Source organism: Carya illinoinensis, chromosome 15 (genome assembly GCF_018687715.1).
Source record: "Carya illinoinensis cultivar Pawnee chromosome 15, C.illinoinensisPawnee_v1, whole genome shotgun sequence".
NCBI classification, from domain to species: Eukaryota; Viridiplantae; Streptophyta; class Magnoliopsida; order Fagales; family Juglandaceae; genus Carya; species Carya illinoinensis.
The window spans coordinates 6,474,176-6,618,354 of NC_056766.1; the positions used below are offsets into that span (position 1 = coordinate 6,474,176).

Sequence of the window (144,179 nt, forward strand, 5' to 3'; positions counted from 1 at the left end):
CTTTTGTTGTAAAATAGATCTGACGGATTATATAAAATCATATCAATTTATGATATTATTTTGGTGTAATTTTTTCTTTGTGTATATTGCTACTATTCATTCTCAATTGACAAATATTCTAACTATAAAGAAATTACATAAAAGTAATATTATAAATTGATATGACGTGATATGATTCGTCAGATTATAAAATTACTTTTGTTGTAAAGTAGATTTGACGGATTATATAAAATCATATCAATTTATGATATTATTTTTGTGTAATTTTTTCTTTATGTATATTACCATATTCATTCTCAATTGATATATTATTTCTCACTACTATTTATTTTCTATTTTAGGACTCTAAGGCAATTGACTGAATTCAATTCCCTATCTAACTCCAACCTAAGTCCAGTGAACAGTATAACATGTCATATCATATCGTTGCAATGGTTTTGGTGTGCCCAAGTAGTCCCTTCACAAGTATCTTTTCTAGTCACCTATCTGAAAAGGGTGATCCAATTTTGAAAAGAAACAAACACATCATGTGAGGGTTCTGAAAATTGCTTGCTTTTGTACAACAGAGAATTATGGATCTTATACAAGACATTTAATATTGTGCGCATCTTTTTATATATTGAATCATGATTCGACCGGACAATTAGAGAGAATCTCAATTGGATGATAATGATATTTATAGTTTTACATTGTGTAAGTCTAATATACAGTGTGTAAGTCTCACATCTTGCATACAGTATATAAGTCTCGCATGCTTTTGTTGTAAAAAATTAGTAAATATAAAATTCACATGAAATATTATTTTTTTAATAATAAATCTCATCATTTTTTAAAAGAAATATGTATGACTTACACATTTTAAAACTATATTTAATATTATTCATTCGATATTAGTAACTAATGTACTAAAAGAGAATGGATTCTATTACAAAAGTGATGTATGGTGGGGAATGCCCCACTTTTTTTAGTGCTATTTAAACTACTGATTTAAGTACTTTGAAGTAACTATTAGCTTTCAATAAAACCTAAAAACAAATCATTAATCAGATTGGAAGTCACTTAATCAGAATCTTTTCATAAGAAAATCTCCCAATACATCAGCAAGATTTGGAAGGCAAGAAAGGCCATCACAACAGGATGAAACACATGACATCTTTATGTACAAATATGGGAAGACATGGGAAGCCATTCCAAAGTCAAACATATGCAGAAACACGTTATGAAACTCCATTATTCCCCATAAGAGTCGGTTCAAAACCATGTTATGAAATGAGGAGAGGGGACATATTTTCTAGACATCTATGGATTTTTAATCAAGAATTGCATTAAACTATAAATTAAGAATATAGGAGGAAGGAGTGAGAAACTTCAGCAAAAACCTACCTAGGTTAAACGCAACGCAAAGTTATAAAATAAAAGAGATAATGTATCCAAAAACTTGATTCTAGGCCCATTTCAAGGTGACTATTAAAATAGGGGAAATGATTTATATTGGACGGTGAGCAAGCCTTACATATGTTATTTGAAAAAAGTAAGTAAACATGAAATTTATATAAAAAAATTATTTTTTTAATGGCGAGCTCTATTTTTTTTAAAAGAGAGTGTCCAAAATTTACATATTTTAAAATTATATCTAACATTATTCTTAAAATAGTGGTTTCCATATAGATATAATCTAACTAGTGAATTATCCGAATGTAGTTTGAGGAACTATGGCTAATAGAGTCGGACACTTAGCTACATCCGCAAGCAAAAGGAATGTGGTTTTGGTCAAGACTTTCTTGCCTTTGTAAAGGGGGCACGGGGCGTTTGCAGAGTCCGTGCCTTTTAGGATTGAGTTTTACTATATACAAGCACAGTTGCGTACTAATCTGTGTACCAATACTGATTCATTTATATTTAAAATTTAAATTAACACTGTTTTTAATAAAATCTACTTTTTGACCAATCACATCATATTAATATACAGATTAATGCACAATTATACTTATAACTATATTTTTCCTTTAGGACCTTACCCCCAAAGACCTCTTGGAGGATTACTGGATTAGACAAGACTAACTACTGCACAAATTTTCAGCTACTTCAGTTATCTTGATTGTCAATAGAACTTGAATTCCTTATTTACCGTTCCGTTCTGTGAAGGAGTGGTCCTAACTCTGAACTCGCTGACTATTGTGAGAGCATTCGTGTCCTGGGACCAGGCTTGAGAGAAGGTGGAGCTACCTAACTTAGGGAGCTAGCAAGGACTAGAAGGTCGGACTTATTGCCACACACAAAGGAAGTACCTAAGGATGGACCTTATATCATCCCTAATGAGGAATGTAGGGCAGGGTAAGCAGAATGCCTCATGCAGCCAGGAGTAGACGGTTTACAGAGAATGAATGAAATAGAATGATGAAATGGACCTAAGGCTGAGTAAGAGCATTCACATTAGTCTATGTCTATACATATGCAAAATCATCTCTTTTATATATCCACTTTATCATTTAAACAAAAATTTTACATTGGCTTATGCATATTTGAGATAAAATAATAATAAAATATTATATTTTATTATTTTGGAGGAGAGAGAAATAATAGAGAGTATGTGGAAGAGTGTGGGAGGAGAGAGAAAGAATAAGTAAAATATATTTTAGAGAGTAAATAGTAGATATGTAAAAGTGTAAAGTTTTTATTTATAGTTAGTCAAATATTTAAATATAGATAATCTAATATAGCTGAATTTATATTCATATTATGCAAAAATGATTTTACATATATATATATATATATATGCATAGATTAATGTGAATACTCTAAGGCAGATGTAGAGTTGAGCGATCAGCCATACTTGCATGTAGTGTTTGGAGGCTCAAGTATTTTTATTGCAGCACGTGAACCTCAAATGCCTGCAACAATTCCCAGCTCCAATTTGCGAGAAAGGGGGAGCACTGTGGGCTCCAGAAATCTTTTGAGTTGGAGCAGGTGAGTAGCTGTCCCGACTCCCAATAGCTTGCCTGAAACTCGTGCTGGGTCTACAAAGTACAATCTCTCTCTTGGACTTATCCTATGAGGTTGGAAGTTTTACAATTCAGATAAAATTGCAGTGGATGCCAACTTACGTAGGAAGAGTTTGGTGGTGTTTAGAGCATGGATTCAATAAAGTTAAAATTTAACTAAATTACATAAAATGGGACTTAGTGACCTTAACAAATAATCAGTAAATTTAACTTTCAATACGTTCACTGGCTAAATTTATGGAGCCATTGCTGCTGGCCAAAATAATATTTTAGTATAAAATATTTCAATTTGGCCTTTTACATAAGAATAATGATACACTTACCACTCTTTCACTACTACTTTATCACTTTTTTTAATTTTTTAATTTTTTTTAAAAAAAATTCTTTTACTTAATAATTAAGCAAATGACTATCACTAAAATTATATATTTTTAAAATTTTTTCTTAATGACTAAGGATGTTAAAAAAAATATTTAAAAGAAAATGATAAAAAAATAAATACACTACAAGTAATAAAATAGTGATAAAAAAATGATAAATGTATCATTACCCTTTACATAAACAGAAGGGGCCAATCCTCTGTTATGGAATAGGAAAAATATAGTTGCAAGCATAATTGTGCACTAATCTGTGCACCAATATGATGTAATTGGTTAAAAAGTAGATTTTATTGAAAACAATATTAATTTAAATTTTAAGTATGAATAAATCAGTATTGGTATATAAATTAGTGCGCGACTGTGTTTATATGTAACAAAACTCTATGAAATATGTGATCAACTTAAGAGCTCTATCATGCATCTGGTTCCATGGTTAAGTTTGGTCCCATGGGCCATGATCATTAGTTTGGTCCAAGTTTGGCCTTTTACCGTGGTTTATACTCAGTATTTTAAATGTCTAATTAGTTTGGTCCCATGTTTAATTATATCATAAATTTTAATACAATCATAATATTTAATATAATTATATATCAACTTAAAAAAATATGACCATTGTAACAAAAATACTGTTAAAAAATTTTATCTGTTAAAATAACATGAACATTATATTATTAATGTGTCATTTTTTTAATAACGATTGAATATTCAAATTACAATTAGAATTAAAATAATTAAAAATTAAAAATTTATATTTTAATAAAATAATAAAAGATTTGTTGAGTCTATTATTTAGTATTATAAAAAATGACTAATTAAAATTTATTAAAGTGAATTTTTTAATTAAATTTTAACTAAAATTTATTGAGGTTATTACTAATATCTCAAAGATAGTTGGAAAAAAGTTCATAGTTTTAAAACATCAAAAACATCCGTTCGAGTTGTTGTTCATATTAAAGGGTACGAAATAGACAGGAATATACATATAAAATCAGTCATATAATATTTATTATTAATTTAATATTATCTAAGATATTTATATGGATATCAATAAGAAAATTTTACAAACTATACTTTCATCCTACTTTGATAAGACAGAATTTTGCATCAATCTTTAAATTTATTTTTAAAAGAATAAAAGATGATCTAGAATGATTAAAAGTGCTAATTTTACATAGTGAGATGATAAAAATGGGATGATAGTATAATTTGTAACATTACTTAATTAAAAAATAATGTAGTATTTATTGTATCTGTTAGTATTTTATGTCACTTAGACTGTGATACTCCATTCTGATAATGGATAAGAACGAGTGGTGTATGAGATCCCATATTACTTAAAAAAGAAAAATTCTTTTTTTACAATGTTTTAATGGGGTTTAACTCCAATGGGTTGACTTAAGTGGTAAATGTTAGAAGTGGCAATATATTACACCCGTTAATCCAACACGAGCATGACACGATAATAGCGGGTTAAAATTTAACCTTAATAGATTTTGATCAAAAAGGGTTGACCCGTTAAGACACGATTGCTTAACGGGTTGATAATGAGTCAACCGGTTATAACACGTGTTGCCCAGATGACTAACACAAGAGGGGGGTGAATTGAGTTGTATTAAAAAAATAACAATTATAAATCAAATATATAATATAAAATATAAACAAAATATGAAATAACAATAAATATAAAGAGTAAGGGTAAGAGAGAAGCAAACTCAATATGTTAACGAGGTTCGGCCCCACTGCCTACGTCCTCGCCTCAAGCTACCCCTTGAGGATTCCCAAATTCACTATTCAATCTCTTTCAGGTGGAGATAGAAACCTATTACACCTTTGAACAACACCGCTACAAAGGATCCGTGTAGAACACTCTCTACACTTGCAATCACTTTACACGTGGTGATTCAACTATTCCCTGTGTAGAATACTTTCTACACACACAAGGGTTATACACACCCTTTTTCTGATACAAGAGCTGATAGTGGGTATGTTATTAGAAAACACTCCTCAATGAGTGAAATAAGAACAATACAGCGCAAACTATATCTCTCAAAATGAACAAAGATTAACGCTCAATGCTTAGAGAAGAGAGAATGAAAGTTTTGAATGAATATTGTATGCTCTTGGTGTTGTGAATGTGAAGCTCTCAAATGATCTATTTATAGGCATATGAGACTTCATATTCAAATTTAAAAAAATTCACATGTCAAATACAACATCATTCACTTTTTCAAAAAATTCAAATAAAAGGTTCTTTTTTTTCAATTGTCAAAGACAACATCATTCACTTTTTCAAAAAAATCAAACCTAATATTTTACTTTTGGCATATGATAAAATGAGCACACTTTCATTTTCAAAAAATTCAAACCTAATATTTTACTTTTTGTATATGACAAAATGAGCACATTTTACTTTTCAAAATTTTCAAACAAAATCATCTACCTTTTGTATAAGTCTAAAAAAGCATCAATCACTTTTGAAAATATTCAAATAAAACATGCACATGTGAAAGATGACAATCAATCATCTTTAATATTTTCAAAGTTCAACCCTTTAATCAAGGCATGCACATGCAAAAGATGACAATCAATCATCTTTCAAAATTTTCAAATATAATTTTCAAAAATATTCATGCACATGTGGAAAATGTATTTTAATGCTTTATGATAAAATATTAATTTTGAGCATTAATCCTAATTTCGAATTTTAAGAGATTTACAATATTACTCTATGACTTTAATGTGAACTTGTTTCTTTCTTGCTCATGCTTGGTTATTTGATGTGCTTGATTCCATTGTGTGAACAACTTGAGCTTGAAACTCCTTTATTCTTTGAATTCATTTGTTATCATCAAAATCCATGTGTAGATTTATAATCACATGAAACTTGAAACCTTGGGTTCAACAATCTCCTTTGATGATGACAAATACTTGATAGAACTTGAAACCTGTATTAATATTTAAGCTCCCCCTGAAAATATGCGTTAGTTTTTCAAGCAAAAATATAAATATAATTCCAAGCATATATAACAAGTTTAGTAATTTAAACAATGTTAATGTTATAGTCTAAAACTTCTCCCCCTTTTGGCATCATTAAAAAGGATCGGCAGCAAGTAAATGGACTGAAGAAAACGATGCGTTTAATAGTCACTGTAGATAGTTGAAAAAGGAGCCGTTCGTGACCCGACAAATGCTGCAAAGTCTTGAGGCCTAACTCTATGAATTTAGTGCGGCTGGAGATTTAAACAATCGCCTGATGTTGTTGACAAACGTGATTGAAGGCTCTGAGTTGCTATAAAAAAAATGATCATTTTCATCTATCGGATGCCAAAAAAATAATCGCTTCTTGACCTGAGTTCTGTTTTTCCACAACGATAGAATGGCTGAGCAATTCTCTTCCACTAATGTTCCAGACTTGAATCAGGAACTCTTGACGCATCAATCGTTAATCTTCTCTCCTGAGGCCGTCAATACCATGATAGGAGCAGTGAGCCGTTTTTCTAGTAAGGCTGATTCTGAGATTATTGCAGAATCAAGAATGCTCAGTAGTCAATATGCTGCTTTTGTTACGATCATGTCTCGGAGGTTAATGGCGAGGGTGAGTGAGATTGATCATCTTAACATGCAAATATTTGAGTTACGACAGAAGCTTGCTAATAAGGATAGTGAGAATAAAAGGCTAAAGCAAGAAAATCAAGAGTTGAAAAAATTTGCAGATTGGTATGCTCATGATCTGCAACCACGAATAGAGGAGCTGAAACGAGAAAGGGTTCAAATACAAGGTCAACATCGGCAGATAACAGCAGAGGTTCATCGTTTACTAGAAAAATAGGGACAATCTATTGTTAATCTCCCTGGCTTAGTAAGAAAACTTTTGACAATGTGTGTCCAGCATATCTTGTATTTCTTTTGACTAAATAAGATTTGAAGAGACAATAGTTTGTCTTATTCTTTATGCTATCTCTATAAAATCAGTGCTGAAGTTCATCCAATCCGCATCAAGTTTTCATCTCATCTCTATAACTAATCTGCATTCCTTCAGCATTCTCGTTTTAAACCTTCTATTCTTTTCTCAATGGCTCATTCTTTTAACATTTCTCTAGATCCATCCATGAGACATTCTGCACCTCAACCTCCTGTCCTTTATGCAGTTGCCATTGGTGCCATGTTGCAGCAAGAAAATAATAATCTGACTAATAAGTCAAATTCTGATGTTATTTATGACTTAGTGAGTCTTGGGACTCGCTACTCTTCCTCTATTGTTGTTTTTTCTCAGCGGCTACAAGCCAAAAATCATGAAGTTGAAAAGCTCAAAGAACAAATTGTTGTATTTCAACGAATTGTTCAAGAGTCTCACACAAGGGAAGGAATCATTCGGCAGAAGAATAAACAGTTGAAATTTTTATTAGATTCTTCATTCCGCTTGCCGGTTCTCATGGATAAGAATGACATGATATTGTATGAAGAGAATGAGCGTCTCAAACATGAGGCTAAGAATCTCAAGTTTATGTAAAAGTATTAAAAAATCTATCTCTATTTTTATTGACTCTAGTCTATCTTTTAAGAGATATTCATAGCATGCATCATACCTATTTCTCTTCTGATCATACATAATCTATCTTCTGGTAAAGGCTTTGTGAAAATATCTGCTAACTGATCGTATGTGTTTGTGAATTCTAGTACTATATCGCTTTTCTGCACATGATCTTGAAGAAAATGATATCTTATTTCAATATGCTTAGTTCTAGAATGTTGTATTGGGTTCTTTGAAAGATTTATAGCACTTGTATTATCACATTTGATTGAAATGTGATTATACTTGAATTTAAAATCTTCAAGTTGTTGCTTCATGTAGAGAACTTGAGCACAACAACTACCCGCATCAACATATTCTGCCTCAGTAGTAGATAGTGCAACGGAATTTTATTTTTTACTAAACCAGGAAACTAATGCATGACCTAAGAAATGACATGCTCCACTAATGCTTTTTCGATCTATTTTACAGCCAGCATAATCTGCATCTGTGTAGCTGATTAGATCGAAAGATGTGTGCTTAGAGTACCATAACCCTAGGTTAATTGTACCACTAAGATATTTAAGAATGCGTTTAACTGCAATTAAATGTGATTCTTTTGGAGATGATTGAAAGCGTACACATAAGCACACACTAAACATAATATCTGGTCTACTGGCTGTTAAATATAATAAGCTACCAATCATATCTCGATATATCTTCGAGTCAACTGGCTTACCGGATTCATCTTTATCAAGTTTAGTTGATGGGCTCATTGGTGTTCCAATTTCCTTAGCATTTTCTATCCCAAACTTCTTCAGTAATTCCTTAATATATTTTGATTGATTGATGAATGTCCCACTTTTTGCTTGCTTAATTTGCAATCCGAGAAAGAATGTAAGTTCTCCCATCATGCTCATTTCAAATTCTTCCTGCATAGTCTTAGCAAAAACTTGACACATATTTTCATTAGTAGCACCGAATATTATATCATCAATATAAATCTAAATCAAAAGAATATCATCATTTTCATATTTAATGAAAAGAGTTGTGTCGATTTTTCCTCTTGAAAAACCTTTTTCAATCAAGAAACAACTAAGTCTTTCGTACCAAGCTCTAGGAGCTTGTTTAAGTCCATATAGTGCTTTTGTGAGTTTGAAAACATGATTTGGGGAAATATGATTTTCAAAACCTAGAGGTTGCTCAACATATACCTCTTCATTTATAAAACCATTTAAGAAAGCACTTTTAACATCCATTTGAAAAAGTTTGAAATCTTTATAACAAGCATATGAAAGTAGCATTCGAATAGCTTCTAATCTTGCGACAGGTGCATATGTCTCATCATAATCGATTCATTCTTCTTGATTAAAACCTTGGGCTACAAGTCGAGCCTTATTTCTAGTAATGACTCCGGACTCATCTTTCTTGTTTCTAAAAACCCATTTTGTTCTAATAATAGTATGATTTTTGGGTCTAGGAACAGCATTTCTTTCAAATTGATTCAACTCTTCTTGCATAGCTAGAATCCAAGATTCATCAAGAAGTGCGTCATCAATATTTTTGGGTTCAATTTAAGATAGAAAAGCAGTATGATTACAAATATTTCTAAGAGATGATCGAGTACTTACACCTTGTGAAGGTTCTCCCAAAATTTGTTCCACTGGATGATCTTTCACAAATTTCCACTGTTTGGTTGCATCTTGTATTAAATTTTGATGATCTTTCCTGATGGCTCCATGTTGAACTTCCTCTATTGTTTTCTCTTTGTTGAGATTGAGACTTTCAATATTATTTATACCTCTTGTTTCTTCAACAATAGATTTCTTGGAGAGTGAAGAATTAGATTCATCAAATACTACATGCATAGATTCTTCTACAGTCAAAGTCTTTTTATTGAATACTCTATAAGCTTTACTATTAGTAGAATACCTGAGAAAGATACCTTCATCAGATTTTGCATCAAATTTGCCTAAATTATCCCTGTCATTCAAAATAAAACATTTGCATCCAAATACATGAAAGTAACCAATGTTGGGCTTTTTCTCATTCCAAAGCTCATAGGGGGTTTTATCTAACTTAGACCTTAGCATAACTCTATTTATAACATAACATGCAGTACTTACCGCTTCGGCCCAAAAATAACTAAGCAAGTTGTTCTCATTGAGCATCATTCTTTCCATCTCTTGAAGAGATCTATTTTTCCTCTCTACTACCCCATTTTGTTGAAGAGTTCGAGGAGCAGAAAAATTATGCACAAAAGCGTTTTCATCACAAAATATTTCAATATTTTTATTAACAAACTCTTTTCTCCTATCACTTCGGATACTTGAAATAGTATAACCCTTTTCATTTTGAATTCTCTTGCATAACTTGGTAAAGGCATTATGTGCCTCATCTTTATGAGCAAAAAAGATGATCCAAGTATATCTAGAGAAATCATCAACAATAACAAATGCATAATATTTTCCTCCTAGACTTGCAACTCTATTTGGTCCAAAAATATCCATGTGTATCAGTTGCAATGGTCTAGTAGTGGAAATATGTTTCTTAGTTTTAAAAGAAGTTTTTGTTTGTTTACCAAATTGACATGCATCACAAATTTTGTCTTTAAGAAAATATGTTTTTGGTAAACCTCTCACAAGATCATTTTTTGAAAGTTTGGAAATAAGTTCCATGTTAGCATGACCTAATCTTCTATGCCATAACCAACTAGTTTCATTTTGAACTGAAAAGCAAATAGAATCTTGTGAGGTAATTTCTTCAAAATCAATTGTATAAACATTATTGTTTCTAAAAGCAATAAAACAAATATTACAATCATGATCATTCAAAATAATACACTTATCCATTTTGAAAGTAACTGTAAATCCTTTATCACATAATTGACTTATGCTCAAAAGATTATGTTTTAGACCTTCAACAAGTAGAACATCTTCAATTATAAGAGAAGATTCATTACCAATTTTACCTATTCCCACGATCTTCCCTTTTGAATTGTCTCCAAATGTCATGTGTCATTCTTCTTTAGATCTAAGATCAAAGAACTTAGTCTTGTCTCCCGTCATGTGTCTTGAACATCCGCTATCTAAAAACCATTTGTTTTTGCTTGTGGAAGACTTCATGCATACCTCAATGTCATCTTTAGCCATAAGACAAAGATTTGCTGATTCTCCATTGCTTGCTTCACTATCTGAACTACTTGAATCATCATCCCATATAGCTTTCATTGCTTTCTTACCCTTGTTTCGATCTTTCTTTAGCAGAGGACAATCTGGTTTGATATGACCAGGTTTATTGCATTTATAACAAATTAAAGTGTCATTTTTACCTGAATCTTTCTTGAAAAACTTTTTGAAAGATTTCCTTGGAGGAGTTCTATTTTTCTTCAAGAACCTCTGAATTCTTCTTGTAATCATCGCAACTTCCTCATCTTTATCTTCATTTTCCTCATTTTCATCACTTTCACTTTCATGAGGAACAACTTTAAGTGCTAAACTCTTCTTTGGTTTTGCTTCTTCTTCTCCTCTTTTCAATGTGTACTCAAGGGTGATAAGTGATCCGATGAGTTCATTGACTTCGAGCTTCTTGAGGTCTCTAGCTTCAAGAATCGCTGTCACTTTTGATTCCCAGCGTTTTGGTAGAGAGTTGAGAATTTTTCTTACTATCTCTACCTTGGAATAAACTTTGCCAAGAGCTGTCAAGCTGTTTATGATGTTAGTAAAACGAGTATGCATACTAGAAATAGATTCATCATCATTCATCTTAAATATTTCATATTCATGAGTAAGAATATAAATTTTTGATTCCTTGACTTGCGAAGTTCCTTCATAAGTAACTTCCAAGTTATCCCAAATTTCTTTTGCCGTAGCACAAGTCATTATTCTATTAAACTCATTTCCATTGAGAGCATTAAATAATAAATTCATAACAGTTAAATTCAAAGTATAAAGTCTATCGTCTTCACGATCAAACTCTTCTTCTTCTTTTTTGACCTTTACTCCATCAACCACTTTTGTTGGAATATAAGGTCCATTTACAATACATTTCCAGATTTCTCGACCTTGGGCCTGAAGGAATATTCTCATTCTAACTTTCCAGAATGAGTAATTATCTCCACAAAAGAGTGGAGGCCGGCTGCTAGATTGACCTTCACCAAATGAAGCTGAAATGTTAGTCATAAGATCTTAACTCAAAAGATAGTTAGTCTTATAATAGAGCTCTTAGCTCTGATACCAATTGTTGCCTAGATGACTAACACAAGAGGGGGGTGAATTGAGTTGTATTAAAAAAATAACAATTATAAATCAAATATATAATATAAAATATAAACAAAATATGAAATAACAACAAATATAAAGAGTAAGGGTAAGAGAGAAGCAAACTCAGTATGTTAACGAGGTTCGGCCCCACTGCCTACGTCCTCGCCTCAAGCTACCCCTTGAGGATTCTCAAATTCACTATTCAATCTACTTCAGGTGGAGATAGAAACCTATTACACCTTTGAACAACACCGCTACAAAGGATCCGTGTAGAACACCCTCTACACTTGCAATCACCTTACACGTGGTGATTCAACTATTCCCTGTGTAGAATACTTTCTACACACACAAGGGTTATACACACTCTTTTTCTGATACAAGAGCTGATAGTGGGTAGGTTATCAGAAAATACTCCTCAATGAGTGAAATAAGAATAATACAACGTAAACTATATCTCTCAAAATGAACAAAGATTAAGGCTCAAATGCTTAGAGAAGAGAGAATGAAAGCTTTGAATGAATATTGTATGCTCTTGGTGTTGTGAATGTGAAGCTCTCAAATGATCTATTTATAGGCATATGAGACTTCATATTCAAATTTAAAAAGATTCACATGTCAAAAACAACATCATTCACTTTTTCAAAAAATTCAAATAAAATGTTCTTTTTTTTCAATTGTCAAAGACAACATCATTCACTTTTTCAAAAAAATCAAACCTAATATTTTACTTTTGGCATATGACAAAATGAGCACACTTTCATTTTCAAAAAATTCAAACCTAATTTTTTACTTTTTGCATATGACAAAATGAGCACACTTTACTTTTCAAATTTTTTTAACAAAATCATCTACCTTTTGTATAAGTCTAAAAAAGCATCAATCACTTTTAAAAATATTCAAATAAAACATGCACATGTGAAAGATGACAATCAATCATCTTTAATATTTTCAAAGTTTAACCCTTTAATCAAGGCATGCACATGCAAAAGATGACAATCAATCATCTTTCAAAATTTTCAAATATAATTTTCAAAAATATTCATGCACATGTGGAAAATGTATTTTAATGCTTTATGATAAAATATTAATTTTGAGCATTAATCCTAATTTCGAATTTTAAGAGATTTACAATATTACTCTATGACTTTAATGTGAACTTGTTTCCTTCTTGCTCATGCTTGGTTATTTGATGTGTTTGATTCCATTGTGTGAACAACTTTAGCTTGAAACTCCTTTATTCTTTGAATTCATTTGTTATCATCAAAATCCATGTGTAGATTTATAATCACATGAAACTTTCCTTGGGTTCAACAACACGTTAAGAAAGTTAAAATTACAATTATATCCTTATACCTAAAAGTAAAATTGTTAGAATTTCAATTTTGAAATTTTTATTATTTGGATTGTAATTTTAGACTTGTAGTTAGCTTTATAATTTTTTATAAATATTGTGATTTTAAAATTTATATAAAATTATGCTAAATTTAATCAGGTCAAACTGATTAATTTCAAGCCTATTCAATTAATTTACATAAACAGTTTGAAACGGGTCGTATTGTATCATGTTAACCTATTTCGTAATATTCACTAATGGGTCAAAACGAGTTGACATGACACGATCCTTTATTTTAATAGGTTGTGTTAGGATTTGAGATTTTGACATGATAAACTTAACGGGTCGGGTTATGGTTGAGCTATACAGTATAATATACATGTTTTGACACGACATGAACACAACCCATCAACACGATTTGACACCCATAATAAATGTCTTGTCTTGGTGGTATGTTTCCTCCAAGATCTAAAGTTTGAAATCTCTTGGGTGTAAACAATCTCTAAGAGTCATTGGATTAAAAAATCTTCCTCTTAAATTACTTGAACTGCATTTGCGAAAAAATCATTTCGAGGGCACGTGCACCTCTGAAATTAATCAGGACATTGCTTTTAAACACCAAGTGCTCATAAAAAAAAAATGCCTTAATAAGGAGTCAATTATATAATTGACTAATTATCTTAGAATATAAATTTTATGATTTGGATATTCAATTTGGGCGTTAAATAGATACTCAAATTTAAGATCAAAAGATTAAGAGCACTCTTATGGGATTATTTATACCCAAAATAAACTATTCTTTATAATTATTAGATGGAAAATTCACTTGCAATGGATTAGCTAATAGTAAATTTTGTAACTTTTAATTACAGTAATTATAAAGAGAATATCAAATTTAATATCTATTGTTTATAGACCAAATACTTATTTTATTATTTTTTTATAATACTCCCTCTTCTCTTTATCTATATCTATAAACTTCTATCAGTTTCTTTAAATTAAATAATAAAATATGATAAAATAAAATAAATTAATAATTAAAATATTAAATATAATTTAAATTATTAATTACTCATTACTATATAATAAATAAATAGATAATCTAATGTAGAGATTTGATATGAATAGTTAAAGTTAAATTCATCTTATATTATTTTATTATTATATAATAAAAAAATAACTATTCTAATGTGAAAACTTACGTAAATAGAATAACCAAATTCTAAATTCATTTTATATTCATCAAAATTATCATTTACATATATATAATCAATTAACAATACTCTAAAAACTTAAGCATAGAGATTTGGATAGTGAGTTGAAATAAAAGTTAAAAGTTGAATAAAATATTATTAGAATATTTTTTTAATATTAATATTATTTGAAAATATTAAATTATTTATTATATTTTATATAAAAATTTAAAACATATAATAATATAAAATGCTTTTTTATCCGAATATTAACAAAAACAACTTTTAAGAGGAAAAAAACATACCATTCAAAAGGGGCATTAATTACTTGGCGTCCAAAAACTTAAGAATGCAATTACTGAAACAGAAACGGAAACAAACGAAGGAAAAGTAAATCCTGCACTCATGACGACTCTACACAATGAGAGAATCATGGTATGGTAGGGAAAGAATCGATAGAGTGTCGACACTCATGCTCATTCTCTTCCAAAAAGTCGCACACCCAAACCCTGAACTTCCCCTGCCGCCCCCCTCTCTTTAAAATATGTCGACACTCAGAGTCAATACCCCCAAAAGCCTACCTCTCTCTTTCTCCATTATAACTCCATCTACATTCCGTGTGCAGAAACGATTCTTCTCCACCAATCCGCGGAGACAATTCGTCTCCCAACTCTTTTTTTGTTCCGTTTTTATATTCCCAGAATTCATCCTATATAGGAGTGTTTTTCTCCAACACCCTGTCCCAAATCTCTAGCCTCTTCCCATGTTATTCATTGAGGTTCGTTCTGCGAGAATCCTTTTTTTTTTTTTTATTGTGTTTTTTTTTTTTTTTTTTTTTTGTTTCTTTTGATCAATGACGATTGTTGTTTTTCAGAATCTCTGGGCGTTGCTTTGCCTTGAAGGTTTCGGAACAAAAGCTCGGATTTTCTCAGGTACTTTCATGATTATGCTCGATTGGGCCAAATTGATCGAATTTTGCTGAAGTGGCCTGTAAAATTTGTCGTTAAATTGTATAGAATTCAACTGCTGTTACTTGTTATTCATATACATCCCTGAAGATTTCCCATTTGTCCCGGCGGCCAAGTTCTATATTTTTTTTCGACGTTTTCCCGTCAACCAAACAGTTTTCATCCATAATTCGCTGGAATTGGTTCTCTTTCTAAAATCTAGTCAATCTTTTGTTTTCTTGGACCGATAAAAGATTCAATCTTCCAGACAATATTGGAGCCCATGGCCAATACGAGCTGTGGAGGAACCGAGTTAGAGACCTGCCGAGACGAAACAGAGGCGCTTGTCCTGAAATTCATTGCCATCGCGTCGATCCTCATGGCCGGAGTCATAGGAATTGCGATCCCACTCGTCGGAAAGAACAGCCGCTTTCTCCGCACCGACAGCAACCTTTTCGTTACCGCCAAGGCCTTCGCCGCCGGCGTCATTCTTGCCACAGGGTTTGTCCACATGCTTACGGGTGGATCAAAGGCCCTTTCCGACTCGTGCCTGCCCGAGTATCCGTGGTCCAAGTTCCCGTTCGCTGGGTTCTTCGCCATGACAGCCTCGCTCCTCACTCTCCTCGTCGACTTCGTTGGAACCCAGTATTACGAGCGGAAACAGGGACTGGTACGGGCAACTGAGGAGATAGTCCGGGTCGGTTCCGCCGACGCGGGACTAGAATCGGGTATTTCGCCTGCGGGGGAGGGTAAGGATTATAATGGGAAAGTATTTGGGGAAGAGGAAGGCGGTGGGATGCACATTGTTGGGATGCATGCGCACGCGGCACACCACAGACATAGTCACCCCAATGGCCAGGATGCTTGCGACGGGTACCGGAGGGATAGCTCTCACGGACACGGCCACCAGCACGGCCATTCTCACGGGTTTGAAGATGCTGATGGGGAAGAAGATGGTGGCGTTCGCCACGTTGTCGTTTCCCAGGTGATTTTCCTCTCTTTGTCCTGGCTTAGTTTTTGTTTGGGTGATAGATAATAAATGTTCTTAATGATGCGTTTGTTTAAAATCTTCTGACCTTTTCTCTGCAGATTTTAGAACTTGGGATCGTATCACATTCGGTTATAATCGGACTCTCACTAGGAGTTTCCCAGAGCCCCTGCACAATCAGACCCTTGATTGCAGCATTATCCTTCCATCAATTCTTCGAAGGATTTGCGCTTGGAGGCTGTATCTCCCAAGCCCAGTTCAAAAATCTATCAGTAACACTGATGGCTTGCTTCTTCGCCATAACGACTCCGGCTGGTATCGGCGTCGGGATTGCCATTGCTTCAGTCTACAACGCGAACAGTGCAGGTGCCCTGGTTACCGAAGGCATTTTGGATTCCATGTCTGCTGGAATTTTGGTATATATGGCTTTAGTGGATCTGATTGCTGCTGATTTTCTGAGCAAGAGGATGAGCTGCAACTTTAGATTGCAAGTAGTGTCTTATTTTATGCTCTTCCTTGGGGCTGGATTGATGTCTTTACTGGCAATCTGGGCCTGAATTGTAAATGAAACTGTTCAAGCTTCCAGCTTTTTTTTTGCCTTTTTGCTTTGGTCCCTTTCGAGGGAGAGAGGGAAGGTGGAAAACAACAGAATGAAATGTGTTGTTGGGAAATAAAGGATGCAGCATTTCTTACTCAAAGGTCGAACATGCACAGTTGTCAAGTGCATGTTTGGCAAGGAGTGCAATTCATCTACAGTAGAGGAGTCTATGTTTGGCAAGACTGAAATTCGTCCGAGAAAATCTATTTATAAGTCTTATTGTTTACGCATCCAATACACCGCTGACATGGAAGCAAAACTCTCTTTGACATAACTCATGATCTAATTCAATGGGTTGTACCCGCCAATGGTGTCTCGTTCATATTTTTGTCCTTATTATGTTTTCTTATATTTCTCTTTAAAATCTTGTGTCAAGAAACAACCAAAGAGAAATTTTATGATAAATTATAAGGGAAAAAAAAAAAAAAAAGAAAGAAAGAAAGAGAAGTGTTAACAGCTATCATCTCCGTATGGCATTCATATCTTATCATAAAAATCATTTCATTACTAAAGTTATTTCTATAAATAGAAGGATATGTATTTTAAAATTATTTAATAATTAATTATTTATTATTAATTTAATTATCTTGTTGTGGTAATTTACATAATGAGCTTGGTTTAAAATTTGGATTTAGTTTAATTTTAAATTAAGTTTAATATTTAAATATCTAATTCTCAGATCATAAAATTTATTTTAATTCAAAATTTATTTATACATGAGACATATAATTTTTTTCAACTTAACATATTTTTTTATATACAGATATATAACTTTTTTTAAATTTTTATTAATATATTTAAAGTCATTTTAAATAGGTTTTACAAAATTTATTTTATTATTTTAACTTATTATTATTATTTATAAAGAACTTAATTTATTTTAATTTAATTTTATATTCAAACCGGATCTAAATTATTCTATTTAAAAATTAGTGCGAAAGTATTTTAATTTTCAAAAATAAATTTTTTTAAAGGAAAAGTACAAGTCTTTCTTGAACCAGACGGGAAAGAAAAAGACTTGAAAGAGACCAAACAAGGTACGAGGAGCAACGCTCCGACAGACACAGAGAGAACTCAGACATTCGACTGGAGCCCGAGATATGTGTGTAACGAAGCTCCGGGACTCTGAAGTCTGATCCCATTCGTAACGCGAAAATTCACTATAAATGCCACTCTTCTCTCACACTCACCGCTCTTCGTCTTCTCTCCCAACCTCCTATGAGTCATACTCTTCCAAACTTCTCAAGCCCCTAAAACCCAGTTCTGCCCCTCCCACCTCTCGCTTCCCACTCCCCATTCTCGTCTTTTCACTCCTCTGCTTCCTCTTTGGCCTCTCCGCCACCATCTTTGCCGTCTACTCTCTCCGCCGTCCCATACCCGTGCCTAGCTTCCGATGCGGCCGATCCGAAGACACCTTTCGGGCATTCTACTCCACCTCCAGCTCTCGGAAGCTCGGAGATCGTGGTGCCTTGGTGGAGCGGCCTAAGCTTCTTGGGTTCGTTGGAATTCAGACCGTTTTCGGCTCCGTTGATCGCCGGGCAGCTCTTCGGAGCACTTGGTTTCCCTCTGATCCAGATGGGCTTTTGAGGTATCTGACCTTGTTGATTTCATCAGCTCAATCGATGGTTTTCTTGTTGCTGTTTTGGAATGTAGTTTATGATCAGTTTGTCTTGGTTGTAACTGTCTTTAAATCAACGATGGGATTTGCATATGATAATTGCTCATCAACTTGAATCTTCGACTGGTTTGCAGTTAAGTAAATTGCATGAGTAGCGGTGACGTTTGGGAATGTTCAGTTGTACTTCATTATTTGGGCTCTGAGAACATAGTGGAGTAGATGTTATGAACTAAAGATTCAAAATTTCAATCTTAAACTTTTAGCTGCTGAATATCTGCAACCCAACTGAGAATCGTTTATACCATGATCATCTTGATACATTTACTTATTTGGCTAAGGTATGGGCGAGTGATTTGTGGAAATTTATTTGTGTCGGATCAAGATCAGGGCTAGCGCTTCTATTCCCTATTTGTATCCCAAACTCTCTGTTTCTCCTGCACCAGAACAGTTTTCTTGCAAAATCTCTCTCTCTCTCTCTCTCTCTCTCTCTCTCTCTCTCTCTCTCTCTCTCTCTCTCTCCCCGGTGCGGTGGATGAACGTGGTGCTCTTTTAGTGAGATATAGGGAAATTCAGCATCATATGAGAGCCTTCTTTCTAGTTTTTGCGTTGGCAGCTTCACTGCACCTTTTTGAAATAAGCGCCAAACTCATCATTTATGATATGGGCAGAGCTATTATCCATCTACGGTTGGACACTCTACTCTCTCTTTGCCTAATTTACTTTCCATTACAAGAATGTACGCAAGCAAGTCTGAAAAATTTTTAAGACTCGAGTAGCTTTATCATTTTAAATTTTATATCGTACTTGGTGTTTATAATTGGTAGACTTCGGTTTTCAACAAAGCATGTTTCTAATAGGTAAACCTTTTTCCACATTGAGTGAGGCTAGTTTCTCGTGTGATATATGCTGTCAAGAGTTCTGGTAGTGCATTTCAGGCATTAATTAACAACTTATTATGGAGGGATGTTCAGAAAAAATAATATTGTGTCAATTGAGGGACATTAAATTTATGAATGGTGTCAATGGAAATGCTTACTCGACACTTGCCTATTGGGCACGGAATGTTTGCCTTTTCTATCGTACTTCACTATAACTCTTCTATTTTCTTTCTTGTTTTACTCATATCAACTTTTAGTCACTTTTCTTTCCATCTCTTGTAGGTTGGAACAAGCCACTGGTTTAGCTTTTAGGTTTGTAATTGGACGATCCAAAAATTCAAAAAAGATGGTAGAGCATCATGAAGAGGTGGAGAAGTACAAGGATTTCATGTTTATTGATCTTGAGGAAGAATATTTAAAGCTTCCATACAAATCGTAAGAGCTCTCTATTTGTACTAATTTTTATGTTGATAACTAGATGTTCTTGGCACCTTATGTTTTATTTCCTTTTCCCATGCTTTGTAGGTTGGCATTTTTCAAAGCAGCGTCTGAACTTTTTGACGCAGATTATTATGTCAAAGCTGATGATGCCATTTATTTACGTCCTGGTACATTGAAGTGCATATTGATGCTTTAATAATAGTCCTGTGGATTGCTATATAATGGTGTTCCCATAATTTGTCAGATCGACTAGCAACTCTTCTAGCAAAGGAGCGAACCCATTCACTGACTTACATTGGATGTATGAAGAAAGGACCAGTGATCACTGACCCTAAAATGAAATGGTATGTGGTTCACCAAATTATTATCAACTGTTCGTTTGCTTTGTGAGTGGTTATTTGCTTTTTTCAAATATGTGCCTTTCTAAGTTTCCTGGCTTTTTTGGAGGATTGATGACCCCAAAACTTTCAGGTATGAGAAATCGGGACATCTGATTGGATCTGAATACTTTTTGCATGCTTATGGTCCTATATTTGTCCTTTCTGCGGAGGTGGTAGCTTCACTAGCAACTGCCAGAAATAATAGGTTCATAACCTTTGTCTCTGTTTTTCTCTTTATGTTATTTCTTTTGGCCAGTTAGATTGTGGTTTTACATTTATATTTCCTATAAATTCATTGTCTTGAAAATCAAAACTGCTTGCCTTTGCTTTTTTTTTTCACCCACAAGTCTTATTGCATCTAGTAATTGCTGGCCTTGCTTGTCATGCATCTGTACAAACTTCTTGGTCCCTCAAAACAGATTTTTTGCTTCTTTGAAAGAATTCCTGGGATAAAAGATGGCTCAAATTGACGATCTTGATGTACAAATCAATTTTAGTTCAGACCTGGGTAAACCTTTCAAATCCAAAAGATGGATCATCATGCCACATTTGAGAAAAGTTTGCGTTGATACCCAACATTGTGTTGATTGATATATATACGATTTGGTCTAAGTGGTTATAAATATTTGAGATGTAATTAAGTCTTCTATGTATTTGGTTTGAATTCTTTTGTGATTTCTGATTCTCTAGATTTACTATATTTCACAATCTTTTTTGAGCTTCACGGGTTCTTACATTTATGATTTGGCAATATGAGAAAGTAAACCTTCTAAAGGCCAAAAAAAAGAAGGGAAAGTGAGGATAATATGTCTGGACAATTGCTATTTTTGAACAAACTCGTTCTTTCATCTGATTCAAGAATTTTGCTGGTTTGTGCTATTGCATTCTGTCACCTTAACCAAGCCTCATATGCATCTCATTGAGGTCTCTTTCCTCAGAAAGATTATTCCTCTCATGCTGAGCAGCCTTTCCTTTCTCTGTTTCCTTTATTGGTTTTACAGACTTTTTTATTGCAAGCATCTATGCTTGCTATTGCCTTGAGGGGCTGGTTTCTTTCACCTACTTCCCCCTTCACGAAATTTATAAATAAAAAAGGGTTTGAACCTGTAAATTACCAACATGTATACTAAATAGGAGCCATATATCAATGGCATCATTCATCCTATTGCGATCAAATATTTTTCTCTCTATTTTTTGGGAAAATTTCTTTGTTTGTGTTATTAATGCCACAGAATGTCATATAGAAAATCCTTTTAAATTGTAACGTTTCCTATGGCTATATTTCTGCTCACTGGATTTAATTTCTAGCCTTCAGTTTGAGGATGTTTAGCAATGAAGATGTCACAATTGGGTCATGGATGCTTGCTATGAATGTGCATCATGAAGATAACCGGGCACTATGTGACCCTCGATGCACACCTACATCTATTGCTGTGTGGGACATCCCAAAATGTTCAGGTAATCCTTTTTTTTTTTTGCCAAGTACATTGGATGTATACAAGAGAAAACACCTAGTTGGGGGCAGAAATAGATATAAGGAACATTAAGCCCATCTAGGAAAATGAACCTAACAAAGCCCTAGCCCAAGCCCAAGACACGCCTGCCCCAAACCACCACCAGTGCACCAATGCCTATCCCACCAACCCAGGTTTTGCCCATACAAGAAGCCGCTGTAAATTCCCCAACACACTCCTCAGTACTTGTAAACTCCGAACGGACCTACTAAAAATATACAATTGGTTTTGTCTTCCCTCTAGTCCTCCCTCGTCTTGAACTACCTCCCCTAGCGTCATAGTTGATTGCCCAAGTATGACGCTCGAACTCTTTGGTCTTCCTAGATCTTGATTTTGCGCTAAGTACATGACCCGCCTCTATTGCAGTGTGTACTGCTGTGAATTGGTCTTCAAATCCTTCACAGGTAATCCCTACACACTCTTGTATCTCATTTACATTGTTCAAACCTATCCGATGATGAATTAGCTATATTGTTAATCAGTGGGAGAGATATTAGGGGGACAATATCTTCTGTAGACTCCGCTCCAAACTGTGGGCCAGGCCTTATAAATTTCTCCTCGCAAGGCACCAATGACGGCCCCATCCCTTCCTCCACACCAATTCCTAAAACTCGCATCTCCTCCACAGCGCCATTGATGATGTCACCACCTTGGCCAAATTTATGTGTTGACCCACAAGATGCCTGAAGAGGTACTGAGGAACTGTTCACTCCGACATGGGTGGTGGAACCATGGTCGCCATTTGAAGTTTGGGGTTAGCAGAAACTCCCCAAAAACTTGGCTATACCTCAGGTTCCATTGTGGGTACTGTCAATTCGACAAAGATAGCATTGACTGCCACTCGTCGGTGAACTTTTCCAAGTCACCCTTGGTGAGGGGCAGTCCGTTTCGGCCATCTCCATGCTAATACCCGACATAGAACCCACTTTGAATGAAGATGACCCGCTTCTCCATTTGACCTGCCACACTCGCCTGGGTCTAGATATTGAAATTGGGCCAAACCCAACTTTCTTTTTTCCTTTATCTAATTTTATAGCATTCAGCCCATCACTTAACACGCCAAGCCCACCCTTGTTGGGCCTTACAGTACCATTACCACCTCTTAGCACACCTAGCCCTTACAGTGCATGCCATTGGGAAGACCCAAACCATCCAAGTCGGACCTGTTCTGACTTAGAATATGTCCATGTGCAATTTGTAGAGGCTGCAGACCCCTTTCACTGCTTTCCTTTTTGCCCCTATTCAGAGCTTCTGCATATGATTGCCTTGCCAACGTGGTTGCACTCGGGTCTTTTTGCCTCAGGCCCATAATGTTTTTCTCATGAGTAGATAAATTCTTTTGGCTTTTCCCCAATGACCCATCTCCATGATTGCCAGGAAAAAGATTAGCGAATCTACGCAACTCGACAACAAATTTCTCCTAACCCAGGCCTTCATAATCCTATTTTTTAAAGCCTTGTGCCATTGGTTCTTTTCTATTAAGTACCATGAGATAAATTTATGACGTGATATGAAAGAATGTTATTTCGTAGATTTTAAGTGAAGGCATTTTCTTGGCAAGCGAGATGTAATTGTTCTGAGCTGTTCGTTTTTAATGTCCATGCTATGTAGTGACACTCTGGCCTAGACCGCAGAAAGAACTGATAGTGTACTGTAATTATACATACAAGGAAGATCGTTAATATTTTTATTTGTCTTGAAAGAGGAGTTGTTAGGACCTGTTTGGGATTGCGGTGGAAGGTCTAAAAAGTACAATAGAACGGTATAAAGTGCTTATATGATAAAATTTATCCGTTTGGTAGTTTTACATTAAAGTACTTTTAGACCAAGAAAAAGCAGAAAACTACGTTTCAACAAAAGTACTAAAGTGATGCTTTTTGTCAGAAGCACTTCAGAAAAAGTAATCTCTATTTTACCGTACTATGTATATTACGAAATGACCATCATCATTTTAGCACAATGACAACTTTGTCAATTTATAGTTTTTATTATTCCCGTATAATCTGCTCAAGATTTTGCCCATCAATATTTTTCATTCTTTTCCTATCACTTATGCATCGTTGAAGAAATTTTTTTTTTCATTATAATTATTGAAAAATCTATTAGACTATTTTTGTTATTATTTTATTATAATATTTTATTTTTATCAAGTATATGCCCTTTTATGTCATTTTTATGCCAAAAAGTGCCATTTAAATTTGTTTCCATACAAATTAGTATTTTTAAAAGTGTTATAGACATAAGCATCTCAAACAATAAATAGCTTTTTAACAGTAGAGTTTATTGCATTAAGCTCTAAGCTATAAGCTTTAAATTAAAAGTAATATTTTTTACCGCAATCTCAAACATGTACTTAATCTGAGTTTCATTTCCTCTTAATCTGAGTTTCATTTCCTCAGGATTTCTCTCATTCTGAATTTAGTTGTCGAACCATGCAATAATCCTTGAGGGTTTGACTTCAACTAGTGCAGAAAATGCAATTGTTTAACATAACGTGGCTGTTAACACTTTCGCATAGATAATATTTACTTTTTCTTGTTTTACCACGATGAGTGATTGCCTATGTATTGTCGTGAACTCAGTGAATACTGTACTGAAACCAAGAGGTGCTTTTTCTGTAGCATGCTTTATAATAAGAAAACTATTGAAAATTGTCAGGTTTATGCAACCCAGCTAGACGGCTGAAGGAGCTTCACAAGACGAGTATGTGCTCCAAAAGTCCAACCTTGCCTCCTGATGACAGGTAGTACAACACCCCCCCCCCCCCCCCCCCCCCCCCCCCCGGGGGAAAAAAAAACCGCGTCTGGCCCTGAATTACACTCAACATGCATGCTGAAAACAGAGGAAGATCAGCTCGTATAACTGGGATTTCTTCTTTCCTGGGAGGAATAAAAAGACATGATCGCTACTATATGGTGAATATAAAGCAATAGTTAGTTTATACTAGTGTGAAAGGTTTTATGGTATAAGCGATTATCGAACTGTCATTACCGGTCTGAAACGACAAACATGTAACAACAATTCCGATCGGTTGGTTTCATCGGAGAATAAAAAGTTAAAACCTTTGCTGAATACTGTAATTTCTGTCGAGCAATCATGATCTGGGAAAGATTGGTTTTTTGTTCTGTATACTAGTTCTGTTGGATAAGTATAAACTATTTTTGTCTGTACATAGTCGTGGAACAGTAGAGTTAAGAGTCTTAAAAGGGGACAAATAGGAGTCTCAATATCAATAAGAAACGGGGCCCCATGTCCATTAAAGACATTGTCATTTAGCGCTCAAATGACATGGTTCTCCAGCTTGAAAAACCAAAATGGGGATGATCTTGAAAATCACTGGTCTTGTGGTTGACACACGTTTTATTGCATGCAGCTATATATGTATTTTGACAGTATCTATTTTATCACCACAAATCTGATCTAGCAATAGCAACTTCTAACTTGCATGCATTAAGGAGTGACTCAGAGGTCACATACGTGGCACTATTCTTCTTCATATATGTTATTAATCATGTTTGGTGATCGAGAAATAATTTTTCATAGCCTGGTGACTATGGAAATCTTCTCGTGTGTGGTTCCAAAGCAAGGAGCCATATATATTTTCTTCAATCAGGTATGTAATGGGGGATCGACTGTATATTTTGTCTTCCGTCTTGTTCTTATGATTTCGACGAAAAAATTTTAAATGTCATTTTCAAGAGAATGAAGGGAAATCTCATTCTATGGTGACTAATAAGATTTGCATCTTTTAAAGAATAAGGGTATTGTTAAAGAAAACCCAACAAAAAAAAAAAAAAAAAAAAACTAGATCTCTAATAATTATTCGTTTCTTAAATATTTTTTTTTGCAAATAAATGAGAGATAAACACAGCATGAAAGCTTCATATTATATATATATATATGTATATATGTATACACACACACACACACACACACATAAACATTATTATACATTGAGAGATATTTTAGTTACAAAATAAATTTATAAATTGATGTGATTTATTTTAATATTTCAGATTATAAAGTTAATTTTACTGTTAATTATATCTAACGTATCGCATGAAGTAATGTCAATTTGAGAATTTACTCTTGTGAGACTTTTTTCATGTGAATCTTTTTTTTTTAAGTACTTTTTTGTGAATCTATAGCACTTCTCATATATATTATATACTTATATTACGGTAGAGGTGACAATATGTGATATGACTTGTGAACTCAACACAAATATAACATGAAATTAACAGGTTTGAATTTAATATAAATGGGTTTGAATCAAAATGAGCTGACCCATTAAGACACGATTAATAAGCAGTGAATAAAGAGTTAACCTGCTTAACATAAAATCAACCCGTTGAAACTTTATTTCAAATTACAATTTTATTATTGTTGAGTTGAAATATTGAAACTTTTTGATATACTTATGTTTTTATTGTTGAAATTATAATTTAGGACTCATGCTTATATTTGTTATTGCAGGATTTGTAATATTAGTTTTACTATAAGTTAAAATTTAAAAGATAGTGATAATTTTTGTTTGTAAGTAGTCTTCTTATTATTTTAGATATTTTGACTACTAATAAATATAAATTTTAACTTTTATGTAAAATTATGTTAATAAAGTCAAATAGATTATGTGTACATTTACATAAAATGGTTTGAATTAGTTGTATCGTGTTGACCTATTTTTAATTAATTATTAAATGAGTTATATTAAACGAGTGACACAACACGACCTATTATTTAAATGGATTGGGTTTGGGTTTAAATGTCTGACCTATTTAGCTTAATAGATTGAGTTCGGATTAACTCATATAGTTAAATTTTATGACTTAACATGACACGATCATGACCCGCACGCAAACACGATTGTTCTTAGACTACTTCACTACTATTATAAATAATTCACTACTATTTATAAATTATTTTACTACTATTTATAAATAATTTGAGATACTATTAACGTCCAAACGAAACTTATAATTGCACCAATATTTGGAATTGGTAATTATTTTGAATATTAGTTTTTGGCAAATCACACCAAACCTACTTTTTAAGCAACGAATAATTTAGGCCATAAAACTTACAAAGACGACATGATCTCTAGCTTCTTATTGAGCAATATTTATTAATTTTTTGTTAAAAAAAAAATCTTTTTATGAAATTTTTTTCTGCTGACCATTGATTAAACGAGGGACAAAATTCTGATAATACACATAATATATAATAAAAGAAAGATTCTACTCATCATTTCTACATTATATACCGAAATTTTACATTTTTTATGATAACAAACAGTGCTGTAAAAAGTTATATCTAGCAAAAATATGGACTGATTGCGGCAAAAAGGCTCGTGAGGAAAGGTCAAAGGTGCCTTGAATCAATCTTTTTTCCTACCAAGAATATATATTTCACGATCATCTACTGCCAGAAATAATAGTAATTCTCACGATAAGTATGCTTGAGACTGAAAGTACTATCTATTGCCACATAATTTCAAGAAGTCAGCTACCACAAGATTTGGTAGGAAAAAGTCAATTTCTGAACAAATAGATACTAATTGCAACGAAATCACTCGTAGAAAAAATCACTATTTGTTGTAGTATGTGTTGGATTATAAATAGCAAAGCTAATAATAAAATTGCTAATTTATTATCGCTGGTCACTATCGTATGGATTTTTTAAAAATTTTAACTCTACCTTATTTATAATTCTATTAATAACATGGAAATGGAATTATTTAGACATATTAATCATAATAAATTAGATATAAATGTTCCAAATTTTTAAATTAATTAATTATAGATTTCTTATAGAGAGCATGCAGTCTTGAAGCATTTCCTACATATTTGAACCTCTTTAAGAAGAATGTAGTAGAAAATCCATATTGTCCCATTTGTTTAGAGGAGGAAAAATCTGTTGAACATGTAATTCGTTGGGGATGTATTGTATCAAAAGATGTTTGGGGTCAATGCTTAAAGAAAATATGGGAAGAGCATAATCATATAGAAGACTTTCATGGAAACTTTAGAAACCATGGCCGGGTGACTTGTTTGAAAAAGAACAACTGAAAGAGATAGAAGTAGTTTGCAAGAAGATTTTGGCAGAGAATGAATGATTTTGTTTTCAAAACAGAACTTATATATCCATTCAGATTATATTTTGATGCAGAACTTAAAGGCAATGCATCTTGATAATCCTAGTAATACATAGACAACCAGAAATTAGAACTAGAGTTGGGAAACTCACTCAAAGGATGTCCTAATTAAAGACAAATTGGGATGCAACAGTTGATAAAACATTCAAAAGGGAAGAGTATTGGCCACATTGAGAACGAGTCGAAATCTCTTTTCTGGCCGGCCCGGAGCATAAAATTTTGTACTGAAAAAGCAACAATATTTGGTGCGGAGCTTGGACTAAGGAACATCATGCTCGAGCTAGATGCTCTTGATGATCAAGTGATCCAAGCCATTACAAAATTTGAAGGTTTTTAGAATTGCACAAGAATGCTTATCAATGATGTCAAAACTTTTAAGTTTTGATCATTGGTTAGTTCATCAGGTTAGAAGAGAGGCTAATGATGTGGATCATCTTTTAGCAAAAAATGCTTTAAATATTTTTAGTGAGATTGTTGATATATATATATAGAAGATAGTCCCTCTTGTATTCCATCCTTGTTCTAAAGGAGATTATCGATATACACAACTGCATGTGTACTCGCATGCATGCATGCATGCATCTGTCACTTCCTGCTATACTTTCAAGAGAACATATATACATACACAGACATATGACGTACATTAACAGGTATGACATCTGTATCATAACTCTCTCTCTCTCTCTCTCTCTCTCTCTCTCTCTCTCTCTCTCTCTCTCTCTCTCTCTCTCTCGACTCTTATCTTGATATCTTGTTTGGAGCGTGTGCTATATAATATATTGATCCACCTTTTTATATAAAAATTACTTTATTAATCCACGAGTTTATATGTAGATGCAAATAAAAATAATCTACAGTTTTTTTTTTATAAGATCATGGTCAATTTTCCTTGTTAAACTACAATTTGTTCAAAAATAAAAAATAAAAAAATTAATAAAAAGAGATAGATTTAATTATTATATTATATCTTTTACATTTATAATATTTTTCCTAGTGCACCAGAAATCTCAAATCATTATAATGAGAGAAAACAAAAAAAAAACTTTTAAGGTTATCGAAATATATTATATACTCAATACATAAGGTCAAGGGTTTGGGAGGGAAAATACTTTAGTTTTTAGTTCCTTAAATTGTGATGTAATATATGTGTGTGTGTGTGTGTGCGTGTGTGTTAGAATATAATTATGATGTAATATATTGACAATATTTAGCATATGTGGTGTTTTTTGGTGATAAATCTCATATTCAATGTGTTATTTGGTGTTATTTTATTTTCATCACACGTCTTCCCGACCCAGAGTCTTCTTATATATGCACTTAACAGATCGCTGCCTCCTTTCCATTCTCAATCACATATATTGGTTTGCCTCCACGCCCTCAAAGCGCCGCCTGAAGTTTTTGCCCGTTATTCACTTGCGCCACATGCCACAGAGACTACTCATGTCAGGTCATTAGTCGGATTCCACAAGTCTCATCTAATTGGCCTGCAACATGATCTTATTTCTAAACTCAAGATGGGGAGTTCATCACTTCATCATCATCCTGAATTTGAAGGAAGATGTTAAAATATTATCATACTTATGATAGAGAATATATTCACAATGGATCGAAAACACTCTAGCCACAAAAGAATTATACAAAAGTAATCACACAAACTGATACGACTTAATGTGGTTCGTCAGATTATAAAATTACTTTTATTTTAAAGTAGATCTACTGAATCAGATGAAACCATGTCAATTTATAAAATTATTTTTATATAATTTCTTTGTAGATGTAGCAGTAGTACTACTCATTCACAATATTTTAGCATATGTATAGTAATATGAGTACTTATTGTCTACCATATTTAATTTGTTGTGTAAATCAAATTAGTATAGTTAATTTATTGTATTTCTATTTCTTTCTCTATCTCCATTCATCTATATAAATATGGGCAAATATTATATATTAAATAACAATTGAAAATATGAAAAAAATATAGCCATCAAAATCTATCTCTCTCGTTCTCTCTTCTTTATCTTATTTTTTATTATATTTTATTTTATACAATAAGACAGAGAAGCTGTAGCTAGGTCAAGATCACAATGCCGCGTCCCTGCGACTGTGAGGCTGAAAGAGTATAACGAACATCTAGCTGCATGCATGCATATTCTTCACTCGTCAGATCAAGTAATCATTGCTTGCTGATCATGTGAGCTATATATATACTTTGAATGCAGCTAAATTTCCAAAGAGAAAATAATGACAGTAATTATTTTGCAACCCTTGAGCTTATTAATCATTAGTTAGAAGTTGTTCTATATATCTGAAGCAAAGCACATGATTATGAAACATGTTAATTAATTATAGGGTATATTTATGCAGATCAGAGACAATAATATTTCATGATTCTCGATATCTGTGCTTTTTTCTTTCTCTCTCTCTCTCTCTCTGAGATCAGAACTGCATGGGAGGAAATCAATATGACAGAGAAAAGCAGGGAGTGAGAGAAAAAAAGGCTGGGACATTTCGTCTTTAGCTAGCTCATGAGTCTGTTACAAAACGAAAAGAGACGAAATTAATCATGAAAGGATAGAATTGGGATCGAGGGCAAACGTTGTACGTGGGGACAAGAGGTACTGCGCTGTCGATCATCTCTGTCCCAAGCTAGCCTGTAAGCATTGATGGTTTTTGGCAAGCCTTAGGAGCTGGATTGGAAGATCATCCAGGCATGCTACCATATATATACCTTCCTATCTAGTATCTAGGCAACCCTTCAAATTACTGCCCATTCATCATTACCCTTGCATGGCTCATGATCATCACATCATATATAAATAGTAAGGACTAAAAAAGAAAAAAGAAGAAGAAGAAGATCGAGAAGAAAGTGAGACTCATGCATGGCCACCACAGAGGAGGCTACTCCCTTAAGTGCATGCTGGCCATCATTTGGGTGATTACTAACACTAGTATATATATGTAGTACTAGCTAGTCATGATAAGGCTAAAAATTAATGATGTTGGCCACATATATATTAATCATATATATGACGTACTTCTGACGTATTAATATATTATAAATTAATTATTAACCGAAATGAATTTACATTTATTCATCCAAAAATAAATGGGTCCTTGATTGTCCTTTAACTTGCACACCATGGAGCTAGACACATGTGAATAGAATTTTTCTTACGTACATGACACAAAAAAAATCTCGATCCAAATCGTCTCTCTATGAACTCTATATATCTAGTGGTCCCAGCTTCTTGATGCTGTATGCAGACAGTGATACATCCAGTAACTTTAAGAAACTCATGAAGTCAAGCTGATGATCATATATAGCTCATGTATGCATACGGCTGATGTACGTATTTCTTTGATCATAGAAAGTTTTGAGAAATCTAACCAACTATAACAAATATTTAGTTAATTTATGAGTTTATTTTTATAAGATATCCAGTTTTGGATACGCTCAACAGTACCGTGGAAGAAAATGAGAGTCTCCCCCCTTCCTCTCTTCTCTTAACCCTCCTTCTATCCAAAGAAACTTTCCCAGCTGTAGTAGATGTTCTCTTCCCTCCCATCGAATGAGCTCTCTCCACTAATTTAGTTGCAAGCATGATAAGTGTATATTAATATATGTATTAATTTAATGTGATTGGTCAAAAAGTAAATTTAATTAAAAACAGTATTAATTTAAATTTTAAATATAAAAAAATCAGTATTAATACGTAGATTCGTACGCAATTTTACTTATACGTAACAAAAATCCTCCGCTAAAATATTTCTCATCATTATATCTGATATTTTTCACTTATATATCAGTCAAAAAGTGAGCACGCGTAGATTTAATGGGCTTCTGATAAATGATGATCATTGTGGGGAGATAAAGGCATCATGTTATAGGGCATCAAGCAATGCATGTGATCGATCTCCAAGAAAATATATATTAATTCTGTATTTAATTACTGCCTGTATATGTATGATATGTATTGGAAATACTGTTTTGAGAGGTGAAATAATATTACTGCGCACAGTACTGCAGATACATAGGCTACGTATTGTCGTTAAGTATTAATGAGTTGTAGCATTATTCTACACCTCTTTTTGTTTTGTCTTTTCTGGAAAATTGTTTTGTTTGGGTGACATGAAGTCACGTGAATAACTTTCAGACCTCTCTCCTCTTCCTGATCTTTCTCTCCTTAAATATTATCAAGTTATAAGATCGATCGTCACCATGCCATTTGATCCGCCCCTTTTAGTTCTGTTATTCGTTAGCCTATCCTACGTTGTCCATCTTTACTGGACGACGACAACAACAACAGCCATAACAAATCTCTCTGTATCTCTCTCTCGATCTCGGTCTCCATGACTCCAGCCTATCTGAACTTACCATCCTCTCTTTGCCCTCTTGCAGATCAGCAAAGACAAGATGATCAACACCTGAAACTCTTTATACCTTCTAATTATCAAGCTTCATCTTCTCTCTCATGTCATACCTTTTTTGACGGGAACAAAGATGAAAGGGGGAGTGTATTTGAAGGGTCACAACAACATGATCATCATGGAAAGGCAAGCGTGTTAATTTAATTAGTTTGATTAATTTGAATTTAATCATCACTAGCTATTTTCTTTTGATCTTATTCGTTGATCATCACTTATTTGCTCATATTTTATCAAAAAGTCAAAAGAATATCCTAGTACTTCTTCTCAACTTCTAAAGGAAAGGGAATATATATCTTCGTTTATATATATACATATGTAATCTAGGGCTCCGAACATTAATTATTCGTGTAGTACCTACTGATGAAAAGGAAGAAAATAATAGCTAGTGGCTTCCATGGATATGTTTTCACAGTTTTCTTGGATCTCTAATCATTATGCCCTTAATCCCAGTACGGCAGATAAATTAGCTAGTTTAGTACTCTCTGATTTGATTTCTTGTTAATATTTCTAGATAATAATTAAGTACTTGGTGATTACGTTTTTGTTGATCCGGTACTTGTTTTCTTGCATTCTGATCTCTTGATCTAATTCTTTGATCTCTTAATAATTTATCGATCACAGGTTCATCAGCTCATAGGATCATCATATGATCATCCTCAGGCATTTCCGTTTCCTTCCTTTCAGTCTACTGTGGAGGAAGATAGTAAAAATCCCGATAAATTATCCTTATCATGTCTAAGAGATCAGGAAGGCCGAGATCATGGAAGTAAAAATGCCATTAATGGACCTGTACAGTGGATGTCCTCAAAGATGAGGTTTATGCAAAAAATGGTGGACCCAAATTTTCCAGCTACAAATAGGCCTGTGAGAAGCACGAAGAAGTTGCAAAATAATCATCAGCAACATGGCATTTTCGAAATGAGTTCATCACTTCACAACAGCAACAACAACAACGCTGCTGCTGCTGCTAGGGTTTGTGCCGACTGCAGCACGACCACCACCCCTCTTTGGAGGAGTGGCCCTCGAGGTCCTAAGGTTATTTTCCTTCCCATAAATCTTCCCACAAATGAACTGTCTCAGCAGTACTTGTGATCATGTATATATTCCTCGCGAAAGTAGGTACAGAAATGGATAAATATTAGCATTAGTTGTGGAAGTTTCTTAAAATTCAAACTGCTGTTGGTGCAGTCACTTTGCAATGCATGTGGAATTCGGCAGAGGAAGGCAAGAAGAGCCATTGCAGAAGCTTCTGCAGCTGCTGCAAATCATGGCTTTGTAGTTGCCACCGACAATATCTCATCTTCAATGAAGAGTACAACTAGTAGTACAAGCACTACAAAGGTGAAAAACAAGGAAAAAAAATTGCGTACAAGCTGCCATTTTGCACAATACAAGAATAAGTACTGCAAACTCAGTACCGACGACTCTAATTCTGATCATGATAACAATATCATGATCGAGAGGCCAACAAAGCAGCTTTCTTTCAAGGACTTCGCTCTGAGTTTGAGAAACAATCCAGCTTTTGAACGAGTGTTCCCAAAGGACGAGACAGAAGCAGCAATCTTGCTAATGGAATTATCTTGTGGCCTTGTTCACAGTTAATTTAATTACTTAATTTCTTCTTCATCTCTTGGGAATGAATTAGTTTAATGTCTGTCATTATGTGAGATCATAGAGATTATGATATCTTTTGAGTATGTTGTCAATTAATTACGTACGTACCATAAATCATGTGGGTAATTTGCTATATATATATATATATATATATATAGTTTTTCTGCCCCATCATGATTCACTTATTCCATGTAAAACATCCAGTTTCATAGTAATTAATTACTTTAAATTCCATGCATATTAATAATATTAATTATATATATGGCCTCATGGATTGAGATCGAACATTAATTATAAATTTATTAGATTTTTATGTACGTCATGTAAATTTGTATACTTGCAATTTCTTCACTCGCAATTCTAGCTATTTATTCACGTGACGAGAGTATATATAAATCGATGATCTGTACGAGTGGTCCATGTGAAATTGAGGGCCAATTCTGATTGAATCGACTGATACTGTACGTACGTACAGTCTTAAACGATATTAATGAAGATCATTAATATTGAGCATTTTTTTTTTTTTTTTGGGTGGGTTGGGGGGGTGTTTGGGGTCTTGAAATTTACTTGGAAAATAATGGATTCAAGAGCTAGCTGCTAGCATGCGCAATCCATGTGAGGTTATGATCTGAGGCCGTAGAGCGCTATTAAATCTCCCAGCTCGATCAACCCTTGGCACAAACCACGTACACCCTCCATATTATTCAAATTTCGAGTGATCATATATGCATATATATATATATATATATATGCATGGCGGCCGCCAATAAAGAGGAAAAACATGATTAATTAATAACAAGAACAAACACATGAAAGTACCTCTTCTTTCTGATCATACCATTACACCGTAGCTGATTATATAATATTATGTATTTTTCAGCCAATTTTCTTACTTTTTGAAAAACAATGTTCCGTAATTTAGTCAGCCATATTACAGAATTAGAGCTTGATGATCGATATATCGATCAATAGCTTAGTGCCCAGCTATAGCTAATTGATCTTCGTGAAGGCAGCTAGCTAGGATTAGTATGGGATTAATTAAATAAGATATTTAATTTGTTAATGTCAAGGTACTACTAGAGATTAGCTGATCATGGATTAATATTATTAATGTCAACTGGCTAGATCGTTAAAAAAATTTGCAATAGCTAGGTGGTCATGACCTATATATATATATATATATATATATATATGAGAGTTGCAATATTTACAAATCAATACCAGAAGAGTAATGCTACTATATATATAAATATATATATAGTAGCATTACTCATATCAAAACGACCAACATGAACAATGTTGCCAAAACGGAGACATTGCAGTTAATAATTAAATACATGAGTTCGATTGATACATATATATATATATATACTAGGTCAGGAGCAAGTGTAAAGTACGGTTTGCCTAGTTAGGTTAAACAATTTTTTAACAAAAATAATATGGTTTTTTTTTTAAAAAAAATTGATTAATGAATAATTTAATGCATAGAGACAAAAAAACAAATTTTAGTAAATATCTTTGGGTAATGATAGGTCGGTAAGTATAATAATTACATATTTAGATTTATTAGAAAATAAAAAGATTAATTCAAAATTAAAGTTAAAATACATTAGAATAACATAAATAAATAAAAATAATATCATTGTCACCACAATAAATACTACCATCACACTCAAAGAACGCATAAGATTTTAGATTTTTTTAGGATGTTGGATGATAAATCCAAATCATGTGTTTTGATATATCTTGTTTTAATCTTGACATATTTGAATAGATCTTGTTCAAATCTGAGTGTTTTTTTTTGTAGAATTTTTTATTTCTTTTGTACTTATTATTCTTTATTACCATTTTTTCTACAGATTTGAACATTTATACTCAGATTAAAAATCTGAGTGTTTTAGGAAAACCTATGAGAAGGTGGATTTAAGGGGGGTAGGTCAAAAGGTAGACATCAAAGAGTGAGAGAGAGGTTTGAGATGAGAGGAGAGAGGGAATCGGGAATGAGAGAGAGAAAGGTAAAAAAAAAACAATTGTATCCTTAAAATAAGAAAGTAACAAACTTGACGGACTTAACGGAAAAACAAGAAAAGTTCACGAAAAAATAAGAAAAATTATTGTAGCAGTTTGATAGTAACTTATTATAATAGAAAATATATGTTCACATATATATTCATGATCTCTTCTTATTGATCATTTTGATCTTTTTCTTGTTCTTCCTCGTGATCTTCTTTTATTCATCTTTTGTTGATGATGTTGCATGTACGTTGCTCATTAATTATCCTTTTTGTTTTGCGGCTTTTGCACTATTTCCATCCCCTTTTCATGACTTAGACGTTTGCTTGTTGGGTAAGGAGAGGTGATAATTCCCCATGCTGGAGGTTGGGGGGAGGGGTCCATACATGTATATATAGGATGGTATCAACCAAGACAAAATAAGTGGTTTTTGAAGATTTTAATTTATTTTAGTCTTAAGTAGTTACTAATAATCAATTATGGCAAATAGGGTGGAGAAGATGAGATGAGAAGATAAATGAGAAGCTTAGTTGGTAATTAGTTAGCTATATATGTAGGGCAGGACACGCGATAGTTACTCAAGCTCTGTTGTGGTGCATGTGTCTAACACCCCAAGGGAATGTCAAGTGCATGGTGTAGGATAGCGGGCAAAGGTCGTAGAAGAGGGCGGAGCACATGGAGGTTAGAGGAGGTCCAAAAGCTCTACATCTATAAAACCCGAGCATGTGAAGATGAAGAGAGAAAAAAAAGAAAAATGGGAGAGATCAAGAACAAAACAGAAATTAAGAAGAGACAAGAGGGAAGGTGGGAAGATCCAACTCCTCTCCCTTGCTAGCTATGAATATTGGGGATGAATTCCTATTACTCACTAGAAATATGAAAAACATGTTACATTATAATAAAATATAAATAAGTAATTAATTAAGAGTAGTTGACCATTGTGTTGGTATAAAATGCAATGTTGAGACCAATATATTGTCAAGTGGATCACATTGAAGCATGATCGATGTAGATGATTATGATCATGATCATGTCCCACTGACAAATATTTAAAGGGTAAGGTTTAGGGTTGTGAATAAAAAGCTTGGGCCCGATCCATCCGACATACCCGACATGGGCCCACCCGACTAAAGTAGGGTTCATAGGATCGATCCCAATCCTGGTTAATTACAAATAATTATTGGTTGAAACCGATGACCCGATGAATTATCACTCTCAGAAAACTTCTCCTCAAACCCTAACATCTGTTCATCGTCGCTGTTCACCACCTTGAACCGTTTTCTCGAGAAACTGAGGAACTGGTTTCATGTAGTACCAGTGAACAAGCAGGTAACGAGTTTAGATGCAAAGAATTAACAACGGTGATTGTAGCTTGCTATAACTACCGACCTTGAGATCAAATACTTGAAGAGACGTAGCATAAGACTTTTCAAGGAAACAACTTAACCCAGCGATATACAAATCTAACTCAGAGAACTTCCCATGACCCAAATGCTACCTTGAACCATTTTCTTATAACCTTCCGATATGGGTATCTACTTTAAGGTCTCAAAGGTTGATATGAGGTTCCACCCAAAGCCTCTACTTCCTCCTGAGGTGAAGGTCGTTGACGATCTCAAAGAAAATGAAATAGATCATAAGCTTTACCACTGGTGAGGCATTCGACAAGTGCTAGAGGGAGAAGCGATGATCAACAGTGATGATTCGCTGTGGGCCATGACCACCCTTAACTTTGAGAACTATGTGGAGGCCCTCAAGGTGTACCTACAGAGGGAGGGTGAGTTTGGGAGGGAAGGAGTAGGAGGTCGAGGAAAATGAGGGACAGACAATGTGCGAGAGGCAGAGTTTGCAAAGGAGCAAGAGAGGGGCGGCGTGGGTTTGCAAATCAAATTATAAAGGTGAAAGAATCGAAAGCAAGAAGAACAAGCTCGACCCGATTTGACATTCACGGGTCGGGTCACTATGCAGGCCTAGTAAGATTACCATATATATATGAGGCACATACATATACATATAATATATATATATATAGTTATATATATATGGAATCTCTCTTTAAATATAGAACGATTTCAAGCTTTTTTATTCATGATCTTTTAAGGTAATAATAAATGTGTAATTTGTTATCAATATTCTTCATATATAGAAATTCCTTATTAGTAAAATTGTCTAAATATTTGTACGTACAAAATATGTATTGCCCAGATGACTAACACAAGATGGAGTAAATTGAATTGTATTTGAAAATTAATAATTATAAATCAAATACATAATATAAAATATAAACCAAATATGAAATAATAATAAATAAAAAGAGTGAGGGTAAGAGAGAAACAAACTTAGTATGTTAACGAGATTCGGCCCCACTGCCTACGTCCTCGCCTCAAGCTACTCCTTGAGAATCTCCAAATTCACTATTCAACCTCTTTCAGGTGGAGATAAAAACCTATTACACATTTGAACAACACCGCTACAAATGATCCCTGTAAAACATGCTATACACTTACAATCACCTTACACGTGGTGATTCAACTATTTTTTGTGTAGAACACTTTCTACACGCATAAGGGTTATACACACCCTTTTACTGATACAAGAGCTGATAGTTGGTAAGTTATCAGAAAACACTCCTTAATGAGTTAAATAAGAACAATACAAGGCAAACTATATATCTCTCAAAATGAACAATAGTTAAGGCTCAATACTTAGAAAAGAGAGATTGAAATATTTGAAAGAATGTTGCAAAACTTGCAATGATATGCGTATGCTCTTGGTGTTGTAAATTTAAAACTCTCAAATGATCTATTTATAGCAATATGAAATTTCATATTCAAATTTAAAAAAATTCACATGTCAAAGATAATATCATTCACTTTTTTAAAAAATTCAAATAAAAGTTTTTTTTTCAATTATCAAAGACAACATCATTTACTTTTCAAAAATTTCAAACTTAATCATTTTACTTTTCACATATGACAAAAGTAGTATTATTTTCTTTTCAAAATTTTCAAACAAAATTATCTACCTTTTGCATAAGTCAAAACGAGTATAAATCATTTTTGAAAATATTCAAATAAAGTATGCACATGTGAAGGATGGAAATCAATCAATTTTAATATTTTCAAAATTTAAACTTTTAATCATGTCATGTACATATGAAAGATGACAATCAATCATCTTTCAAAATTTTTAAATTTAATTTTGAGTCTTAATCCTAATTTTAAATTTTTCAAGAGATATACAACATAATTCTATGAGTTTTAATGTGAGTTTGTTTCCTTCTTACTCATGCTTAGTTCCTTGATGTGCTTGATTCAATTGTATAAACAACTTGAGTTTGAGATTCTTTTATTTTTTGAATTTGTTCGTTATCATCAAAATCTATGTGTAGATATATAATTACACGAAACTTAAAATCTTGGATTCAACAATATGAATTATTTTTCATGTAAAAACTTCAAGTTTGATTATATTTCCTTCATAACTAAAATAATATTGCACCTAAAAATAATGGATCAAAAAGCGTCAAAAGAAACAATCATAATTATTCTTCTAAAATGGTTTTAGTTCATTATGGGAAAACAGGGTTTTGGATTTAAAGATGAAATGGGACAAAGCTAATTAGAATAAAATCTAAGGCAATATGGGGCTATTAGAATTTTATTTTATTTTTTGAAAGAGATGTTATGATCCTAAAGATTAAAAGTTTAATCTAACAACACCGTTCAAAATGTTAATTTTGGCTAGCGAGATATGACCAATTGATTCAATGAAATATACTTGGACAAACAAGAGAATTGGGGTCAAGTTTTGCTATGTCCAACAAATTAAATAGTTGTTCAGTGAAAATGACTACTTCCTCTTGTGTAACCTATTGAGATCTAGATCCAAATGACATTAAGTGGGGAAGTATATACATATAGTACTATAGACTATATCATGTTCTATATTCCTTTCATATTTAATTCCCATATACTTTCAAAAAAACAAATTCCCATATGCATATTCCTCTCTTTTGACCAACTAAAACAAAGTCCAAGATTCCAAGAGTGCATGTATTAATCCATGACATGAGGTTAGGCACATAATTAAGCCTCCCCCCAACAACCCCTTTAGGTTTCAAATAATTCAAATATCATAAACTACATGTGTTATATATATTTTTCTTCTTAATATAAAATATATTTATAGACGAAAAAAGATGGACACATAAAATAAACTTTAAAATATATATTATTATTCATATAAATATTTTTCGACAGTATTAAATGAACAATAAATATCACATGACGTGTTTATATTTTCACTTGAAACTTTTAAATCTAGATAAGAACTTGATGAAATCTTCTTCTCAAACAAAAATCTTAATGATACACTTTTTAAAATTTTGGAAAAATATCTGTAAAATGTTTTAGAAATGAACAAAAATACTGCAATTCATGAAAAGGTCCCACCAGTCGTAGGGCTAGGGATGTGGAAGAGTGGTGCGTGTGGTGTATATTTCTATAATAATCTCTTAACTCCGGTGATTCCTATACCAGCCACGTTCCTTAAGGATGATCCGACATTTTTGCCAATTTTGCCCTCCACCAAATCCACAGGCACCACCATTCCTACAAACGAATGGAAATATTTCGATCAGATGTCATGATCAGACACCGATTGTCCTCACAGATCTCTCACCACGTGGCAAAAACAATTCCTTTTTATTTTGTTTTTAAAACTCTAAATTTAAATGAAAAAAAGGAAAAAAAAGCGCGCACACACAAAATATACGTATAGTATTATTGTTATGAGAATTATTATTGATAAAAAGAAATTATATAAAAATAAATTTATAAATTAATATGATTTTACGTGATTTATTAGATCTATTATATATTAAAAATTAGAATCTGATGTACCGCATCAAGACATATCAGTTTATAAATTTTTTTTATGTAATTTTTTTATGATTGTATCAATTGTTAGAAAAATTAACTCAAATAATTATAAATATTGTCGAGTTTATTTTATATGTCTATCTTTATATTAAAAAAAAAATTATGACATGGAATTAAAAAATCATATAGCTCTACCTATGAATCCTTGTTTTTTTTCTTATATAGTACTATTTGTTGCATGTGAGGTCCGACATAGAGATAAGTCAAGTGTGAAGGAGAATCCGCCACCAAAGGAAACATAGAATCTCCAAAGGTTCAAAGGAAAATTTCCAAAATTTCTTCGACGTTTTCTTCTTGAATGCATTTTGATCCATTGAAACTCAATCTCATTAGCTTCGTTTTCTTCCATTCATTTGCTTTTTGGTTGGATCAAGATTTACCCCCTGTTTTTCTTATCTTTTCTTATTTTTGTAGACCAGATTGTTTGGCCCTGTAGCCTGTCCTTTTCCCTTGTAGCTGCGCAGTCAGCCACCACCCACTACCTCTCCACCAGATCCTGAACTATTTTTCCTTTCCCTTTTATCATTTTTCCTAATTTTCACAAATGTATTGGTTGTTATAATTTTTGTTTTATCTGCATTTTTCTTGGTACTGGGAATTTTCTATATTTATCAACAACCCACCACCCATCACTCAATACAATGGAACAACAAGCGTAGAAAAATAGAACAAAGGTTCTCACCAACCCCCACTTCGATTCTATTTTGCTGTGTTCTGCTACTTTTGTTTCTGTTTCTCTTTGTTCTGCAAACTCTTAACAGAACGCGCACGCACGTTCTCTCTCTCCGCCTCTCTGTTCATTCATGGAACGTGCTCGGCGCCTCGCGAACCGGGCGATTCTGAGGCGCCTGGTCTCAGAGGCAAAGCAGAACCGCCAGAATGGATCTCTGATGCACAGTCCGTCGCCGGTGTGCTACACACCCTCGAGGTATGTTTCGTCCCTGACACCGTATGTTTTCGTACGTAGAAGCTCTAGATCAGATTTCGCGCGTAATGTTGCTCACGGTGTTGGGTCTCAAACTCGATCTATCTCGGTCGAGGCGTTGAAACCCAGTGACACTTTCCCACGCCGCCATAACTCGGCGACCCCAGAGGACCAAATTAAAATGGCTAGCTTATGTGGTTTCGATAGTCTTGATTCGCTTATCGATGCCACCGTTCCTAAATCTATAAGAATTTCATCAATGAAGTTTTCTAAGTTTGATGAGGGGCTAACCGAGAGCCAAATGCTCGAGCACATGCAAAATCTGGCCTCAAAGAATAAGATTTTCAAGTCTTACATTGGTATGGGGTACTATAATACCTATGTCCCCCCGGTGATTTTGAGGAACATTATGGAGAACCCGGCATGGTACACGCAGTACACACCGTACCAGGCCGAGATATCTCAAGGGCGTCTTGAGTCTTTGCTTAATTTCCAGACTCTCATTACGGATCTTACCGGCCTCCCCATGTCGAATGCTTCATTGCTTGATGAAGGAACGGCCGCTGCTGAGGCAATGGCTATGTGTAATAATATTCAGAAGGGGAAGAAGAAGACTTTTATCATTGCCAGTAACTGTCACCCGCAAACTATTGATATCTGTAAGACTAGAGCGGACGGTTTCGATCTTAAAGTTGTAACTGCAGATCTCAAGAATATTGATTACAAATCCGGGGATGTTTGTGGTGTTCTGGTTCAGTATCCGGGGACTGAGGGTGAGATTTTGGATTATGGGGAGTTTGTTAAGAATGCTCATGCTCATGGGGTTAAGGTTGTTATGGCAACAGACCTCCTGGCATTGACAATATTGAAGCCACCTGGTGAATTTGGGGCAGATATTGTTGTTGGTTCAGCTCAGAGGTTTGGGGTTCCTATGGGGTATGGAGGTCCACATGCAGCATTCCTCGCCACATCCCAAGAGTACAAGAGGATGATGCCGGGGAGAATCATTGGTGTGAGTGTTGATTCTTCAGGGAAACCTGCTCTGCGTATGGCAATGCAGACAAGGGAGCAACATATCCGTAGGGACAAGGCTACCAGCAACATTTGCACCGCTCAGGTACTAGACTATCATTTAATCTAATTTCCATTGTGTTTTTCTGTGGAGGCTGCTTATAAGGATATATGAAAAGTTTTATTTTTGCTGGGCTTAGTTACAGAATTGGGTTCTCACTCTTCAATGCACTGGCTTTCTTGTTTTAATAGATTTCCTGTTTTGTATAGGCATTGCTTGCAAACATGGCTGCTATGTATGCTGTTTATCATGGACCTGAAGGCCTTAAAGTCATTGCCCAACGGGTTCATGGTCTTGCTGGTGCATTTGCCCTTGGACTGAAGAAACTTGGGACAGCAGAAGTTCAGGGCCATCCCTTCTTTGACACTGTGGCCGTTAAGGTTGCTGATGCAAATGTAATTGCTGATGCTGCTTACAAGAGCAAGATGAATTTGCGGGTTGTAGACCCAAAAACTGTGAGTGGGATTCCCTCAGCTGAATTAATTAATTACCTATAAGTCTACATGATGAGATTAATTGGGTGTACTTGCCTTTAGATCACTGTTTCTTTTGACGAGACCACCACCTTGGAGGATGTTGATAAGCTTCTCAAAGTTTTTGCTGGTGGCAAGCCTGTGAGTATTGTTACTTCTTTTGCTTGGTGGTGTCTGCAATTGATGATTATGATTCCCCTATCTAAGACTAATGTTTATTTTTCAGGTTTCATTCACTGCTGAGTCTCTTGCACCAGAGGTTCAGACTGCAATTCCTTCTGGGCTAATAAGGGATAGTCCATATCTCACGCATCCAATCTTTAACACGTACTTCTCTTTTCTGAAAATTTGTATTCGCATGGTTGACAATTCTGGACAAATCCTGACTTTTGGTTTTTTATTTTTTAATCTAATAGATATCACACCGAGCATGAGCTGCTTCGATACATTCATAAGTTACAATCCAAGGATCTTTCCCTGTGCCACAGTATGATTCCATTGGGATCTTGTACAATGAAATTGAATGCAACAACTGAAATGATGCCGGTGACATGGCCTAGCTTTGCTGATATTCACCCTTTTGCCCCAACTGAACAGGCTCAGGGTTATCAGGTTGTTACCATACTTACTGTGAGAAAAATTTTCCAGTTGTTTTCTTCACCCAAACGTTCTGGATTAGTTTGTTGTTTGTTTCTATAAATAAACAAGCAAGTTGACAATTTGTCTTGATGAAAAATGGTTCCCAGGAAATGTTCGATAATTTGGGTGACCTATTGTGTACCATCACTGGGTTCGACTCTTTCTCCTTGCAACCTAATGCTGGTGCTGCTGGAGAGTATGCCGGCCTGATGGTTATCCGCGCATATCATTTGGTATGGTGACAGCAACCATGTTTAAATGCGGTTTTCTTCTGATTGTATTAAACAAAGGAGGCATTTGATGCTTTCTCTTTAAGGTTCACTTTCAATGCAAAACTATAAGTAATCACCTAAAAGGCTCAACTAAAAGCTCTTGAATCTCAATATTTTCTTATTTAAGTAAAAGCTCTTAACTCAATATTATATATTTATGTCCCTAAAATGACTACTGCGGGTGAGGCACACCTTAAATTTCGAGTTTTCCCTCCTGTGTGTGTGTGTGTGCGCGCACGTGCATAATGGTATAGTGTTATGTTCCTCACAAATGTAAATTAAGGGAAGTTTTTAATCGTGGTATATCTTAATAGCAAACTTGCATCATTTTTCTGCTGCACATTGAAAACTCCTCAGATCTCATCCTGCATAATTCCTCTTTGAAATGGAACACATTAGACATCGTGTAAGGATTATTCTAACTGATCATGCTGACCACTCTGCTGAATGAACACTGTAGGCAAGGGGAGACCATCACCGCAATGTGTGTATTATTCCTGTTTCAGCACATGGGACAAATCCTGCTAGTGCTGCTATGTGTGGAATGAAAATTGTCTCTGTTGGAACTGATGCTAAGGGAAACATTAACATTGAAGAGTTAAGGAAGGCTGCTGAAGCTAATAGAGACAACCTTTCAGCTCTTATGGTAAGTTCATTATTCATCCTATGTTGGAAAGCAAATATATTATCCAATAAGATTAAAGAAGACGGAGAACTTTGTTCTACTCTACATTCATTAACTTTGGTGGACATTATAGGTGACATATCCTTCAACGCATGGAGTGTATGAAGAAGGTATTGATGAGATATGTAAGATAATTCATGACAATGGAGGTCAAGTATACATGGATGGGGCTAACATGAATGCACAGGTCTGCACTTCCCTTTATTTTATCTTCTTTGAGTCTTAATGTTAGTCATTGAGTACATAATCCAGTAAAAAATTTCAACTATTGCTTGAATTGTCTAAATACATCTTCTCTTTTCTTGCATTCAAATAGTCTATCAAAACACAGCTTTAGTTCTAGTTTTTTATATTGGATGATGTTTCAGTTCTTCAATTGAATCTATTCATATTCCCTGGGTTTTCACTAGACAATTGCTGTTTCATTTGAGTTTTGTTCTACAAGTACATTTGTGCTTATTGTGATAGTTTTAGTTTTTTATATTGGCAGATGCTGCTTACAAAAACTTCTTTGTATGCATTTTATTTCTCTTGGGAGTATATCGGTTTGCTTTCAAATTAAATCTAAAGAATCTTCTTATCCTCCTAGGTGGGACTGACAAGCCCTGGTTGGATTGGAGCTGACGTTTGCCATCTCAATCTCCATAAAACATTTTGCATTCCTCATGGAGGAGGTGGTCCTGGCATGGGTCCTATTGGTGTGAAGAAGCACTTGGCACCATTTTTGCCATCACATCCTGTGGTAATTGATCTTTTCATTCAATAACTGCATACACTCATCCACTTGCTCTTGCACTTGCACTTACAAACTTGTACATACTTGTTAGGCTTATATTTGCACATACATATGTATGCGTGAGTGCACACTTGTATGAATGAATAGTCAGAGCATGAGCTCATCTCCATTAATCAAGTCACACTTTAGTGATTATTATCTACATACTCTGCTGCTACGGATATCTCTTGTCAATCATTTATTTACTGGGCTGTGTTTTTTCTCGTTCAATCTTTAATCTTGTTCTGGTTTACTTCTAAGGTACCCACATCTGGAATACCTGCCCCAGACAAGCTTCAGCCACTCGGTACAATATCTGCTGCGCCTTGGGGCTCTGCACTTATCTTGCCAATATCGTACACATATATAGCCATGATGGGGTCTAAGGGACTCACCGACGCATCAAAGATAGCAATTCTGAATGCCAACTACATGGCAAAACGTTTGGAGGTTCCTGATTATTTCTTATTCATTCTATGCCTCACTTCTGGAAAATCACTTTGTGCTATAAAACCTGGTAGTTCTAGGCTCTGGCCATGTCTGTCTGTGAAAAGAAGAACAACAGTCATTTGTTTTCCTAGCAAGTTCCATGCTAATGTGGCAGATGACTGAATTACTTCTTAAAATAAGATGTGTGTGACCAGTGCATGGAACCCACACAAGTGTGTTAGAAAATTGTTGAGGTTTTGAGTTATTACTCTTTTTTGCAATTAAAGTTTCAATAATGTTTCCCAGTTTTCTCATGGTATGTTGTATATTGCTTTGACTTCTGCAGGACCATTTTCCCGTTCTTTTCCGTGGTGTCAATGGAACAGTTGCCCATGAATTCATTGTTGATTTAAGAGGCTTCAAGGTAGTTTTATTTGTTGTTTTTTTAATTGTTGTCTACTGTTTCTGTTTTGAGAGCAATAATAAAAGCATTACTGCAGAATACCGCTGGGATAGAACCTGAAGATATTGCCAAACGTCTAATGGACTATGGATTTCATGGACCAACAATGTCATGGCCAGTTCCAGGCACACTCATGATTGAACCCACTGAAAGTGAAAGCAAGGTATGTCCCTGTGGGAGTCCTTTCTCTTTCACACCACCCTTATCCTCTCTTTTGTTTATGTTTAAGTAAATTTAAAATCTTTTGCAGGCTGAGTTAGACAGGCTTTGTGATGCTCTTATTTCCATAAGAGAAGAAATTGCTCTGATTGAGAATGGAAAAGCTGATATCCACAACAATGTCCTGAAGGTGAAATTGCTAATTTTTTTCCACTCCTGCGATTAGTTGTCTCTCAAATTCTAAATTAAGCAGACACCCAATTTAATTTTGATCTTTATCTTTGCTTGACTCTGGATGCATCTTGATATATATAGATAGAATTTAATAAATGAACTTCAAAAGCAATTATCTAACAAGTGCGAGTACAGGGAGCTCCTCATCCACCATCCCTGCTCATGGGAGATGCTTGGACAAAACCATATTCTCGGGAATATGCTGCCTTCCCTGCTTCTTGGCTCCGTGGTGCGAAGTTCTGGCCTTCTACAGGTATCAACTTCCATCTTTATTTAATATTATAATTCTGAAATATTTTTTGTTTAATGTCTTTCCCCATCTTTTTTTTCCCTTTCTTATTTATGAACTGGTATCCTTTCGGACTGACCTGCTAATAGAAAACAATACTTTGAAGAGTTTTCTTAAGCAAAAACAATAATATTTTATCAATTAATGTGCATGATATTATACTGATTCCAATATGCATGATATTATACTGCTTCCATTCACCTTCAACATATATTTTAACTATTTTAAGATGATCTATTTAGTCGATGATTATTATCAAAAAGTTGCAACTCCTAGAGATAATGACAAACCTTAAATGCTCAATTTTAACTTGTAGCATTGAAGTAAACTAGAATTGCATGCATTCTGCTGTTGGTGCTCTTAATTTTACTTAACGCTGAATTCTTTTTGCGCTGTTATCTCAGGACGTGTGGACAATGTGTATGGTGACCGCAACCTCGTCTGCACCCTTCTCCCAGCATCACAAGTTGTTGAAGAAGCAGCAGCAGCCACTGCTTAGTCTTCAATGCCATGCTCCTTGGTCCAAGGTTTCTCGATGAAACCATATTCTTCTCCCTCATTTGTAAATAAATTTCCTTCTTTGTAAAAGTCCTTTACAGCTGGTGACATTCATTTTCATACGACAATATCGATGATCAGCTTTCCTAAATAACAATTGTTGCTAATTGCAACTTGAATAGAAGGTCAGCAATTCATATTGCTTTGTTCTTGCCCCCCTAGGGACCTAGCCAATGGCAACAGAATCCAAATGCTTAAACTTATTGAAAAAAATGCTAATTGTGGTTCTTAATTCAATAAGCCAAGATAGGATTAATGTTCATTCGCTCTGCTCATTTAGCGGCATATAAAAAAAAAAAAAGCGGATTAGAATCGTTATCAGTACAGAACAAACTAACTAATTTCAATGGTGTATACGATAAGTTGCTATTCTATTATATTGAGACTGGAAAAAATGGGATCAGATGAAGAGTGCTTGACAAAGAAGTGGAGGGCTTGAGTGTCATAGAAGAAAGGGCACTTCCAGAGTGATATCATTAGAGAAGGATATGGTGTACAGGGAAAAAAACAAAGAAAAAGGAGAACAGAAGAGAAGGTCTTAAGAAACTAGTAATGGTTAATGGTAGTGAGCAAGATAAGCTGTTAATCAGCATCTACCAAGCTTCCCCTGAATCTCACAAAATGGCCTCTTTAACTCGTCTCTTCAGTAAACTAATTGGAAATAGTATAGTCCGAGAAGATTCTATTGACCCCCCTATCAACTTACCAAGTCAATACCCAAATATCGAATAACCTTCTCTCTCCCGGTTTGTTGTTGATGGCGGCGGTAGTGGCAGTAATGAGTCAAAGCAAGGGAACGTCAAACTCTTTTAAGGTTGCTCCTGGTTAACTTTGAAGATCTCCAAGATTGGATCAGATCCGGCAATGGCATCGAAGTCTCATTATAACAAGTTTTGCTACTTACAAGTAAAGTCGTGTACTAATCTGTATATCAATATTAATTCCTTCATATTTAAAATTTACATTAGTACTGTTTTCAATAAAATCTACTTATTGACCAATCATATTAGATTGATATACATATTAATACATATTTATACTTGTAACTTCAAAATACAACCAATTTGGTTTTACCATCCTACTCTAAGGTTTTCAATGCGACAGTAAAAAGCAGGAAATACAAGTCTCAAATGTTCAAGTTTCGGGCATACTTTTAATAAAAAGTATGCCCGAAACTTGAACATTTGAGACTTGTATTTCCTGCTTTTTACTGTCGCATTGAAAACCCTTAGAGTAGGATGGTAAAAAGCAGGAAATACAAGTCTCAAATGTTCAAGTTTCGGGCATACTTTTTATTAAAAAGTATGCCCGAAACTTGAACATTCTGAGACTTGTATTTTCCTGCTTTTTACTGTCGCATTGAAAACCTTAGAGTAGGGGTAAAAAGCAGGAAATACAAGTCTCAAATGTTCAAGTTTCGGGCATACTTTTAATAAAAAAAAAAGTGAAACTCATTATTAAAAAGAGTTTTACTATATATAAGCATAGTCGCATACTACTCTGCGTACTAATACTGATTCTTTCGTACTTAAAATTTAAATTAATATTATTTTCAATAAAATCTACTTTTTGATCAATCACATTAAATTAATATACAAATTAGCGTATAATTGTGTTTGTAACTAAATTTTTTCTATTAAAAAAATTGTGAAAAACTTACTTTGTCTTGACAGATCTCCATTTTTTACAAAAGACTTAGCACAAGACAGACTGCATTTTGGACTTGGACAATCTTACCTCAAAACAATGAGCAAAACCAATGAAGGTGTGACCATCCTATTTACATGTCAACTCAAGAAAGATAAATAAAAAATTAACAAAAATTATTAGGTCAAGCTAAAAACAATAAAATTTAGAATCATAAAAGATAAATTTAAAATTTATCCATATCTTATGACACGTAGATAGTGTGTGGTGTAGGAAAAAATCTATTTATCATCTATTTTCTCATCATCCTATGATATGACATTAAATAATAAGTTCATAAGTGAAACATAATAAATAGTCTTTAATTATCTAATATCACATAATGAAATGATGAGATGATGATAAAAAATTGAACGATGAGTAACATAACTAGTGGTGTAAAGATTTTCAAATAGAATCATTCATATGAACCATTTCTTACTTATTTTTCTACCACTCAAAGGCCTGTATCAAGCAATTAACAAAGAGTAATGATACAAGCATAATCATTTTTATAATTTTTTATACAACCATGTTTTAAAATGAAGAAATGATATTTACAGTTATAAATATGCATGTCTCGCATATTTTTTTAAAATAAAGAAATAAATTTAGGACTTATATAAAAAATTATTTTTTAATAATAGACTTTTTTTTTTTTTTAAATAGAGTACTCAAAGTTTATATATATTGAAATTGTATCTAATATTACATTTTAAAATGATAGTATTTATATAAAGTAATATTATTTTTATAACTTATTTGATAAAAATACCTATAATTTAAAACATAGTTATATAAATAATTTTAAAAATAGTTATATATCTATAAATTTTTATTAAAAAATTGAAAATTAATTTAAAAAAAAAAACAAGAAGGGAAATAAGTAGAATATATATATGAGACACACCCAAAAAAAGACAAGAAAAAAGGATAGCAAGTGGGCGTGGTTGCGTGCCGAAAATGTAAAAACAAAAAGGAAAGGGGATAGAATTATAAAGTACGAGTCAATTGAACAGCTAAGCAAGTCTCAGCACAACTCTCTCTCTCTCTATCTCTCTCTCTCATATTTATGTATAGCCATAAATCTATCCAATTCCAGTCCCAACAGGCAAACAAAAGAGGTACCGTTTTCTTATTTTTTCTACCTTTCCCCCATTTCAATTCTCATTTTAATTTTTTACACCAAATAGTTCATCATTTATTTTTTAAAATTTTCTCTATCCTTTTGATCTAATTACTATTATTCTAAAATCTCTATATCATATACTATTTTCGTGACATAATTTGATTTAAAGCATAAATTTTAAAATTTTAATTTGACATATTAATTTTACGATTTATATTTAAGTGATGTGTATGGTATGTTTTATATACTGACTTTAATTATATTTATAATAATATGATTATAAATATAAATATTATATTTGACTTGGTAGTGTATATATATATAAAATTTAAATTAGTATTATTTTCAATAAAATTTACTTTTTGATCAATCACATTAAATTAATATACAAATTAGTGTATAATTGTATTTGCAACTAAATTTTTTCTATTAAAAAAAGTGTAAAAAACTTACTTTTTCTTGACAGATGTCCAATTTTTTACAAAAGACTTAGCACAAGACTGCATTTTGGACTTGGACAATCTTACCTCAAAACAATGAGCAAACCAATGAGGGTGTGACCATCCTATTTACATGTCAACTCAAGAAAGATAAATAAAAAATTAACAAAAATTATTAGGTTTCCAAGAAGCTCATACTTGCTCAGAATCATTCATATGAACCATTTCTTACTTATTTTTCTGCCACTCAAAGGCCACTATCAAGCAATTAACATAGAGTAATGATACATGCATAATCATTTTTATAATTTTTTATACAACCATGTTTTAAAATGAAGAAATGATATTTACAGTTATAAATATACACGTCTCGCATATTTCTTTAAAATAAAGGGATAAATCTAGGATCTATATAAAAATTATTTTTTAATAGTAGACTCTATTTTTTTTTCAAATAGAGTGTCTAAAGTTTGTATATCCTAAAATTATATCTAACGTTACTTTTAAAATGATAATATTTATATAAAATAATATTATTTTTATAAATTATTTTATAAAAATACCTATAATTTAAAACATAGTTATTATATAAATAATTTTAAAAATAGTTATATGTCTATAAATTTTTATTAAAAATTGAAAATTAATTAAAAAAAAAAAACTAGAAGGGAAATCAGTAGAATAAATATATAAGACACACCCAAAAAAAGACAATAAAAAAGAATACCAAGTGGGCGTGGTTGCGTGCCGAAAATGTAAAAACAAAAAGGAAAGGGGATAGAATTACAAATTATAAGTCAATTGAACAGCTAAGCAAGTCTCAGCACAACTCTCTCTCTCTCTCTCTCTCTATCTGTCTCTCTCTCTTCTCTCATATTTATGTATAGCCATAAATCTATCCAATTCCAGTCCCAACAGGCAAACAAAAGAGGTACCATTTTCTTATTTTTTCTACCTTTCCCCCATTTCAATTCTCATTTTAATATTTTACACCAAATAGTTCATCATTCATTTTTTAAAATTTTCTCTATCCTTTTGATCCAATTACTATTATTCTAAAACCTCTATATTATATACTATTTTCGTGACATAATTTAATTTAAAGCGTAAATTTTAAAATTTAAATTTTACATATTAATTTTACGATTTATATTTAAGCGATGTGTATGGTATGTTTTATATACTGAATTTAATTATATTTATAATAATATGATTATAAATATAAATATTATATTTGACTTGGTAGTGTATATATATAGATATTTATATTGTTTATTTTTTTTATGGATTGGTTTATTTATTTAATTAATAATTAATTAATTAATTAAATAAAGGGGTTATGGGGATATACATTACAATGTAGATTGTAGAATGCATTGGAGGGAATTGGTGAGCCGTTAATTTATAGTCTTTGGAGTTGTGGTAGCTTGGCGAAGAAGGGTGCGCAGGTTAAGGGAATCTGCTTTGTGCCTAGTGGGCGTAGGATAGGCCAGTAGAGACACAGAGAAAGAAAAGAGGGAACCCTTTATGCTTCGAGAGACAAGACAGACAGACAGACAGAGTCCCTGTTCCTTAGATGATCGATGTCCAAGATGAAGCATCTACTCAGAAAGCTTCACATCGGTGGTGGACTCAATGAACAACAGAGATTGGCCGACACCCGACCAACAACGAACCCGAGCCCCACTCAGAGTCCGAGACCGATTACGCCTGCTTCGTCTTCTTCTTCTTCGGGGCCTTCTTCGATGGCCTCTGGGTCCGCTACAATGGCGAGAATCGGGGCCGATGAGTCAGTCGTCGATCGGACGGCTGGGGATGGCGGTGGTGGTGGTGGTGATGGGTGCATGGATTTCAATTTCATGGAGGAGGAGTTTCAGGTGCAGTTGGCCCTAGCGATTAGCGCGTCCGATCCCGATGCGCGCGAGGACTCCGAGACGGCTCAGATCGATGCCGCCAAGCAGATTAGCCTTGGGTGCTCCGCTCCCGTCTCTGACAGTCAAGCCCTCGCCAAGTTTTCATCGCTTCGGTATTGGGTAGGCCATGACTTCTGATTCCCAAAATTCTCCATTTCGTTCTTATTGCAGTTGTTTCTGATTTGGAGCAAATTAGGTCTGTCTGTAAATTTTTTCGATCTTGTCTTCTAAATGGGGTACCGTCTATTTGCGTTTATTCTTGGATCATTTCGTTAATTATGTTAAAACGTGTACGCTATGCCGTGGGCATTTGTGAAACTTTCTTGTTAGGTATATGACTTTGGTGCATTAGTGTTGGTATGATGCCTTGTGAGTTTCGTATGAGGAGGGGTGGCTTGATTTTTGATTTGTGGTGCCTTGTTTATACTATCGTAATCATTTACTTTACTTGAAAAATTCAAATTCTTTTGCAAACTATGGTGAGTGAAATTATAAATTAATTACTTGTTTCCTTGTATTTTGTATCCAACTTTGAAGCTGTTTTCTTGGTCTTGCTTATGCATATTTTTGTACAATTACCTATAGTTGATTACTCTCGTGTTCTGGTTTTGCCTTATGGACCATGCTTCATCTTGATCTAGTTTTTCAAGAATTTGATGAGATCATTGTTCATTTTTTCTACACCCTAAACTTTGTGGATGAGAAATTGAGGAAAAGTAAAGAAACAATATTCTGGCGTTCTATATTGTTGTGGTAATGAGTTCCTTGTCTTAAGTAAGTGAAATAGCTTAAGTTTTTATGACATGGAACCACAATAAGGTAGGGCCCACCCTTGAGGAGAAAACCCCGAATACAATATTTCACCTGCCAGAACTGTGTATACGGAAATCCAGGCAACTCCTGGTGTGAAGTGAAATAGCCCTACTACACCATTTTAGTGGAGGGCTTATTTTTTAGGAACTTAGATCATGATATTTTGGCATCGAAAGACAGATGTCTTGTGCTGAATTTCCTATGTTGTCAGCCGGATAATATTTTTATATTCTATATTTTAAATGTTTATAGGTAATTTCTTAGTTGACTACGTGCAGATTCTTATTGGTTTTAACCGGAGTGAGATTTTTCTAATAAATTTCCATTTGCCTTTCATGCAGAACTATAATGTAGTAAGTTATCATGAAAAATTGATGGATGGGTTTTATGATGTATATGGCATTACCTCAAAGCTGGACACACAGGGGAAGATGCCTTTGTTGGTGGATCTTCAAGCAATATCCATTTCAGATAATGTTGACTATGAAGTTATTTTGGTAAATCGCTTGGTTGATCGTGAACTTCAAAAGCTTGAGAAGATAGCATGTACCATATCCAAAGAGTGTCAAGTTTCTGAACAGGGCCAGATTTTAAGTTGTTTGATTCAGAAAATTGCTGATATTGTTGTTGATAGAATGGGTGGTGTGGTACTTGATGCTGATGAAATGTTGAGAAGATGGAACACAAGGAGTTATGAGTTACGGAATTCTCTAAACACAATTATTCTTCCCCTTGGACGTCTTGATGTTGGACTTTCACGCCATAGGGCCTTGCTATTTAAGGTTAGTCATCTTTTGACTTACCTTCGCTAAACTAAATTGTGAAGAAGAAAATTATGTATCCTTTGACTCACCTCAGACAAATTCATTGCTTAATTTCTACACTGCCTTCTTTTATCTAGAAAACATTCCTTCTTTTTTTTTACCTTTTGTTTTAGAAATTATTTATTTGATGCTTGCCGTGCTAGGTACTAGCGGATAGGATTAATCTTCCATGTACGTTGGTCAAAGGAAGCTACTATACAGGCACTGATGATGGAGCTGTGAACTTCATCAAAATGGATGATGGAAGGTGATAACCTCTAGCCATAGTTTATCAATGCTACAAGTATAAAATTTTCTCTGAATTATGTTTAAGTCAATTTTGTGATATGGGAGCTTTTAATTGGCTTTTTGCTTATCTGATGCATGTTAGGGTTTTTTTTCTTGACTGTCAATATTTCTCACGCGGGACTGCAAACGGTGCTTGTAAAGTCCCTACTGGGCTGTACCAGGGGCTTGGTATGGAAACCTGTGTTCATTGAGGTGGGGATGACAGAGGGGTTACGGTTGTGTGAGGCCTACTTCTTATTTTGTAGAAATTGCTGTCTTAGGATCAAAAAAGTAAAGGAAAGGGGCAAATGACGCAGGTTGAGCATACCGCATACCTATACGATGGTAACATCTATATTTTGAATAGTGGCTGCAGATGCACACTTCAAAATTAGTATTAGTTGCTAACAAACATGAATTCCTTGAGACATTTCACATGCTATAGTTCTCTTAAATTTTGAAGCAGGAATAATTTATTTTTATGGCATAGGACAATTCATCTGTCAGTAGTATATATTTAATGCAATAATCTGTTTTTAGATTCTTAACTCATCTTTAGTTTTTGGGTTTTAGTTTTCCTTTATAGTTAAGTAGACGTGATATGAAACACCACATGCTCTGTTTTATTTTTTATTTTTTTATAATTTTTCTCCTTCCATTTCATGCTTATGTGCTGTGTAACATAGGAAAATGCAACAAACATGAAGATTTTTAGGGAATGATTAATGATTGACATAGTTATCTGTTGATTTGGTGCAGTGAATATATAATTGATCTCATGGGTGCTCCTGGTACCCTAATTCCTGCTGAAGTACCAAGCAGTCAGCTCCCAAATCCTGTCTATGATGTAAGGAGCTATGCAGATGTCATTGGAATACCCACTGATGTGTGTTTGATGGATAATGAAGGAACCAGAATGCTGGTACCACCTGATCTTGATAGAGTTTTTGAAATTGTTGGTTCAAAGTCAGACGAAGCTTCAGTTGTAGGCATGCAAACAAAAGAAAATCAAACTGAGAGATTTGAAAATCAATGGGGCAAGCTTCTTCCGTCACTGCAGAAAACATGTGAAAGCTCATCAGGCACACATGGAAAAGCATCATCCGCACAGAAAAAAAAAGTTAAGGATGTTTCAAAATATGTAATCAGTGCAGCCAAGAACCCAGAGTTTGCTCAGAAACTACATGCTGTTCTGTTAGAGAGTGGTGCGTCGCCTCCTCCAGATTTGTTTTCAGACATAAATCCACACGATCTGGGTCAACAGAAGGTGGTTGGACAAAATGATATGGTGAATGCAAAAAATGTAGACAATGAGGTTCAATGTGGACCTGATTTGTTTTTGTCAAACCTGGAGCAGTCCCTTGTGCCTCATACTGAAATGGAGCCTTTGAACAATGTCAATTGTGATAGGAAACAAAAACTATCTACACAGAGGTTATCAAATCAATCAAAAGAGCTGGAGGCAAATTCCATTATGTGTGATGTTTCTTTGCCATCTGAACCGACAACTCAGGGATTTGTGCTTGTTGGTAGTGGAAGTAATGACCCCTTCCATGCTGATGCTACAGGTGTAAATACGGTTACTCTTAACAATGCTGAAATGGTTGCTAGAGTTCTGCATGATACTGCAGCTGACTCTTGCCAAAGACAAGTTAATATTGCATTAGTCAATGATTATCAACAGTGCTTTCCGGATAAGATTAGAAGAGATTTTGATGACATTGAGTTGGGTGAAGAATCTGTTATGAAATTAACGGAAGCAGCCAACACCAGTCTCTTCAATGCTTCCGATGCTCATGGTGAGGGTACTAACCCAGTGCTGGGGGAAGTTGCTGAATGGGAAATTCCTTGGGAGGATCTACGGATTGGTGAACGTATTGGTATCGGTAAGCTTTTCCATAAACAATGTTAATGTTTCATGTGTGATATAGGTGTATATGTGTTTAGATGTGTTCCTTTCCATTTTGGTTGGTACTGAAGTTTACTGGACATCTGGACTCTAGCTATTTTTTTTTCCTGAATAACTGAAAAACATCCTTTGTCAAAATTTTGTTCAGAGGCCCAATTTTAGGATAAAAGGGCGGACTTTTCATTCTTATTAAGATTTGAACTGAGACCCACCCCAACCACTTGAGTCAAATGTGATATCAAATAAAAGGAGCATTTTTTTTGGGGTTGAATCTTGTCTCTAATTAATGTTGGGACTCGTACGCAATTCAACTTCAGCCAATTGTTATTAATGGCCCCTATGGGGACATTGGATATGATTGGAACAACTTATTGAGAGGATGCTGCTTGGACTTTAAGATCTTTTTTCTTGCTGAATAGTGCTCTTTTTTCCTGAAAGATAATCCTTTTTTACCTCTCTAAGAGAGTGACAATATCCTAGCTATTAAGCATATGTGGATATGTGTTTGCGTTATGCACCTGGAATAAAATGGCGGAAGTCATTTTAACCAATAAGTTTTAGATCTTATGGCTATTTACAGTTGGACTGTATTTGAATCTGATTCTACTTGTACTTGACCTCTCATATCTAGTTTTTTTTAATTGTAAGTTACATGCACACCTGGCGAGTCTTTAACCCACAACCAAACCTTCCACCCCACTTTACTAGGGGGAGGAGGCGTTATTCCACTCCATTTCTTTTCATTTGAGCTAGAGCTCATTGGTGAACTAAACAACTGGTGATTATCCTATTCTCAACCTTCTATAGTATATATCTCATTGTTCTACAGTAACTACATTGTTGTCTTAATTACAGAAATTAAATGTTATCGATATCTGTTTGGTTTATTCTAATGCTCCCTCCAAACGACATGCACTTTTTTTTTTTTTTTGGTGCAACCTTGCCCTGTGACTGTGAGCTCAATTTGAAATTCAGACTAGCCAAGCTGAGCTCAAGCTATATAATACTTCAATGAGCACAACTTGGGCTTGCTTATTAAAGTTAAATTTGAGCTTGAGTCAAGCTTAATCTGTTTTTCCATTTTTCAAGATGCACAAGGACAATGTGAATAAAAGACTATAAAAGTAACCAGGGAAATCAATTAAAATATGAACAGTAAGGCCTTTTCAAAAGTCAAAATTTCTATTATCCTTTTAGGGCACCAACCTGGATTTATGTTTCATAATATGATTTGGTCGTTTGATACCAGTATTTCATAATGTTTTTGGCAGGTTCGTATGGTGAGGTTTATCGTGCAGATTGGAATGGCACTGTGAGTAATATTTTGAACACATGAGTGATTTTATCTTATCTTTTTTTGGTAGTTACTTTTAGTTGGGAGCAGAGGGAAAATTGGAGAGGGGGGGGGGGGGGGGGGGGGCACGTACATGGCTGGTGGCAGAACCAGAAATTGTACTTTGGGGGGGGCAATATTGGTCTATGCAATGACGGCGATGCTTGCATACATGCCTATGTCTATGTTTATGTATATATTATACACTTTGTTGTTTATACTTGCAAGAAAATACATTATAGACATAATTTAATTTCATATTCCTTCAATTTATAAGAAATGGTTTTTGGATTGTATATTTTTTTAACTCATATTTTCAAGTTTTTAAATTTTCGGTGGTATATTTTTGGTATTTTTTATGTATGTATACTCATTTTTTATATGTTGGATGCGAAAATTATGAACTTTAAGAAAATATAGAAACTATTTGTTTTCATACTTTTAGGAAGACTCAGAGAATTTTAGATGGGATTAGAAGAAAATTTTCATATTTTTGAAAGATTTTAAGAAATTTTTAAATTTTTGAGATCTATATTTTTTTATCAAATTTTATTTGAATTTAAATAATAATGATTAATTTTTTTTTGGGCTCCCCAACGTGGTTCCTCCACTGTGCATGGCCACCTCATCTTCTTGTGAACAGTTAATAGTCTTGGTTTTCTCCATTCTACTTTCACAAATTATGATGGCTCCCCCTTGTTTCCCTGTTTTCCTATGTATTACCTCCCTTATTTTAAATTGCTTTTCACAATTCAAAGATAATCTCTCCCTTTAACAATCCTATATTAAATTAATGTATATGTGTCTGCATGTGTGTATGTATGTGTCTACGTGCACGCATGTTCTCTTCAAACTATCAACGTTACTTTTATGTATTCCATTGTCATTTATATAATGTCATTCAGATGTCTTTTGGCTAAGGGCGGTTGTGAATAAAATTGGGGTCACACCCTCTTCTTAAAAAAAGTAAAAATTGAAAAAAATGTCGTGGCTTATCAATGCATTAAATTAAAACTGATAAGTATTGACCAGTTGCTACTTATATCCATACCTAGTGCTCAGTTGTTTCAAACTTTCGGGAGATACATTAGAGTAGTTCGGGTTATGACATGTGTCACCTTATTATGAATAATTAAATAGCATATTTTTGTCCACATATAGCCTTGCCTCTGGTTCATTTAAACCAATTTTTGGCTCTCTATTACTTTTTAGTCTAGTAGAAATGCTTATAATTTACTTTTCTATGGAGCTTCTCAATGACCGCACAGTGGCAATATATGGAACATTTTTAGAAATTCTGACAGCTTTTTACCTGGCACTGGTATATTTTTTAAATGGAAAATTGTCGTGTTCAGTGTTCCATATCTTATTTCAATAGTGGAACTTAGGGCAACAAGTCTATCAAAATCTTTTCATTGCCTCAGCAGCTTTGTGAAAGAAATGCTTCCAATAGCCTGTTTTAATTGAAACTATTGTTCTGTTGCCAATAAAAAAACTATTTTTCTGTCAAATGATCACGTTAAAGAACTTCTAAGATTTGGTTGATCTATTTTAAGAATGTACCTGCTCTTGTTGATGTTACCTGAATGCTTTCCAGGAAGTTGCTGTCAAGAAGTTTCTGGACCAAGGTTTATCTGGTGATGCATTGGTTCAGGTTAAAAGTGAAGTAAGCGGGATCAACCTTTTATCATATGTTGTTTTCCTAGAACAAGCCAAATATCTAATAAAATTAATTTTTTCTATATTACTGAAGAAATTCCTGCTTGTTGCCTCGTGCAGGTTGAAATCATGTTAAGGCTAAGACATCCTAATGTTGTCCTTTTCATGGGAGCAGTTACTCGGCCCCCACATTTCTCTATACTGACAGAGTTCCTTCCCAGGTTATTTTTATGCAGTGTTTGGTGTTAAATGGAATGATATTTTTATTGACCTAGATATATGATACAAATTCCCTGTTTACCATGTTTACTTGGATGCCCATAATTTTCTCAAGGGTCTACATTTTGTTTCCTTAACTGAAAATGCATGGCTGTTTGTGTTTATGTGCATGCCAAATTGCTCCAACTTGAATTTATGCCACAAAGCCTGTAGATGACTTCTCCGCCACAAAGCCTTTGAAAGAAAACATGTTATTGTGCAAGTGAATTGCAGTATGCTATATATGAAAATGGAAAAGCCTTTATGCGGATGTATCTTTTTTTTTCCTGGAAAAGAAAAAATGATCGAAAATGTGTTGTCAGAGAAGGGGAAAAAAAAAACACACTTTTTTCTTTGATGGTGATCGTGGGCTCTTGACCGTGCGATTTTGCTCATATTGGAAGGAAAATGGGTCTGTTGAAAGCTGTTGTTATAGAATTAAAGTCTTTTGAGGTGTTAAGGATGACCGTTGGGTGTTCCTTACTAAAAGAGAGTGGAAGTTTGTTAAAAAAATGTGATGGGCAAAATGTTTGAAGGATGGGAGAAATGAGTTCTATACAGCCCATCGGGAGGGTGATAAGGGCTTCACAGTGCAGAGGTGCTCAAACTCCCAAGGTGGGTTCATGGCTTTGGTAGAGTACAAAAGAGGGTGGTCGCTGAAACTGCATTTTTATACCTGAGGATAGAGACGGTAGGGGATGGACGAAGTTGGTGGAGGTTTTAGGGAGGCTGGAAGAGAAGGTTGCCTTGTTGGGTCTTCAGCATCGCTAGCAACGATGGTAGCTTCTTCTACACGATCGTACATGGAGGCTCTCCAACAACCGAGGGTCCCAGATTGTTCTCGTGAACCTGCCAGGCTGGGTGCCATCTCTGACATTTCGGCTCGATTGAGAGGTGCTGCAACGGTTAGGAAGTGCCGCCATTTTTGTAGGGGCTCAGAGCCTTGAGGGTGGTGGCAATGGAGCTATCAGGCTAAATAAGGATATGGTGCTTCTGGCATTGAGTGATTTACAAAGGCAGCTGAATGATTTGCGGTTAAATATAACTTGGTTGAAACGGTGCGTTGAGGAGGAAGAAAGGGTAGGGGTGGGCTTGGTTTTGGGAGATGGGCCAATTGAAGGTAACCTTAGGGGGCCTAGTTTTGGTGTGGGCTCGGGCTCATATGCTAGACCCAGCACTAACGGGTCCTAGTAGGTGGGCCACACAGTTGGGCCCAAGCCCACAAATCAGTCTGGTTTGGGGAATCTGGTGAAGCTTGTGTGGCGAGTCAGGCCAGGGGAGGACCATGGGCCTTTGACAGGTAGGAGTCTAGTATCCTCGCCGGTACTTGCACCGTTGACGTTTCGATAGGCTGAGGAGCCTTTGATGGAGCCGTAGATGGTGAAAGAGACGGCGAGAGGCGACGATAGAGGCTTTTGCAACGGTCTCCTCTGAACCAGAGAGCACCGATGAGCACCTTTGTGCTAGATCTCTAGCATATCTGAGCCAGATAATGCCGGCGAGTGACAAGGCAGAGGCTGCCACCACTCTGACGACGACATCTTCTCCAGTGAAGGGTACGCAACATGTGGACGATATGGATGACACCCAAGAGCTATTTTAGAGGAAACAGGGGATGTGGGTGCGGATGTAGGGTCTTCTAAGAACCTTATACCATTACATTGTCCTTCAGAATGGGAATATGGGATGCTTTCTGAGGAGGGTGAGCTAAGGATGCTGCTGGTTTTGCAGTGGGCTAATACGGAGGGGGGAACCCTTCCCATCTTAACTCCCCTTCCCTCTTAACTGTATGCTTCCAGATTAGTCTAATGCTTCGAATTGGGGTCTGCAGAAGGTAAAGGAAATTTAGTTTTGCATAGGGATGGAGTGAGAAGGTTTTGAGGAGTAATTTATGGCACTGCTTACAGCCATTGAAGCTGGTCATGGAAATCTTTCAATTTCAAAAAAGCAGAGGGAGCTAAAGAGGCTAACATGGTCTCCTAATTATGAGGGTAGTGCAAGTCGAGAAAGAACTAAAGGGAAGGGAATAGTACCTGTTTTATGAAGCCTAAAATTGTTTCTTGGAATGTCCGAGGGCTTAATGAGGCAAATAAATGCTTGCGTATCAAAAATTTGCTTCATGAGTGGAAGGCGGACATTACATGCTTGCAGGAAACTAAACTGAAATATGTTACAAGAAGAATTGTTAAAAGTATATGGAGCTGTACATATGTGGATTGGGCTTATCTTGCAGCTGATGGGGCTTCGGGAGGTGTATTAGTGATGTGGGATAGAAGAGTGGTGGAGCGAATGGAGGACTTTATAGGGGAATACACAATGGCATGCTCTTTTAGAAGTGTGGAATGCTCTTATAAAAAAAAAACTTTATGTGGGCCTTCGCTGGTATATACAGGCCAAACTTGGACAGCAATAGAAGTATGTTATGGGAAGAACTAGCCAGAGTACATAGCTGGTGGGAATTACCATGGTGCATAGGTGGTGACTTTAATGTTGTAAGATTTCCAAGTGAATTCTCAGGAGATGGTAGATTGTGACCAGCAATGACGAATTTTTCTGAATTTATCTTTGACTTGAATCTAGTGGACATCCCTCTCTTGGGAGGGGCATTCATTTTGTCAAATAATCATACTTGGTCTAGATTGGACAAATTTTTAGTATCCTAAGATTGAGAATCTAAATATCCAGAAGTATGTCAAAGGAGGCTGTCTCGTCTGTGCTCGGGTCATTTTTCTATTTTGCTTGATTGTGGTGGTATCCAAGGAGGGCTTAGATATTTCAAATTCAAAAATGTGGTTGAAGACTGAAGGTTTTGTGGACAGGGTTTGGCAATGGTGGTCCTCATATCAGTTTGATAAAACCCCTAGTTTCATTCTTGTAGTTAAATTAAAAGCTCTAAAAAATGAATTGAAGATTTGGAACACATTCTTTTGGCAACATAGGGGAAGGAAAGAAGTCCATATTGGAAGATTTCCAGGAGCTAGAGAGGACACAAGGGGCGGGTTCTTTCCTTGGAAGAAATATCTTGAAAGTCAGAGGTGGTTATTGAATTAGAGAGGGTCATTTTGCTGGAAGAGATTTCGTGTCGCCAAAAATCCAATGATGTGTGGTTGAAAGAAGGGGATCGAAGTACAAAATTTTTTCATAGTGGCCAATTCTCACAAGAGAACCAACACTATCGAGATGCTAAATATAGAGGGTACAACATGTATTGGTTTTTTTGTTATTGGTTTTTTAGTTATTGGGTGGTGGCCCAAGATTGATGGTCTAGCTTTTGATTCCATTGACCCACACGATACCTTGAGGTTGGAGAGGCCCTTCGAGGAGATGGAGATTCATGATGTGGTGAGAAAAATGGCCAAAGACAAAGCACCTGGGCCGAATGGATTTTCTACGGGTTTCTTCCAAACTTGTTGGGAAATGGTGAAAGGGAACTTAATGAAGGTGTTTCAGGAGCTGTTCATGGCTAGAGAGTTTGAAGAAAGCCTTAACGCCACATTTATAACTTTAATTCCTAAGAAGATTGGAGGACAAGGAGTGATCTCCGGAAGGCTTTAGGGATTTTTTTTATCACACTTTAGTTCTATGGGCATCCTCTATTGTAATGAATGGCACTTCTTTTATTGAACTTTACGCTGCCCTTCGCAGCTCTTAGCCTGTAGCAAGGCTCTTTGTATACCCCGTGTACTCGGGCCTTGCCCTTTCCTTGTTCTAATATCTCTTTTTACTTATCAAAAAAAAAAAATTCCTAAGAAGATTGGAGCATCGAATGTCAAAGATTTCCGGTCCATTAGTATTATAAATGGGCTGTATAAAATCATCTCTAAGGTGCTTGCAAACCGTTTGGGGGAGGTGTTGGGGAAGATTATAACAAAACCCCAAAATGCATTTGTATGGGGAAGGCAAATTCTAGATTCAGTCCTCATTGCCGATGAGTGCTAGATGGCAGAAAAAAGTCTGGTAAATCGGGGATCCTATGTAAGTTAGATATGGAGAAGGCATATGATCATGTTAATTGAGATTTCCTACTCTACTTGCTTGGGAGGTATGGTTTTGGGGAGAGATGGTGCTCATGGATTAGATAGTGCATATCATCCAATTGGCTTTTTCAACAATTCGCGAGATTTGAGACAAGGGGATCCACTGTCCCCACTCCTCTTTGTTATTGTTATGGAGGCATTGAGCAGAATGACTTCAATGTTGGTTTGTAGTGGTTTCATGGAGGGATTCTCGATTGGTGACCCCACTAGGGGTACTATTAATATTTCTCATTTATTATTTGTAGATGATATGCTTATATTCTGTGAGGCAGAACAAAACCAATTGTGGGCACTGAGGGCACTTCTACTTTGTTTTGAAGCGGCATCGGGTTTGAAAGTGAACCTTCAAAAATCTGAATTTGTGTCAGTTGGTAATGTTCGTAATATTAGACAACTAGCTAACACTTTAGGATGCAAGGTGTTTGCCTTACCTATGAATTACCTGGCTCTACCATTGGGAGCTGCCTCAAGGACGATAACAATATGGGATACATTGATAGAGAAGATCGAGCGTAGACTAGTGTTGGGAGATGGTTGGAGCGACATATGGTGTGGAAATAAATTAAATAATACACTCAAATATTTATTTCCTTAAGTATTTAGGATGGCATGTGAGAAAGAAGCTTTTCTGGTTGATTTTATGGTGATAGCTGGGGATCAAATACAGTGGAACATAATCTTTAGCAGGGCGGCTCAAGACTAGGAGGTTGGTAGTTTTGAGGAATTCTTTCGACTTTTGTATTTTGTGAGACCGAGCATCCAAGGAAATGATAAGTTGTGGTGGGTATTAGTAGGTAAAGGCACATTCTTGGTTCAATCGTTCTATAAGTCTCACACACAGGTGCAAAACACTTAGTTTCCATGGAATATGATCTGGTGTAAGAAGGCGCTTCCCAAAGTGACTTTCTTTGCATGGACAGTTTCATTGGGAAAGATATTGGATAATTTGCGAAGACGCGGGGTGACAATAATAGACCTGTGCTGCATGTGCAAGAAGAGCGGTGAAACTGTGGATCATCTTCTACTGCATTGTGATATTGTTAGAGCGTTGTGGGTTATGCCCGCCACAATAGAGGCGCTCTTGGCTGCTTGGACAAATCTAGGAGGTTTTCCACAAATCAAAGTCGTGTGGAAGATGATCCCTATTTGCATCCCATGGTAGGAGCGGAATGGCATTATGTTCGAAGATAGGAGCGATCTTTTGAGGATCTTAGATCTTTTATTTTTAGAACGATATTCATCTGGGCCATGGCTATAGACTTAATGGTTTAGACCTGCATGATTTTCTTGTTTCCTTTTCTTCTTCCTAAATAGGTTTTTCTCTTGTATACCATCTTGTGTACATAGGCTACGCCTATTATATTAATACAATTGTTTACTTATAAAAAAAATGTGTTGTCAGAGAGATTTCTGAGGTCATGTAGCTGTCAGTTTTTGTGAAGAAATGATTTCACATCAATGGGGTTGTCCCAAAACCAAAATTCACTCATAGTTCTGTCCACACCATTGTCGTTTCCCTCAAACTCTGTTTGACATGTAGGGGAAGTTTGTATAGATTACTCCATCGTCCCAATTCTCCAATTGATGAAAAGAGGCGAATGCGGATGGCACGTGATGTGGTATAAGTGGATTATTTTTTTTTCTTTTTCTTTTTGTATCCTCTTTTGGTTTAGTTCTGTTTTCTTGAGCACAGTTCCCTGATCGTTTGCAGGCCAGAGGAATGAATTACTTGCATACAAGCCATCCTCCCATTGTGCATCGAGATTTAAAGTCTCCAAATCTCCTTGTTGATAAAAACTGGGTTGTTAAGGTCTGCTTTAGCCAAGTTCTGGAAATTACGAGCTATTTCATGATCATGCCTTTTCTTTTTTTGGAGAGAGAAATCAATTGAATCTCCTCTAATAGCTTTTTCCTTTCTGCAGGTTTGTGATTTTGGTTTATCGCGCATGAAGCACAATACTTTTCTGTCTTCTAAATCCACTGCTGGAACAGTAATACTTCTTATCCATGAAAACTTTCTATGGCCTACCTTTTGTGGTCCTTTCTTTCCTTATTTTACCTCAATCACACACCTTGTTGTTTGATAAAAATATATGATAATTAAAGCTGCTGTTGTACTGCAGCCTGAATGGATGGCACCCGAAGTTCTAAGGAATGAACAAGCCAACGAGAAGTTAGTGTCTTAGTGATTGTACCCTGCTTAATTGCTGGAAACTGGCAGGTGTATATTGGAAAATTTTCTGTCGTAGATTTTGAACATAATCGGGTTGTCTTGTTTGCAGGTGTGATGTGTATAGCTTTGGCGTGATATTATGGGAGTTATCTACTTTACGTATTCCTTGGAAAGGGTTGAACCCAATGCAGGTTGTTGGAGCTGTTGGATTCCAGAACAGGCGTCTTGAAATTCAGGACGACGTCGATCCAGCAGTTGCACAGATAATACATGATTGCTGGCAAACGTAAGTTTTAGACCTTGAAATCCATCCTGCTTCTTACATTGGGCAGTATATTAATTCCCATCCGATGAAATGGTGAAATGAAATAATGAGCCAACATTTTAATCAAAATCCTACGTAAATTATGCAAGGTATGGGCTCAGAATACTGAAACTCACACAATGAATAGGAAACGTTGAAGTTGTTGATATGGAAACTCAAAATCTTGAGACATTAGGTCTTTAGAAAAATTTCACTATGTTCATGAAGTAGTATCAATTATAAATTCAAAATTTCATTCATTTGCTTTGTGATGAAATGCCTGGTTGCCATAGTTTATCCTGTTTATCAACTATAATCCAAGAAATAAGTATGTTTACTTGTTTGTAGGGATCCACAATTACGGCCCTCTTTCGCACAGCTCTACTCCCGTCTTTGCCATCTTCAACGCCTAGTTGTTTCAACAAATTAATAGACGCGGTGACGGATCGCGCCATTGCAATAATAGTTGTTCTTCGGCTCAAAGAGCCAGAGGAGCTGAAGATTTCATATGAAAAAGAAACTTGCTGGATTGGAAAGTGCTGGTTCATTCAAAGTGGGGGTCAGCGCAAGCCATTCAGAAGAATTGGTGTTCCTCCTAACTGAATTGCTGCAAAAGTGCAGTGGAGGAGCAGGAGGAGGAGGATGATTGAGTGTTAGTGGTGTAAGTAGGTAGTATCATTCTACATGTAAGAAAGTCCCGGGAGAAAAAGAGGGAGAGGTTTAAGAGAGAGAGAGAGAAAGAAAGAAAGAAAGAAAGAAAGGAAAAAAAAAAAAATGAAAATAATATGTTCATCTGTGAAGATCATGTTTGGCCAACTGTAAACAATGGATCTCTGTAAAACAATTGTGAAAAAGAAAGACCAAAATAGAAAGAAAGGAAAAAAAGAAAAAGGAAAAAAAGAGAATTATTTACTTTAGACGTTTTCATTTTCTGTATTTGTGAAGCTTGGACCCTTGGTTTTAGGTGAAGTCTCATGTGGTGTAGAAGAGCTCTAGGCTTCGTCCAAAATCAATTAGAAATGTTTTAGCCACACAAAAAATTTTATAAAAATAAATTCATAAACTAATTCTATATATTAAATTATAAAATTAGTTTTATTATAAAGTAAATTTAATAAATTTATTGCATTCTAAAGAACATATAAAAAAATTTAGATGAGTAATGTTAAATGAAAAAATTTACTCATTATTTATTTTTTTATCATTTCATAATGTGACGTTAAATAATAATTGTACAAGTAAAATATAATAAATAGTTTTTAATTATCTAATATTATACTATGAGATGATGAGAAGATGGTAAAAAAATAAATGATATGTAATATTATTTATATTAGATATTGTTGTACTGTGTAAGTATTGTATATTATTTTTTTTAAAAATAAAATTTAAAACTTGTTTATGAAAAGTTTTAATATTATTTCTGAAAAAAAGTTTTAATATTAAAAAAATAAAATTTAATATTAAAACTTTTTTTTGTATAAATCTCATATTTATTATTATTATTTTTAAAAAAATGCCTATCAAGTTCTAAGCTTTTTAAACTTGTTTACTTTCAGAAAGTTTTCATACCATTTAATTTCATTTTAATTATTATAAAATTTTTAAATTTTTATACAAAATAAAATAAAAAATTTAATTTTTTTAAATTTTAATATTAAAATAATATATTTTAATAATATTTTATTTAACTTTAATTTTAATTCATTTCATCAAATCTTTAAAACAAACTGATTCTAAATTTGCCACTCGAGGATGATTAGTCTTAGATTAGAGGATCAAACTCGGAAAAAAAAACAAAAAACAAAGGCAAAGAACGGAAAAAAAATCTTCCTTGGATATAGCGAGTGACCCAAGTGCAGACTGAAAAAATTTCCAAGAGTCGGAAGTCATGGCCAGATTCTTGCACTCATCGCCGAAACCACCCCAGCTTTCCTTCTTCTTTCCCTCTTCATCCAACTTTCTCTCACCCATCTTCTCATTCCCGAAACTCAGTCTCCAACACCACCACCTCTACAACTTTAAAAGCTCAATTTCCAAAACCTTCGCATCATCCTTCAGAAATGGCAGACCAGAAACAGGGTGCCCTGTTCCACTTGAGCAACAGCCCATAAACGAGTACCAGACCCTCTCCACCTCCTTTCCCTTCTCATGGGCCTCCAGCGACATTGTTGAGTATAGCTCCAAATTGCTCGTCACGGGCGCTTCTTTTGCTCTCTTTATCGGCCTCCCCGTTGCCTGGTTCGGCACCGTTGGGCCCGAAACAGAGCCATTTAAGCGGATTATCTGCTCTGTTTCAAGTGGGATATTGTTGGTTACTCTTGCCGTTGTGAGGATGTACCTGGGTTGGGCTTACGTGGGAAATCGATTGCTCAGTGCCACAGTTGAATGTAAATGCCCTGCTTTATTTCTTCTGCTATGTTGATTGTCTTTATTTAATTAGTTTCCATGAATTTTGAGGGGAAGGGAAAACCTTGAAATTCTAAGTTTTGGGCTGTTCGGACGGAGGTGATAAGTTTACTTAGAACACTAAAACGATCTTTTTTTTTTTTTCCTGGGTAATTGATGGCGTAGTTTTCTCCCTCTCCTTTTGCAGATGAAGAGACAGGCTGGTATGATGGCCAGGTAAGCATAATTCTTGTTTCTTTTCAGTGGAATTCGATGGAGTTTGTGCTTCTTGCTTTACATCAAATTTGATTGACGAGAGGAGGAATATTTAGGGGAGGAAGTTTGATTTTGATTTATTATCTTTTTCACCTTAAATTACGCGTCCACCTAGTTCATAAAACCTCATTTATAACGAGAAGTAATTGGCAAATAGAGTTTTCAGCATCTTGCTTACTTTTATTTCGAACTTGCAAGATTGAAATGCTTATCTCTATTTGGTTGGATAATAGCATATATAGTTGCTTCGCGTAGATATCAATGAACTCTTGAGATGTCAAATTTATTGGTTTCTTCTAAATCTTTTATAACAATCTTAAGAAATTGAGTATTTCAATAATAAAAAGAAAAAGAAAATAGAGAAGCCTAGTATGCCTTAATCAATAAGCATGCTTACCGTATTATGTTGATGCCTCCTCCATTTAAACAAAAGAAAAAAAAAATGAATGTGGTCTCAAATACCTAATCATAGAGGCAGTTTAGGGATGGCGGTTCCTGAAAAATTGGATTAAAAAAATTTGGACTTTTTTTTTTTTTTTTTGTTGGTTAGGGGGGGGGGGGGGGGGGGGGAGAGGGGGTAAGAGTTGTTGCAGCCATGGGTGGCAAATCCTTTGATTTACCAACCTAACCTGACGGTTCAACCAACACCAACCTGAAACATATGCTGTTGGTCAGAAATCGCCTGAGGGATCAACTTAGGTGTCTGAAAAACCATGCCCCTCAACCCCTACATTACCTAGTCTGGTGGTAGTATGCAAAATCTTTCACCACCACTGCCAGATCTGGCCATGATCTAGTTGCAGGGTGCTATAACTTGCACCCCAGCCACCACCTAGCCACTACAGATGAACAGAGTAATCATCAATTGATGATCACCAGTTGTGTGGTCTGGGATCCATTTGGTGAATGGTCGGTTCAGGGGATCATTCCTGCGGTCAGCACCCATTGGTTCAAATCCAAAGCTTACTAATCATTGCTCTTTCAGGACCTTGATTTGGTATTTCAAAAATTTGGAGGATAGCTGCTATTGTCAATATTTTGAAGGGTTTAAATTACACAATAAGTTTTGGTCACCCATCCTCTTTGTTATGGTTTATCTGATTTATGACTTCTTATACAAATTCAAGAAGTTTTCCATGGTCAGTGTTTCAGTACGATTTACAGTCGTAATGCAATTCGGGTGCATCTTTACTCTGCCATTGGATATGATTCATTGCCCACTTTTATTTTTGATGCAATTTTGAAGCTTAAATTGACTTTCCTCAATAGATATGGGTGAAAACAGCTGAAGTCTTGGCGCGGGACAGGCTCCTCGGTTCGTTTTCTGTAAGTTTCTCATTTACAGACTTGGTTTAGTTCTAATGAATTTTGCCTTTTGATGCTGGTGGCTCTTGTTTAATATGAATCGAGCAACATACGATGTATGAATGATTCTTGTGGTGTGATACCCCATATGATAAGGATAAGGGTAGTGGTGTATGGGATCCCACATTGTTTGGGAAGGAAAATTTATTACTCTTTATAAAGTTTCAATGGAGCTCTAATTATATCATTGATTAGTCCTTTTGGAGTATAGGGCATGTGGTTTGGATCTTTCATTGTGGCATTACAAATGGTTTCAGAGCATACTATCCCAAGAAATGTGGGATTTAAGCCGTGCCACCTACGATGGACCAGCTTGACGAGGACGTAGGGAATTTTGGAGTTTTTTTTTTTTTGGGGGGGGGAGGGGGGGTGGTGGTGGTGAGATTGTAAGCCGTGCCACCTACGATGGACCAGCTTGACGAGGACGTAGGGAATTTTGGAGTTTTTTTTTTTTTTTTTTTTTTTTTGGGGGGGGGGAGGTGGTGGGGGGGTGGTGGTGGTGAGATTGTGGTACCCCCATATGATAAGCATAAGGGTAGTGGTATATCCCACATTGCTTGGGAAAGAAAAGTTCTTGCTTTTTTTAAGGTTCCAATGGGGCTCTAATTGTATCATTGATTAGTCCTTTTAGAGTATATGCCATGTGGTTTAGGTTTTTTATTGGGGTGTTACATGTGGACTTGATAAAATTTATTTCAAAAGTTTGCTTTGAGATGGTAAGATTATTTCTGGTGAGCACTTCATTTGTGTCCAATGGCTGAATTACAATGTTTTGTGCAATGAAGGGAAGTGACCATTAACTCTGCCAACTAGCAACTAGCTGATGGTACTTGTTTTCTTGGGGGTTATTGAAGTTTTGAACTAAAAGCCATCTATACCCATGCATGATGGAGATGGAGTCTATAAAGATTCATCCATGCATCAGCATTTTTCTGAATCTTTCCATCTAGCATAGCTAATTAGGCGGTGCAAAATGGAAGAGCCTTTCCTGTGCCATGACTATTTTTTAGTCTAAGGGTAATTCATCCTCCAAGCTACTCTGTGGCATTACAAATGTCTATGAACACCAAACCATGCACTAATCTTGCAAATTTTGGAAGTCATTTTTCCTTGAAGTTCCTTGTGCACCTCTCTGGTTGAATTTATATTGGAAGACTACCATAGTAAGACCATATTTATGCTTTTTGGAGAAAAATGAAATGACAAATTTCATCTTGGGGTGAACTCTAGCTCACATGGGTTCCTTTTCTTCTCCAACAGGTCAAGCCGGTATTGAGCAGATTAAAGTTTACTCTTGTTGTTCTTGCTGCATCACTATTTGCGTGTGCTCTTTTCCTCACTGGCATTGATGGGGACCAAAATGTATCCAATATAAGATCAGGAAATGCCAGTACTAGGGTAATACCTGGAGTTTACAGTGATGAGTCTGCAAGAGCATTTGAGCCAGATGAATTCTGTGGTGAACCTGGTCTTCCCTAATTGTGAGTCATGAAACTGCTTTAGTTACCATATAATTACTGTGTATTATTCAGTATATAGGCAGAAGCATATCTTTAGATCCCATATTGCACAGTTCAGATTGTTCCATGGTGCCCCATGTAATTACTGTAAAAATCAAACGGAATAGATTAAACATTGGATGGGGTTATATCGAGTGTAACATTTTAAAGGACGTTAATGTACAATAATATTAAGAAGGTTATTGTATCCTTGAGCAAGTCTCCTGTCCATTTTAGTTCCCCTATTTTTCTCTTTGTTAGATCGCAACTAGCTTCCCTTGAATCCGCATCTCCAATCTCCCCTCTCAACCTCATTTTTTCAAGGAAAAATGGTAGTACCTAACTTATTGCAGAGGAATACCATGATTATATCACACCCCGTATGGTTACAAAAATTAGATCCAAAACCACGATGTAAATGCTAAAAGATAAAAGTACAGCCTTTCAACCAAAACCAATCTAGTGGGAAATAATATTCAATATTGGCTGGAAAGCCATAAGCAGCACCCACCCCTGTTTCTTTATAGCAGACAGCCCCACTAAAATCAAGAGCACTTGCAGCACAAGGAGTGTCTGCTCCATCCACTCTCCATGCACCATATTTCAGTCACTCAGCATTATTAGCTCAGATTTGGTAAACAATCAACCACTTTATTAGTCTCCCTAAACACATGCAACACTTGCTTGGAGAGATTATGACAAGAACATAACTCCTCAACACACCAAGGCACAACAACTGTACCTTGTCTCCAGGAAATGTCCACTTTAGAATGCAACTCTAGGTCCACCTCCCTCAAGTTTAGCATCATACAACAAAGACTCAATGCATCCAACAGAGCTTTAACTTCATTTATATTGCTAGTCCTCACACTATAATGAGTAGAGAAGGCTATAACCAACCTTCCCATTGCTGCTTTTTCTTATTTCCTGGAAAACCAACAATCCCTTTTATCTTCTGTACTCCCATAATCCATCCCCAGGGTATCCATTGATGGAGCCTCCACTTGAAATAGAGTTATTAAAAGCTCAAACGAAAGCCCTCTCTTGGGATGATAATCAGTCGAGATTCCCTCTCTCTGACTTGGGTAGGTTTTCTTTCCTTTACTGACTCCTCGTACATCGATAATTCATACCACAGAGAACTAAGCGTCTTAAACCATGTTTTCTTTTCCTTCCCAGAAAAAAATCTTAAATCAATTTGGATCTTCTTTGAAAGATCTATATTACTCTTCATCCTGAATTTTATCATTTTCAGTCATGCTAATTACTATGGTGCATTTAAGTAGCTTCGTATGTCATCACTTAAATGAAAAATCACTTAAACACAGGTATAAGTCGGAAGAGTTCTGGTACATACAGTCATCTTTTAGTGTTCTTTGCGCACTTTACTAATATGATTAGTCAAAGCAGTTATTTTTTATTAAAAAAAAGTGGTGCAGCCAATTTCATTTTCTGAAATACACAATGAGTATGCAAAAGTAATTGTACATAAAGTTTTTGAACTCGGAATACTAAAAACTAATGATAAAAAATAAAATTTCTCCAAAACATAAATAAAGAAAATTGTTGTTCTTCATCCAAGACGTCTTCTTTAGCATCCACTTGAAACAGAGCTGTTAATTAACTTAATTTCCTCTGCTAGGCTATGTAAGCCCCTATCTTTGTACCGCTTCTACGCTTTATCAATGAAATCCAATCTTGATAAAAAATGGCAAAGGGCAAATGGAGAGCATAAGAGTGGCTAAGCTGTTAATATTATTAAATTAAAGAAACCAGATTAGAGTAGCTGCCGAAGACAAAGAAAAGAAAAGAACAAAAAAGCCATGATTGTTAATCTGTAATTTATCAATACTGCTATATCTATAAATGAATTATACAAAACAATCTCACAAACTGACGTAGATTTATCTGAACTATTAGATTTACTTTACAATAAAAGTAACTTTATAATTTGACTAACCATACCAAATCACATCAATTTGTATGATTACTTTTGTGTAATTTTTTTGTGACTAGATTATTTTCCTTTGTTATTAAATCTATAGGCCACCAAAGGTCCATGGAAAATTAAACTCCACTATTCTAAAATGGAATAGAGGATGAGAGGATCTTATGACAATGAATTGATTGGAACATAATAAGAAATGAACATAAACTCGAGAGGATGACATAAAGCAAGCAGATAGACTAAAATAAGAGCGACAGAGGGAGGGAAAGGGGAGAGGTGTCGACTTCATTTTCAGATATGCAGGAAAGGGAAGAACTACAGAGCTACAAGACAACTTCATAGAGAGGTTAGGAAGAATATTACACTTTAAACACGTAGGCAGATATAGAGCTTTTCCTACCATTATTATTAAGAACAACAACCACGTTATCTACTACTATTAAGGTCAAAAATTACTTTATTTTATTTTATTTTATAAAAGTATATAACATTTATTAATAACGAACATTAATATCTTAAACAAATATTATAAACTAACCATAATATTAATAATTTTTTAATACATAACTGAAATTAACATAATCTAGTCCATCCTATAAATCTATGCATTCCTACAGTTGAGACAACACGACTCATTTTTTAAAATCAGACTTGATAAGATTGGTTGCGGAACAACGACCTCGTGACAAAGTCTCCATTTAATATGGTCGGCGCCCACCACAATTGATGGCTGTCATGGAAAGAATGTCTTAAAATGTTACAAACATCATATAAATATGAAAAGCACTGCTTATCTTTAAATAATATGATTGATTGTGTTAGATTTTTTAATATGTAATTAATTATATTAATAAAATATATAAAAATAATTATACGTAAAATTTTTATTTCACATAATAGACAGTAAATATAAAGAGAATTTAATAAATAAATTTATAAATTGATATAATTTTATATTATTTTTAAATTTATTTTATATTTTGATATATTTTATTTTTATAATTTTTTATAGTTAAAATATTTCTTTTAAAAGATTTTACTAACATTTTCTTCCTGTATTAATCATAGTAAAACATGTGAAAATATACGTTTTAAAAATAAAAAAAATTATAACTTCATTTTAAATAGAGAATATTTCTTTTTACATCTTTTAATATTGATCAAATAAAATAAAAATCAGATTGGTTTAGGTGAAAAGACAATATACTGTAAAAACTCTCTAATTTCCACCCGTGCTGATCATTACGGAAGAAGGAAGGCACCGATGATTTTTTTATTTCTCTAAAGTTGTGGGTGATGTATGTATATGAGGACCCACCAATGAAGCGAAATTCAGGGATGGTTGACGGTTCATGCATCTTGCCGTCTTTGCGTCTGCTCCTTCAGTTCCAAGACAAAGAAAACTCTCAACTTTATAGATATCATTAATTAAATGAAGAAAAAGCAAAAATTTTCATCCATTTTTTGTCAGAATATATCATCCTGGCTGCTGGACAATGAACAACGACGGCATCACAGCTGCTGCTACTTCTTCTTTTCCAACCTCGAGATCTTGGTCTGTCTTCCCCTTCCCCGTATTTTTTCCCACCGGACCCATTTTCAGATTCAGCCTCTGGATCATTGCCGTCTACAGGTTCGTATAGGAGTATCTTTTTTTACTCTTTGTATCTTTCAAAAGACTTGAATGCGTTATGTTTGGGTTTGGATCTTGTTCTTTTTCAACGTGTTCCGGGATTTCGTGGAAACCCCTCCGTGTTTCGTGTGGTTTCAGGGCAAAATCCCCAGGAAATTCTTGGTAAAATGGAATTGAAGCTTCCCACTTTCTATTTTTACCCTTGTTTTTATGGTTGACTTTGTCTAGGTTTTTCTCTTCGTTGACAGGTTTAATGAATAAACTTTTTGGCCATTTTCGTGAAGAATTAGAACCATGTCGAAAAGACAATCTCTTTTTCGAATTAAATACAGACAGGTCATATAATTACTGTGCTATAAAACATTCATTCAGCTAAATGGAGCCATTTGTCTCATTATGGTTAGGGTTTTTTTTTATCGTTGAACAAAAATAATAGGCAAAAGTCAAAGTAAACGGGACATAAACAAAAAGCATCACCAGTGCGTGCTAATTACGATTTGAACTTATTGATGAAAACTTAGCGCTCTTACTCTAGGATGCAGGCAACAGCTTCATGTTTGTAAATGAGAAAGTTTAGATCAAGGAGCACCACATATGAGAATGTTGCTGACTAGCAATACCGATCCAGTATAGTTTTTTGGTATCGATGCTGGTGACCAAATCCCACTTTTTTTTTTTTTTTTCCTGTTAATGAGGGGAGTATGTCATTGGTTTTGGAACATATTATGGCAGTGATGGTACGAGAATAATGGCTTAAGTCATTAAATCCATTCTTTTCTATCAGTCAAATGATTAATCGGAGGACAAACAGAAGCATAAAGATGTGAGTTGATGTTGATGCTGTTTGACACAGTAGCAGGCATGTTATTTGCTGTTGTTAAATCTGATTGGGCTTCCTTTTGTGGATGTCTTTGAGGTTCTTATGAAATGGGTTACTCTAAGAATTTGCTTGGTTTGTAATACCTCGAATTGAGTATATGAAGGTGATGATGTCTTATTATAAAAGATGGTGACTGAACCCTGAGGGGTAGCTCAGTTGGTTAGGCCTTGGGTTTGCTCTCCAGTGGTCACCAGTTCGAGTCCTCTCAAGGCCACTGGAGGTTTACCTGACTGTTAACTTCAGGGTCTCATGGGATTAGTTGAGGTGCGCGCAAGCTGGCCTGGACACCCAAAGATATCAATAAATAAATAAAAGATGGTGACTGTGATCCCAAATTTTCTAGGAAGAAGTTTTTGTAATTAATAATGGTTCTAAAAGGCTTCCATTTTAACATTGACTAACTATTTTGGAGTATAAGCCCAAATGCAGTTGAGCTTTTCTTGGGCTATTAAGAATGGCATCAGAGTTGGTAAAAAAAAAAAAAAAAAAGAATGATATCGGAGTCGATCTTAACCAAAAGTATGCAACTTAAGTCATGCCATGTCAAAAATGTTCGAACAAGGACATCAAGGATTTAAACGAGAGAGATTGTTACTTATAAAAAAAAAAGTATAGGAAGACTGATGAATCCAATCTCATATTACCTCAGAGAGATGGATTCTTGCAGGGCATAATGATTCCAAGGAGTTTCAACCATAACAATCACTTGTCATTTTGGAGTAAAAAATTGAAGGTGGTTTTCCCTTCGGTCACTACACATTTCCACCATTGTTTTCTTTTTTGTTAGGCGTGATTATGGAAAAAAAAAAAAAATTCATGGCAATTGTCTTTGGAACTAGCAATGAGTGTCAAATCTAGTAGGTGGGATAGCATTTGTTGGTGTGAGAACATGTTGAAAAATCTAGTAGATTTTGATTATGCTATACATCTTTTTGGGATTTGTCTGGATTTTTTGCGGATGCAATGGCTGGTTAAGCTGAATAGGGAGATGCTTTTCTATTTTTGTTTGCTCTAATATTAATTTAGTTGTATGCTTTTCATTTTACATGTAGAATTGGCAGTGTTGGAATTAGCACAACATTTTGTTTAGATTATTTTCCCACATACCTTCCATTTATTTTTGTTTTATATTCTTCTCAAATCTCCACCACAACCTCCCCTCCCCCTGGAATTTTTTGCCCTAAACATGGCTACAGTGTTGTTGTATATTGCAGAATAGCCCAGTCAAACTGGTGAAAGAATAACCGATTTGCCAGGTTTGCTTATTTGGGACAAAGAGAATGCTCATGTTTGTCATCTGACATATAGATGTTTCTTCGAGGGAAGTTGAACAAAGCCATATGCCCTACGGAAGAAATCCTAATATGGAGTTAACAGCAGCTTATGATGTTGAACATCTGAGTTCTACCCAAAGGATTCAGCATGAATTGTGGCCATTAGGAGATATTGTTCCAGGGAAAGCTAAGTTTCCATGTTGTTTAGTTTGGACTCCACTCCCAGTAGTCTCGTGGTTGGCACCTTTCATTGGGCATGTTGGCATTTGCAGGGAGGATGGAGCCGTTTTAGATTTTTCAGGATCCAATTTTATAAGCGTTGATGATTTTGCGTTTGGTGCTGTAGCAAGATATCTTCAACTTGATAGAGAACAGGTACAGTCCCTTTTCTGCCCTTTTGAATCATTTCGGTGCTCTCTCTCTCTCTCTCTCTCTCTCTCTCTCTCTCTCTCTCTCTCACATATCCTGTTTAGCCCATCTCCTGATATTGTGATGCCACTTTCTTTGGATGAATTGGAATTACAAGTGTCAGTGATTTCCTTTATCAACTTATGTTAAGAGTTAATCTTGCTTGTTTATAGCTACCTTTTAGCTATTGACATTGTTGCACGAGGAACCTCAATGTGAATGTTAATGCAGTGTTGCTTTCCGCCAAATCTAGCTGGGCACAAGTGCAAGAATGGCTTCCGTCATGCAGAGTTTGGATCATCAATCACATGGGATGATGCCCTACGGTCTAGCATCCGGTACTTCGAGCACAAATCCTACAACCTCTTCACCTGCAACAGCCATTCATTTGTTGCCAACTGTCTGAATCGGCTCTGTTACGGTGGATCAATGAGTTGGAATATGATAAATGTGGCAGCTCTTGTACTATGCAAGGGGCGTTGGGTTGATAGCATGTCAATCTTAAGATCTTTTCTCCCTTTCATACTGGTGTTATGCCTCGGCATTGGCATGGCTGGGTGGCCATTCTTGATCGGGCTGCTATCCTTCTCAGTCCTCCTCCTTGGGTGGTTTCTGATGGGTACTTATTGTGTTAAAAATGTGTTGGAATGCTAGGTCATATGTCATTGATGTCGAGGAGTTTTTAATGGAGGAAACTCGATAATACAGTATGGGTGTCCCTTCCATAAGCTGTGTTTATGTAGGCTTTCTGGAAAGACCTCTGACATGATGAAGTAATGGAAGAAAGTGTTCCTCTATTTACAATTAAGAAATATAATTTTCGCAAAGAAGCAATTGTTACATCTTGGTCATGAAGATTGAATGTTGCTGAGTAATCATTGTAATAATGTGTAGCTTAACATAGGAGCCAAGTTTAATTGGACTAAAACCCAGTTAACTCAGGAATGGATAGAATTCATATGGAGTATTTTAGTCATTTTACATTATGTTGACAATTAAAATTATCAGAATACTCTATATTCTACATTGAATGGAATATTATTCATTGAACTTTGTGTGGAGAGATTCCTTTTCCATGGATTAGAGGCTAATTCTCACACCTTTTACCGGTCAAAATGCAAGCACAATTGCAGAAACGTCAGATCAGAATAGTTTTCTTGGCCTACAGTTCACGTATGGAGTTATGGAAAAAGACAAGTTTGTCAAGTAATGTGCTAGCATTAGTTGGAAACGATTAGGAAAATGAATGTAAAGGTGTGTCTCAATATCAAGGTCAAAAGCAAAATCGTCCTATTATAACCAGTGCCTGATTTGACCAAAAGTAAATAACAGAATCGTTTAGCATAGAGAATCAAACCAGGAAGCTCCATCTCTCTGATCCATCTTAGATGCTCAAATTTTAAGCTTATCCTACATATCTGGAATGTTGATAAATATATTTCATGCTCCATACTTGGGGGCCTTCCAAATCTTAAAGGCGACCTCGTGCAGAAACCGATCTGCTGGTATGGCAAGATTTCCACCATGCTGCAGACAAACCGGAAAGATAAAACAGTAGAGGAAAAATTTATCACATAGAGAGCAAGGCATTAAGGCACCATAGAACATATATCTTAAACAATCAAAACCCAGACCATTATAACTCGGGAGGAATTGTCACTATGAAAGTATTTTTAGTCTGAACATAAACAGGCTGAGACGTAAAGAACTTACAGAAACCACTAATATTTGTACATAAAAGACTACATACATAACCTTAAAGGAAAATTCTTCTTATCATCCTCACACTTCACACACTACACTTATTTTAATTTTTTTTCATTTTTTCTATAATAAATATGTAGTGTGTAGATGATAAATAGAATAATTTAATTAGTTTAATAAGAATAAAATGAAATAAAAAATAAAAAAAATAAAAAATATTATTTTAATATATAAAGTGTGTGGTGTGGGATGATGTGTAGCATTTCCCGAACTACAATAAATTTCTAAACGCAGTCAGCTGTTTCAAATAGACAAGGTTTACAATGTCCAAGAACATTATTAGAAGTACATCTAATTCCACGCATTTGAAATAAATATTTACTAGAGTGGATATTCTTATTAAGATAAAGCCGTACATTTTGTTTAATGGCGACGAACTCCGGAAACTGTGGAAACACAACATGACTAGGCAAACCATAAAATATCTTTTTTTTTTTTATAGGTGCACATCATAAAACATCTACTCCTAGATACTTATTAAAAAAAAAAAACATCTACTCCTAGATAAGATGAGATTATATGTGTGATGGCTCTAGTTTGTACCTCCAAAAAATCTTTAAAGGAAAACATCTCGGCCATATCCTTGCGGGTTACACCATACTGCCATTGGGTAATCAATATGGGGAAATGATGCCTGTTCACAAATTAGCCGGAGCCTGGAGCTGTAAGAAATGGCCTATGCATTGCTAGAAAGTAGAAACCATCAAATGTTTACTCACCTTACATCTTCCCGTTGATTTTCTCCTCTCATGGTGTAACATTTGTGTGAAATGTTAAGGCAGATTCCGTCCTGCATGAAATTTCACTCATTTGGAATAGAACTAAAAAAGAAGGAAAGAAAAAAAAGAAAAAAATATATATATTTGGAAGTCCTACTAATTCTGGTTGGGCAAACAGAGAACAACCACTCGAATCTAGCTATGTCGGTAAAACATAGATCTAAAATATGAACTCAACCACTCATAGAAGAGGGGAAGAAAATTACGAGAGAAAGGTATACAATTTAGAAGGAAGATAGCAATAAAGTATAAAAGTTCGATGAAACTACCGAGAAGGAGACCGTCCATGTCGAAGATGACATGAGTGATGGGTCCTTTGCCTGAAACACTTCCTGAGGGATTGGCCATTGAGCAATGTGTCTGGGTTTATGGGGTTTGCGCAGGGGATCGATGGTTTTGGATAAATCTGCTGAATGTTATGCTGTAAACGACCTGGGATTGGAGGATCCGGCGAATTTAGGCCTAGTTTGTTTTGTCTTAATTTAATATCATTTAAATTTAAATCATAAAAGTTAGAAAGATGAATAAAATATTATTAAAAAATATATATTTTTAATGTTTTTTTTTTAATTTAAAAATATTAAATTATTTATTATATTATATATGAAATTTTTTTTAAAAAATGTAATAATTAAATAAGATGAATTAAGACAAAATTTAAATAAAATATTATTAGAATATTAATTTTTAATATTATTATTATTTTAATATTTTAAAAAAGTTGAATTGTGAAATATATTTTGTATGAAAATTTAAAAAAAATTTAATCTTATATATTTAAAAAATAATTTTAATAGTTTATAATAATACAATCTCATATTATGATATTTTATAAAATTTCTTTTTATAATATTTTTATATAAATCAAACATTATTCTTAATATATAAGTCAAAGAAAATACTCATAAAAAAAAAATTCAAAAAACCTAAAGGCTTAGAAGGTTTCAGATCGGTGCCCAGCCGAATCTGGGTGGTGCTAGGCCCAATTTAAGGTCTCTTCGCTTTCTTGTGGCCGCTCTGCGTCTTGCCTCAACATATAAATGAAAATGATAGTTAGACTGATAAGAGTAATTAGGCATGTGCAAAAATGAGCCTGGCCTGCTCAAACTGAAAGGCCCTACCTTACCAGCCCGATAAAAGTGGGTTAAAATTAGAAGCGGATCATCCAAATATTATAGCAGGCGAAACCGAAGCATTTAAACATACCTGTAGGCCGTATCTCCCTTCAGAAAACCTAGACCTCTCTCTCTCTCTCTCCCTCCTCGATCACGCCTGCAGAAACCGAGTCTCTCTCTCTCTCTCTCTCCTCGATCACACCTCAAGCAACAGAGTCTCTCTCTCTCTCCTCAATCGTGTCTCCAAGCAATCGAGTACTCCAAGCAAACACTTCAGCTGCCTGCAGAAACTCTAGCTAGTGGCGTACTCCATCGCTGTTCTCTGTCGTAGTCTCCATCGGCATTCTCCTTTGCTGTTCACCATCATCGTTCGACCAAAGCTCCAAGATCAAGTCGATTTGCTGATGTATGTTCGTTTCTCATGCTCCAAATTTCTCTATCAAAACCATGGAGAAGAACCACTGGACTTTTCTTGCTCCGTATCAATGGCCTCATACAACTACTCATTATACAATTATTCGAGAAGCTCACTTGAAATTATTGGCATCTCTGAGGAGAAAAGAAGGGAACCCAAGGGTGGAGTAGACTCTGAGACATTTTGGGGCTTTGCACTTGGTGTGCTTTGGGGGTGGTAATGCGCAGTTGAGGAAAAATATAAATCTAAAAAACCGATAGTTTTACCCGACCTGAACCATTACGGGTCTGGTCGGATTGTTTCTGATGCGTCTGGGTCGCGGGTCACCTCGGGTCGGGCCAATATATTGCTTGAGCGGGTCATTGCATAGGCCTAAGAGTAATCGATCAAAGTGATTGATTAAATTTTTATTTTTATTTTTTTTAATTTGATTAAATAATTAAAAAAGTGATTATTAGTGAATTAATATTTTTCTTTTACTTTTTAAAAATGTATAAAAAATGATTGATAATAAAAGGAAAAAAATTAATAAAAAAGTGAATTTTCATTTGCCGGTCCTTTTTTTGGGTTAAATCTCTCGGTCCGGTATAAAATACTGTTTGGTATGTAAGAATTTAAGAACTGTATTTATCGAGTATCTTCATTGCTAAAATGGGACAATATAAGCATAGTTAAGTTACAAGATATTTGTGAATTTTTTGTAACTACTTTTTCAACTAAGAGGAATGTCACTCTTCACATTAAATTTTGTAACTTTCGATTATAATCCACCAGTTAGAGCACTATTAGTGAGCTCAACAAAATTAAATTTTAGTCAAAAAATAATCAAAGTGTAAAATAAAATACTACAATAGGCTCAGCAAATGAATAGTGAATTTAACCTTTGGCTATATGGCTAGCCAAATTTATTGAGTGAAAGGGACTAGTCAAAGTTCAAAATCAATATTTTAATAGAATAGTAAAAGATTTGTTGGGCCTATTATTTGATGTTGTAAAAAGTAGCTAGCTAAAATTTATAAAAGTGAATTTTTTAGCTAAATTTTAGCTAAAGTTTGTTGAAACCACTACTAATGCTCTTAGATCTTTGGCGGTCCTCTCTATGGGTCAGTCAAGGAATATGAACCCTAACCTATGATTTATTATCCTTTTCTTTTTTGTTTTAACCTTTTTTTATATAAAAAAAAATAAAAAAAAAAAAAACTTTGAGACATCATTGATTAAAAAAATAATACATATACAATCATTTTCACAACTTTTAAATGAGCGACAATTTTGTAAAATAACTTATGAAAATAATATTATTTTATACAAATTCTCTCAATTTAAAACATAGTAAATCAATCTTTATATTCTAAAACAAAAGTGTAGCGTTACCGTTTGCAAAGTATTAAATCAATCTTTATATTCTAAAAGAGTATTGCCATATACACAAAAAAATAATATAAAATAATCTCACAATCTGTCGTAGCTTCATTTGATTTATTAGATTTACTTTACAATAAAAATAATTTTATAATATGATAAATTACAGTAAACCACATCAATTTATAAGATTACTTTTATATAAATTTTTTGTGGTCAAAGTGTTTCACATTCTAAAATAATGAATTTAAGAACTGAAATGTTATATATCGACATATGGAGAGAAGATGGTAGTGTATATTAGGGGTGAAAGTTTAAACTGAAAAATCGGTCGGCTCTGATTTGGAACCGGTTTCTACATTATAAAAACAAGTTAAATCTGGTCCGGTTTCGATTAAGTGCTTTCTAGGACCAGACCGGATCAGTTTAAATATATATATATATATACAAATTAAGTTTTTAATATTATATAAAATAATTATATATTATAATTTATAGCATAAAATCTTAATTAATCTTAAATATGAATATTTGTAATTTGTTTGATCATATGTTATAAGAGTTATAGCATAATATAGTTAACTTAATATATTAGTATTAATATATGATATTAGTTTTGTATGATACTATGATATAGATTAGTATTCTATTATGATATTAGCATAATATTATAATTTATAGTCGTAACATTATAATATTAAGATATATTAATATATAATATAAATTATCACTTTATTAAAATTAAAAAATGAAATCGAAATCGATAAAATCAATAATATCAATTTAAGAAGATAACCGAAATCAATTCTTAAAAATGCAAAATCCATATAATAGATTCTAAAAATTATACCTAATCAAAAAATTGGATCGGTTATACCCAGTGTATACAAATAACATTCTCCAAGTGAATTACGTTTATGATCAATACGACACACCTCTCTCTCTCTCTCTGTATTGAGTTATATATACACACTTTATGATCCGTTTCCAAATCCAATGTCGAGACTAGAAGGCTCCATAGCATTAAAAGATCAGATTTTTTCTCATCTTTAGTAGTTAAAACTGGTAAGTTGGGATCATTGTCCTCTGGGACATGGCCATAGCTCATCACGAGGGACAAATGCAGGCGGGAACCAATTTCGGATCCAGGTTGGGCTATCTTCATTATATCCCCAACCAAAGCATTGACATACTCCATGTCCTCGCAACGGCCTTGTTTTTCTCACCACTTACCCTTCCACCATCCCCTACATACACACAAACTAAATTATACTCGCTTGTCTCTAGAGTCTTCCCTTCTTTAAATCCAAGCAAGTTTAGCAACTCAGACGCCACAACATCCGCTGGTACTTTCGCAAGGGAATGCAGGTTTTTAACTAGGTCATTGGATTCCAACACAATTAAGCCAAGTTTGGCACCAAAAACTTTCAAAGTTGAATTTTTTGTGATTACAACAGCTTCATTCCCATGAACCTGAAGTTAGAAAGCACATAGATTGACATTGTCTAACTACACTTCAACTTATTTGACAAAAACAACAGAAAATCTAAGAGCGAATTAAGATGGCAAACCCACCAAACATAAGCAGCTTATGATAAGCTACCTACGATTGGGTTGTGCATATGGAACCTGCTTTTTTATTAACTTGTTTTCCCTTCCATGCATACGAAGAACTCGATTAGAAACAAATATTACAACTGAATTTTAAAAATAAACAATAATAAAAAGTGGAGATTTTTACCAACCACAAACCATAGTAAAATAGCAAAGTTTGTCTTTTGGACTATAGACTAGCACCTTTTAAAAAAAACTTGAAAGTTGTAAATTGTAGATCGATGGTTATTCCTTTAGCGCTGAATGAGACTGATATATGAATTCAAACAAAATGAGAGAGAGAGAGAGAGAGAGAGAGAGAGAGAGAGAGAGAGAGAGAGAGCTAAACCAGAGGTAGGGGCAGTGGGGAGGGTCAAGAACCACAGGAAGCTTTTGATGCGAGAGAATGGAGATGATCGTGAGATGGGCTGATGAAACGGGCCAACCCATATCCGTACAAAACCAATGCTCGGCTTGGCTTGTCCGCCATTTCCGATTTTCCTCTCCATCTTCTTCTGCGTTTACAGGCGCAACCGAAACAGAGAGATGCTTGTCACTTTGGGAAGACTGAAGGGAAAGGTTTGACGCACACCATATTATCCACGTGGAATTTGATGGGAGGAGATTTAATATAAGAAAATATTAAATAATACCATTAAGAAATTAAAAATTAAAAACTCTTTTACAAATTAGAGCATTAAAAAAATTCAATTTTTAGAATTTTTATATATTTTTTTATTAATATGATTAATTAAAATAATTATTTTATATTAAAAAATGATATAATTAATATTCATATTAATTATTTAAAAAATATATAAAAATAACTATAAATAAAACTTTTGTTTAACTATTAAATGATGTGGTTTTAAAGAATATAATATTCATTTATTTTTTATTTTTTATTTTTATTTTTATATTTTTTTTATTATAAATGCTATTGTCTTATTTTATTTTTTATTTATTAGAAAAATAGTAAAGAAATATGGTAAGGGGGAATCGTATCCGGTCACCGAGTCATACCGATTCCATCAACCGCGTAATTAACACTGAATCTCTGCAAATCAGCCATTTTCGTCTCCTTCACAATTCGCCTCCATTGAATTATCAGTCTCTCTATCGCTGTGTTCTCCCCAACTCCACGAGTCGTGCTAGAGCAATGTCGTCCGCCTCTTCTTCTTCGTCTGCGACCGAGGCCGAAACTCTTCGGCGCAGCCGAATTCTCAAAAGCAAGCTATACTTTGACGTTCCTCTCTCCAAGGTAAACCTCTAAGGGTATATGTGTGTGTGTGTGTACGCTCATATGGAATTTTTTTGTTTGTTTTTTAATTAATAGTATTGATCAATCAGGTTCCTGTTATTTACTCGGCGTCGTACGATATAGCGTTTCTTGGCATAGAGAAGCTGTAAGAACTTTGATTTTCATTTTTCTTGTACTCTTTACTGTATTCCGAGGGTTGTTAAGTATTTTATGCTTGCTTAATTAGGCTTCTTCAAGTTACCACTTCATATATTTGATTCCAAGTTTAAAAAGTGGGTTATTTGCTTAGTGGTGAAATGCGATTTTGGTTCATTTTAGTTTCAATTCCTGGTTTGTATGAATGGTACAGAACTTCAATCTGTTGGACTTGATTACAAATTACTATTTATCGAGGCAGAAATGGCACTTGTAAACTCTTGGAATTGCTAAAGCCTGTAGTTAATTAAAAATATTTTGTAATTGAAAGCATCGATCTTTCAAGGATCGTGTGACCAAGTTGTTCACTCCTTTAATCTTGCGGTGATTAATTACCAATCTTACGAAAAAGAACTAGCAGTTTCATATGTTAGGCTTTGTTAGGGATGGCAATAAATAATGTTGATTTGCCGTGCATCAGATGGGAAATAAAATCATGATATTTTATCTTAGGAAAAAGCCATTCTATTTTAAATATCAGATGGGAAATTATGATCTATGTGTAATACCACGTGCTGTCTTAGTATTTTCATGAGTAAGAGTACATTGGTTCTTATATATTATATTTTTAAACAGGTCTATTAGTTGTGTCCCTAAAAGTAGAAATAGTATGCCATGATTTTTTGCATGCCTTGCGTGATTAGAGTGATGACTTCTGTTGGCCCCTGAAAGAGTAAAAGTTTCTGTTAAGTGTTGGGCTGGATATAAGTTGGTAGTTATAATCCTGGCCTTGATTAAATATGGAATTAATGTAGGCACCCATTTGATTCATCTAAATGGGGTCGTGTATGTCGATTCCTCATCTCTGATGGCGCTCTGGGAAAATATTGTATCGTTGAGCCTCTGGAAGCTTCAAACGAGGATCTCCTTGTGGTAATCTCCATCTTAGCATTGGCATTGGGTTTGGACCTATCAAATAATCTAACTATGTGATTTTTTATTCTATTTCATATTCTTTTAGACTAATGTTATGTGTGTGCAAAATGCGTAAAGAGCAGTCATTGCGATAATGTATTAATGTAAGATGAGTGCATGCATAGCTTTCTGTATCCATATACTAGCTGATAAGTGATTTGTTAAACAGGTACATTCAGAATCATACTTGAAAAGTCTAAAAAATAGTGCAAATGTCGCCTGTATAGTTGAGGTAATTTGTGGAACTCCATGCACCTCCAATTTATTATCTGAAAATTCTTTTTTAGAGTACTTTTTTAGAAAGTATTGAATATCATATGCTTTTCCTGAATTTACTGAAAAAAAAAATGCTTCTTTTGGAGGCAGCTCCATAAAGTCATGAACCTATTAAAACACTAATGCATAGATATGGTGCTATGTGAAAGACTACAAAATAGTTTTGGTAGTGGGTGCTTTCTTATGGTTTATTGGTTTATGCTAGGTTTTGGTGGTTGCATACTGCGTTTATATGTGTTAAGATTGTAGACTAATCTGAAATCCTGTACAATAGGTCCCTCCTGTTGCTCTATTTCCCAACTGTCTAGTGCAGCAGAAAGTTCTTTACCCGTTTCGCAATCAGGTAAAGTCATCATCCGCCTTGGATATAATTGTCAGAATTTATTTCTTTATTTTGCCTGCAGCACAGGGTTATGTAGATCATGTTTAGTGCAGGTGGGAGGGACTATTTTGGGAGCAAAGCTTGCAAAAGAGCGTGGGTGGGCTGTCAATGTGGGAGGAGGGTTTCATCACTGCTCTGGGGAAAAAGGAGGTGGATTTTGTGCTTATGCAGACATTTCTCTTTGCATCCACTATGCCTTTGTACGGTTAAATATATCAAGGTACCAGGAATTGCCATTCAGACGAAATGCCCTTGTGATTATAAGTTGGGGATTTTAAGTTAGAGTCTGAGAATTGGATATTATATTTCTTGTCTGTAAATTTTACAGGGTGATGATAATTGATCTTGATGCACACCAAGGAAATGGCCATGAACTGGATTTTGCTGATGACAGTATGGCTACTTATTTTTCCAAGCTTGGTTTTATATTTCACTCTCTTATTCGATATCAATGATGGAGTTTTTACTAACAGGACGAGTCTATACACTGGATATGTACAACCCCGGGATATATCCATTTGTAAGCTGCCTGCTCTAGTTCTCATTATCATATCTTTTGCTTACTTGTAAGGTGCCAGCTATTCTGCTGGAATGGTTTTTTGGGATTGTTTGAGGGTAGGGAGAAATCATGAATTCCATCATTGAGTAGCATATAGTTGTATTTGGTCTAGAGAATAAAACAAGTGATCTTTTCTGGCCCCATCTGTTCTGATATTTCTATTTGAGTATAACTATTTTTTTGTAGTTTTATCATACCCTCATAATTCCTAACTCTTATTGTTTATTTAACTATTCTTTATTTGTCAGGATTATGAAGCACGAAGATACATCGATCAGAAGGTTGAAGTAATGGTAAGCAGTTAATGTCTCAATGTAGGCTTAGATTGTAGTGGTTTTTGTCCTGAAACTACTACAATAGTTCATTTTTCCTGATTGACAACAGAGTGGAACCGCAACTGATGAATACTTGAAGAAATTGGATGAGGCACTTAAGGTATATACTTGTTCCTTCTCCTGTCTTGAGCATGCTTATCGTTGATTTGGTCTTTTCCTGCAAGATCCTTGATTGGATATAAAGCTCGGTCTATTCCATATCATGGATCTATTTGCCCATCAATGTGCAGAACACCCCCCCCCCCCCCCCCCCCCCCCAACTCCTTTCTCTCTCCCACTCACAAAACAGAGAAAAAGTGAACAATTAATTTTCATGGCTTTGAGGTTTAATCTGTGAACAATTATCATGGCATTGAAATAGAAAGTGATGAAACCATGTGCATGGAAATTCAGCTTTAAGTTGCAATTAACTTATCCACTGTATTTCTTGCATCTTTGAGATGTCTTGTATGTGAATATTAGGTTGCTGCGAGTAGGTTTGATCCTGAGTTGGTGGTTTACAACGCTGGAACTGATATTCTTGATGGAGATCCACTAGGCAGGTTGAAGGTAATTTTGGTTGGACATGTTTGGCTTGTGAGAAGTTGATAGCTCTATATTTGCCTTGCCTTTTTCCCTGATATTTATTTATTTGTGTTAAAAACAAGAATAGTTATTCAGCGTAAAAAAACCACAGAAGTTGTTAACTCTCTGTTTTCCAATTTAGGTTTTTATGTTTGCTTTATTTTGCAGATCAGTCCTGATGGGATTGCCAATAGAGATGAGAAAGTTTTTAGGTTCGCTCGTGAGAGGAACATACCTATTGTCATGCTCACATCAGGTTCTCTCTCTCTCCCTTTCTCTCTCATTGCATAGAAGGAAGAGCGACTTATTTCAGCAAAGGCCACCTCTTTATTTTAGTCATACTGCCTATATGTTTCTCTGTCTGGGAGACCACATTTCAGACATCCTGATTATGCCCTTCGCCCACAAGGTATCTAAAAATTCTTTCACCAAAAGGCATCTCAAAGCTCCTGATCATTGTAACTCTGGTACGTTTATAACTATTAACAAATATAAATTGGAAAAAATGTAGTGAAACCAGTATGTTGAGAAAAAAGAAATGATCACATAAGAGGATCCTGGATATTGCTTCCATGTTTCTTACGGAAAAAACATGTTAGCCTCAGGCATGCACATTCAAATATAAAAATAATAGAGAATCTTAGGAGACCCTTGCAAAAGAGATTGTGTAAATCCCGAATGAGCAGCAATTCTTCCATTTACAGAGCCTTTATAACCTCTTATTGCTTAGGTATTGTCTTTGGCCTTTGGTATTTCCATGTTGCATCACCCCATGGATTATTTACAAAGGTTGCAGACGTACAGCATTCTGCTAACTCCTCTGTGTTGTGATTTAGAATAGGTAAAAAAGGTAAAATGGTTCACTGAGATTTGATGAAAGTCCCAGATGATCCCCACAGCAAATCGCGTGGTTAAAATTCTTACATCTAACAGCCTCTTGGAAATGTTATGTATGTGCCCTTGCATGTTGCAGGTGGTTACATGAAGTCAAGTGCCAGAGTTATAGCAGATTCCATGATCAACCTGTCAAAGAAATGCCTGATAGATATGGGTAAGAATGCCACGTAAAGTTGTTCACGATCGTTCTCTGCCGGCACATAAGACGTTGAATTTCCATCAACAGATCTTTGGTATGGGTTTCATGAAACGAGTTTTTTAAGCTTATCACCAAACTTATGGCTTTAAATTATTATTATATAGTTCCTCCTCCCTCCCCTTTTCCTTCTTTTTCAATTTTTTTTTTAAAAGAAAGAAACTATATTCAAAGAGAATTTGAACATGTATATTGAAATGGTAAATATATGTGTTGTATGTGTGTTGTAAGCATCGCATTTCCTGCATCTGAATTCAGTTCTGAAAACACTCCTCTCGATGGTTTCATGTTGAAAAAACATATTTGGTTGTTGCTTCCATAAATTCAGTTCTGAGTGACTCTAAACTCCCAGCTCTTCAGCTTCTTTGGATTCTTTCTTGTAGATGCAGGCGTTTTTCCCAATAGCCTGGCGTACTAATATTTCGTTTCTTCTTAGATAGAGTAACAGCTGTCTGACTGACCACGAGGGGTGTGTCGTTTTGCATGTGGACCCAGAAATGGTTTGGTTTTCATTGTTCATCACATCGATTAACTTAATTACATCTTAATTTTATAAAAAGAGTAGATCTACGCATCTGCCCATCTACTCCACCTACACCAGTGACATGGCGTTTATTTATTTATTGTTTTAAACGCATGCGTAGAACTACTCTTTTGGTTCCATTTTCAAAACAGATCTGAAAGGGACCGCCGCCAGCTTTCCTCACTACCATGACTTCAGCCATTTTTATCAGCAAAGAGATTAACAAAACAGGGATGAACTGTTTGTTTTGAAAAATATCCCAATGCATACCTAAAGCAAAGCTATCAAACACAATAGAGGTGTTGAAATCAAATAAAGGTGATTCAAAATCAAAACTCAGTTCAACTGCTTCAAGTTTTCCACACGCAACAAATGAATTCAAACTTCAATCAGTAAAGTATACACAATCGTGCAGAAAATAATGAAACATACAAACACTGATAGCCTAGAAAAAAACTCATAAGTTAAACATGATCGTGTAGAAAATACAAAGATCTAGGATTCTAGGTGTGAGCATGTATCTTAGATCTTATTGGATCCAACGACCGTCATGGGGGTAAAGGGATTTCGTAGAGGGCTGCACGACCCATGAGGATGTCTATTAGGGCTTTTCTCAAGGGAGGGGAGAGAGGGAATTGACAGTGGGAGAGATTATCGACAAAGGGAGGAGGGTTAAGGGAATCGACAGATGGAGGGATTCTCGGTAGAAGGTTCTCAAGATGATATCGATGGGGTTGAGGGCAAAGGAAACACGGGGGGAGAGGGAAGACAGAAGGAACAAGGGGAGGGGGGGAGAGGGATTTGGCTAGTGAACCGGAATTGAAATAGACCAAATTTATCACATCATAAGTATGTGGAGTGTGATTCCTAGATCGGCTTAGAAATATAATTTTCTTTCTGAAAATTACTTATCCCTTATGATATTTTGCACCATTAAAATAATTAAGAAGTAACTTTTAATCTTTCATATTTTATATATATATAAAATGAGCTGTATTTTTAAATCCAACATTTTATTTAAATATTGATAAGCATAGAAAATGAGGAAATTGCCAATTGCAAGTTCGCAACTTGCAAGGGGGATCACATGTGGAGGGCCCGAAGGCTCATTAATGATAAAAGCATACAGACAGCATTAGTGCCAGCTAGTGTTGCAATCAAAACCATAAAAAAATTCTCACAAGACCTCAGTCTTCCTCCCTCTAACCACACTGTTTAAACCCTTGACTTCAATTCATCTCTCCTCAATCACTCCATTTTTATTTGAAAAAAGTTTCCATTTCAAAATTTTATTTTTATCTTATCTCATTATATTTTTAAATATCATTCAAATATAAATATTTTTAAACTAATTATTGTAACTTTTTTAAACTAGTTATTACAATTTTTACAAACTTTGAAATAAAAAATTATTTAATTTTTTAAAATATACAAACAAAAATAATATTAAAAAAATATATTCTAATAATATTTTAATTTTATAATATTTTTTATTCAAATTATTCTCTCTCAGTTCTCAAAACCTATAAAACATTAACAACTATCTCACTACTATTTACAAATTATCTTATTACTATTCACAAAATTCTCATTTCATCTCACTACTAAGCTTATACTTAACTCACGATTGCTTGTAAATTCTGCCTCTAGATTATACAACATTTCCCATCCCCCTCACCAATAATTTTTTTTTAATGAATTATGGGTACCCCTAAAGCTTTTGTTTTTTTTAAATAGAAGTTAAAATGTATATAATTATAAAATATAAAGCCAAAAGCCCATAAAAAAGAATTAAATAAAAGAGCTGCTGAATATTAAACAACCCATGAAAAAAACACAAAATAAAAACATACTTCCCTTGAATATTTTAGATACAAAGGTATTGTGATTAGGGTGATTAAAAGCCTCCACCAATAAGGCCAATCTTTTTTTTATTATTTTTTTCAAACATTTTTTAAATTCTTTAAATATTTTATTTAAAAAAATTATAAAATCATTAAAAAATATTTTCTTAACAACTAAGTGAAAAAAAAAAAAAAAAGTCAATAGGTGACTTTTATGTGTGACTTTTGTACGTGGGAATATCATTTTGACTAACACCTTTAATTAACACCTTGCTAAATACCAGCCACTTAGGTTGACTTTCCTTAAAAATGATCACTTCAATAAATATATGTTAGGCAAGCTGAATTAATCATACCAAGATCTTTGGTTTCGTGAAATTGAGGCAAATAATTGTAGGTGATTGGATCCTTTCTTTATTAGGATGGACATCTCTTAAACTAAAAGTTTTGGTACCATCTTTTTAACTTATAAGTATATAATTTATTGCAAAATGCAACTAATCCACAATCCTCCTTTTAAAAAAATAACACATATAATTATAAGAAATGATGTTGTAGTTTTGAATTTATGAGTGTGGAAGTGGGATGCAATTAATTTTTTTTAAAAATAAATAAATATGAAAGTTACGTAAAAAATTATTTTTTTAATAATAAATTTTACTATTTTTAAAGTGATTGTATTGTATTTATATACTTCACGATTATATATAACATTACATCAGTGGAATGTATAAAAATATATATATATATATATGAACTCAACATAAATATATCATATAGATAGGAAAAACCTGACTATAAATAATTCTATATACCAATACATATATTCATATAGAGAAAATATTGGGAGCAGCTACTATTCACTACTGCACACTACACACCCTATAAAAAACATCTATATATCCTATGAAAAGCATCCCTACACTCTATAAAAATCTATAAATATGTAGTGTGTAACATAAATAGTGGCTGCTCCCTAATAAATCTCATTCATATAATATAATTGGTCAAAAATTTAGACTTTAATCAAACATAGATTAATACATAAATTCGGTTGTAAATAACAAAACTCTTATCAGGTAACCGCGATGGTTTTCCGGATCGAAGACAATTTGCAGGTGTTTTTTTATTTGACGAGTTTCAGACTTACGGTTGACCCGAACCCGGTCCATGTTTACTCTTTCCTCTCCATCTTCCTTCTTTACTTCATTTTCCTCTCTCTCTCTCTCTCTCTCCCTCTCTCTCTCAGTCTCTTACTTTCTCTCAGTGAGTCTCTCTCTATCCATTTGCGGATTTGCTGTTTCATCTGAACGTCTTTCTAATTCCTCTCGCTTTTTTCGTTCCTTCTCTGTGCTTTCCTCTGTTTCTGTCTCTCTTAGGGCGCACACAGACTGGCATTAAACCTGCACCGGGCCCTATTATCCTGCGTCACTCTCCGCAATGTTGAAGAAATCTCCGTCCTCGGAGTCCAGTCTCTTCCTCTTTGCAGTGGCAGCCCCTACGATGCTCCTACTCTGCTTCTCCGCCCTGTTACTTACTTCGCCCTCACTGGCCGAATCAGATCGCCTCGACTCCACCAACTCCACCGAGTCTAATGTCTCTCTCTCTACTCCTAAAGAAGCCAGCTTCGCCCAAATGATTGATCAAGCTCTCGCGAACGAGTTCTCCGAGAACGATCAGCCCGAAGGTTCTCAGATCCGATCTTTCTACTTTTTAGTTTGATTAGGCTTTATATTTCTCTTTATTTGTTTGCCGAAGAACCAGTCCGATATGCGACAAGACCTGCTTGATTATTGACCTAAGTATAACTACAGATTTGGACTTTCAATTTTCTTTACCTGCGTAATTATTTTGGCAGCGGCAGATGCTGGAGGCTTCAATAACAGTGTAGCAGAACAGCAGGTTGGTGGCACCATTTTCTTTTAGAATTCAAATAAGAACATCTTTGAAAAAGAACTAGTTTTTATGACCATTGAAAGAGCAAGCATTCTCACTTGTGCCGTTGGCATGCATTTTTTCTACGCCGAAAAAGAAAAAAAAAAAAAACAGATACGAAATTACAAGGAGGTAATTGATATATGATTGGTTTAATAGTTACAATTCTAAATCTTGATTTCATTTACGACATGGTGTGATTTCAATCATCACAGATCTAATTTTATGCAAATTTTGATCGCGTACTTTTCTAATCATAATTACGATGAGATATGCTGGAAATGATATCGCATATCTGATTTACATTCTTATCATGTATTCTTTATTCTCAAATGCATTTTATTTTTGTTTCTGGCTCTTAATTTGTTGGATACGCTAGATCTTATCTTTCTGTCGTGGTTTGAATTTATTAGATGCCCATTATAGCACAAAGCACTTGCTGAATTGCATTTTTTTTTTCTGTGTTGTTGATCAGGCTGTTCTGGAGACTGTAGCCAGAGTTAAATCGAAGAAAAATGATACAAAAGAGGATAAGTATGTGTTTCTTTGTTAAACTGAGGATTAATGTTCATCTCGCTATAATTCATTGCTAATAAAAGGACCTTTCCTTTCTTTATGTATGTCAACAGTTCGTGCTTTTCTCACCCTCCATTGTTGATTTTAACTTTTAGGTCATTTCAATTGCATGATGTCTTTAATCTGGATAATGATAATAGGGCTGAAGATACACCAACATTAATAGATCGAAAGGTAGATTTCTTCATTTAAAAATATGTTCTTTTGGTATGTAATTAAAAAAATTCCTTGGTCGTAGTTATCGTTTTAGTTTAGATGAATAATCTCTGTGCTTTGTTTTCAGGACAATGTCTTTATTATATCTAATTTTAAATCAAAATATCCAGTTCTGCAGCTGGACTTGAGGTAAACTTGAGAGTTTGCTATAGTTTTGTAGACTTTTGTTTCTGCATGTACATTGTGAGTTTCTCTGAGCTTTTCTACTTATTTCTTTGTAGATTGATTTCCGATTTGGTAGTTGTTATTGTCTCAGCAACTTGTGGTGGCATTGCCTTTGCTTGTGCTGGACAGCCGGTCTGATATTTGATCTATGTTTTTTACATGAGAGTGCAATGTTAGAATCTGTTCAAGTGTTATATTGAACTGATTATCTGATATTATTGTTAATCATGCTTAATGTTCTCAGGTTATCACTGGATATCTGCTAGCTGGATCTTTTATTGGACCTGGAGGATTCAACTTTGTTAGTGAAATGGTCCAAGTATGTTGCTTTTTCCTTTGAAAACTTTTAGTTATCTTTACTTACCTCTAAACTCTTGCATATGATTGTTTGTTTGCTTTAATGTCACACTTTACTGTTTTACTGAAGTAATCCCTTATGTGCCATGATAGGTAACGAATGATATCGAATGAGTGTAATGATTCAATTGACATAACTAACACTTACTTTGATTATCATCATATTAATTCCTCTAGAATTTAGATAAAGCCAAGACCATTACTTGTTATAGGCTAGTCGTTTTCAATTCTTATGTTTCTACAATCTATTTCAATGTGCCTATGTTAGAAATATACTAGAGATCATGCATTTTGTTGGCTTAAATGGGTAATAGCACGAAAAAGTTAACAAACTCATTAATAAAGTATTGATTAGTGGGCTTTCTTTTGTACATTGGCTACTTACGTTACCAAGTTTCTTTTGATTGCTTGAGAAACTATACGGATGATTTTTACGTGCAATTATTTGCTAGGTTCATAGACTCATGCTCAGAGGATATTCTGGTGAAGATTTCATATCACATCAATACCCTGTCCTTTTGTCAAATATTTTTGCATGCCACTTACTGTTTTGCACTGCTGCATGCACATAGGTTGAAACGGTGGCTCAGTTTGGTGTAGTTTTTCTTCTTTTTGCACTGGGCCTGGAGTTCTCCACAACAAAGGTCTAATCTTTTTCCTTAGCCTGCTTCATTTTCTGTCTTTTAGTGAAATGGTGGTTGAAATTTTACTACTGTGTGATTGTAGCTTCGAGTTGTTCGAGCAGTTGCTGTTCTAGGGGGCCTGCTACAAATTTTCCTATTTATGTGCCTGTGTGGTATTATAGCCTCGGTATGGCTACAGTTCTCACAGAACTCTTTTGAAAGTTTGTGCTTTTCTACTTGTGAAAACTGCTTGCACATGAGGATCTGCCATATAGAAGTTCAACTGAATTCGGAATGTTGAAAATACTCAGAGAGTTACAATTTTCAAAGCAATACAAACAGTTAAACGTAGAAGACAAATTTACTGAGGATCTTGTTTGGTGTCAACTTCATTTCCAACCACTGAAGAGTTATTTCGTGCTAAAGTTAATTATCCCATTACACTTCGTAATTATTTTGTTGAGCTTTGGGTTCTGGCTCTTAAGATCCAGCCTATAGGTTTTATTGTTTTATATTAAGAATTTTGACTTTATGTCAGTGGTATGGTAATGCCATAGTAGGCTTGGTAATGTAAAAGACAACTTTGATATTGTTCACTGGAATTAGGCATTCTAGTTCTTTGGTGAATTATATGGTAGTATCAGACCGTATTTTTGGTCGAGCCAGTGGATTTTCCGCTATAGCATCTTGAACCTGTTCCTCCTTCATCTGACCATAAGCATTATTAATAATTTGGTTGCATGGAGTCCTTGGGGGCTTGGCTCAAGAGATAAAGCAGTAGGGTGCTGATGGGGTGGGTCTTTGGTTTTTATGTCAACTATTAAAAGCGTAAAGGGGCACAACCCTAGTACATGAGGTACAATATGTATGTTGCTCTCTCAATGCCACCAATTTGTCTTTCTGCAGTTGTGTGGTGGTAAAGCTTCAGAGGGTGTATTTGTTGGTGCATTCCTGTCTATGTCTTCAACAGCAGTGGTAAAGCTTTATGTGATTTTGGCATATGAATGAATGCATTTTTTTTTCTAGGTCTAGATACTTGGTTGAATGATAAATAATCCCCGTGACATTGAGGTTTTATCCTTTGGGACTCAGGTCTTGAAGTTTTTGATGGAAAAAAACTCCACTAATTCCCTTCATGGCCAAGTAACCATCGGCACCCTTATTCTGCAGGTACTTTAGTTGCCTTTTCTTTTCTTTTCTTTAACATTCTTCCTTCCATGGATTCCAATTTATTTTTTAGTGTATTCTTTCTACTAAATAATTGATGCAAACTATCAAATTTTTCATTCAAATGCTCTCAGTGTTATCGCCTTAATAACTTTTGGCCCTCCAGGACTGTGCCGTGGGTTTACTGTTTGCTTTGCTTCCTGTACTGGGTGGGACTTCTGGTATCCTTCAAGGAGTGATGTCCATGACTAAAGTGTAAGTAAAGAACTAATGAAACTCTCCAAATTTTCAGCCTTCTTTCTCTGTCTGAGAAATGTAGATGTGTCTGATGCAAAATGGCTCATTCAGAGATGTGTTTCTGCTACTTAGCAAATAGCAGAAAATTTTGGAAGTCTTATAAGAGAAGGCAGTTGATTTTGAAGTGCCACCAGTGGCGCCTTAGGACTATAGAAGTACATAAAAGAAACGGCATGAAGTGTAATTTTATTGGTGGGGGCAAGGGAAGCCATGGGCTACTGCATACCAAACAATGTGAAGCCTACATATTGAAAAGATTATCTGGAACTGAATTAAAACTTGCTATTTTTTGTGCTATCTCCATTAAACTGGATAAGACCTTTTTATTCTTTACCAGTGAAGGGAGCTGAAAGGAAAAGTAAATTTGTACTTGATATGATGATACTACATGTAAATATGAAGATGAATGGCCTAGGAAAATCAGGCTTTGATGAGCTGACCCTATGAGGGGTTGGAGTCAGTACAGTTTTTTTTTTTTTTTTTGTAAGTAAAAGAGTCTAAAAGAGTCAGTACAGTTATGATTGATTCTTCGGTTCAGAACTTTTCCTCTTTCATTTTGCTCTTCTTTCTCCGTTCCCAGTAGTATATGTTATAACACCGTAGTTCTTCTCTTTGCCAGGTTGGTGGTGTTGATTACATTTTTGGCTGTTCTGACTATATTATCTCGTACTTGTGTTCCTTGGTTACTTAAACTCATGATAAGCCTATCATCACAGGTATGGCTATTGTCTTTTGCATAATATTAGAGATAGCAACCTACTTCACTTCAATCTGTTCTCTAATTTTATCTTTATCTGTGCAGACCAACGAACTATATCAGTTGGCATCGGTTGCATTCTGCTTGCTTGTAGCCTGGGTTCGTTTTGCTTCCTAATTCTTTATGTCTGAAATTATTGTTTTCGCTTAGACATGACCCTATCTTCATTCCATATAATGTATCTGGATTAGGCACAAAAAGTAATGGAAAGGTTGACACCTGAAGTTATATTCCTTGATGACTCCAATAACTTGTTTTTCCCAATAAAAATGCCCCATCAGTGCTTTTTGATGATTGTAAAAACATATAAGCCACTGGATTGCGAAAGTTGAGTTATAAACTTAGGAGCATCACCGTGATGGATGCTGTTGTATTGGCTAAGCCTAGGGGAAAAGGGTTTGTCTGAGTGGATTGAAAGATGCTGCATCAATTTAGTCTATTTTAATATCACCTTAAGAAAAATCTTCTGATAAAAACTTGTGGTTGGTAAAGAATGTATTTATATATTCTTACATCAAGCCTCATGCATGAGTTTGAATTTTGACATAATTTTGTTGAGAGTATCTCCAGAAAAGGGAATTGTGAAAGGATTAGTGACACGGCACAGAAGGCTATAATTGCAGTATCCTTCTTAACTAGTGTTTGTTGCTTTAGAATATTATTTTCTTGGTTGAATTCTTGGTTTTGAAAAGGCATTGTGAGTCATGACCATCTCTTGTAAATACAATAGACCCTCAGTATGCAACTATTGTCTAATTTTTTGTGTGATTTCAGTGTAGTGACAAGCTGGGGCTAAGCCTAGAACTGGGTTCATTTGCTGCTGGAGTGATGATATCAACAACTGATCTTGCTCAACATACACTAGATCAAGTAAGGCTATTTAATTTAGGTTTGCTATTCTCTTTAACTTCCAAGAGCTGACATTTTTATCTTACCCAAGTTTAGCAGAGGCACTTTTAAACCCCTCCCTCTTTCTCCTTCTCCTTCTTTTCTGTTGAATAAACTCTATTACTGTCATGAGCAAATCATATGATGCAACATGTTGTGCTTTGTCCATGTAAGATAAATTGTTGGTCACATGCAGAAGTCTTCGGATTGATCTGAGTAATCTCACATTGAATTCTGTTACCTGTGCAGGTTGAACCCATTCGCAATCTTTTTGCAGCTCTTTTCCTTGCCAGCATTGGAATGTTGATCCATGTTCAATTTCTCTGGAACCATGTGGATATATTACTTGCATCTGTTCTTCTGGTGATCATTGTAAAAACAATTATAATCTCTGCTGTTGTCAAGGGATTTACCTACAACAACAAGACTTCACTTCTTGTAAGATATTGATATTCCACTAGTTATGTTTGTGTTTGTGCATGCACTGTTTTTGAGGGAATTCTGGTGTGTACAGGTTGGGATGTCTCTGGCACAGATAGGGGAATTTGCTTTTGTTCTTCTCAGCCGTGCTTCTAATCTTCATCTAGTTGAGGTTAGTGTTACAGTTTCGGTTATTCAGTCTGATTCTTAAACAGAAAGGTTTCTTTGCTAGAAAAGTTTTGGAGAGCAATTATGTCTGGTGCCCTTATTTTCCACCAATGGTCATGTTTTATAATCATGTTTATGGAACTTTGAAGTTTGGACCCATAACTTCTAGCAGGAAAATGTGTGGAACAAACCCCAAGGGATTGGCCCAAGCGGTGAAGGCCTTGGTCTTGGGGTATCACTCCAAGGTCCAAGGTTTAACACCTCATGGGTGCAAACAATCATTTGAGGCCATACCCCTGGTGAAAAGCCAGCGATTTAACCAGTTCTGTATAGGGGAACTTTCGAGGGTGCCGTGCATGGGACCGGGGTTTACTCTGCAAGGGTGGGTTCGAAGGGCCCTACCTTGGAGACGCTCCCCGACATCGAAAAAAAAAAAAAAAAAACACGTGTGGATCATATGAGGTACTATAGAGCTAACACTTCAAATATTTTCAGGGGAAAGTGTACCTGTTGCTTCTTGGAACTACCGCTCTTAGTCTGGTATGAAGTCATTTTGTTTTATGCTTTAGCTGATGTAATATGTAGTTTATGTAGTCCATGCATGCTATCGATGTACCTTGTTTGTTTTGTTCCACAACATCTCAGTGTTCGTTGGTATATAACATAGTTACATCAGACGATAATTCTGAATGGGACTGTAAGAGCCTGCTTTTTGTGTTTATCTTTTTAAATAAATAAAAAAGGGTTTGGTGAACTTTTTCTCCTCCTTTTACTTCTGAAATTCATAGATTCTTTTCTTTTTCCTGGAATCTGGTAATGATGGATTAACAATTTCCTGAAACCAGTCAGAAAAAAATTATATGATGATGAAAAGCAAACTCAACTGGAAATGTAGTTAGTATTTAGTTTTTCCTCATCCTGCAGGAAATGTGGATTTGAAATGATAAGTGCATACTGATTTCTTTGAATATTTTTACTTATAAAATGATAAGGGTGTACTGATTTGACAAAATCTTACATGAGCAAGAGGAGCATACCCTGCAAGGGGCTTGGAAAATATTTTTAGAGAAGCTTAAATTGATTTTTTCATACAGTTTAGGCTGTTTCCTCCGTGTGTTGAAATGAAGCATCCATATTCCTTTGGTTTTTGTTGACATTGGTGATAACTTTTGAGTTCACAGAAATGAGTACTTAAGGAGTCAACATTTTCTAGGGAAGTGATCTTATGTGTCAGGGATAAATGTGTTCGTGGCTGCAGTATGATCTTCTCTATAATAATCGTGTTCTTGTTCTGAGTGGATTATTCGTGGAAACTTCCACAGGTGACAACTCCTCTGCTTTTCAAGCTAATTCCTGCCGTAGTGCACCTTGGCGTGCTGTTACGGTGGTTCTCCCCCGACGGTTCCTTGGAGGTAATGACCATTCTACAGTAAGTGTATAGATGCTTGGGAATAATAGAAGTTCCAATTCTTTACATTCTATCACCATCTTGGTTAGAAGGTCACTTCAAGTGCAGTTTCATCTTTTTGAGTTTTATTTTTCCAAATGGATCTTGAATTTTCTTTTCATTTTTCCACTTTCAACTTCAGAGTGGATTCAAAGGAGAAAACCTTCGCTCCGAAAGTATGAAGCAGCGCACTATATTGATCGATCAAGGACCTCATGATTCATGACATATATGAAGTGAAAGGGAATTTCAGTATCATACCAACTATATAATATCCGTCGCTTTCCCAACACTACTGCCGGATTCACTATACAGCTTTTCCATCATTCATGCAACTACCGGAAAGTGGTGAGATTAGATCGGGAAAGAGGTAATCTAATTGCCGAAATGACTGACTGCCAAAAACTCTTATCTGTGATTTAGTCAGCTCTGCCACATGATCGATTAGCGGAGACATATTCTTTTCATTTGTTACATAGTTTCAATTTTGTAAACTTTGTGACAATTGTTGTTCATAGATGATTTCGAAGTACAGATAAATTCTCAATGTATAAAAGTGGTGTCTTTATTACCATAAGATTGTTTTTATGATTGCGATTTTGTAAACTTAAAAAACTGAAAATTGTCATTCACGGATCAAGATTTGAATGTATATTACTAATCAATGTATGTCTGTTCCATTATTAAGTTAGTTTTTTAATCATTGATTACTGGCCTAGCTGGGTGTTAAGAAACATTAAATCAGGAATTAATTAATTGTTGGGAATTAACACGTGGATGATCCGACGTAGATGCAAGATGAAAGATGGGGGAATTTGTTAACAACACGAGTGGTAATTCTCATTTCGTAGCTCTTTTGTGCATAATCATCGTACCAATCCATTGTACAATTGTGAGCCATGAATGAAAGTACGTATACGCGTTGAGATCGATCCTGGGATTCACAGTCTGGATTGCATGTTGAATCAGAGAAATATATAGACAGTGCGGGCAAAACTCGCATCGGCAGTATTAAATGTTAATGTAGGGTCTATTGTAATTCATTTAGATGTATATATATATATATATATAGATAGATATATTGCACCATCAATCATGTCGAAGGATGTCAGAAAATCCTGTAGTTAATAAATCAATTGTCTCATTTTGACTAGGATTGTTGTTATTAACATAAACATTTGCAACCATATAATGTGACTTGTCTATCGAGTCTCATCATGATGATAATTTATTGTTATAGCTTCATAACAAGAGTTAGCACTGTTCACCGACCGGCCCGACCCGATAAGCACATACCGGCCCGACCCGATAAGGATGAGTTCCGTTTACCCGATAACCGATACCGACCCGATAAGAATTCGGAATAGTGTTCTGACCCTTTTTTTTTTTTTTTGTAAAAATGTATATATATTATACTTGTAATGTGTTAGGAAGAAAACCATATAGAGAACTTTCTAAGAATTTGTCACATGTCTATTTGTTTTAAATGCATACCGACACTAGAATTGAGGCCAATATAGAAAACCATACCGACACTAGAATTGAGGCCAATATATATATATTGTTTTGGAATGCCTTTTTCTTTCAGGAAATGGCTGTAGATTGGGTCTATACACAATCGATATGTTAATTAACATTTCACATATATTGATTAATTAATAAAAATCATTCATGATCTTGCTTGCCATTCTGCACTTATACATCACTTATACAAACATGAAAATTAACCAAGAACCAAAATCAGAATGCATGATATCACTTTCAGAGGACCAAGTCAACCATACCCTTTATAAAAACAATAGTTTACAAAATGTTCTGTATGCAGTTTACAAAATGAAGCTCGGGAAAAAAACAAGCATATCTTGCTCAGTCTAGACCTGTAACAAGTACAAGACATTTATCTGCAATCATGTTCTGTATGCAGTTTACAAAATGAGCTTCTTCAATCTGTGTTCTTAAAGAGCAGGCCGGGGGTCCATAACCATTCCTTAATAAATATTCTACCTCGCAATACTTGAAATCTTTCCAACAGGGAAAGACAGAGTACTCTCATTATTAGCATAGCCAAGAATTCCATTGGTTGGGAGCATCCACAAGTAATTATTACTCACCACTCATTAAATACACTACCCACATGGTAGAGTTGATAAATTATAAAGTGTTAATTAAATACATTAATAGATAGGGTTTTTTTGTTGTAAATTCCCCTAACTGCATTTTTTAGCTGCAAAAGGATCTGTCAAAGGGCTAACACTCAGCCAATCAAGCACCCACATTTTTAAACCAAAATTTGAAATTTAGCTTGGCACATAAATCAGACCAAACAAACCATTAGCTTCCAGAGAGCAAACTTTGAGTAGTTGAGAAATTTCCCAAATTGGACAGAGTCTAACATATTTATGTGATACAACTTTGTCCCTATTTACTGACAAACAGAATGCAGAACAACAAGGAGAAATTTTTTTGGTCCCTGAATTTTAGTACTTGCTTGCATTAAGGCTACTCAGGAAATACTCGTCAAGCTTTTATAGGGCAAAACAAGGTCAAGGGACCCTCACGACGCTTGGCAGTGCCTTCGATCAAAATAAATAAATATATATATATATGTGTGTGTGTGTGTGTATTCTTGGCCAAAAGACGAGACCCTTTCAGGACAAGAAGCAGTTTTCATTTCAGAAACCAAGATGTTTTTCCGAGTAGTATATGCAGTCCTCTCCCTTCCCCACCACTAGAGAGAGAGAGAGAGAGAGAGGAAAAGCTGTGAACTTACTGGTATTAGGATTTCCTAATGCAGGACTTTCCTAACTGACATTTAATCAAATAGCTGGCTCACATGAAACCCAGATCCCATGAAACCCAAAGACTTAGCTGGAACACTTCACCAACGACCACCTTCCTGTGAAACCCAGATCTCATAACCCAAAGAAAAGCATCCTAACAAAGTGAAAATACACGTATGAAAATCACAATAACAGAGAGAGAGAGAGAGAGAGAGAGAGAGAGAGAGAGAGAGAGAGAGAGAGAGAGAGAGAGAGAGAGAGAGAGTAATACCTATAGACTTGAGGGAGACCTTCTGAGCAACAGCAACGCCAACGGAGAGAATGAAAACTATGGAAGTGTCGAATAGAGCAACGCCAACGTGAGCTGCACATTTTTGGGTGGAAACGGGTTACAGGTATTACCCGATAAACATATAAACGGTTACGGTATAACCCGTTTCCGATTATGCATATAAACGGTTCGAGATTACGGGTCAGGTTGGGTCGAAAAAACGGCCGGGTCGGCCAGCCGACTTATTTGTACAGCCCTAACAAGAGTACCACCATTTATATGTTAACTCTACCACCATTAATATGTTAATTGGTCGCCATGCAAAGAATACCTATTATAAACTTTGAAGATTGTTTGCACATTTAATTGTGGGGATCATTTCATCTTTTTAGTTGGGTGAAAAAAGTTACTATTTGCTCTCCGTACAAAGTTTTTGTCCGTACATTTTTTTTCTCGTAAACTCATTCCTGACGGTGATGGTAGAGCTTTGATCGTGCAAGTTTGATTGTTTAGTAAGATTAATGGGGGCATTCGAACACCTTAGTGATAGAACTAAAATTGTTTATGGTTTTGAGGGAAAGCCAATGGGTATTAATCAAGGAAAAATGGTGGAAGTTGGTCAAAAAGATGAGACTCGACTTAACCATGGCTAGGCGGTTTGCCAAAGCTCTGGAGGTCTATGTGAAAGTTGGGAGGAATGAGTTCTTTGCAAGCCATCGGGTAGGTGACAGGGGTTTCATAGCACAAAGGTGCTCAAACCAGCAGAGTATGTTCATGGAGTTGGTAGAATACTATAGGGGTGGGCGCCAAAACTGTATTTTTGTTCCAGAAGATATCGATGGTCTAGGTTGGCGAAAAATGGTTGAGACGTTGAAAGAGATTGGGCGAGAAGGTGGTCTCGGTGGGGCAGCACCGACAATGACTTTGGTAGAGCCTCTATAGCTACCCTCCTGGTCATAAATGGAGGTCCTGCAACAAAATACTGGTTTGGACCCGTCGCATCAACAGGCCTGGCCGGATGTCAGTGCTATAGGGGATGGGCAGCTGGTGAGGGTCACCATTTCGAAAGGTTTGCAAGGATGTGAGGGGAGTGACAGGGGACATGTTGGTCTTCATAAGGAAACATACATTCGGGTAATAAGAGAAATGCAGAATCAGTTGGGGGACTTACAATTAAAAATAAACTGGCTGAAGAAATGAGTTAAGGATGATAATGGGGGTGGATTTGGGCTTGGGCCCAGACGATGGGCCTTGTGTAGGATCGGGGGCCTTGCCTACATCTAAGGGCAAGCAGCCCATGAACTATGGCCCTAATGTAATATCAACTAGGTTTAATAGGCAGTTTCAAGTGTATTGGCAGCTGAGCTTGACAGGCCTAATAGGCAGGCTTATAATGGAAGGGCTGTTGAGAGTTATGGGTGGGCTAATTACGGGCCCATCCCGGTCGTGGTGGGTGGTTCGCAAAACCCATATGGAGCCCAGCAACAAATGCACTAGTTTGGAGGCAGCGAGCTGAGGCTTTAGGTGCTGTTGACGGCATGGAGCCACGGCCACTTGTGCCGATAATGGGACAGACGGACCCGATGAAGGTAGCAAAACTTTTGATGGGACAGATGGCAATGGAGGACACCTCAGAGACCATCGTCGTGCTGGGTCTATCATAAATCAACTCAAGGGAGGTGGTTTAGTCAACGCCGGCGACGGTGGCCCCTGTGTAGGTAGAACAGACAACGCCGACGATGATGGAGGAGTAGATTTTACCGTCACTTGGTGAGGAACTAGTTGAAAATTTACATCTGTTTTCGTTCTTCCCTGAAGTATGTGCATAGAAATTACCGATTCCAACCATGGAAACAAAACCCCCCAGAGTGAGGTCCCTTCTGCCACGGTGGAGTACCTTGAATTAATTTCAGAAGATGGGGAAGAGTTGAACTTGGAGGCTATGGACGACAATATCGAGGGGCTTTCTCAAAGAATTACGAAGGTTAGTATTGAAATTCTATTGATTCTTGAATCTCAAGAGGTAAATAATGTGAATTCTGTGGTTGAATGGGAAGGTTGCAACTTGCTTGAAGGGGACGTAGAGACTGGGGACAAAACTCTATTCCCATTGAAATGTGTGTTATCAAGTGAGTTTGAGACATCGAATTGGGTGTTCAACAAGGTAAAGGATATCCAACATGTGGTGGGAATGACGTGTGTGGGGTATGAGGAACAATTTATGGTGCTTCTCACGGCCATTGAGGTGGATCATTTGCAAGATAAAAAAACTGGATCCAAAAAACAAAGGGAACTCAAAAGACTTAATTGGTCACTAAATGAAGGTAGCTTAAGCCGGGATAGATCTAAAGGGAAGGGCACTACTGTTTCTTTATGAAACCAAAAATTGTGTCTTGGAACGTTCATGGGCTAAACGATATTAATAAGCGCCAGCACATAAAAAACTTGCTTTGGGAATGGAGGGTGGATATTGTTTGTTTTCAAGAAACAAAGCTGAAGTTAGTGACCAGAAAAATTGTGAGAAATGTGTGGAGCTGTCCGTATGTAGATTGGGTGTATTTGGCTTCGAATGGGGCATCGGACGATATTCTTGTGATGTGGGATAAAAAGGTGGTGGAAAAAATGGAGGAGTTTGTAGGAGATTATATAATGGCTTGTTCCTTTAAGATGGTGGAGGATAATTTTTTGTGGGCCTTTGCAGGTATATACGGACCGAATGTTGATAACTTTAGAAACCACTTGTGGGATGAAATTGCTGGACTACATAGCTAGTGAGATCTTTCCTGGTGCATTGGTGGGGATTTTAACATCACAAGGTCCCCAGTGAAAGATCTGGAGATAGCCGCCTTCGCTCAGCCATGATAGATTTATTAGACTACATTTTTTATTTGAATCTGATATATCTCCCACTTACAGGTGGTCCGTTTACATGGTCTAATAGCCAAACGTGATCTCACTTGGACAGATTCCTAATTTCACTGAAATAGAAAAGTAAGTTTCCAAATATGTGCCAGGAGAGATTGCCACGAGTGTGCTGAGATCATTTTCCTATTTTACTAGATGGAGGGGGTATTCAAGGCGATCGGCTTTATTTCAAATTTGAAAACATGTGGCTTAAAAGCGAGGGCTTCGTGGAAAGGGTAAGGCACTGGTGGTCATCATATCAGATTTTTGGTAGTCCCTCTCACATGCTTGCAGGTGAATTAAAAGTTTTAAATAATGATTTAAAGCTTTGAAATTCTCAAACTTTTGGCAACTTAAGGGAGCAAAAGAAAACCATGATGGAGGAATTACAAATTTTTTAGAGGATCATGGAAGATAGAGTCCTTGCCCCAGAGGAAATATCATGTAAGGCAAAATTGGCCTTAGAGATAGAAAAAGTATTATCATTGGAAGAGATTTATTGGCATCAAAAGTCGAGCGTTGTGGCTGAACGAAGGGGATCGAAGCACAAAATTTTTTCATAGAGTGGCTAATTCTCATAGGAGAAATAACACAATTGAGATGATGCAGATCAATGATAGAGAATGCACGAAGGCTCTTGTGATCTAGGAACATGTGGTAAGTTTCTATGAACAACTTTTTACAGAAAGAGAGAGATGGAGGCCAAATTTGGATGGACTCAGTTTTGATTCTATTGAGCCACAAACTGTGTCATGGTTGGAAAGAGCATTTGAGGAAGCTGAGGTATATGAAGTAGTCAGAAGAATGGTGAAAGATAAAGCACAAAGACTAGATGGTTTTTCGATAGGGTTTTTTCAAACATGTTGGAAAGTTGTGAAAGAGGACATTATGAATGTGTTCCAGGAATTATTTGTGGGTGAAAAATTTCAGAAAAGCCTGAATGCTACTTTTATTGCTTTAATTTCGAAGAAGACTGGGGCATCAGAGGTGAAAGATTTTTGGCCTATTAGCCTCATAAATGGGGTATACAAAATCATTTCCAATGTGCTTGCAAACAGGTTAGGGGAGACTTTAGATAAAATAATCTCAAAACCAAAAAACGCTTTTGTAAGGAGTCGTCAAATTCTAGATTCTGTCTTAATAGCTAATGAATGCCTGATAGTAGATTAAAATCTAGATGTGCAGGGATTATTTGCAAGCTAGATATGGAAAAGACATATGACCTTGTAAATTGGGAATTCCTCTATCTATTGAAGAGATGTGGTTTTGGGAAGAAATGGTGTATGTGGATCAGATTGTGCATTTCAACCGCTAAATTTTTAGTTCTGATCAATGGCAACTCAGAGGGTTTCTTTAATAGCTCTCAGGGGTTAAGACAGGGAGATCTATGTCCCCATTTCTTTTTGTTATCATCATGGAAGCACTGAGCAGGATGTTAATAGCCTTAGTTACCAATGGTTTTATGGCAGGATTTTCAGTGGGTGATCTAAATAGGGACCTTATCTCGATTTCTCACTTACTTTTTGCAGATGATACTTTAATATTCTAAGAGGCAGAGCAGGATCAATTTAGGACTCTAAAGGTGCTTCTTCTATGCTTCAAAGTAGTGTCAGGGTTGAGAGTGAACTTTGATAAATCAGAGTTAGTGCTACTTGGAAGTGTCAATAATACTTGGCATTTGGCTTGCACACTTGGGTGTAAAGTCCCTTATTTCCCTATGACTTATCTGGGATTACCGTTGGGGGCTGCATCACGAGCCTTAGCTATCTGAGATACAATTATTGAGAAAATAGAACGAAAATTGGCAAGGTGGAAGATAATGTATTTTTCAAAAGGAGGTCTGGTGACCTTATCAAAAGCACTCTTTCTAACTTACCAACTTATTTTTTGTCATTATTTTCTATTCCAGCATGTGTGGCAACACGGCTTGAAAAACTCTATCGAGATTTTTTATACAGTGGGATGGGGGAAGAGTTTAAGTTTCATCTAGTCAGCTAGAATAAGGCTTGTAGACCAATTCCTTCAGGAGGGCTAGGGATAAAAAACTTGAGAATGTTTAATCAAGCACTCTTGGGGAAATGACTTTGGAGATATAATGTGGAACTGGAAGCTCTCTAGAAACTAATAGTTGATTGCAAATATCGGCATTGGGGAGGTTGGTGTACTAGAGAGGGGAATGAGCCTTTTGGTGTGGGGATCTGGAGGCGTATAAGATGAGGGTGGAGGGTGTTTGCTAATCATACTAGTTTGGTGGTGGAGGAAGGCATGCGTGTAAAATTTTGGAGGGACATCTGGTGTGGGGAGGTGGCACTAAAGGACTCTTTTCCATCAGTTTTATGAGTGGCACGCAATCAAGAAGTTTTGGTGGTAGATCTCATGGTTCGTTCAAGAGACCAAGTCCAATAGAATGTTACCTTTACTAGAGTAGCCAAAGTTGGGAACTAGACAGTTTTGAGGCTTTCTTTCGTTTAGTGTATTCCAAGAAGCTGAATGGACTGCATGTCGACAAATTGTGGTAGACACCAGCGGGTAAGGGTATTTTCTCAATTCGCTCATTTTATAAATCCCTTACATCTTTATCAAATTCTCATTTCCCACGGAGAAGACCGTGGAGGAACAAGGCACCTCCCAAAACACTTTTCTTCACATGGACAGCAGCCTTGGGTAAGATTCTGACTACCAATAATCTGCAAAAGCGACGGGATAATTATTTCAGATTGGTTTTATGTGTAAAAAAAACCGGTGAGACAGTAGATCATCTCTTACTACATTGTGAGACAGCCAGAGTCCTTTGATGCGAAATCTTCAGTCGAATAGGGTTAACACTACAAGAAAAGCGGGCTTTTGTGACCAAAATAATTATTTCCTACAAAAATCGTAGGAAATAGTCATTTTGGTCACTAAATTTTAGTCACAAAAGTCTGCTTTTCTTGTAGTATAAACTGGGCTATGCTTGATTCAGTGGTTGAGCCATTAGCCAGTTGGGTGATGCCGGGCAATGCTCCACAAACCGAAGCTATTTGAAAAATGGTCTCTATATGCATTATATGGTGCATATGGCCAGAGCGTAACGAGCGGACATTCAAAGAGAATGAGCATACACTAGAGGAGTTTCGCGTTTTATTTTTCAGCACTTTATTTCTTTGGGCTATAGCTATAGACTTTAATGGCATAAAATGTACATGATTTTTTTGTGTCTTCTATAGTGACCTAGATAAGTCTTATCTCTTGTATACCATCTTGTGTACTTGAGCTATGCATATTCCTATTAATACTATCATTTACTTATAAACAAAAAAAAATTGTTTGCACATTTAGAGTATTTCATAATTTTGTTAATGGTACTGAAATAGTTTGAATTAAGACGTTTTATTAGGTTATAAGAAATGAGAGAAAAAAAAAATTAAATAAAAATATTATAAAATTAAAAAATTATTTGAATATAATTTTTTAATATAATTTTTTTTTAAGTTTGTAAAAGTTGTATTGGATTTTGTGTTAGGATAATGATCATTAGGTAATAATTAATTAGATGAAAAAGTTAGATTCAAAATTGAAAAGTATTTTGTATTTGAATTAGGCCTGTTCATCCGGGTAGACCCAAACCGGAATCCGGATTTCAAATCCGGGCCGGAACCCGGATGAATCCGGGTTTTTCAAAACCCGGATTCCGGGTTCCAGATTGAACCCGGGTCTTCAGCTGTGCGAGTGGGGCGAGATCCTCGATGTATTGAATCCGGTTGTTGGAGAGGTCGAGGTCTCTGAGCGAGTCGAGGCCAGCTTCGATGAGGAATTCAAAACGAAACCAATAGCTATGCCTATCCCAGATCTCGTCCACCAAGATTCTCAAACCAACGAAACGAAACCGAGGCGTGGTCAGTTTGGCCGTCTAGCGCTGTCTCCACGGCCCACTCCCAGATCTCATCCATCAAATACGAAACTCTATATCTCATACACCCAGTTTCACAAAACCTCCAAAACGAATCGTTTCAGAGCATCGAGAGCGAAAATTTAGCGCAAATCCACAGCTTTGTCCACAAAAACCAAAATTGAAGTTTTTTTGATAATAAACCCTACCTGTATTTGCGCTTGGAAGTAGTCGATGCGATCATGCGAAAACCAATAGCTATGCCTATCCCTTTACTCCGATTAAAACCCTAATTTTTCCAGATGTACGGTCGCTCCCTTCTGCAAGCTGGAAATGCACAAACAGACCTCTCTCAGACTCTCTCTCTCTCTCGCTCTCTCTCTCTCTCTCTCTCTCTCTCTCTCTCTCTCTCTCTCTCTCTCTCTCCTGGCTATTGGTTAAAATGGGCGAGTCGGGATAAACCTCCAGAGGAACGGAAGGGGCCCTCTGGTCTCTGGGTGCGTGGCTTTGGGCCTGGGTCTCGGGGGGCTGAGGCTTGTTTGTTGGTTTTTACATAAACCGGATACCGGATTTTAAAAGCGGTATCCAGTTAGACAACCCGTATCCGGACCGGATAGATCCGGATTTTGCAATACGGATTCCGGGCCGAAATCCGGAACCGGAATCCGGTTATCCGGGTTCCGGACCGGGCCGGATTTAAATCCGGCCCGGTTGAACAGCCCTAATTTGAATGATGTTTAAAAATAAGATTTTGAGAAAATTTGAGAATTTCTTATCTCATCTTTGTGTCAAAAATATTCCTCATCCTTCAATTGCTATATATTTATTAAAAAAAAAAATGTAAACACGTTATCTATGTTTGCCTGTAGGAGAAAGTGTTAGATTTTGTTTTTAAATCCTAAGAATAATCAATTATAGCACCTAATATTATAGAGAAGATATTAGCTATATTCATTATTTGGTAAAATAATTATTAAAAAATAATTACAAAAGAGAAAATATTTTGATACGTGTAGGGGAAAATATATATATATATATAGTTGACACGTGATAGATCATCACTCATCAGGTTCAGCCATTCCCATGAAAATAAAAAAATAAAAAATAAAATTGAGACGTACACATGATGAAGTCATGAAAGTAAGAAAAATATTTTAAAATATGCTTTTTTGAAAAAAAAAAAAAAAAAAAAGAATTAAGCAGTTGAAATGATTTGTTCGAGGAAGTCATTTCACATGATATATAATTAAATCCATCATATTATAGACTCATTGCCACCAAGATTATAATTACTTACACCACCAATATCCAATAATAATTATAAGAACTCATAATCATCATGATCACCACATATATATATATATATATTATAGCAATCAGAATTATTTACCTAGATATATATATATATATATATATATATATATATAAATATATATGGGCCCATATATAGATGATCATTCCAATATATATTATAAACTGGTGTACCATGCATGCAGCATGCATTTCATAGAAAGTACTGTAAATGCATATGCATGCATTATAGGAGACAGTGGTGGAACCAGCAATTTTCTTTAGGAGGAGCTGACTTTTCTACCGTATGACACATTTATGTAAAATAAAAAAAATTAAAAATCATAAAAACATAACTATATATAAAATTATCTTATTATTTGCTACATATATATGCATAGAAATCAAATAATAAAAACACAACTTAATATATGTTATAGATTTTTGACGATAACAATTTTTGGAATAATATTCATCCATTATTATTTTTGTAATGAAATATTTAGAATTTATTTTTATAAAAATTATCAAGTGATCTTTTAGAATGATATCTTTTATTCTAGTAGATAAGCTAGTTTATCAAGTGCCATATAAAATTTAGATATTTTCATGTCACATTAAGTATATAATGTTATAATTGAGACTTTAAATAAATTACTTCTTACTTAATGAATTCTAGACGATAAAATTTCTTAACTATTTTTCATATAGATCATTAATTTTAAATAATTTTTCTTGTATTTTCATATTAAAAAGTCTAAAATTGTTTAATAAAAAATTTTGAGATCCATAGTAATAAGTTTATTATTTCTCCTAAACTTAATTTTAATTTAATTTTAGTGAGGACACATCCTAAAAATAGATAGTATATAAAAATTATACAAAATTTTGAGACTAGCTATAGGAAAAAATATTGGAGAGAGGCATTTCTATGTATTATATTGAAATTCTGAGGACTCTAAATTTTTATATTTATAAAAGTATAAATAAAAACTAAGGGATATTTTAAATTTTGAAAAAACTTTGGGGCGGCCATGGCCCCTCCCAATGTATACCTAGGTCCGCCACTGTATAGGGATGACAATATGCATAGATCATTCCAATATATATATCCATTTACAGTACTTCCCCTGAGAACAGAGTTTAATTACTTTCTTCCATTGACATGATCAGAGTGCATGAGTTGCAAGTACTATTAGTTCTTAATCATGATGATCATGAAGTTTCGCACTTTGATCAAGAGTAGTACTAGTACTGGGCTAGCAAGCTATGTCAAACCTGAAGTGGGAAGACTCAAATAAGAATGCATTATGATCATCAGATTGGCCAATTTCTTCCATTAATTAATCTGTGATTCAGTGCTGCAGTCAAGTACTGCAGAACTTGATATCTTCGATGAAGACTCCATTAATGGATCAACAGAAGCTTCGGTCATGACGACAGTCCTACTACTGCTTATTGGCTCGAACACGCTTGTGCTAACCAGTTGAGGATCAGTGAATTTGGCCATTCTCACCTGCCAGAATAAGGTGAAAACACAATGATTAGGTCAATTTAATTCATTAGAGTCTGCATTTATTACAAACAGAACTAAGAGTGAGAGCTTAATATGATGCATGTACATCAAAGAGGCTGGGTCGGCTGCGCTTTCTTTTGTTGGGGCAGGTCTCGATCTGTCGAAGAAAATGTTTTTGTGCATGGCTGGCTACTTGTGTTGGAGTTCTTGTTGTCACAAAGTTTGTAGAGATGCCCCTCCAATTTCCCTTTCCCAGCTTTTCAAGCCCAGCCAGAAAGGCCAGGTGCTCCTCCTCACTCCATTGCACAGCTAAAAGTGTACGTACAATTTAGTGTACGTACAATTTTTCACCATACAAATTAAGGGGTTTTAATTATAATTATATGCACATGATATCTTGAAGAAGATATTACTCAAAACATCTTAGGGCATACTAACATATTCAAAGGATATTTTTTAGAAGTTTCCGAAGAAGAATAATATAATGAAACATGTATATATTATACAGAGAGAATGAAAATGTACATAGAGATCTTGTAATAAATTAAGGAAGAATTACCAAAAATCAGAAACAGTTCCATTAATTCAGTAGAAAATTAGGGTCTGTATAGCATATGAGATTCAACACAAGGAAGACTCGTTAAGGAAATGAAAAACTATAAAAATAAAAAAAAATAAAAAAATTAGGACCCAGAGAGAGAGACAGAGAGACAAACTGAAGCTCACCCTTCTTTCTTTTCCGATTTCTTGTGGCCGTGACGACGCCATCAGAGATAAATTCATTACATTGAGGAAACTTTCCGTCCGTAGTAAGGTCAGAAGACGATGATGAAGAGAGTGTAAACCAATTTGACAGGCCATCCATGCTAAAACTCTTCCTCATAACAAAAGAAGATGACGCAGAAGAAGAAGAAGAAGAAGAAAGGTCAAGTTGCACACCAAATAGCCTAAAGTACTTATTACCCGTAAGACTCATTTTATGAGTGATGCAAGTCCTTAAATTATGGCCCATATCCCCACAGTATGAGCATTTTCTTGCAATTCTCGCTCTCAGAAAAACAAACACTCTTTAAAGCAAGGAAGTGATAAATTAATACAGACTGCTCTTCAGCTTTCCCGTATATATCATGTGTGTGCATGTATGTTATATATATGTATATATGTATCTCAGTACGCATGGATAATGATTCGAGTAAAAACTCATGCATCAAAGCAAGAAAGAATGAAAGATGATATAATGATCAGTACTGCTCTTTTGGTTGTATACTTTTATTCCCCTCTCTGTTAGATCTTTCTCCATCTTGATCGATCTGATTATATAATTAATGGCATCTCTCTGAGTGCGCGCTCACATGGCATGTGTGAGGGGGCGGGCCTCATGAAATTATCTTACGTATGTATATACGTTTAAACATTGACAGATATCATGCATGGGGTTAGTACTATATATATATATATATATATGCGAGGCCTATCAGTACCTGACATGAAAAATGCATGTATCATATCCATGATACCATGATATTCAGGCATACATGCATGGCCTACAGCAGATGATGATGATCACGTCGACCAAGCCCTACCGTATCATGATCATCGACCACATATATAGAATTGAAAGCTGAAACATAGATCGAAAAAATATGCCCTTCACTGCTCATGCATATAAGAAAGGTGTCCAAATAATTATTGTCATGTTTCTTTTTTTCCTGTTTTACTTAAATTAAAGAATCATTTTCAGTGAGAAGTAAAGTCAGTGTCGTTGCGTTAATGCAGTGGTACCGCGGTCCCTGAAAATTGATGTAAACATGCGAACGTTTTTTTAATGGGGGAGTAAAAACAAAGGCATCCTATTCATCAGAGAAAGATCAGGAAGGTTGTTGATGATGGATCGAAGCTAGCTAGCTAGGAAAATACCAGTAGTAGAACTGCTGCATGCTGCAATATGCTTTGAAAGTACGTACTGGGTCAAAGCGATCATGCATATATGTTATCAATTAATTGTAATAAAATTAAAATTAAACACCATTTAAATAATAAGTTGGATTTCTTTTTGTAAGTATTTTATTTGGGATTCCCCAAAATTAGATCATAAATAAATATATATTGCATGGTAAGATTACAGCACATGCAATATTGAATAATATTGAGTGTTAACTTTCCCACGTTCCCTGCAAGCTAGCTAGCTGTTTGATCATCAGCCGCTAATGCTTTGTTTCGCAAGCAAGCTGTTAATAATGCATGCAGGAGATGGAACAGTACTGGTCCAGTACTAGTCATATATATATATCGATCGGGACGACGTCGGACCACTTATGTGTATATGTATCATAGTAAAGCTGCCAGTTTTTGGACGGATATATTAAATTCATGCATGTCGATCTCGTGGTTTGAACAAAAGAAGGGCATGCATCCACGTTTTTCTTTTCAATTCATAGCTAGCTAGGAATCTAGGATTGTCGACCTCGCCTTCTCTCTCATCCGGCCATGGAGGTTGACAGTTACGAATGGAGGCCTGCAGCTACGAAGGCAAGTGGGTGTAGAGGGTCAGCTACAAATACAAAGGCAAGTAGGTACGTAGAGCTACCTAGCTACTTGCCTTTGTGTCTGTACGACGTTTTGGTAATTACTATTTTTTTTTTTTAACGTTTTGGTAATTACTAATGGAGATGCTATTCATCATTTTTTAATCATTATTTTTTTATACCTTAAGTATATATGTCAGTGTATATATGAATAATCACTACAATAAAAATAAGTTTTAGTGATAGATGAAACTGTCACAAAAAATGAAAAAATGTCATGAAATACATTTGATAACGGTTTCTGACCGTCACCACCACTGTCACGTAATGTGCATCACGGATTACATTTGGTGACAGTTTACTGTACAAGCGTACTAAAAATATTTTTAATGACGGTTGGGGATGTGCCGTTTGAAATAACTTTCGAACGTATCATTTTCTGTGACGGTTAGAATCTATCATAGAAAATTACGTTCGAACGTAAAAAAGACGAGCTGACATCCGAACGATAAAAGGTAATGTTTATTGATTATAGTTCGGACGTATAATTTAAACGTTCGAATGTTTATACATGTAAACGTTATGTTCGAATCTCGAATCCAACGAAAATGAAATAATGTCCGAACATTTGTATCATAACGTTCGGACGTTAATTCAAATGTTAAGAGAGTAGAGTTAGAATGTAAAGTGTACATTCGGATGTTTGGAACGTTAAACTTTTCTGATATTTGAATGTTTTTTTAACTTGGGTTTAAACGTTCGAACGTTTTGTTACTATTTTGTATAGTTACGTTCGAACATTTTGTTACTATTTTGTATAGTTACGTTCGAACGTGTAATACTGTTAAAACGTATTTTATTTACATTCGAACGTACATATCAGAAATGCTAAACTCATCCACTTAATAAACAAACCAATTGTTTCATATTACAGTATATATTTCACAACCAACATTGTTTGAAACTATTTTTAAATTAGATGTTAAAAACGTAATATACAAATAAAATTCATTTCTTTTTCTTTTCTCGCCCAGCACGATTCTGTTGCAATGACATAACACGCTCCATTTGCAGCATCATCTCTCGCTGCACTTGCTCTTGAACCTCACTACGGATTCTTTCCTCCTGGTCTCTTTGTTGGTCCTGCAAACGCGTCTCTAAATGAGACTGTCACTCTAAGAGAGACTCCAACTCTTGCTGTCTAGACCTCATATACTCATTCTCGCATCGTGCAGCTTCTAAATTTTTGGTAAGATTATTAATTTGTGATGTCGATCAATGAGGTTGAGGAAGATGAACCGGAATGCTTGAAAGATTGTCCCAAACCTCTTGCCATACTAGAGTTGGGCCCAAGCACCTGTGTTAAAATGTCCAAGTCACTAGGAGAGGATTCCTCAGAAGCTGACTGCATCTCCATCATTTTTCCCCGCAGTTTGAAAGATCAAAACACACAATAAGTAACATATTAAAAGAAATACAAAAATAATAATAATAATAATTTAATCACATGTGCAATAATTTATTTAACAAAAGGAGCATCGCTTACATAATTAATTGCAGCTGCAGGATCCATCCACTCACTATGCTCATTAGTGTGAGCAGCAGCATAGACATGAACGGGGAAAAAGTTTTCAGGATCATCACGTTTCTAAGAAAACGACATTAGCAATTTGAAGAAGACAGTGTTAGTACTTATATAAAAGAATAATAAGAAAAAATATGAATTATTGCGTTTATTAATTACCATTTTTTTAGCAAGACGATGGAATGATCTTGAACCAGCACGATGGTGAATAGTCAGAGCAGATCTATTATTCGCATTTGTAGAAATTAAGTGCTACAAAAATAATTTCCACCGTTAATTGTAATATATGTACATACATATAATATAAACAACAAATATAAATGTAAATAATTATAAAAAATAAATCTAGAATACCTGATATTCTTGAGAGGCAAAAAAATCACAACACTTTATTCAGTCGTCTAATTTCATCTGCTGAAAAGGGCACCGTGCAGCCTCTTCAAACGTCTCAAATTTCTTGAAGTGGTCGTGACATTGTCCTTTGTGACGTCGGAATAGTGTAGCCATTAACTCATTCACAGTTCTCAAATCCTTGCTACAACCAAAGTCGAGGTCAAATTCATCCTAATTATAAATTAATTACCTTAAAAATATGATAAACTAATGTAGGTGAAAAAAATAATATAATAAGTAAACTCACCAGCACACGACTCCGAATGTGTTCCTTAATCTCATTCGGCACATCTCTCCAGGAGCGTACATAAAATGGAGCGTAAGCTCGAACTACTGTGCCAATATAGGAGGAAAGTGCTACTGCACTATCATTCACTCCTCCAGTGGAATTATCAGGAATTGTGATTTTTAATTTACCATGCCTTCGATTTTTCTCAAGTGAGATGTCACGTGTATAGTCACGACCGCGACGAGCAAATGCATCAACTAATAGATGATAGTATAATTTTGAAGGTTATATATATTATTTATTGAAACAAACCTCTTGATTATATATAGTATTAACGTAAAAATTCCTTACCAGTAGGTGTCGACTGTGCATCGTTCTCTGTAATGTTAACTTCATCTTCGGGAATGGACTCCTCAGGTGGAGAGTCCTCAATGGGTTCAGGACTTGGACTCGGTGTAGGAGGCACATTTCTCCTTTGTCTTTTTGATGACATACTTAGAAATGATTATATATAACAAAAAAGTATTATTAGAATAAATTTATATTTATTATAAAATTCTATTATGGCTGTATATGAATAAACTTTTTAGTACTTTTAGTCTTCATCTTCGGATATATTTTCCATGTTTGTTTCAGAATCTCTCTGTATTAGGGGTGTAACTGGTCCGGTTCGGTCCGGTTTTAGACAAAATCTAGGACCGAACCGGTAGGCACCGGTTTTACATGTTTCAAAACCGATTACGCACCGATTACCCTCCTAAACCGGTATTCCGGTTTTACCGGTTTCCGATCCGGTTCGGTCCGGTTTTCCGGTTTTAATAAAATATATATTTATTATAAAAAAAATCTGTTTATTAAAAAAAAAAAAACTGCTATGTCAAAAAATTCTACTTAAAAAAAAAACTACTATATAAAAAGACTGCTATGCAAAAAAAAAAGTGCTATGTAAAAAATTTATGCTATTAGTATAGCTTTGGTATGGCTTTATATAAATTATATGCTAATATATATAATTTATATTTATCTACTAATGTCTTATGTACTTATCAAAAAAAATATAAAGAGTTTTAAGTGTATTAGGCCATTAAAATTTAGTAATAATATTTGAGTGATTTTCTTTCTTTTTAGGTTCTTACTTCTTATGAATCTATAATAAAATGTTATTAATAAATAATATATATTTATAATATTATATATTTAAAACATATGATCAATTAATTTTTCATGTTTGAGATTAAACTTTTATTTTATAAATTAAAATAACACTATCTTATATATAATTATAATTTATATTATTATATATTATATATAAAAAATTATATATAATATAAAATATATAACATATAACATTAAATAAATAAAAAAATATACATATATTAAATAGTACCGGTCCGGTCTAAAAATGGCCGAAACCGAAACCGGACCGGTTCCGGCCGGTTTTTCATTTTATGAAACCGGTTCCAGACCGGACCGGTTCAAAACCGGCACAACCGGTCCGGTCCGGTCCGGTTTTCCGGTTAAAATTTACACCCCTACTCTGTATAACATCTTCGTCATCATCATCAAGCTCTTCTTCGTCATCTTTATCCACTTCCCCCCTGGATTCTTGTTCGTCTTCTTCTTCTGACTCTTCTTCTGTACTTTTCTCACTTTCTTCAATTGAATGATAATTTAATGAAGACGGGTCGAGATGGATGAGTGGGACGTCATCTCTACATAAGGGGAGCAACTCGAGTGCACCGAGGTCAACAAATAAGTTAATACCCCATCCTCCATCTTCCTGGTAGGCCTCTACATTTGGAGTGTCATCTTCATCTCCACTATTATCGTAATCTGCACTCGTTCCTACTTCATATATATTTCGAGGGATAAATTTTTCTACAACTCGCCAAGTTATCTCTCCACTATCTTCATCAGCACTTTTCATTGGATCAATTAAGTAATAGATTTGAGTAGCTTGACAAGCCAGTACGAATGGATCATCTTCGTACCATTTAGATGCAGTATTGACACTCGTAAAATGATTATCCCTATATATCGAATCCCGACCACCGCCTAGATCCCACCAATCACATTTAAAGACATATGTTATAGATCCACCCAGATATTTCAATCCGATAATATCACGAATGACACCATAATAATTAATATCATTTGTTCCATGACTTCCCTCAACCAAGACACCACAGTTTTGAGTTTTTCTATTATGTTCACGGTCCAGAGTATGGAATCTATAACCTCAAACTGTGCATGCAGTGTATCGAAGTGCTCTGTTTGATGGACCACAGGCCAATGCATACAATTCAAAAGAGACTGATCCAGGATCATGAGTAAGTTGTTCCAATATCTAACAATTTAAATAATGTCATTTATTAAATATTAGTTAGAGTTAAAACTTTCATCATGTAACATATATTATAGAGTTTAGTTCATACATGTTGTTCAAACTATCCAGAAAATTCTGACTCGTGTCTTGCCACTATATCCTCGACGCCTTCCATCTTAAGTTTGTCCATGTGCCCACTGTATGGTATAATTTATCATATTATTTTACATAACAATAGTTAAAGTTAACCTCATTATCTTTAGAATTATTTAAACCTTGTACAACGACATACCTGAGATAATGATCAATCTCTTGACAATTATTTAGCACGTACCACCGAACTTTACCCAACTCTGTATCAAGTAAATCGTAACCCGTTTGTGCACCCAAAGGTCGTACATTCTGAGAAAACACTGATAGCTCACGAGGAGGCGGAGTAGCAAGATCAGCATTTCGTTCTTGACGAATAAATCGTGTCTCAACACCACGAAAATATAAAGAGCAAAATGTTAACCATTCATCGTGTATATAGGCCTCTGCTATTGAACCCTCAGCTTTGGCTTTATTCCTAACATTGCGCTTCAGTCGACCTAAATATCTTTCAACTGGATACATCCAACAAAACTGTACCGGTCCACCCAACATGATCTCCCGGGGTAAATGTATTGCTAAATGGACCATGACATCAAAAACTGACAGTGGAAAGATTTGCTCAAACTTACATAGTATAGTAGCAATGTCTTCTTCTAGTTTCTGCAACATATCTCGATTCACTACCCGAGCACACAAATCCTTAAAAAATATACACAGTTCAGTTATGGCAACACGTACAGTAGATGTTAGCTTCCCACGAATTTCCACCGGTAATAACTTCTGCAAAAATACGTGACAGTCATGACTTTTCAATCCGCCAATTTTCTAGTCATCATGGCTTACGCATCTACTGATATTTGAAGCATAACCATCTTGCAACTTCACACCTTGCAACCATTTGCAGAAGTCTATCCTCTCCTCCCTTGTCATTGTAAAACATGCATGCGACCAGCCTCTCACCTTCCACTCTTAAATGCAAATTATGTTTAATTCTCATTCTCTCAAGATCTTTCCTTGTCTTAATCGTATCTTTCATCTTTTTATTGATGCTCATCAATGTACCCAGTATATTATCACAAATATTCTTCTCAATATGCATTACATCCAAACTATGTCGCAACATGCAGGACGACCAATACGGCAACTCAAAAAAAATGCTACGCTTTGTCCAATTCAATTCTGCTACGCCTCGTTTTCTCTTGTTCTTTCCCCGACCTTTGCCAAAATTGTTCACTGCCACATGTACCAATTGTTCCAGGATCTCTTCCCCAGACAACTCATTTGGCGCAATTCTATCTTCTACTCGTCCATCAAACTTAGCGGATTCTGTTCTTCATGCATGATTTGTTGGTAGATAACGTCAATGACCTATGAAACACAACTTTTGAGAATATTTTAACCACTCACTAGTAGTTTCTTTATTACACGTCGGACACGCTAACTTTCCTTTAGTACTCCAGCCGGAAAGATTCCCATATGCCAGAAAGTCATTTATCGTCCACATTACCACAGCATGCATCTGAAAAGTTGTTGATGTGGATGCATCATAAGTTCTGACACCTGCTTCCCATAACTCTTTCAATTCTTCAATCAACGGCTGCAAATATACGTCAATGTCATTCCCAGGTGATCTCAGGCTGGGGATAAGCAAAGTTAACAAAAAGTTGGGCGCCTTCATGCACCTTCATGGTGGAAGATTGTACGGAATCAACACTATAGGCCAAGTGCTATAACTTGTACTCATATTTCCAAAAGGGTTGAATCCATCAGTTGTGAGTCCGAGGCACACGTTCCTTGCTTCTATCCCAAACTCTGGATACTGATTATCGAAAGATTGCCACGCAAGTGAGTCAGCAGGGTGCCTCATAAATCCATCATTTTGAACTCTTTTCTCTTTGTGCCAGTTCATGTCATGAGCTATTTTATTACACATGTATAATCTTTGCAACTGGGGTTTCAATGGGAAATATCGCAATACTTTAACCGGCACGCTTTTCTTATCCTTCCACCTCGACTCTCCGCATACAGGACATGCTTGTTTCTCCTCGTTCTCATTCCAAAATAAAACACAATCATTCTTGCACGCATGTATGGACTTATACTCAAACCCTAATCCCTTTCTCAACTGTTTCACTTCATAAAAGTTCTTCGGCAATGCAGATCCTTCGAGAAGCACTTCGTTAAATAAGTCTAATATCATGTTAATTTTTTTGGTTGACATTCCACACAATGACTTTATGTGAAGCAACCACACAATAAACGACATTTTAGAATGTTTTATACAGCCTGGATAAAGCTCGCGCTTTGCATCTTCCCACATTTCTGAAAAATTATCTGAATCATTTCGTCGCCCACTTGAGCCATTGTCGTCAACCTTATCCATAAACATCCCAGCTCCAATGTCACTCAACATCTCCTCCATCTCATCTCGCTCATAATCATCATCCACGTGCCGCAAATTTTCCCGCTGACTGAATAAGTCATCCGCTAATTCTGCATACGGCTCACCATGCAGTACCCATCGAGTATACCCCAAATCCATACCGTTCACAAATATATGACTTTCAGCTTCATCCAATCCTATCGCACACAAATTTTTACAATCTCGACATGGACACTTAATGTAACCACGACTATCAGCAGAGGTCTTTGCAAAATCAATGAAGGCCCTTACTCCACGATTATCGCGTAGACGCATCCAACTTTTATCAATTTCTAAAAACATCTAATTTTTTAGTAACACGTATAAGAGTTAAATACACATGCATGTCATGATACATCATGTTCAAAATACTCTTTCTCAAGGTAGTTGGTCCTATCCCATTCGAGATTATATTCTCCATATTGCACAAGTTCTGTCACTCTACTACTTTGAACGTTAGTAAAAATTTCGGCAGCACTTCTCCATAATTCTCCAAGTATACATGTTCACATATAGGGATTATGACCCTAAGAACAGTATACCCGAAGAACAAATGAGAAAGACACCGAAATTTCATACTAAACGTTCAAAGTAGGAATAACATTTATGTGCAATATAGATAATATAATCTCAAACTGTCCACACTGGACAATTCAGGAATTAATGTACACCTAAATGTACACTAATTTCCAAACGGGTCTAAAGTTATTTATGCAATGTTATACAATATCTAACAAAAAAGTTTACAAATAAATTAGCGCACATTGTTTGAATTATCCCGATGTACTAATAATATTTATATTATTAATTATTGATAACACTTAGAAATTATTTGTAGACTTATATAATTCCTAATAACAAATTATACTTATTATCAGCTATATAATATATAACACTACTATAAAATATCTTATAATTACTATTATAAGTTACTGATAATACTTATATTTTATTAGTTATTATATAGCATAAAATAACAATTTTTACTTATTTATTTCGTATTTAATATAATATATAGTAAATTAGATTATAATTACTAGTTATACTATATATTGATAACACTTAATTTTTATCAGTTATTATATAATTATTACTATTATTGCCAAAATTATTATAATTATTATAATAATTTTTATTATTAAATAAGTAATTATTATTATAATTACTTATCTATTTCTTATTAATCCTTTTTTAATACTATACATTACATGATAATTATTATTAGGGATTGATACTAATAACACTATACTATATATTATTAGATAAAATATTTATTATTATTGAGCTATTAGATTTTTAGGAATTATTATTTTATAATAAGATATATATTAATAATTGTTAATATATAATATAAATACTTATTTATATTATAATTTTAGTAATACGAATTTTTATATATACTATATAGTTATGCCTTATAATTGACACTTAGTAATATATCTAATTTATTATATTAGTTATTTAACTAATTATATAGATAATAGTTTTAATCGTAATATTATAATTTATAATTATCGTTATTATAAATTATATACTATTTATTTTTATTTTTACACAAATAATCACACTATTTATTTTTATCGAAATTGTTATATATATTCTTTAATCACAACATATTACTAAAATAGACACATAAATTTACAAAGAATTATTATTCAAAAACATACACTATACTAAAACATTATCACATTAAGAATAAACATATTCAATAACAATAATTTTTCATTTTAATTCATCCAAACAACACAATCCATATCACAAATTAAATCCACAATAAAATATAACAATAGAGTTTAGTATATATACCTTGTGCTTTAAAGAAATTCCTCTTCAAAAATCACAACTTTTCAACAATTCACAACAAATGATCCTTCAAAAAAAAGACACAATACTAGTTAGTTAAATATATATAAAAAAAAAAAATTGATAATTATCATGTAAATTACAAATAAAAAATGAGAAATTGTTTTTACCTTAATGCTTAAAACTTCCACCTTAATTTACAAACTCTCTCTCACTATAACCCTCCACTTCTTCTCTCCCTCTCTCTAAAACTCTCTCTGTCTCCCCAAAAGTTTCCACTTCTCAACTCCCTCTCTCTAAAACTCTCTCTGTCTCTCACTCTAACACGCACGGAGGAAAGCAGAAATGAATCTGCTTTCCCATGCGTGAAAGTTCTATATTCTGCTTATTATGCAATTAACGTTCGGACGTTCATTCATTTTCCGTGCGAACGTTTACGCAGTAACGTTCGAACGTATAATTATCCCGCCCAGCAATTATACAGTACGTTCGCACGTATGATTCTCCATCCTATGTATTCGTCTATAACATTCGAACGTTTATATAGTACGTTAGAACGTACTGTTTAAATTTGGTTTCAGCGGAAAATTTCCCTCCGAATTTATTATAACGTCCGAACGTTTCACATGAAGGTTCAAACGTAAATATTATTATTTACATATTAGAATTTAGTATATTCCTCATAATATATTTATATATTAAATTATAAATTATACAATATTAATTAATATATAATTTGTACCAATTATAATATATATAACATAAGTATTATATAAGAACGTACTATATATATTATAACTTTATATTAACTAATAATATAAAATATATATTATATTTATAACTATAATATAATAAGTATATTATATATTATAGTTATAACAAGTATATTATAATATATTATATAGCAAAAATTGTATAATATTAAAGTATAATAGTACTTTAATATAGTATATCTAATAACTATATTAAAGTAATATAGTTATTAGATAATATAGTATAAGTATTATATAATATATTATCTATATTATAGTCTATAATATAGTATAACTATTATATAGTTATCTATATATAGTATGTTATCTATATATAATAACTATATAATATAGTATAATATATTATATAGTAAATATATTATAGATATAATATACTACTAGTATATAGTTATATATACTAGTAGTTATATATATAATATAATATATATTATAGATAATATAATATATATTATATTAATATATTAAATAATATATATAATATAATATATAGTGTAAAAAACGTGCGAATGTTATAATTCAAACGTTTGGACGTATTGATTAACGTCCGAACGTATAATACATAACGTTTGCATGTAGATGAAACGTTCGAACGTTAATTAATTAATGTTCGAACGTTAACTGTATATAAAGCCAGGCACGACGGTTTCCAGGCCATTTCTCGCACTAAAACTCTCACTCTCTCTTCCTCTCTACCACGCACGCCGCCACAACCGTCGTCATACGCCACCGCAACCGTCACTAAAAGGTAATGTGCCCTTTCCCTCTTCAATTTAGTACCATTTTAATCGGTGGATTTTAAAAATTCGAAACCCACCGTAGGCCGATTATTGTGCACCCATTTTCGGCCACCATTTGCCTTAAATTGATAAAATAGGATCGTAGAAACATTCTCCACTGTTAGTAGATGCTTATTTTGGTTGTTTGTGGCTTCGAAACATGCGTTTTGAAGCTTTCAGTAATGGCTGAGTTGACTCAGTGATTCCGTGTCGTAACGTTCGAACGTCACGACACAACGTCCGAACGTGTGACCTTTAGTATTCTTTACGTTCGCACGTTAAACTGTAACGTGCGAACGTATTTTTTTACGTGCGAAAGTTTTTATCCAACACTTTAACAGAACATTGGATAAAACGTTCGAACGTAAACTATTGGTCTTCTTCGGCTAGTATGAACGTCCGAACGTATGACGGTTCAAATTCATTACGTCCGAACGTTTATATCATACGTTCGGACGTAATAAACTCATTCGTACGTTTTTATCGAACGTTTGAATGACACATTCGATAAAAAGTCCGAACGTATCATCTTTGTAAATTTGCACGTGACAGTTTTAATTTTAACGTTCGAACGTTTCCTATTAAAATATTTTTATATTGTTTATTTTTATTATTATTATTTTAGACATTGAAAAAGTGAAATTATTTAAAATTTTACTGCCAAAATAATGTAAATTTGTAAGGATGATATTATAATTTTTTATATAATCTATATATGTCATAATACGTATGTATCTGTGATTCTAATCATTTTTTTTAAATATTATAACTTATATTTTTTTTTTTCAGGATATGGCTCAGTATATGACGACAAGGAAGCGAGGAAGGGATGGAGGCAATCCGGACATTGCTCGACTGGGGGCACGAACTGTTATGGGGGAACGAGAAATCCTCATTAATGAGTTTGATGAGCTCAGCTGGGAGCAGAAGACGCTGAGAGATGTCTTCGTCACCAGAGGCTGGGGCCCCATATGCACATTGAGGGAAAAGATTTACCCCTCAATGGTTCGAGAGTTTTACATTGGGATGGCCACCATGCCTAATGATGCATCATCCCATACTCTTAGTGTACGCGGTGTATAGTTTCAGTTCTCAGCACATGTTATCGCCGAGTTACTCCAGATTCTGCGTATACTACCTGAGTTGACAGCTGCTGAGGCTGGTGACACAGCAGTTGCATTTTCTCCGGGCATATTCGAGGCAGATCCAACCGCTTCTGCTTCATCTTCGGGCCCTGTTAAGTTGATGCCCAGTCATGAAGAAGATCGACCCGAGGGTGATCCTATTGCTGCTGAGGTTGGTGATGATGAGCGGGACCAGGATTTCTACATCCTCACTGGCACGGACCGCACGAAGCTCGATAGGCCGAACTCCTTCAGCCAGAATCAACTGCTGCCTTTCTTTCGCATGTTGCACATTTTTGTTGCAACAAATGTAGACCCAGTGGCACATAAGAGCACATTCAGTCGGGCTCATGCACAGTTCCTGATTTGCTTGGCACTTGGTGAGCCCATTGACTTGTCCCTTGTTATATTTGAGCGGATCCATTACGAGGCCAGCATCGTTACCACGGATAATCTCTCGTACAAAGTCATCATCAGTCGCTTATTACTAGCCCGGGGAGTGCCACTCCAGGTGGAGGAGATGATGATAAACCAGATGAGCCCCATCGACATAACCACACACCACCGGAGCATTGGATAGGGGGGAGGCTCAGCTCGGCGTCAGTCTGGTCCTACGCCAGATCTTGTTCCCCCAACTGAGTCTGGGGCCGATGTTGCTCGCCCGTCGGTGAGTACTAGTCAGCAGCCGGGAGTTACATCTACTGGGGATGTGCGACCTGCTTGGGTTGATGTAGTGATGATAGATATGAAGGCGCATATAGACCGACAGATCGATAGACAGATTGCCCATATAGATCAGGCTGTCGCACATCTTGCACATCATGTAGATGTGCTAAACATAAGGTTGAGACATTGACTGAGGAGTTTCGATCTTTTGTAAACTAACAGTTCTGAAAGTGATTTGTAAAAATTTATCATATTTTATTTTTTATTTTCGACATATGTAATGGACACAAATATTTAATGTATGTATTGTGTAGCTTAATTTCTACTCTTAAATTTTTTTTAATATAACGTTACTCAACCTTACTATTAAAAAATATATATATTATGGTTAATTTATGCAAATTAACATATAACGTTCGAACCTTATCACTTTAACATTCAAACATTGGCGCTAATATATTAACGTTCGCACGTAATTAGTTTAAACGTTCGAACGTTCGCGCTAAAATTTTTACGTTCGCACGTCAATATACATAACATTCGAACGTTATTGTGACGTGTGAACGTATTATGTGAAACGTCCGAACGTTTTAAAATTCTTGCCCAACATTTAGTGACAATTCTCACAAACCGTCACAGTAAATACGTTTTAGTCACAGTTTGAAAACCGTCACTATTTATAATCTGTCACTAAAAGTCATATTTGTTGTAGTGAATATCATCAATCATTTATATATATGTAGGCGATGTTGAGTTTCTGTAGTGATCCAAGAAGTGCTAATTTTGAGCAATATATATCATATTATATATATATATATATAGAAAACACTCAACTTATTAGCTAGAATCCTTCTCATATATGCTTGGTGTTATCACGATATTAATGGAATCTTCCCTCACGTTTTAAAATGATCTCTCTCTCTTGTGAAACGTGTAGCAATTGCTAATGAAATGTACGGAATGATCAAAAGAAAAAAATAGAAATCAATACAGATATTTAACGTAGTTCGGCAATTTGCTTACATCTACAGGGAGCAAGCAATGCAAAATTTACTATAAATCAATTAGGATTACATAATGTGTATTTATACTAACCCTAGACATATGAACATATTTAAGAAAATTACAAAAACACCTCCCATACCGATACCGAGCTCTCTTAACTATTGTTCTGTTCATCCTTTCCACCACACAATTCTGTTGTGGTGTCTTGCATACTGTGAAGTGTCTCTTAATCCCATGTTGCTTACACAACTCCGTAAACTTTGAATCTGTGTACTTAGTACTATTGTCGGACCTGAGGTATTTGATCTTCCTCCCTGTCTGGTTTTCTACTTCAACTTTCCACAAATTGAACTTGGCAAACGTTTCTAACTTATGCTGCATGAAGTACACCCAACCTTTTTGTGAGTAGTCATCAATAAAACTCACGAAATACATATGTTCTCCCTGTGGTGCTACCCTTACTGGCCCTTAAACATCTGTATGAACATAATCAAGAATCCCTTATGTCTTGTGTGTGCCTGTCTTGAACTGCATTATATTATGTTTCCCAAGAACATAATACTTGCAGAAATCAAACTTGCATGTTTTGACATCCTTCAATAGATTTCTCTTATGAAGTTGCATCATCCCATGCTCACCCATATGGCCTAACCGCATATGCCACAAGACTGTACAATCTGACTTAGACTCTACAACTGTAGCTCCACCTACAATTGTCATACCTTGCAGTGTATAAATATTTCCAGATTGTTTCTGCCCCTTCATCACTGTTAACTTCATTACTCCCCTTGCAAATTTGTAGCAATACCCATTACAATCTAAAGTGCCCAATGAAATCAGATTCTTCCTTAGATCTGGTATGTGTCTAACATCACACAACATTCTAACAACACCATCAAACATTTTAATTCTGATATTCCCTATTTCTAACAACTTTGCATGAAGCATCATTGCCAATCAAAACAGAACCAGAATTTACCAACCTGTAGATGTCAAACCAATCTTTATTAGGTGTCATATGATAAGAACATGTTGAATCCAGAATCCAAAAATCTGCGAGATGATCTGAACTGGATGAAATAGAAAGCATATCCCCGTCACTGCTCTCTGAGTCTTCTTCTTCCACTACATTCGTAGACATTGATGGACCCTCTTTATTCTCTATATTCTCCTTCTTTTTCTATGGACAATCTCATTTTATGTGCCCCTTTGTCCCGCACTTAAGACTGAGCTTTATTTTTACTCGATCCACTCCAGGACTTGTTTCTCCCACGTTCCTTGTTACCCTTCAGCACAAGTCCTTCACCTTGTGAATTCTCATCACTATCTTTCTTCCTCTAATGAAAACCTAATAGAGCACTTATGATCTCCTCCAATTTGAGAGTTTCTTTTCCCCACATTAGAGTCGTAATCAAATTTTCGTACGTAGGAGAATTTGGTAAGGAATTCAGTAACATCAATGTCTTATCTTCGTCTTCAAACTTCACATCAACCCTTCTCAAATCACTGATAATCTGGTTGAACAAGTTGATATGCTGGCTCAAATCTGAGTCCTCTGACATCTTAAGACCATACAATTTCTCCTTAAGATAGAGCTTGTATGTCAACAACTTGGACATATACCGACTTTCCTGTTGCAACCAAACTTCCGCTGGTGATTCCTCATCCATGACATGATACATCATGTCATCAGCCAAACAAAGCCTAATAGTCGCCACAGCCTTCGCTTATAATTCCTTCCAATCTATGCCGTCCATGCCTACTGGTTGCTTTCTGTATAATGCCTTCACCATGCCCTTCTACACTAACAGATCATTCACCCTCCTTTGCCATAATCTGAAATTTCCAGATCCATAGAACTTTGCAGAAGAGATCCCAGGTATCGTAACCTGAGCTCTTGATACTAGTTATTGTGAAACATGCAGCAATTATTGATAAATTGTACGAAATGATCAAAAGAGAAAAAATAGAAATCAACATAGATATTTAATGTGGTTCGATGATGTGCCTACATTCACAGGGAGTGAGCGGCATGAAATTCATTATCAGTCAATTAGGGTTATATAATGTGTATTTATACTAATCATAGACGTACGAACGTATTTAAAAAATTATAAAAATACCCCTTGTACCATACTGGCGTTGCCCCCACACTCCCAAGCTAATCAGCATCCCAAACAATGTATCAATCCCAAAAGGCCAATGTTGTAGCTCTACTACACTACGCTCCGACATCTGCCTACTTTCAGTGTATGAGTCATATACTTCAACTCTCTCTCTCTCTCTCTCTCTCTCTCTCTCTCTCTCTCTCTCTCTCTCTCTCTCTCTCTCATATGAAATATCCTAAAAGTGTTTTCTTTTAACTACGACCAATGTCTACATATTCTAACATGAGATATATGGCAAGTGCCCCTTTGTTTTATTCATTGAAACGCATTAACAAATAGTCATATTAATCTTTAAAAAATTAAGGATACGGTCATAATATAATCTTTCTTTGTTATTTGATTATATATGAATAATAAGAGTTTAATCTTTTCATCGCTTGTGATAATCAGTTACACTATTTCGATTTATAATAATAAGAGTTTGAAAAAAATAATTGGATGTCTTGTTATATCAAGTTAATTCATTTTTAAGTCAGTGTGTAGAGTACACCATCTACATGATCACTTAAATTAAATAATAATATTTAATTGATTAAATTATAATTAATATTCAAATTTTAAAATTTCTCTTTTAAATTAAATTATAATTCCCATATAAGTATTTTATTAGATGTTTGATCCATATCGGCTAAAAAAAGTCTTAATTAACGTCAGATCATCATAAGATCATCTTTATGAAAACATCATAAGATCATTCACAAAAAGTGAATGAATGAATGACACCAAACTCTTCACATTTCTTGGTCCTTTAACGCTTCCATTTTCAACAAGTTTCTTCCCTTCGATCTCCAATATTGTTAAGCTTGTGATTCAACCATTGTTTGTTCTTAATTATAATTATCTCTACTTATAGGGTCATTAAATGAGCCCTACAATATTTGTTGTTACTCATGATCATCATGTAGATGTTTTTAGAAACATTCATAATTGCTCACGATCTCTATTAATATTAATATAGGGTCTATCTACTTGTTTTTAGCAACATTCAATGCTCTATTAATATTAGAAAAAACCTTCTAGTCGATACATCTGAAGTAGGCTTGAGAGCAGCCTCCAATAGAATAAGGCCATGTAGTCCACCCATTACTAAAGAAATGGTCATGCACAGCACCAAAACTCATCTCTCCCTCTTCGAAAACACATCTCACGTAGAAGCTGTTCTCTCCCAAGCTCGCTCATGCTTGTCTGTCTCTCCCTCTTTAAAAATGGTAACAATTAGCTATTTTGTTGGCACCTAGTTCTTTTTATATATTATGATATCTACAAGTGTTGGTAAATTTTCTTGCTCCCAACGTTTTGCGGACAGTTTTCAGCGCTTCCAATTGCCAAAAATGGAGCAGTCACTACAACAAAATCTGCTTGTTGCCACCATTTTTTTTTCCGACAAAAGATAAATTGCCAGGAAATACATGTGTATTTTCACAAAAATCCTGTCTCCAAAAATGTCCAATGAAGTTGACAATAAAAATGGGTATTCTCAGCAAGTAATGCACACCGAAAATATTTTTATCACAATAAGTCAAATTCTACCCAGCAAGTGTTTGTTATAACAACATAGAATCGTCACTGAAAATCGTATCCATTAAATTAATGACTGATTCCTTTTGTGACAACCTAAAGTCGTCACAATAGCTGACTTATATAAAAGGGCCCTACTTAGCGCCCGCGAGACCTTATTTTCCCTCTCTTCTCGCCAGTCGACCCTCTATCATTTCCATACCATAAGTTGGGCGAAACCCACAGTCCTAGCTCTGAAAATCACCGAACCAAAGATTATCAAAGATTGTAAATGCAGTTGCTGAAGTTATCCATCTGTGATGAACCAGCAACCTCCAAATCGTCGTCTACGGTGACAATATTTCCAGCCAATACCGATTGATTTTGCTGGTTTCAATTGGCAGCAGTATCGGAATACGTCCATGGTTCCTAGCTGTCTCACGTAGGTCAGCCCCTTCCCTTCACTGATACTTACAAAAATCTCCCCTATGTTTCGGCTCCCTTTACTGTGAGCTATCAACAATGACTGCAATGGAGCTACGGTATGTATAAACAAGCCTTCGTTTTCCATGCTTTTCTGCCCCTGTTATGCTATATTTTTTTGTTTGTGAGGCTTTAAATTGTTGAGATGTAAGATGAATGGATAAAGCCTTATTTCTTGGTAGATTTATATCACCTGAGAGGATTTGCATGTAATTAGTGAAATACATGAGAAATTGATTCTCTTCAATAGTCTTGGACACGGCAGATGTGAGAAGGTTGATTTACCCTTTTCTTGTGTCGGTTAATTTGTGAGTTGTTGTCATTCTATCTTTGATTATTGCTTGAAACGCTGAGTGAATATCTGGTTTAATGGTTGTTATTTTCACCAATGTACTACTGCCAACTCTGTTTTTTGGGAATTTATTAACCGGCATGCCGTCTCTTTTCATGTCTTCAGTTTTTTCCAGAATTCATCATAATTTTGTATGCTGCAATTTACCTCGGTGGATATCTTGAATCAACCATGAACCCTCCATATATTACATGTAGTAATTGATGCCATGGGAAAGATCTGATCGTACTTTATTCTTAGTGGTTTGTTCTGGGGGTTTTTCCATTTTGGCAGAAAAAATTACAGTTTGAAGTTTGGGAGATTAAACCGGATGAATATATTTTTGTACCTTTACTGTTTTGCTAACAGTTCTAGAAAATGGGAGTTTTGGATATATATTTAACTAACATGTCAGTTATATCGGAGATTTGGTACTGTTTTTATGTTATCTAACCTCATGAAGTTTCCCGTTTGATTGGTCAAGAGTAGCGTGCAAGGGTTCGGTGTTGATATAACTGGTTCCAATTCTGACTATACCCTTTGTGCTTGCTTGGGCTCTTGCCTCCATCACTGACAGTATGATTACATTCTTTCATAACATCCTAGTGTAATCGGATATAGTTCTTCCCTTTTATCAGTTGCTGCATGGTCTCAATTTACTTCAGCTGCGAAATTTGACGTTTAATAATTGCGGTGACTTTTTAATTAGCATTTACATAATGATCTTAGGACTCTTTTATTGCTTTTTACTTGTGTGAAGATAAAGTAGTAGCCTGGGTTTATGTATAAACTCTATAATTGCTTTAGAGCATTCACATTGGTCTATGTATATGCATATGCAAAGTCATATTTGCATAATATGAGCCTAAATTCATCTACATTGGATTATGCATCTTTAAATATTTGCATAACTATGAACAGTACCTTTACATATTTAAAGATCTACTATTCACTCTCCAAAACATATTTTATTCATTCTTTTTCTCTCCTCCCACTCTCTTTCTACATATTTTACCTTAAAATATTTTACTACATATTTTACTCATTCATTTTCCAAAAAATATTTTACTCAAATATTTTACATATTTGAATATCAAACCCTATTAAAAAAAAAGCAAAAAAAATAATAAAATGATAATATTTTATTATTATTTTGTTCTCAAATTTGCATAAGCCAATGTAGAAGTTTTACTTGTATGGTAAATTGGATCTCCAAAAGATGTAATTTTACATATGCATATGCATAAACCAATGTGAATGCTCTTATAATTTGATTGAAAGTGAAAAGTTATATTTCCAGTGTCATTTTCTCCTTCTCGTGAACCTATAACATGATTTAAGCTACTCCTTCAATTTCACACCAAATTTGTATTTTTATTTCTGATTATGTCACCATTTAGTCTGCCTTTGTTCTGCTTATATGTCTGGAGTAGTGTGATGGTATAAGCTTGTCAACAGAAGGCACTCTCATTTAATTTGACTTAGCCTTGTGTCTCCTCCCATATAATTTCGAAATAATGGCCGCAGGTATAACCCTCATTGTGGAGTGAGGGATGTGACTCTCCTTCACATGTAGCTATACTCCACCATCTGAACACACTTGTATAGTATTTTCCATTTACATGTTTTGTTCTCTCATGCATGATTCTGCTGTCCACTTCTTAACCATTTCTTAGTGTTTATTGATTGATTTTAATGCAACTTCCCTTTGTTGACATTATCTCTTGATTCTTTTTATTAATTTAATAAATAATGACTTCCAAGATGATACAGTTTTATAGATCCTGTCTAATGCTTTTGTTGAGCCTAAACTATTATTACAGTGTGTATGCACATCTGCATACACACTAAAGGGAAGCCTTGTTTGCCAAAACATTAAGTGCATGCTATTTAATATCTGTTTTGGGACTATTTTCATTTCTTCCACTGTTGGCTGTTTTTTCAATTAATATACTGAATTTGGATGACTTGTAATCTTACAAAATGTTTTATGGTACCCACTCAAAGAGCCACATAATTGGAAAAATGTGTAAGCTGTTTAGGGCAACAATGTCAATCATTGTTTGAGAGACCATGGTTTTTTATAAAATCATCGCACTACTAATTATTTAACAAATTTTGGCATCTAATTCGTGAAGTCTATTTGTAACATATAATGTCGTTTTTTGGTATTATGCATATGTACTTGTGCTCATTTTATTTTTATTTAGACTTTAAGATAGGTAGTCCAATGTTGACAAATCTATCTAGAAGTCCATGTTCTATAGCCTATTTGTTAACATATTCGGAGTCTAATAGTTTGAAAACAAATAAACTCAAGCATATGACTGCTTGAGCGAATTACACTTGTCAAAGTTTATAGTGAATATGCAAAACTGTATCTGATGACCAGCAAATGACATAGTTATAGATTACATGCAGTACCTAACGCTCACAAAATATGGTTGTTTACACAAAGTGACCTTTTCCATTTTTTGTTTCCTGTTCTCCTTAATGATCCTATTGGTTTTGTTTGGTCATTTGTAGTGGGAGTGCACATTTATGTCATACTATTGTGATTTACCCATAGTGTTTCAAATCTTGATATTTTTACCTTGCTAGCTTGCATATTAAACACATATAGCTATTATAATTGTGTAGAAGATTATATGATTCTGGACATTTCATGACAAAGTTCAATATGTGGCATGCATGGTCGTGGCCTAAAATGGTTGTTTAGATGGACTGCATTTCCAGCATGTTGTTGCCCTCCCTATGGGGCTTTTTGGAGCAGAATTGGTAATTATGCACTAGCGAATAGGGGATGTATATAAGATTTGTAATGTATATGTCAATGACAGTGCACTTACATTATTGGGCAATAAATCCTGACTTCTCACATTTCTCTTAATTCTTTGTCAGCCAACTTGAATTCTTCTGTTGCCCACTCAACCAACTTTAACTTGTTTTTTTTTTTTCCCCTCTGACTGATTTGGCTGAACAGTGGCACTTCCCATAGAATGCCCTTTTGGACAGCCAAAGTCCGTATTTATAGAAAATAACTCCCAAAAATTAACTACCATGTATATTTGTCCATTAGTTGCTAAAAAATGAACATTTAGGAGGTTGGATAATTACATTTTTCATGATTGTTCTTGTACAACCTACTTCATGGCTGGGTTAAGTTCTTGCATGCTTCTTACTCATGCATCATAGACTGTAGTTACTGTGTGCCTTGCAGTAAACTTATTGCTTGAGAGCCTCACCCATGCAACTTCCCTCTGCAATGGTTCTTTTTTTTCCTACATCATGGCTGAATATTTTTTTATCCATTTAAATTTGTCAGGGACCTACCATTATCCGGTCTTGAAAAGTCAACTTCATATTAAGTTATATTGGGAAAATTTGGTGTGTCCTGTTTTTTTATTAACAAGAATTAAATGGATAAATCTTAAATGCATATTGAAGATAGATTGCAGTCCCATGAATATGCCAAAGGAGTAAACCATTTCCTTGCCATGGCGCAATCCAATGCGCTAGCCAGTGACTCCATTAGGTGCCCCTATCGGATATGTCGTAATAATTTTTTCCAACCATTTACTATTGTGAGGGATCATCTGTTCTTGCGAGGGATTGATAGAAGTTATATGCATTGGATATTTCATGGAGAAGATGATCCTTTTCATGCCAACCGGTTAGATGATGAGGATGATGGAGATGAGGTTGGCGAGTACATTGATGACGTTGATGAGATGTTAGATGACATCCGGGTGGGATCATTCGTGGATAGAACAACCGGTTTAAATGCTGGTGGCAGTGACGATGATCATGCTGAACCTAGCAACGTCCGGTCATCAAGTCACAATACATTTGAACAGTACGTAGAGGATGCACGACGTCCGCTCTATCCTGAGTGTACTAACTACTCAAAGCTATCATTTATGGTGAAGTTGCTGCACATCAAGACTATTGGTGGTTGGAACGTGAAGTCATTTAACATGGTGCTAAAGCTATTGAAATCTGCCTTCTTGACTGCTCTCTTGCCTCAAGACTATAATGATGCACGGCAGCTAGAGCGTGGGTTGGGATTTAGTTACACCAAAATCCATGTATGCCCCAATGACTGGATCTTGTTTTGGAAAGAAGATGAAGAGAAAGATGAGTGCCCTAAATGCAAAGCATCTAGGTGGGTGTCAATGACAAGTAAACACCGGGTACCTCAGAAAGTGATGCGTTATTTTCCATTGAAACCTAGGCTGCAACGACTTTATATGTCGAAGAAGACAGCAGAAGCGATGCGATGGCATAAAGAGGGGCGTATTGATGATTACAGCTGTATGAGGCATCCAGCTGAGTGTGGAAAGATTTTGACAGGAAACATGATTGGTTTGCCAAAGATGCTTGTAATGTACGTTTTGGACTTGCGAGTGAAGGATTCAACCCGTTCAATAACATGAGCAAGCCCTATAGTATATGGCCAGTCATACTTCTGCCGTACAACTTGCCACCTTGGTCTTGCATGAAAGACCTATACTTTCTATTAACATGTTTGATACCTGGTCCTAAATCACCAGCAAATGATATCGATGTCTTCCTGCATCCTTTAATTGATGAATTGAAAGAATTATGGGAGGTTGGTATTGAGACATATGATGCATTCAGTTCCGATGTTTTCCGATTACATGCATCTTTACTCTGGATTATAAATGATTTTCCTGCATATGCGAATCTTTCTGGGTGGAGCACCAAGGAGAAGTTGGCATGTCCTGTGTGCAATGTAGATACTGAATCTATGTGATTAGCCTATGGGCGTAAACATTGTTATATGGGCCACCGTCAATGGTTGGCACTGGACCGCCCTTGGAGAGAGAATAAACGTGCTTTCAATGGTATGAACGATGATCGGCTTCAACCATACAATCCCTACGCCCCAATCTATACTTAAGCAATTACGCATGGTCTCCGACGTGCAGTTTGGGAAAACTTCACGGAAGAGGAAACGGGCACCACAAGAATTCAACTGGACAAAGAAAAGTATCTTCTTCAATCTCCCATACTAGCAAGATGTGGAATTGAGGCATAACCTAGACGTAATGCATATTGAGAAAAACATCTGTGATAGAGTGTTGGGCACCTTGCTGAGTATTGATGGAAAGAGTAAGGACACTGCAAATGCGCGAAGGGATTTGGAACATCTCGGACTGAGGAAGGAATTACACTTACGTCCGGATGGTGATCGTTGCCGAATGAGTCTTGCATGTTACACATTAAACCATAATGAGAGAATATCCTTTTGTGAGTGGGTGTCACAGGTTACTTTTCCATATGGCTTCGCCTCTAATATTGCTCGGTGTGTGAATATTGGTGAAGGCAAAATTTCCAGAATGAAAAGTCATGACTGCCACATTTTTCTCCAACGTTTGCTTCCTGTCGCTATTGGTGGTTATCTGCGGCCCGACATTCGGCTAGCTTTGACCGAGTTAAGTACATTTTTAAGGGAATTGTGTGCTCGAACATTGACTTATGAATCATTGCATTGGCTACAGGCAGATATTTCTATCATCCTATGTAAACTTAAGATGATATTTCCACCTGCATTTTTTGATATAATAGTGCACCTCGCAATTCATTTGCCGGATGAAGCATTACTTGCTAGACCAGTGCAATACAGGTGGATGTATCCTTTTGAGAGGTACCTAGGGAAGTTCAAGCGGTATGTCTGAAACAAAGCCCACCCAGAGGGTTCAATTGCTGAAGCATATGTTCATGTTGAGTGTTTGATGTTTTGCTCAATGTATCTCAACGACATTGAGACCAAATATCAACAGGTTGAAAGAAACTCAGACATTCAAGAACAACGTAATGAAGAATTTTTCTCTGTATTCTCACAAAAGGTACGTCCGCTCGGGGCGGCAAACATTCACATGCTAGCCGAGAAATTATTCTCAAGAGCCCACTGGTATGTTCTCAATAACTGTGGCGAGATTGAGCAATACCTCAAGTAAGTGGTATTTAATTTTGTGTGAAGCCCAGAGTACTGATTGGATACAAATTACACCGTGTAGTGATACGACTCTATTTTGTAGTGACCATTATAACATGATTACAAGGGAAGGAGCAACCAACATTGTGCGTAGGCACCAAGCTCAATTTCCTGGGTGGTTCAAGAAACACGTATGTATTTCTCTTGATTCATACAACCTTCGTGATATGTACCCCAGTTAAATGTGCATGCCATTTGAATCCATAAGATAAAAGATGCTAAACAAATTCAATCTTAACTGTTGTATAAAATAAGTAAAAATTAGACGATGTCACATGTTTTGAACCAAAATGTTGTATAATTGTCAACGCGATTTTATAATGTGATTGGTTTTGTCTTTTGATTGGAATATAGATTCGAGAGAAGCGTGTGATGGATCCAGCTAGTGTACCAGATGAAATATATGCACTTGCATGTGGTCTTGACAAGTGGGTTGCGTCGTACGCTGGCTGCATAATGAATGGAATTAGGTTTCAGACAAAGGATCGTGAGAGGCACCGACGAACTCAAAATAGCGGTTTGGTTGTCCGTGGTGAACATCAATCAAATCTCGTTGACTTCTATGGGGTTTTGAATGATATTATAGAATTAAGATATATGGGTTGGCGTAAGGTCTATTTGTTTCAATGTGATTGGTGGGATGTTAGTGATAAGCGAAGAGGGATTCGCATTGGCGACCATCTAACAAGCCTGAACACTTCTAGAACATAAAGATGAGCCTTTTGCTCTAGCCTGCCAAGCCCAACAGGTGTTTTACTTAAAAGATATTAGTGTGGTGGGTAGTTGGTATGTGGTCCATAAAATAACAAGTAGGAATGTATACAACATTCCTTTAGTTGCGTCAGTTGACGATGCAGATGATGGTCTAGAGTCTGGTGAAGATGACGCTTTCCAGGAAGATGAGACCATTGCTAGAGATGTGCCGCATGCCCAATGTAGTGATCCAGACTTGATGAATCCATTGAACAGGGTAGACGAAGAACCATTATTGATTGACCCTTCAACCATATTAGAACATCAACCATCTGCTTTACCTGACCACTAGGATGATGGCAGTGATGATGATCTAGGAATCGACAATGCTGATGGTAATAGTAGTGGAAGCGATGAAGACAGTATTGAATTTGCCGATGACGCAACCCCAGATTCAGAAGATGGTATCTGCTAAATTAAGCTGTTTTTATTTGGTTATCTCACTGTCTTCATGCTCTCCTTATGTATTTATTATTATGCTTTATTTATTTATTTTTATTTTTTTAAACTTGGTCAAGGTATCAAAAGGCGAAAAGATCCAGACATAAGGTCTAGGATAAACAGCTTCATCATAATGTAGCACCTTTTTATTGGTGTTTATAAACAGCCTTTAGATATCATTTAACAAACCTGTACCCACAACCCCAACCCCAACCCCATGTTCCTGTCTTCACATGACCCTCTCTCTTGAGTTGATGCAGATTTTATTACAAATACAGCCCGTTAGTGATAAATATGTAGCTTATGCTGCCAATCGTGAGGGTTGAATGTGGTAAATGTCCTTTTGCATGATGATGGGGGCTGAGGCGGGTCAGCCACAACCAACTACTTTGATATGCTATTCATATGCTGCCATATGAAGGGTGTTGAGCAAAGTTTCAGCACAAAGGTTTGGCCTTTCCTTGATTTTGGTAAGAAATGCCATCTATGCATCTTTATGTATGGGAGGTTTGTGCGTAATTGGGTAATATGATGTTGTAAACTTTCGTTGGTTAACATAGTGACAAGAATGTGATAGTATCCAGCTGCTAATTCCATTTATCTTCTGTTAGTCATTGTATCGGTTAAATATTAGAAGATGATAGACATATACAATGTATCTTGGGTTGTTCATAATCTTCAGTTAGTAATCAAAGTATTCCAAAAAACTGGAATGGTTCATTGCTACCTAGCAGAAGAAAATTCACATATGAATTTTCTGAAGATTATGTAGGTGGAAGATTTCAAAAAATATAGATTTAGGGTCACGTAGTCACTGCTTATATTCCTCAAATGTGGTATATGAAAACTACTGCTCCTGATGTTTCTATACCTAAGTGTTGAAGACCATTATTTGGTATAATGACTTACTCTCTATGCTATCCAGAAAGAAAGCTGAATGATGCAAAAAACAACCAGCTTTCACATAAGACAATGGATAATGGGAGCTGCAAAACACTTTCCAGCCCTATGGTGAGCAATTGTTATGTGAACGTATAAAGGTGCTCTTCTACATATATATAGAGTTGAGTGGTATTTCAAATCAACGAACTTGCTCATGTTTTGATAAACTCTTTCAATGAAAAGCCAAAATCTAGTGTGATTGCTATAGTTATAAAGTGACATGAGAATATGATGCTTATGGGTATGATCTGCTTATCTAAGACACTATGTTGTAGCTTTTTTGGTAAGCTATGTATATTCACTATTGCTCTTTCACTTCCAAGTTGTGTAATGTGAATCTAATAAGTTGAAGATGGAATGACAGGTATCAAGGAAGTCAACAAAAACAAAAATCCCTTTTACATCAATCAGTTTGCTTGATGAAGGACTTACTCCCTGGCATGCTCCCAATGATTATAACATACATGAAAAGAGGTATACATGAAGTTTGGCGAACATCCATATCAATCCTCCTAAAAGTATGGTGTAATGCATTGCCATTAGGTATTTATTATCAATCCAATAAACTCAATCCAAGTAAATGAGATAAATGAAATGGTAGACCAATTAATAGG

The 144,179-nt window shown here is 35.2% G+C and overlaps 11 protein-coding genes across 21 annotated transcripts; 9 read left to right on the top strand and 2 right to left on the bottom strand.

The window, feature by feature from the left end:
- The first annotated feature begins 15,219 nt into the window (after positions 1-15,219).
- Positions 15,220-17,448, top strand: LOC122297292 (zinc transporter 4, chloroplastic-like). Of its 2 annotated transcripts, none has more exons than XM_043107314.1 (4): positions 15,220-15,458; positions 15,555-15,612; positions 15,896-16,612; positions 16,717-17,448. In XM_043107314.1, the coding sequence occupies exons 3-4, from the start codon at positions 15,911-15,913 to the stop codon at positions 17,170-17,172; spliced, it is 1,158 nt and encodes a 385-aa protein (XP_042963248.1). In that variant the 5' UTR covers positions 15,220-15,458; positions 15,555-15,612; positions 15,896-15,910; the 3' UTR covers positions 17,173-17,448. The 2 variants fall into 2 exon arrangements, with proteins under 2 accessions (XP_042963248.1, XP_042963247.1); XM_043107313.1 differs by having other exon boundaries at positions 15,223-15,458; positions 15,882-16,612.
- Positions 17,449-18,203: 755 nt separating this feature from the next.
- LOC122297558 (probable beta-1,3-galactosyltransferase 12) lies at positions 18,204-25,175 on the top strand. Of its 4 annotated transcripts, none has more exons than XM_043107668.1 (7): positions 18,204-18,801; positions 19,992-20,144; positions 20,235-20,317; positions 20,395-20,494; positions 20,622-20,735; positions 21,846-21,988; positions 22,411-24,747. In XM_043107668.1, the coding sequence occupies exons 1-7, from the start codon at positions 18,380-18,382 to the stop codon at positions 22,500-22,502; spliced, it is 1,107 nt and encodes a 368-aa protein (XP_042963602.1). In that variant the 5' UTR covers positions 18,204-18,379; the 3' UTR covers positions 22,503-24,747. The 4 variants fall into 4 exon arrangements, 2 of the variants coding, with proteins under 2 accessions (XP_042963602.1, XP_042963603.1); XR_006238811.1 differs by having other exon boundaries at positions 18,205-18,801; positions 21,839-21,988; positions 24,703-25,175; XR_006238812.1 differs by having other exon boundaries at positions 18,205-18,801; positions 21,839-21,988.
- Positions 25,176-32,382: 7,207 nt separating this feature from the next.
- Positions 32,383-34,530, top strand: LOC122297559 (putative GATA transcription factor 22). Its single transcript, XM_043107670.1, has 3 exons — positions 32,383-32,755; positions 33,251-33,664; positions 33,818-34,530. Exons 1-3 carry the CDS (start codon positions 32,552-32,554, stop codon positions 34,229-34,231), a joined length of 1,032 nt encoding a protein of 343 aa, XP_042963604.1. The 5' UTR covers positions 32,383-32,551; the 3' UTR covers positions 34,232-34,530.
- A 7,127-nt stretch (positions 34,531-41,657) lies between these two features.
- Positions 41,658-48,313, top strand: LOC122297560 (glycine dehydrogenase (decarboxylating), mitochondrial). The gene is made up of 15 exons (XM_043107671.1): positions 41,658-43,241; positions 43,406-43,651; positions 43,733-43,810; positions 43,896-43,996; positions 44,086-44,281; positions 44,416-44,541; positions 45,041-45,226; positions 45,339-45,452; positions 45,855-46,007; positions 46,302-46,490; positions 46,816-46,893; positions 46,970-47,095; positions 47,183-47,281; positions 47,461-47,578; positions 48,019-48,313. Exons 1-15 carry the CDS (start codon positions 42,003-42,005, stop codon positions 48,111-48,113), a joined length of 3,144 nt encoding a protein of 1,047 aa, XP_042963605.1. The 5' UTR covers positions 41,658-42,002; the 3' UTR covers positions 48,114-48,313.
- A 4,491-nt stretch (positions 48,314-52,804) lies between these two features.
- Positions 52,805-67,834, top strand: LOC122297473 (probable serine/threonine-protein kinase SIS8). Of its 2 annotated transcripts, XM_043107531.1 has the most exons (13): positions 52,808-53,460; positions 54,495-54,935; positions 55,121-55,224; positions 56,004-57,130; positions 58,425-58,465; positions 60,084-60,152; positions 60,266-60,366; positions 65,981-66,059; positions 66,152-66,250; positions 66,363-66,431; positions 66,564-66,613; positions 66,723-66,899; positions 67,266-67,834. In XM_043107531.1, the coding sequence occupies exons 1-13, from the start codon at positions 53,011-53,013 to the stop codon at positions 67,345-67,347; spliced, it is 2,889 nt and encodes a 962-aa protein (XP_042963465.1). In that variant the 5' UTR covers positions 52,808-53,010; the 3' UTR covers positions 67,348-67,834. The 2 variants fall into 2 exon arrangements, with proteins under 2 accessions (XP_042963466.1, XP_042963465.1); XM_043107532.1 differs by lacking the exons at positions 66,152-66,250; positions 66,363-66,431; positions 66,564-66,613; positions 66,723-66,899; positions 67,266-67,834 and having other exon boundaries at positions 52,805-53,460; positions 65,843-66,040.
- Positions 67,835-68,679: 845 nt separating this feature from the next.
- LOC122297508 (uncharacterized protein ycf36) lies at positions 68,680-72,664 on the top strand. The gene is made up of 4 exons (XM_043107591.1): positions 68,680-69,307; positions 69,514-69,542; positions 70,851-70,907; positions 72,207-72,664. The coding sequence occupies exons 1-4, from the start codon at positions 68,809-68,811 to the stop codon at positions 72,423-72,425; spliced, it is 804 nt and encodes a 267-aa protein (XP_042963525.1). The 5' UTR covers positions 68,680-68,808; the 3' UTR covers positions 72,426-72,664.
- Positions 72,665-75,714: 3,050 nt separating this feature from the next.
- LOC122296124 (protein REVERSION-TO-ETHYLENE SENSITIVITY1) lies at positions 75,715-79,415 on the top strand. 2 transcript variants are annotated; one of them, XM_043105571.1, is made up of 3 exons: positions 75,715-76,026; positions 78,103-78,555; positions 78,820-79,415. In XM_043105571.1, exons 2-3 carry the CDS (start codon positions 78,247-78,249, stop codon positions 79,240-79,242), a joined length of 732 nt encoding a protein of 243 aa, XP_042961505.1. In that variant the 5' UTR covers positions 75,715-76,026; positions 78,103-78,246; the 3' UTR covers positions 79,243-79,415. The 2 variants fall into 2 exon arrangements, with proteins under 2 accessions (XP_042961505.1, XP_042961504.1); XM_043105570.1 differs by having other exon boundaries at positions 78,121-78,555.
- A 407-nt stretch (positions 79,416-79,822) lies between these two features.
- Positions 79,823-86,231, bottom strand: LOC122296603. The gene is made up of 7 exons (XM_043106404.1): positions 85,993-86,231; positions 85,275-85,496; positions 84,901-85,215; positions 81,401-81,547; positions 81,072-81,142; positions 80,896-80,986; positions 79,823-80,115 (listed from the first exon to the last, which is right to left on the bottom strand). The coding sequence occupies exons 1-7, from the start codon at positions 86,104-86,106 to the stop codon at positions 80,029-80,031; spliced, it is 1,047 nt and encodes a 348-aa protein (XP_042962338.1). The 5' UTR covers positions 86,107-86,231; the 3' UTR covers positions 79,823-80,028.
- A 350-nt stretch (positions 86,232-86,581) lies between these two features.
- On the top strand, positions 86,582-91,541 carry LOC122296125 (histone deacetylase 2). Its single transcript, XM_043105572.1, has 13 exons — positions 86,582-86,877; positions 86,967-87,022; positions 87,828-87,945; positions 88,157-88,219; positions 88,538-88,606; positions 88,699-88,865; positions 88,974-89,038; positions 89,119-89,165; positions 89,453-89,497; positions 89,589-89,639; positions 90,002-90,088; positions 90,272-90,359; positions 91,077-91,541. Exons 1-13 carry the CDS (start codon positions 86,602-86,604, stop codon positions 91,169-91,171), a joined length of 1,227 nt encoding a protein of 408 aa, XP_042961506.1. The 5' UTR covers positions 86,582-86,601; the 3' UTR covers positions 91,172-91,541.
- A 3,133-nt stretch (positions 91,542-94,674) lies between these two features.
- LOC122296481 (K(+) efflux antiporter 6) lies at positions 94,675-103,262 on the top strand. 5 transcript variants are annotated; one of them, XM_043106234.1, is made up of 21 exons: positions 94,675-94,829; positions 94,943-95,250; positions 95,422-95,465; positions 95,974-96,032; positions 96,170-96,248; positions 96,358-96,419; positions 96,512-96,587; positions 96,700-96,774; positions 97,385-97,456; positions 97,539-97,622; positions 98,342-98,410; positions 98,528-98,605; positions 98,769-98,857; positions 99,519-99,615; positions 99,702-99,755; positions 100,431-100,526; positions 100,794-100,982; positions 101,059-101,136; positions 101,628-101,672; positions 102,455-102,544; positions 102,722-103,262. In XM_043106234.1, the coding sequence occupies exons 2-21, from the start codon at positions 95,004-95,006 to the stop codon at positions 102,803-102,805; spliced, it is 1,767 nt and encodes a 588-aa protein (XP_042962168.1). In that variant the 5' UTR covers positions 94,675-94,829; positions 94,943-95,003; the 3' UTR covers positions 102,806-103,262. The 5 variants fall into 5 exon arrangements, with proteins under 5 accessions (XP_042962168.1, XP_042962172.1, XP_042962170.1 ...); XM_043106236.1 differs by having other exon boundaries at positions 94,730-95,250; positions 102,455-102,561; XM_043106235.1 differs by having other exon boundaries at positions 94,731-95,250; positions 95,428-95,465.
- An 11,504-nt stretch (positions 103,263-114,766) lies between these two features.
- LOC122297604 (transcription factor MYBS3-like) lies at positions 114,767-116,575 on the bottom strand. Its single transcript, XM_043107711.1, has 3 exons — positions 115,935-116,575; positions 115,315-115,517; positions 114,767-115,208 (listed from the first exon to the last, which is right to left on the bottom strand). Exons 1-3 carry the CDS (start codon positions 116,218-116,220, stop codon positions 115,032-115,034), a joined length of 666 nt encoding a protein of 221 aa, XP_042963645.1. The 5' UTR covers positions 116,221-116,575; the 3' UTR covers positions 114,767-115,031.
- Between the last annotated feature and the right edge of the window lie 27,604 nt (positions 116,576-144,179).

Bases quoted from the DNA above. Each gene is read 5' to 3' on its own strand.
- LOC122297292 (XM_043107313.1), top strand. The intron at 15,613-15,881 runs GTACTTTCATGA...GACCGATAAAAG, and splicing joins AAAAGCTCGGATTTTCTCAG to ATTCAATCTTCCAGACAATA. The intron at 16,613-16,716 runs GTGATTTTCCTC...TTTTCTCTGCAG, and splicing joins GCCACGTTGTCGTTTCCCAG to ATTTTAGAACTTGGGATCGT.
- LOC122297558 (XM_043107668.1), top strand. From the start codon at position 18,380: ATGCCACTCTTCTCTCACACTCACCGCTCTTCGTCTTCTCTCCCAACC. The intron at 20,318-20,394 runs GTACATTGAAGT...ATAATTTGTCAG, and splicing joins TGCCATTTATTTACGTCCTG to ATCGACTAGCAACTCTTCTA. The intron at 21,989-22,410 runs GTAATCCTTTTT...CCTCTATTGCAG, and splicing joins GGACATCCCAAAATGTTCAG to TGTGTACTGCTGTGAATTGG.
- LOC122297559 (XM_043107670.1), top strand. From the start codon at position 32,552: ATGACTCCAGCCTATCTGAACTTACCATCCTCTCTTTGCCCTCTTGCA. The intron at 32,756-33,250 runs GCAAGCGTGTTA...TATCGATCACAG, and splicing joins AACATGATCATCATGGAAAG to GTTCATCAGCTCATAGGATC. The intron at 33,665-33,817 runs GTTATTTTCCTT...CTGTTGGTGCAG, and splicing joins GTGGCCCTCGAGGTCCTAAG to TCACTTTGCAATGCATGTGG.
- LOC122297560 (XM_043107671.1), top strand. From the start codon at position 42,003: ATGGAACGTGCTCGGCGCCTCGCGAACCGGGCGATTCTGAGGCGCCTG. The intron at 46,008-46,301 runs GTAATTGATCTT...TTTACTTCTAAG, and splicing joins TTTTGCCATCACATCCTGTG to GTACCCACATCTGGAATACC. The intron at 46,491-46,815 runs GTTCCTGATTAT...TGACTTCTGCAG, and splicing joins ACATGGCAAAACGTTTGGAG to GACCATTTTCCCGTTCTTTT.
- LOC122297473 (XM_043107531.1), top strand. From the start codon at position 53,011: ATGTCCAAGATGAAGCATCTACTCAGAAAGCTTCACATCGGTGGTGGA. The intron at 58,466-60,083 runs GTGAGTAATATT...AATGCTTTCCAG, and splicing joins GTGCAGATTGGAATGGCACT to GAAGTTGCTGTCAAGAAGTT. The intron at 60,367-65,980 runs GTTATTTTTATG...TTTGACATGTAG, and splicing joins CTGACAGAGTTCCTTCCCAG to GGGAAGTTTGTATAGATTAC.
- LOC122297508 (XM_043107591.1), top strand. From the start codon at position 68,809: ATGGCCAGATTCTTGCACTCATCGCCGAAACCACCCCAGCTTTCCTTC. The intron at 69,543-70,850 runs GTAAGCATAATT...TTTCCTCAATAG, and splicing joins CAGGCTGGTATGATGGCCAG to ATATGGGTGAAAACAGCTGA. The intron at 70,908-72,206 runs GTAAGTTTCTCA...CTTCTCCAACAG, and splicing joins GGCTCCTCGGTTCGTTTTCT to GTCAAGCCGGTATTGAGCAG.
- LOC122296124 (XM_043105571.1), top strand. From the start codon at position 78,247: ATGCCCTACGGAAGAAATCCTAATATGGAGTTAACAGCAGCTTATGAT. The intron at 78,556-78,819 runs GTACAGTCCCTT...ATGTTAATGCAG, and splicing joins TTCAACTTGATAGAGAACAG to TGTTGCTTTCCGCCAAATCT.
- LOC122296603 (XM_043106404.1), bottom strand. From the start codon at position 86,106: ATGGCGGACAAGCCAAGCCGAGCATTGGTTTTGTACGGATATGGGTTG. The intron at 81,548-84,900 runs GTATAACCGATC...TTTACAGCATAA, and splicing joins ATGTTATTTGTATACACTGG to CATTCAGCAGATTTATCCAA. The intron at 81,143-81,400 runs GTAGTTTCATCG...AATTTCATGCAG, and splicing joins CATGGACGGTCTCCTTCTCG to GACGGAATCTGCCTTAACAT.
- LOC122296125 (XM_043105572.1), top strand. From the start codon at position 86,602: ATGGTAAGGGGGAATCGTATCCGGTCACCGAGTCATACCGATTCCATC. The intron at 88,866-88,973 runs GTACCAGGAATT...TAAATTTTACAG, and splicing joins GTACGGTTAAATATATCAAG to GGTGATGATAATTGATCTTG. The intron at 89,039-89,118 runs GTATGGCTACTT...TTTTACTAACAG, and splicing joins ACTGGATTTTGCTGATGACA to GACGAGTCTATACACTGGAT.
- LOC122296481 (XM_043106234.1), top strand. From the start codon at position 95,004: ATGTTGAAGAAATCTCCGTCCTCGGAGTCCAGTCTCTTCCTCTTTGCA. The intron at 95,466-95,973 runs GTTGGTGGCACC...GTTGTTGATCAG, and splicing joins ACAGTGTAGCAGAACAGCAG to GCTGTTCTGGAGACTGTAGC. The intron at 99,756-100,430 runs GTTCGTTTTGCT...GTGTGATTTCAG, and splicing joins TCTGCTTGCTTGTAGCCTGG to TGTAGTGACAAGCTGGGGCT.
- LOC122297604 (XM_043107711.1), bottom strand. From the start codon at position 116,220: ATGGGCCATAATTTAAGGACTTGCATCACTCATAAAATGAGTCTTACG. The intron at 115,518-115,934 runs GTGAGCTTCAGT...GTACACTTTTAG, and splicing joins AAATCGGAAAAGAAAGAAGG to CTGTGCAATGGAGTGAGGAG. The intron at 115,209-115,314 runs GTACATGCATCA...TTATTCTGGCAG, and splicing joins GCCGACCCAGCCTCTTTGAT to GTGAGAATGGCCAAATTCAC.